This window comes from Poromitra crassiceps (genome assembly GCF_964638095.1).
Source record: "Poromitra crassiceps genome assembly, chromosome: 4".
Taxonomy (NCBI): domain Eukaryota; kingdom Metazoa; phylum Chordata; class Actinopteri; order Beryciformes; family Melamphaidae; genus Poromitra; species Poromitra crassiceps.
The window spans coordinates 38,681,178-38,801,177 of NC_139626.1; the positions used below are offsets into that span (position 1 = coordinate 38,681,178).

The following is a 120,000-nucleotide window of genomic DNA, read 5'->3' on the forward strand; positions in this document are numbered from 1 at the left end:
TGCCTGAATTCCACCCGAGGCACATTTCATTTGGAAACAGTCCAGCAGCTGCTGACCAACGATGTGCTGAGAGCCAAGTTCAAGGCGGAGAGAATGTGCGTGTTTTTGTCACACTCTGTGCATCAGTATCCAAACTGTCAAATACTCGCTATATGTTTTTTGAGAGTGTTCGGATAAACAATATTATGCGAGTTTTCAATGAGTTATGGGCCTTTTAATGTTTATTGATTTCATATGATTGTTTGTTTATTAACTGGACCCTGGCCTCCTGCCATTTTGCTAAAGTTTCCCCCTGGGCAAAGCAAGTTATGGATCCCTGGGGTAGATCTTTCCAGGGAAAATTCCTCTGGTTCCAAGGAAGTGATGCGTTTTACGTTAACCAGCAGCAGCAACAGTGGTTTGTTTAGTATAAATAGAAGAAGAACTGGGTATTTAGCGTGAGCGGCGATAGATACAGTCGGTTACTTCCGTGTGCGTGTGCGTGTGTGTGTGTGTGTGTGTGTGTGTGTGTGTGTGTGTGTGGGAAAACGGGAGCATTTCCCCTGACCTGCTGACCCATTGACCAGTATGACGAACCTTGACAAACCCTGACAAAGAAAAGTGCGCCACCCACAGGAACTTAAACTAAATTACATCCATATTAAATCCAAGGAAAAAAAGATGTCCCAGTACTGGAAACATTGTTTAGCAGCGCACCGCTTAGCACCCCCCAAAAGAAATGATGAATCATGCAGATTACAAATATACAAGTCTCACAGATAGGACCATAATTACATTCATTTGAGATGAGAATGATTCTAAATGCCATCCTGTTTCTGTGGAGTAGAGAATTCTCACAGTTACCGTCCCGAAAATAAGACCTGACTATCCTCACGCCATCTGGAGATGGTGTGAAGTGATGCAGTGACAGGAATACGAAAGGCTCCCTAAACACATTCACTCTCCTCCTTATATACACTAGCCCTGTTCCAAACCGCTCCCTATGACACAAATAGTGGACTGTTTAGTGTGTTTGCCTTTTTCTTTTATAGTGTCCGAATTCTCAACTGTTCATTTGATTCACTATATTAGTCCACTATAAAATACCCACAATTCACAGCGATTAAGCAAGATGGCGCATCTTGTGACGCAATGGTCTTCGGGGGAAGGGGGGGGGGGGGGGGGGGGGGATCTGTGTAGTGTCCGAAACTCATTTGATCGATCCTCCTATAGTTCACTATATAAACACTACATGGGGAATAGTGAGTGAGAGAATGAGTGAACCATTCCGAACACGGCGACTGTCTGCAGTTTAAATTGCCTTTTGTAGACTTGAATTAATTCACACATTGGACTAAAATGAATTCTCCATCCTATACATCCTATACATCCTATACATTTCTTGTTCATTTCTCTGAGTCAAATCAAATGCGAAATTAGGGGCGATGCCACATTTCCAGAAACAAAGCACAATGCGAAAATTAAGTGTCACAACATAAACACCTTGTAAAATCAATCTGCCCTAGTCTAGATTGTCTGAACTGCTATAAAGATTACACAGATGTATTATAAATACAGTCGTTGTCATAGCATAGTTGTTTTTGTAAAATAACTAAGACAGTTTCTACTCTTGCTATCAGAAATGAAAAGTTTGTGTACCCAACTGTATAATACACCCTATATACAGTTGTGTTTGTGTTGAGCGGGGAAGTCAGCCTGCATACAGAAAGGGAATGGAGTAGTTGAATGGAGTAGTTAGTATGGCGAAACAGGCCAACAGGTGGCCAACATCAACCCCTTGATGTTGTCGGCACGATGAAAATTTCCTAACTGGGCTCGGGCTAAACACTGATTGGCCTTGACGTGAATCTTTGCCTTGGCAGAATACACCTAGCGGTCTGCCTCCAGAGGCAGGTATGTGCTACATGCTGCTCCCCCACATGCCAGATCACATACTGTACAGCCCGCGGTGGCGTCCTCGCCTGCATGGGCTTGGCGCGTGCGATCACTTTCCATCCCAGTTTCTGTGAAGGATAGGTCAGCGAGAGAGAGAGAACACTCACCTGGGATCAGATCCACAGGAGACGGACGTACACCATCAGAAACATCTGGAGTGATGTGTCGTGTCAGTGTGTGTGTGTGTGTGTGTGTGTGTGTGTGTGTGTGTGTGTGTGTGTGTGTGTGTGTGTGTGTGTGTGTGTGTGTACACACACATGGGATGTGTGTATGTGTCAGACAGCATGACCCAGGCAAAGTCCTATTCCCTGTGTGCTGTCCTGCCAGCTGCGCTCACACTCAGTGGTTGCGTCAGACTTTACCTCTCATTACCCCTCAGATTAGGGATTCGACTGTGTTGGCTGTCAACACGCATTCGTTGGCCTGAGTCGGAGGGGTCAAGCTCATTGATGTTAGCTCATGTGCCGCCTGTTGTTAGCATCCAGATGTCAAACATGATGTAAGTCACTATGAGTTCGAGGGAGGGGGGGGGGTAAAGGCAAACAGCAGTCCTGGCCTAGTAACAGGAAAACGGCTCACCAGTACATCTGCAGAGCTGGGAGATCAGTTAAAGATGAGGATGAGGGGAGCGAGGGAGGGAGATGGAGAGGGGCATGTGTAGTGTAGAGGTAAAAGCACTCTCCTCACCCGGAGACCCCGGGTTCAATTCCCGGCAGCCGTACTTTCCGGCTTGGTCAGACGGTCCTACAGACACAATTGGCCGTGTCTGCTGGTGGGAAGCTGGTGGGCTATGAATCCTGGTCACTGGTGCCTCTTCAGGGGGGGGGGAACTGGGAGGGATAGCGTGGTCCTCCAACGCACTACGTCCTGCTGGTGAAACTCCTCACTGTCGGGCGAAAAGAAGCGGCTGGCGACTGCACATGTATCATCTGGTCATTGCTCCACCAGGGGGACTCCTCCAGCAGGGGGACTTGGCCAAGTACAATTGGGGAGAAAATGGGAGAAAGAAAATCTGGGCGGGTGGGGGGGGGGGGGGGGGGGAGAGAAAATCTGAAGAAAAAGAAAAGGAGGAGGGATGGAAGGGAAGACATAAAAGGGTGAAAGAGGAGGAGGAGGGGTGTGTGTTAGGGGTCAGCATTACTCACAGTCTGTCTGGAGGCCCTCAGTGTCATCTGGACCAAAAAGTAGAGCAGGCAAATTGAGCCATCACTTTTATTGCTTCCAAAAAAAATCATCACAATTTTAACAGACAAGTCTAACCAAAGCCCTTATGAGGAAAAAAACTTTGCAGTTTTGTCGTTGGAACTTGCAGCTTTCACCAATGCATGCAGTTTCAAGAAATTCAAGATTCAAATTAAATTGGCTTAAAGCCCCAAATATCACTGCTAAATTGTTTTTGATTAAAAAAATAATAATCCAAGGAAAAAACTTCTGGAGGTCATGATTAATGTTCTTCTTGTTGACTGTCGGCACACTGAAATAATGTTTTTCTATATTTGAAGGTCTTCAGCATGACAACAACTGACAAACCCTCATCATAAGACAAACACACTGCCCTTCCTTCTGTCACTGGAGTTCATTATGTAAGCGCTCCAAGTCGGAGCCAACACTAGTTAACAACTGTCCAAAACATACGCACGCACACACACACACACGGACACACCCACAAAAACAGACTGGTAGATCAGGTCAAACAAATCTCTCTGGACGTGTCAACCCCCCCCCACCCCACCCCCGGGGATGTGGAACTGAGTTGGACACATTTGAGGGCGAAACACTTGTCACATGATGATGCATACTTCCTCTCTGAGGACTGTCGAGTTCCAGCAGGCAGCAGTTTTCTCCCACCACAAGGAAGGCGACGGGTGCCTCGCGTAAGCAATCATGAATGAGGAGGATCCTCAGGGACGTTGAGTCAAGAGAGTGCAACACAACCTTTGTTGCAGGTACACGACGTATACACGACGTACATGAGAGCTGAGCTGTTTTTGTCGTGAACTCACCATCCCAAAAATGTGTCCCCTCTTTTTGCACTTAGACTTACTCATCCAGACGCCTACAGGCAAGCTCTATCAGACCCCCACGCATTCACACTCGCATGCACACATACACACACACACACACACACACACACACACACACACACACACACACACACACACACACACACACTCAAACATTCAGACATATAGGTAGTGTAGCAGCGGTTCGAGCCCGGTGTTACCTCCAGCTTGGTCGACTCGAGCGTCCATACAGGCACAATTGGCCGTGTCTGCGGGTGGGAAGCCGGATTAAGGGTATGTGTCCTGGTCGCTCCACTATTGCCGCCTCTGATCGGCCGGAGTGCCTGTTCCGGGGGGAGGGGAACTGGGGGAAAATAGCGTGATCCTCCCATAGGCTACGTCCTGCCGGTTAAAAGAAGCAGCTGGTGACTGCACATGTGTCGGAGGGAGCATGTGCTAGTCTACAACTCTCCCCAGATCGGCAGGGGTGGTGGAGCAACGGCCGGGACAGCAGGGGGAATTGGCCAAGTACAATTCAATCAGGAGAGACTAGTGAATAAATAAATGTAATAAAAGAATATTTTTACATTGATGGAATATATAGTGAGAATTAAGTCTTGACAAGAAAGTCTTTGGCGCTTAGACACTACAGGGAGATATTGAGATCGAGGTGCAGCAGCAAGATACATCCCCCCGTGGAGTCTAGACACTGTGGCTGAAGACTCTCCTGAGACTGATGAAGCTGATGAATCTGTGAAGACTGGGCGGAGACGAGTAGGTGGAGGGGTGCGCGATGACAGCAGCGGGAGATGGGCAGGCTGAATCGCATAGAGAGAAACGTAGTATTTAAAAAGACAGCAGCAAATATGATTGGCTTACAATGGAGGTGTGTGAAGGTGTGTCCCTATGCTGTTGGATAGTTGAGGCCAGCTGGTGCAAACAGCTGGTGATTTCTGTTTACAAGTTCTTTATTGGTTCTTATGAAACAAAATGTCAGCAATTGCAGTATAAGATACAATTCACATAGAGAATCATATTTGAAAGATGTGAAGGGCAGGATGGAATTAGAAGTGAATAAAAGCCTAAACGTGCAAGATTATAGTCTTCCTGACTGAACCTCCGCTAGAGCTTCATTTGGGGAGAAAAGGGGGGGGGGAAATCTGAAGAAACTTGATAGAAACAAATCAGACATGCAAACAACAGCAACACATCAGTACCATAACCTCTGCTCTGTATCTCCTTCCTCCAGGTGAGATGGAAGAGCTGGAGGCCTTATGGCTGACTGGAATCTGCCACAATGAGAAGAACGAGGTGATGTCCAGCCAGCTGGACGTGGACAACATGGCGGGGGTCTTCTACATGCTGGGCGCCGCCATGGCCCTGTCGCTCATCACCTTCATCTGCGAACACCTGTTCTACTGGCAGCTACGCTTCTGCTTCATGGGCGTGTGCACCGGCAAGCCCGCGTGTACCTTCTCCATCAGCAGAGTGAGTTTACTCTGGTTTTATTTTAGGTTTGACCTTTACTCAGAAGTCACATGTATTTGTTTTACAACTACCGGCTACACTTGATGTGTATAGAGTCAGTCACGGGGAAAGAATGACTCACTTAACAAGCTTATTCCTAGCTGCCATGATGCTTTACGTCAGGGGTGTCCACCATTTTTTGAATGGGGGCCAGATTAGATAATGTGAAAATAACAGGGGGCCAAGCTGCTTCTCGCATCATATGGGTTATTCGAAATTGTACTCTAAGGATTTAGTTTACCATCTGAGAACATTAGTTTCACCTGTATTGTTCCTACTTGGTGCTTGTCTACAAACTGTATGATAGTGCTGTCATCGATGTGTGAACGAAAAGAACGCAAAGTGAACTTGCTTGATTAACCAATACCGTGTGGAGGGACATATATAGTATATTTTGAGATACAAGCCGAGGGCCGGTTAAAATCGTTTCCGCGGGCCGCAATTGGCCCCCGGGCCGGACTTTGGGCATGCCTGCCTTACGTGAAATATGGGCGCATCTTCCGGTGTATAATCCTCCCAGCCCCCTCCCACCGTTACATTGCTGACACGGACACAACATACACATAGCCCGTCTGCGTCTGTGTAAGCGATGTTTCAAAGCTGCAGGCAAAGGGAGCCGATCGCATCCAGCTTGGCCAAACATCTCGCTGATAAATATCCCGACTTGTTCAAAGAGCAACAATGTTACCGGATGTGATAGATAACATAATTAATTTACATTCCCTAAAATAAGTCGTCCCAACGAGTGTTATTTCTTTGTGACGAGCAAACTTTTTTCACCATCGGAGTTTGACGAGGAAATGCGCTCAGTACGAGCGCCGCAGACCCTCTGCCAACAAGTAATGCAGCTGCTATATTGTGGAAGATCAGCCACGCTCTAGACCGGACCTTGCACCCATCATCTTTTTACAGCGGGGCATTCAAACATAAGGTGGATCTACCTGTGTTCAGGATGCAGGCTGCTCAGGTCCGTACGAATAATCACTTGAGGAGTCATTTCATTTGCATAATGTTACCTTTTAATAAAGAGATGTGGGGGGGGGGGGGGTTGTTGCATGCAAATGAGCTCAATTATCATTTGCTGAAGAAAAGGTGTTCAAGCTGACGGGTTGTGTAATTGTAATGTCACTTGGTGGTTTACACCTGCTCAGACTAACCTGAGAGGAGGATCTGGCCTTGGGTGTTTCAGCGATGCTTTTCAGGGAGCTGGCAGCAATCTCCCTCTGTCTTTGTAGCTTTTTTAAGAAAGTCTCTGAAACAGACCTATTTGTTATGCAAAGCATATACCGAGGTTGACATGCCGGAGTCGACTCAATAGCATCGAGTTTCACTATTAGCTCTCTTCCTGCGCATGAGGCTGATTTTATTTGCCAGCTGCCGTTACAACAACATCCATTTGAACTCCATGCACTATTCAAGAGTAGCTCCTATTATTCAAGAGAGAGAGAGAGCCAGAGATATGCCGTAGCTATTACACATTACCATGCCTGGTGTAACACTCAAGTGGCAGTGGTAGAGAGATAGTGCAGGGCTCAAGAAAAACTGCACACACATGTGTGGAAAGTATTCACCTTATGTAGCCCATTTGACCCGGTTCTGTGGCCGTCCTACGACTTCCGGCTCATAATAAAATAAAATAAAAAATGGCTGCGCTGCTCCAATATCATCTAACTCTGAATTAACTAATAATTTAGCCAATTGTATGTAACATACCAAATAAAAGCAAACGGCAATGTCTAAGAATGCAACGCCATGTAACTGGCTCGTTAAGTCTCGCATTCCAGGGAATTACGTTAACGTCTGCGGGTCTTTATTAACGTTAATGGCTCGCGCTGCCTCGGAGGAGAGAAAACCATCCGAAACTTTCTTTGTTGGAGTCCAGGTATGTTTTACAAGAAAGTGCTCGTCATTGTCGACGATAACGTTATCTGACCTGGCTGTGTACCGAGCTCAAAGTAGTAGGCTACGTTCTTTGTTTTACACCCTGCGCTGTCCACTACAAAAACGACTCTCTTCTTCATGACGTTCTTTAATATTTGGCGCCGTGACCGCCGGAAGTGTTAGACGGACCCGGAAGAATTTGGCCCACTGTAAGGTCTGAACATAAGGTGAATAGACAAGGACACGCGATGAGATGACGATAGTCTCTTAAAACAGACTGTATCATCTACATCCGGCGAATGCAGCTATATACAGTCTGTACGTTACACCCCCAGAACATGCACAAGGAAGTTGGGAAAAAAACCTTCAGACTGGAAGGAAGTTCTACGGAATCCGACCAATCACGACACGCGAATGCGGCATATTGGATTCTGATTGGACTAATGAGCGGAAGACCCGCCTTTCTGCCGGCATATTGGATTCTGATTGGACTAATGAGCGGAAGACCCGCCTTTCTGCTTCCCATTCCGGTTGGTGCATGATTCTCCCCCACGAAGTACAGACGGTATGGCGGAAGCATTTGAAAATTGCGGAAGCCAACTCGTCTGTTCTAAGAGACTAAGATGACGAAGGACTAATAATATACAGAGAGAGAGAGAGAGAGAGAGAGAGAGAGAGAGAGAGAGAGAGAGCGAGCGAGAGGCGATACAAAATAAAACGGGTAGCAGGAAAAATGGAGAGTAGAGAAGAATAGATGTGGTGGTGTGCCAGTAACCTCTGTTCTGTTACCTTTCCCAGCAGCCGTAGTAGCGACAGATGTAGAGATATAAAGACAGACAGTCCCATCGGAGCGGCTGCCGCTCACCAGAGCGCCCCGGCAACGCAGATAAAACAAGCACAAAGAGAGAATGGCGGCATTAAAGAGCAGAGAGTTGACGATTCAGATTCATGAACGCAGTGGAGGAAAGTGACTAAGAGACGGACAGGAACTGCTTTTGACAAGCTGGCGCCTTTGAGGAACGTTGACCCACGCGCTGCCTGGCGGGTAGTGTGCCCTCGATATTTCTAAATTGGCTAATCTATATTAGACTGATTTAAACAGGCATGTTTGACTCATAGACTGATTTAAACAGGCATGTTTGATTCAGACTGATTTAAACAGGCATGTTTGACTCATAGACTGATTTAAACAGGCATGTTTGACTCATAGACTGATTTAAACAGGCATGTTTGACTCATAGACTGATTTAAACACGCATGTTTGACTCATAGACTGATTTAAACACGCATGTTTGACTCATAGACTGATTTAAACAGGCATGTTTGACTCAGACTGATTTAAACAGGCATGTTTGACTCATAGACTGATTTAAACAGGCATGTTTGACTCATAGACTAATTTAAACAGGCATGTTTGACTCATAGACTGATTTAAACAGGCATGTTTGACTCATAGACTGATTTAAACAGGCATGTTTGACTCATAGACTAATTTAAACAGGCATGTTTGACTCATAGACTGATTTAAACAGGCATGTTTGACTCAGACTGATTTAAACACGCATGTTTGACTCATAGACTGATTTAAACAGGCATGTTTGACTCATAGACTGATTTAAACACGCATGTTTGACTCATAGACTGATTTAAACAGGCATATTTGACTCATAGACTGATTTAAACAGGCATGTTTGACTCATAGACTGATTTAAACAGGCATGTTTGACTCATAGACTGATTTAAACAGGCATGTTTGACTCATAGACCGATTTAAACAGGCATGTTTGACTCATAGACTGATTTAAACACGCATGTTTGACTCATAGACTGATTTAAACAGGCATGTTTGACTCATAGACCGATTTAAACAGGCATGTTTGACTCAGACTGATTTAAACAGGCATGTTTGACTCAGACTGATTTAAACAGGCATGTTTGACTCATAGACTGATTTAAACAGGCATGTTTGACTCAGACTGATTTAAACACGCATGTTTGACTCATAGACTGATTTAAACAGGCATGTTTGACTCATAGACTGATTTAAACAGGCATGTCTGACTCAGACTGATTTAAACAGGCATGTTTGACTCATAGACTGATTTAAACAGGCATGTTTGACTCATAGACTGATTTAAACACGCATGTCACGCATGTTTGACTCATAGACTGATTTAAACAGGCATGTTTGACTCAGACTGATTTAAACAGGCATGTTTGACTCAGACTGATTTAAACAGGCATGTTTGCCTCATAGACTGATGTAAACATGCATGTTTGACTCATAGACTGATTTAAACACACGTTTGACTCATCGACTGATTTAAACACGCATGTTGGATTCATAGACTGATTTAAACACGCATGTTTGACTCATAGACTGATTTAAACATGCATGTTGGATTCATAGACTGATTTAAACACGCATGTTTGACTCGTAGATTGATTTAAACAGGCATGTTTGACTCAGACTGATTTAAACAGGCATGTTTGACTCAGTCCATATGACAATATGGACGTAGCCCACACTGGACAGGCGACCTGTCAATCATGCCACCAAAGCATAGTCTGCTTTATCGTCTATTTTACTCTAAATTGGATGATAATTTACTAAATGAACATCATGCTGTATTGAAGAAGACTTGATACTTATTTTGCAGCTATAGACTACATACAGGGGCGGACTGGGATCATAATTCAGGCCGGGCATTAGATACCAAGCAGGCCAGGCCGATGCGGGCCGACGCGCAGGCCGGCGTCCGAAGGGCGGCGGCCGAAAATTTGGGGCGTTTGAAGCTCAATTTGGGGCGTTTGAAGCCCAATTTGGGCCGTTTGAAGCCAGATTTGGGTCGTTTAAAGCCAGATTTGGGCTGTTTGAAGCCCGATTTGGGCCGTTTGAAGCCCAATTTGGGCCGTTTGAAGCCCAATTTGGGCCAAGTCCAATTTTACAATGAGATGCACCCACTTTAAACCTGAATAAAGTAATAAAACCACTAGTAAACCAGTAGGCGGCGCCTGGCCTGCTGTTCAGTGAGTGGCCTGGCCTGGCCTGCAAAAAAAATAAAATAAAATAAAATAATAAAAAAAATTTTTTTGGCAGGCCAGGCCAGGCCAGGCCACCGGGCATTTGCCCGACGTGCCCGATTATGCAGTCCGCCACTGACTACATATATATAAATGGGCAAGGTATATAAAAATTCATTCGATTCAATTCGAGGAACTGCAGTTTTTGGCACCTCCGTGTTGACTTTTTCCACACTGAGGTTGCTGCTTGGTTTGACTTCACTGGCAAGGTTCTTTTTTTATTTTTGGGTTTTTTCTCCAATATTTTATTTTTCTATAGAACACAAACAAAACAGACAAAAGAAAAGAAAAGAGAAAAAAAAACATACAACATAATGACCATTCAACATTACAGTGGTGCTACCAGCCACGTAAGGTGCTTATGTGCTTGCAGTCGATGTATTGAGATCTCACGCAAGAGGTCTATAGGAAATCAGCCGGGCGAGTCACACCGTCGCCCCTAACCTCATCGAGCTAGGCTAAAAACGGGTCCCATATAGTTTGAAAGTGAGTTGGTTCGCAGGAACCTGAGTCTCTCCATCCGTATAACAGAGATCATGTCCATCAATCACAATTGGAAAGAGGGTGAAGAGGGGGACTTCCATTCCTTAAGAATTAGTTTTTTGGCAACAGTTACTGGCAAGGCTCTTGACAATGTTTCTTTATGAGAAGACAAAAAAGGAGAAGCAAAAAAAAAGGTGGTAGAGAGACGTGTAAATGACATTGATTGAAGCTATTGATTGGCAGTTATTGGTCCAGTCTTTGATCTGCCCCTCCTCTCCTCCCTCAGCTCTCTCCGTCAAGCTGTGGGACTCTGTGCTGATCCCCCGAGAAAACTCATCTTATCAACTCAACCCCTATTACTGTTAAATAGTGTGTAAACAAGAGGGTGGCCAGGGAGAACATGGCAATGCATTAACCTCTCTTTGCCTCTGTCTTGGCGTACCTCTCTCTCTCTCTCTCTCTCTCTCTGTGTCTCTCTCTCTGTCTGTCTGTTGGTTCATCTGTCTGTTTATGTGTCTGGTCTCCCCCCCCCTTTCCTTCTTCCATCAAATCCCCTCTGGTTCCCGATCTGTCCTGACCTGACCTCCTACACTCTGCTTCTGTCTTCTCCCCATGGCCTGTCTCACACACTCTCTCTCCCTCTCCCCCTCCCTCTCTACCTCTTCTCCAATCCCCTGCCTCCAGGGTATCTGGAGCTGCATCCATGGGGTACAAATAGAGGAAAAGTCAACCATGGACTCACCGTCGGCCTCCATGAACATGAACATGAACAACACCCACTCCAACATCCTCCGGTTGCTCCGCACCGCCAAGGACATGACCGCCATCCCGGGCATCAATGGCTCTCCGCACGCCGCCCTGGAGTACAGCCGCAGCGGTCGCGAGTCGACCATCTACGACATGCAGGACCACCGGCGCAGCCTGGCGGGCCATCCCGTCGACTGCAAGCCGGCGCCGCCCTACATGCCGGAGGACAACATGTTCAGTGATTACATCAGCGAGGTGGAGAGGACTTTTGGCAACTTGCCCCTGAAGGACAGCAACCTGTACCAGGACCATTACCTGCACCACCACCCGGCCTCGGCTCTGGGTATGTCCGGCCCCCCGCCTAACAGGCCGCGTAGCTTAGGCAGCGCTAGCTCGTTGGAGGGGGGCATGTTCGATTGCGACAGCTTAGGGGGAGGGGTAACGCCCATTTTCACCACCCAGCCCCGCGCCTCCATGACTCACAGGAACACCAATAAATTTGACCTGATCGCCGGGCACGCCCCCGCGGGCTCCGGCCAGGGGGGGTTCAAGGGAAGCAACGCATATGGCAGGTTTTCTTTCAAAGGAGGCGCATCCAGCACGGGGCTCATCGGGGGTCACGACAGGTACTGTGGCGGGGGCGGGGGAGGGTCGGGGGGCGACGACGGGACCATCCGCTCTGATGCGTCCGATATCTCCACACACACCGTCACCTACGGCAACCTGGAGGGCAACGCCAAGCGCCGTAAGCAGTACAGGGACAGCCTGAAAAAGAGGCCGGCCTCGGCCAAGTGCAGGCGGGAGCAGGACGAGATAGAGCTGGCCGGCTTCAGGAGGAGACTCCACCACCACACCGTCCACCACCACTTCCCCCACGGACCCCTGGCACACCGCTCGGCCTCACCGCCCCTGGAGCGGAAGAGAGGAGGAGGGGCGAATTCTTCCCCTTACTTATTCCGCAAAGACAAAGAGAACCTGAGAGATTTATATGCGGACCAGTTCCGCTCCAAGGAGGGCAAGGCCAAGTGGGAGCAAGAAGGCGGAAGTGGAGGAAGCGGTGTGGGCGGCGGTAGTGGCGGCGGGATCTGTAAGAGCTTAGTGCCCGTGGAAGACTTCCTGAAGGGTAAAGGCAAGAAGGCGGAGAGCAAAGGTGGGTCAGCAGGGCAGGCTCACACCTGCTGGGAGAAGGGGGTCCCTGGGCTCGGAGGGGGAGGCATAGCGGGGGGCGACTGGGAGTGTCGTAACTGCCACAGTGTGTCTCACCATGGCGGAGGCGTAGGAGGGGGCACCACCAGTCGCCCCAGCTCCGCTAGCTGCAAACGATGCGACTCCTGTAAGATACAGCCGAGCAACCTTTACAACATCAGCGAGGATCATAACATGGCGTTTAGCGGAGGGCAGAGTAGCGCAGGGCCCGCCCAAGCACAGCCTCAGGCACCTCGCAGGAAGTTGGGGCCGGGCGGGAGGGTGTTACGGAGGCAGCATTCCTACGACACGTTTGTGGACCTGCAGAGGGAGGGGGCCAACCGCATGGGAGGGGCTGGTGGGGGGATGGGGGCGCCCCGAAGTGTGAGCTTGAAAGACAAAGACCGCTTCATGGAGGGCCCCAGCCCTTACGCTCACATGTTTGAGAGGTATGCAGGTGAAAGAGAGCCGTCCATGTTTGGCGGAGTTGGCGGGGACAGGGTGAAAGGTGGCTCCTCCTTCAGTTTGTTCCATGGAGGTGAAGGTGGGTTGCACAGGCGCTCGGTGGGGGAGAGAGACCTGCGAGACAGAGATAGAGCTATGATGGGGGGTGGGGGCTGTGGTGGTGGTGGTGGTGACGGTGGCAGCAGAGGGGCCGGGACTTACTCCTTGTCTAAATCTCTCTACCCAGATAAGGTGAACCAGAACCCATTCATCCCAACCTTCGGCGACGACCAGTGTCTATTGCACGGTGCCAAACCGTACTACATGAAAAAGCCACAGACGCAGCAGCAGCAGCTACTCAACAACAGCCGAGGAGGAGGGGACTTCCGGGGCTCCATGGGAGCGACTTCCTATTTACCCGCGTCGGCCACCGCTGGGGTGATGTCCAATGTGGCCCCCAGGTTCCCCAAAGAGCTGTGTCTGGGCGGGGTGGGCGGGCCCATGGGGAACCACCACGGGGCCAGCAAGCTCCTGCCAGGGGGCAGGGACGCGTTAGGTTTGGGGCAGGGACAGAGACCCTTCAACGGCGCCAGCAATGGACACGTTTATGAAAAGCTCTCCAGCATCGAGTCAGATGTGTGAGTCAAGAGAGATGCAGGGGGTGGAGAGATGAAAAAGAAAGAGGCAGCATATAGGCTGTCAAGGCTAATGACTTCTCTATGTGAAAGGAATGAGGAGACACTATACTGTGCGTGTTGTTCTCACACCACCAAATGGAAAGAATTTGGACAATGGAGCGAGGCCACTGTTGGGCTAAGCTGCGGCAAAGTCCAGTGGGAGAGAAGGTTTATTTTTAATGAGAGGAGAGGATTCTGGTGCTGCTCTCTGAGACTCAGAGAAAGATAGGAAGGGAGGGATGGATGGAGGGGAAGAAAGTGAAATAACTCCCATCTCTGCTCTCCTTCACGCGCTCATTGTCTTTCCCTCCCTCCTGCAGCTCCTGACACCAAAACAGACGTTTTGCTTCGCAACGGAAATACAATCACGAATGAGAAATCAAAAGCTTTTGTTGAAGTAACAGGGTAAACTAACAATAATTGTATTGATAATGTTAATATTATTGAATATGATTCCAACGTTTATGATGATCAGTTTGGGTTGTTTTTTCAATTTTATTTATTGAAATAGTTCATGTTGTTCTATATTTGTACCGATGTTAACTTTGCTAGCTTACCAATATTACAGGAGACTGGTGGACCAATTGTCAAGCCGAGATTAAACCCAGTGCGGTTTCTTTTTTTGGGTTCCTGTAATTTGGACTCTCTTCTTTGTCGTTATTAAATCTTCCTCCATGTTGGAATTTTTTCCTTTTCTTAATTTGGAGTGCTGTGAAGTGTATGTGAAAGGCATGACTTGCTGAGTACATTTTGTGTACTTATAATTGCAAAGAGGGTTTTTTCTTTTTTTTCTTCTTCCTGATCACAGCTGCAGAAGCAGCATCATCGTCGTCGTCATACTGATTTGCTGTTTTCCTCTCATCTTCTGCATGGCAGCATTGAGTGGGTCTCACATTTGAGCTGGATGTGCCTTACAGGAGTCGTAATGATTCTCTCCGCTATGTGTAGACAGATCCATCTGCGAGCAATTTAGCCAATTATCCCACTAGTTTGTTCATAAAGGAGTACCATAATCTGAGTGTCGGAGCACAAATGCCCAGCTGAAAAGGTTCGTGATTTGAATAGTGCGCATTGAGGGAGTTAGAATTTGATGAGCGTAATGGACCTCAAACATTTTACATCTACTTTTCAGGGATTTGCAGATGCTGTGATACAGAGGAACTGAACATAATTGCTAAAGCAGAATAAGCTTAAATTCCTAGATCCCCAACATTACAAATGAACCAATAGTAGGAGTACGAGGATCAATGCCACAGTGCCATGACAAATGACAAATAACAAATATCCCCGTTCCCTAGAATAGTCATGTGTGATAGAGGAGTGCTATCTACAGAAATAAGACTCAGAAATAACGGGTGTCTCATCTAGTTTACTGTGAAGCCCTCGAAGCGTTCTCATTCCTCACACCTTCACACCTCTGCAGTAGATGTCTCATCCCGGACGACCCACAAACCAACAATGCGCTAAAGTGTATGTAAATCACATTTACCGTCTGCTTGTTGCTCTCGTTGCCTTTGATTCAATTGGCCATGACAGTTTTGCTGTTCGGGACACAGCCATAATGGAGTCTTGGAGAGAGAGGCCTCTGTTGCCCGGGATGAGCAGCCCGGCGTGTTAATTATTTCATGATTACGGGTTATAAGCCCTGCCTGCCATATTAGGAGGTCGCATTTGAGAAGCGGGAGGGAGTGGAAGCCGACCTGGTGTTGAGCTGCTTCTTTTGACTCCGCTGGTGTAAAAAGCCTGGAGCGGGTTCATCATCTCACACGTTGACATGTTCCCAATGGATCACGTCAAGCAGCGATCACACACCTATAAGTCCCATTCACACTGCATCGACTCACCTTTACGACGTGTCATATCCTTTCACAAAATATGACTACTTTTGGATTTGTACTCATAGGGCTATGGGGCCGTGTTCGTTCCCCGCCAGCGTTTTAATGACCAAATACCCAATTCCATTTCCAATCCATACAGACAGCCAGGATGTGTGTGACTCACTCGAGGTGCAAACCGTCATTTCTCCCACCATCAAACTGAAAAATATCCTCAGAACACCGTGAACAAAGTCAATGAAAAAAAGAATATATTTGTACATAATTTTGAATCTCCCTTCACGGGACCAGAATTGGTTTCACATGCAGAGATTTTGATGGATGGATAATAGTTTGTCTTCCTCTCAAGTCCAGGGTCCTGGTGAAATGCAGATATTCTGAAGGATAGAGGAGGCGCCAAGAGGAATTCAAGGCAGGGGAGAAAATAAGAAATGTACTAAATCAGGCGCTAGATTTTATGGAAGAAGGACCTTGAGTGAAATTATCAAACCAAGCTCCACAGATTAACACTTAACCCACAGGTCATCTCTGCTCTTTCAGAGGTAGTCACCTTATGTAGCCCCGCCCACTTGACCCATTGTGTCACGACCTCCTGTTCAAAACGCCGGCTGTTTTACCTGCTCAAACTAGTCTTGACTCACCTGGTCAAACCTAGTTTGACTCACATATGATTCAGACTAGGTTTATGAGTCACAGGAAGTGTAAACGCAATCGGAACTTCCGATTGTGTTTACACTTCCTGTTAGTCTCTCAAGCCAGACTGTCTCTTCTACAGTACATAAGGTGAATAGATGAATAAATAGAAATGAATCTAAATGTATGGCTCTCATCCTTTTCAACCATCAAAACACAAGTTATTATTCAGGACATCTATCCTCCATATTCACTCAGTTCCTCTCACCTGGACTTCAATTGTCTCTGAACACATTCGGTTTCAAAGATTTTGGATCGTATTGCCGAACCAAATTTTAATATCTAAGCACAATCTGTCTTAATGGATCTACTATTTAATTACTTGTGCACCCTAATCAAACCTTTTTGAAGATTTTCCTTCTCTTGGTTGACAAGTCAGTATGTATGACACTAAGAGACTTTGTAAGGGTGTTTGTAAGTAAGGACTTGCATGTATACTCTGAGTTTTTCCTTTTTTCTGTTTTTTAACCTTAACTTTTAGCCCAAAAATGGGTGTTTTTGAACGATATTTGGAATTCTATCAATTTCATTGATACTGATCCATGATGTAGTACTGTAGGTGTGTGTGCTTGTTTGTGCAAGAGAAGACATCAATTTATCACTCTAAATTTTGGTCATACTCAAAATATGGCAAAATTGATGATGAAACGATTTTCAGTAGGATAGATAACAATTTTATTGTCAATGTTATAAGAACTATTTATAAGAAGAACTATTTTTCTTGATAGTTTGTGGAAATGCCTGTGAATGAGATTGAGGTCTTTGTTAATGCATTCCTTGTCATTAAAGAAGCAACAACCTTTTTCATTTCAAATACTTTTCATATTTTTTCCTTTGAATATCCAAGTATGTTTCATACTTTTTGTTGTATGTGCCTGAATACATACGCTTGATTACCTCTGTGTGTACTCATATGGGAGAGAGACGGAGAGTGTGTGTGTGTGTGTGTGTGTGTGTGTGAGATAACTGTTTACTGTACATGTATTATAATGCTGTATGTAAATAATTGACCTCCCGCTCACAGACTTTTGATAAAAACTGTACAAAACAGCAGAGAATATATCTATTTGGGATACATCTTTGATTTGGAGGTTCCCTTGCAAAATTGTTTTATAACGATTTAATAGGCCAGGATATGTGCAATCGTTGTATTCACAAGGATAGTGTGCACATTTGAAGACAAAGGTTGTTGATGCGTTTTCATTTCCTGGTCAAAGGTCAAAGGCCAGCTGAGGAAGATCTGTAAACCACCATCATCACCTGGTACACAAAGCACAATAGACTGACTATTGCATTTTTACGAGGTATTCTTATTAGGATAACCTATTTCATGTGTTTCCAGAGAAAGACAGAAAAAACTCCATCCCTGAACTGTACAGATTGTGAAAATGTACATATGAAAAAATCTAGTTCACCCTCGCATTTTTGTATGGAGAGAAACTACATGTGTGAAGAGAGTCATTCGAATTTGAATATTTAGTAATATTGAAAATGAGAATAATTAAACACAGTCAACGTGAAAATAAGTGCTGAGAAATATTATTCTTCTGTCTTTGTAATAAACGAAGTGTTGAGTATTAATAAAAAATGAGAAATCTCAAATTTGTTTGTCTTATTCTTTATTTCCATCAAATAATTATCTGACCTTTATTTTGAAATTTGTTCTGGCCAGGGTGCTGGCAGTAGGCAGTGAGATTGTTTCCCCCTATGTCCTATTTGACATCCAAACGCACTGGTGTATGTGTTGTCATAGTGGTGTATGTGTTGTCATAGTGGTGTATGTGTTGTCATGGGCCATAATAGCTCCATAATGTCATCAATGATCATCTCATCTCACTGACTGTCATGGCCGCTTTACCGCCAGCCTCTGTGCGCCGTCAGCTGTCTCTTGCCTCTCCTCTTTCATTGCCTCCTCCATTTGTACCTCTGTGTCTTCTCATAAATAGCGCTTTGAGTGAAGAGTGAGCCTACTCAAGGTGTTGGAAAGGTGCTTTTGTAGGCCGGGAGAAGGAGAGAGGGCGAGAATGAAAAATAAGTAATGAGAGAGAGAGAGGGAGAGGTATAAGGAGGAGGAGTGGTGCAAAACTGAGCTGAGCAGCAGAGATGAAAGCCACCCAAAAGTCCCGCAGCTCGCTCGCTCGCTCCTCACACTCTCTGCTCTGAAAGCCTTGTCCAGGCAGCAACAGGGCTTATTTAGAGAAAGCAGAGAAGTTCACAAGGCGCTGTCGTGCGTTACATTTTCTTTCTTTTCTTTTTTACTTCCAAATACCCTTAATCCGGCTTGCTACCCGCAGACACTTTTCCTCTATGGAAGCCCGACCAAGCCGGAGGTGACACCGGGGTTCGAACCCGCGGCCCTCGTGTTGCTATAGGCAGGGCATCCACTGCTGTGCGATACCTGGACGTCCATGTGCGTTACATTTTCAACGTGTGTGCCGTCCTGGAAGCTTGTTGTAGATCACTTTTACACCCATCTCCTCACCTCGGTCTTCAAATCCGCTCATCAGTCTTTGTTATCTCTCTATCTTTTCTCATTCCCAGACCAGCCTATGTTCTATTAGGCTATATTATCTATATTCTACTATTCTGCTTACTTGTCCGCCCCCTGCGCCTACCCAACAATCTCAGGATGCATTGCAACACATGTAACTACTTCTTGACAATTAACTGTTACCTAGCAACTGGCTCTTTTTCCAGAGATGGGGGGGGGGGGGGGGGAGATTTGTACAGTATACTTGCAAGGTCTTACTGGATTGGACGCAACAATGCATCGACAATACTATACCAAAATGGAAAGTACAGCCTGAGCTTAACGCCCACACATACTGGTGTAGGGAGGAGAGAGAGGGGGGGAGGGGTGTGTGTGTGATGTACAGATTACAGTATGACGAGTGGGATGAAACCCCATGCAGGAGGAGAATCAAAGGCAAACAAAAAGAGCTTGGCAAGCGCTGAGAAAGGGAACGTGTGTGTGTGTGTGTGTGTGTGTGTGTGTGTGTGTATGCAGGTTTAAAATGAGAGAAGAAGAGGAGCAACATGCGATACTGCAGTCTGTGGTGTGGATGACTAGAGAAGAGGAACACAGAGAGAGAGAAACTGGTTGCTGTAGAAACACTTGGCAAAGTTTTAATGAAGCCACAAAGTTCGATCCCAGTGCCCACCACAAAACACACACACACACACACACACACACACACAGTGTCACCATGCGCGCACAAACAATATAATTATGTTAGAAGCTAATAGCCCCAGTGCCCCCACCCCCCGGGCTCCATGGGGGCCGTTCGTGACTTGAGCTGAGCAAAACAAAGATCAAGCCTGCATGAATCAGTGCCATGTCACATCTGATGAAGGGAGTGGGCCCGCACTGACACCCTGTGGTAAAAACATGGCATCCTGCTACTGTGGAGCGGAGCGGCCGCTGCACACAGGTAGACCGACATGGACCTCCAGGGCTACCACTACCTGCTCTACTACCACTACCTCCTCTACTACCACTACCTCCTCTACTACCACTACCTCCTCTACTACTTCCTCTTCTGGGGTTTTATCAGGCTGGGCTGTATGGGAAGGCAGGCTTAAAGTTATGCCTGGTCCAGTGCACTACTGGAAAATCCAATGTACGTTAGCAGCCTAAAAAGCAGAGTGACTTTTTTATGATCAGCAAATCCAATAGCTAAAAGCCCCTGGAGTCTATTAATAGATATAGTTTGGAAGCTTTGAAGTGGGAGAATCTCAAGAACGAGGTTAAAGTACCTTCTTCTTTCATCACCAAACTCAAACCCAGTTGCCAAAATAAAACGTCTGCGTTTTACGTGTCTGCAAACCAGGGATACATAGTGCACATTTTTGTCTAGGCTATAAAAAAGTGATATAAAGGAGATCTCATCTTGAATCTTCCTTTGCTATGGGATCTCAATGTCAATTTGAAACAAATCGTCTGCATTCTAAAACGTGGCATTTTATGTTTCTTCAAACGTACAATCTCAATGTAAATGTGAAACAAAACGGCGGTTACTTTGAAAACCGTGCCGCCTTTAAACGCAAATAAAACAACTTTAACAACTGGTTTTATGTTTAGCCAAGTGAAAGAACTTGGTTAAGGTTAGGATTATGGTTTGGGTTAGGCTTAAAGGACAAAAACGTTACATTTGAATGTAGACTTTGAACACGCTGGGACGTGAACACTGTGTTTACACCCTCCATCCACCCTGGCCACAATGCCCTTACTGGCCACCGGGCCATTTCAATAGCAGACTCTATAACGTTGATATACATGTATCTACAAACGTGATATGGAATGTATTTTTGGTTCAGAAACGTTCATATTCGACATACAGAAACGTACAATGCCAACGTTTTATTCTGGCAAACAGGCTGCAAACTCACAGTCTGACATTAACAATGACATCATAATTACGAGAGTTTATTAGTGAAGATGTTATAGCTCTTCCATCGGCTGATACAAACCAGAATGCATCGTTTCCCGATCTCACAAGAGAAGTAATACAAGAGTCATATTACAAAACAAAACCAAAATCTATACAGTTCAAATACCGCATTTCATACATTATATTTATTTGCAGAGCCTATATTTTATATTTCATATAAAAGGGAGGAGCAAGTGGGCTCTGTTTGTTTGTCTGTCTGTTTAAATTTGTGTCCCACTGAAGATGTCACAATGTCTATGACATCATCAGTCTATGACATCATCAGTGATGTCACTCGAGCACTCGATGATGCGAAATTGTGCGCTGCGCATGCCAATAGAGCAGGCGAGGCCGTGCAGCGGCCGAGCTGCGTATGCGAGCCCGCGCACACATTTTTCTTTATTTTGACTATCTTATATTCTAGATTCTTTAAAGTAGCCGTCCTTTGCCTTGATGGAAAGGCATCAATGTCACTATTTAGATTTGTCTAAGAAACATAAGACTTTACAAAATGGCTTTAAGATGATGAAAAACATAGTGCATTCAAGCAGGTGTGTAAAGATTTTTGACTGGTAGTCTCTGTGTGTGTGTGTGTGTGTGTGTGTGTGTGTGTGTGTGTGTGTGTGTGTGTGTGTGTGTGTGTGTGTGTGTGTGTGTGTGTGTGTGTGTGTGTGTGTGTCTGTCTGTCTGTCTGTCTGTCTGTCTGTCTGTCTGTCTATCTCAGCCATTCCCAACCTGTGGGCAAAGGCAAGGCCACCAAATCATTTGCAAAATCTTAGTGGAAAAAAAGAATATAATTATTGGTATGTGTGAAAATGCATTTCTTCATTGTTGAATGATATTTATTTTATTTGTAATCAATTATTCATTAAAGTTATCATCTCAAAGATGTTCATGTAAATAACTGTCTGTTAAGTCACTATCTATCACAGAATGATGAAAACACAATGGTGATTGAGCCTATGGCCCATTGATGGAAGCTTTGGATTTTCAGTATTGCAGCATTTATGAACGGGGTGTCTGTGGTGACACCCCAGAGAGGGTAGATGAGCGAACGCATGTAGTTTCCCAACGACTCTTGAAGTAGGATAACAACTTTATCAACAACAACAACTTTTTTCCCGCTCTCTGCTAGCACTGTGGGTGGTTACGATAGCCAAACAAACCGACAAACGTCACATGGATGGACACAACACTGTTTGGATCCCACCTGCAATTACCGCTCATCGCCATAGGTGTAGCCAAAGAGAACAAAACAGAAATCTTTGAGATGATCCTATTGCAGACGGCCCCTCACTTTCAGTTTCTGGTTTCTGTGTGGTGCTGATGGACAACTCCTTTTATGGCTGAAATAAAAGTGCTCTGAGAAGGCATTATTTGGCCTTCGTACTGTTTACGGTCGGATGTGGGCCGCGAACATTTTTGAAAATTTGAAGTGGGCAAATGAGTCGGAAAAGGTTGGGGACCGCTGATCTATCTGTGTGTCTGTCGGTGCGTTGCTGGATGTATCCATCTCTCGCTCAGCACCTTGACTTCCCCGCTCTTCAGGACTCTCACCCTCCTTCTCCTCAGCACCTTGCCCGTCCTGGGTGGGCTCCTCGCGGGGGTGTAGCGGGCCAGGCTGGCCACCTGCCCTCTCCTCGGGGGGGCGTAGCGGGGGGCCAGGCTGGTCACCTTCCCTCTCCCGCTCTGAGGTGCCGGAGCCTTGCCCCTGCCCGCCTCCTCCCGGTAGCCGTGGCGACGGAGGAACGGTTCCAGGGTTGCTAGGCGATGGTTGAGCTCGGTGATGCGCCTGTGCAGCAGGGAGACTTCTCTGAACAGGTCGTTGACGGACTCGGACAGAGGGCGCACCCTGCAGGACGCACAGAGGAGGCACCTCACACCTTAACACACTGCTCTGAAGCACTGGAAACACTGCTGAGGCAATAAGGAACAGTGCTACCTGTGTGGAAGATATTTGAACAACTACGGAAGCTTAGTGTGCAGTAACAAGTGAATCGATTTAGAATTATTGGCACAGCTTCTTCACTGCCTTTAAACGGCACCAAATTGATCAAGATTTTCATAAGATCATTCACAAGTACAGTACTTGTATGAATATATCAATATATCTAGGATATCAATATGCCATCAATATATTATAGGATAGGAGCAATTTAACATCACTTGCAATGCCACTGCTATATTAGGTTAAGACAGGCGAAACAAAAACAGACAGAATCAGATAAAAAGATCAGATAAGATGGTAAAATATTATAGTCACATGTCTGTTGCAGTCAATTTTAAATGATGGTGATGATTCTAGTAACTCTAGGAGGCATTAGTAACGGGGTAGTGAATACCTGGAGTAGTCAGGCAGCAGAGCGCTGGGCTGGGAGTGCAGCAAGGTCTTGATCTCATTGAAGATGCGTTTCCCCCAGGCGTCCAAAACTCTGGTCACACTGCGCACCGACGCCACATTCACACTGTCAGCTGCAACCAAAACACACTGCAGCCTTTTATCTCAAGCAGGAAAAACGGTTCAGCAAATCAATAGTTCTGAAACTTTTTCAAGTCAAGGACCCCTAAACTGACACAAATTAGACCACAGACATCCCCATCTGTTAAGATTTTGTCCCGGGGTCCCCCATCTCATACGACCTTTTACTGTTAGATGTTTTATTACAGAAAGTGTATGAAACCCACGACCAAAATAGTCACAGTAGCCATTGTGTTACTTATGGATGGAGTTATAGTGAAAATAATGTATTCCCCTTTTTGCTGGGGGCCCCCTGGAACCCCCTCGAGGACCCGTGGGGGTGCCTGGACCCCACTTTGAGAACCCCTGCAGTATGTATATCCACACAGGCCAAAACATGTGTTATAATTAGGCTCCAAGCTGTTATATCACCCCCGCAGAATTTCCTCGCTGACGTCATGCGTCATTCAGCTCAGGGATAAAGGATTCCTTTAGCCCACACACACACATCAAACACGTTGTCACACAGGGACTGACAGTATCTAGTGATGTAGATCAAACGCAGGCGGCTGGGTTACCTCCCTCTCTGTAGTTCCAATACCCATAATCCACTTCGTTCTCCTCGCCAGCTGAATGTGCCACAGTTGCCATGGCAGCCACCGTCAGCGCCACCAACAGAGTGGGAGGAGTCATGACGAGAAGACGGACACACCCCCTTCAGCAAACGACAAGAAAAGACACACGACCCGGTGAGTTTCAACAACGTGTGTTTTTTTCTCTCTCTCGGTGTAACATAAGAAACCGAAAGGGAGAAGAAGAAAAAGAAAGAGTGAAGAAACACAGGCGTCATGTTTCCCTGTGCACAGGGCCAGTAAACCCATCGCCTCCTGAGACCTGGCAATTCATTTTTGTCCACTGTAGTGGACATGAGTCCAAGCAAGCTATCGTGATGAAACCTGTTGCAGTGCACAGAGGACATCCTGGGCTTTTCAGTGACATTATGAGATCACATTTGTTGGGTTGTAACCATGACGAAATGTAACCCTCTGAATATGACACTTTGGTCGATGTACACTGTGGTGCACAACAGGACTTGCTCCTTTACTTTATTACCTGATTTTAAGAGACACTCCAATGACTACACAGGAGAGAAATTGTTCAAATTGGTTGAGGGAGGCTCAGACAAAGGGTTTTCAGATGATGAGGATGAGGTGGGACAGGTTACAGTAGATGATGCTGAGAGTTCAGAGGAGGATGAGTGAGAGGGAAACAATCACAAATGTGGAGCCTTATGGGCCAGGAGAATCTGGACCTCAATGTTTTCATCTGCATTTTAACATGAACCGAGTCCTGACGTCCATTACAGTGGACGCTAGATTAAAAAAAATAATGCATAGCATATTTTTTTAATGTTTCACTGCAACACGATTTTCCGGGTCTCATGAACACAGGAGGATAGGATGTATCCGTTTCCCCCCGCCCAATATTTTATTTTAAATTTTTCTGAACAATGCACAGACAAGACAAACGAACATGCTCAGACACAGGGGGGGGAAAGAAAACATACATATATTATCGACATTCGATATTACAACGTAATTACAAGCCGCATAAGGTACTTATGTGCTTGTGAGAGATATTGTGCCTGGGATCCCACGCAAGGGGTCCATGAGAAACCAGCCAGGAGTCACCCGTCACCCCTAACCTCGTCGAGGTAGGCTAGAAACGGGTCCCAAATGGTTGAAAACCTTTTAAGTGAATTGGTCCTAAGTCTTTCCATCTGTATAACAGACGTCAACCACAGTTGGAAAGGAGGTGAAGAGGAGGACTTCCATTCCTTACATTTTTTTTGCAACAGTTGTCCCCTGTGTCAGAGATTGTTGCACAGCTATAGCGAAGTTCAGAGACGACTCCGAGCAGCCAAAGATGGCGAGTTCTGCCTCCGGCTGAAGGGTTATTTTGTAGGCCTTAGTGTACCAGTCAAGTAATTTGGCCCAGAATCCCGTTAGTGAAGGGCAGAACCAAAAGGCATGAGATAGTGTGCCCTCTGACACTTTACACCTGTCACACAGTGGTGAGACAGAAGGGAAGACTCTGTGTAATTTATGCTTGGAATAGTGAAGACGGTGAGTGACTTTAAATTGGATCAGGATGCATCAGGGTTGAAAACATCACACATCTTGAGGGTGAAATGCTCATGTGTCTTCAACCAAAGTCTTTTAAAATGTAAACCCATATAAGCCAATAAAAGGACATGGCTATGAAGATGGGGTCAGAGCAGGAGAGAGGCAAGTCTTGTGACCCATCTGATTTAGCAAATCCAATTACTTGATCTGAAGACTTGAGGAAAAAGTCTGTTTCTGTCCTGGGCCTGCTGGCCGTTATGAGAAGAGAATGACCACAATCCAAGTGGAAAAAAACAACTGTGAGGAAGTTTTTACAGCCCAGAGCTAATCCCATAACTCCGAGACCGAGTGGAGAAAGCGAGGGAGAGGGAGGCAGATCAGGGCCGGTGACCCCGGACACAGACGACGGCAGAAGAAGAAAGCGCCGGATCACATCCAGATGACAACATCTGGACGCTGCGACGCGTTGCATCATGATGCTGGACCATCATAAGCTGGTGACTCACTGTAGAAGCATCCTGCATGTTTTCACTTGGACGGCAGATCAGAGACGCAGTGACAAAGAGCAGCAGGATCGACGGCTACGGCTTGTCAAACACATGGCCGAGCTTATCGATACAGCCTGCTCATCAAGTCATGGAGCGGTTACTAGACAGGGAGGATGCTTACGCGTTTGGGCAGCTGGGCCCAGATTGGCTCATGCAGAAATGACAGTGTCTGTAGCTACATTGTTTGAGCAAAGTAAATGACAACTTTGGAAACTAACATTTCAACAAAAAAGTTACAACCTGGAAAATTGGAAGTTATTTTGGAAAAGGAGGCAGCACTCACAACTTGAAATGATGATGCTTCAGCTCCAGATCTGGCTCTCAGCAGCTTCTCCTGTATAGGTTGGATACGAAACGCGGCCGCTTCACTCCCTTCTCCGATCCGTCAGTACCCAGGTCTTTCCCCTCTACTTCTTCTCTCTCTCTCTGGCCCTCTCTCTCTCCACCCCTCTGCCTGCAGCTCTAATGCAATTAGGAGGAGACCATGGCAGGGCAGTGAGAAACTCTTCATTTGTTGAGGGTTCGAAAGCTGTGGAGCGCACTTCTTCACAAGCCACCACACCCCCGTCTCTCTCTCTATCTCTCTCTCTCGCCGACATCCAGCTGCTGGCAGATGTGTGGCACCTCCTCTCTCTCTTCTCTCAGAGTAATCTTCTGATTTACCTCTCTTCTTTTGTCTCTCCTTCTTGTCATGTCTCTCCTCCTCCTCCTCTCCTCCTCTTTATCCCTCTGAAACAGAGAGACAGATCTGTGTCAGTGGCTATAATTTCACTCTATACTGTAGGCTTAAAGTAATGCAGAGCGCTCTCCCCGTGGCCTGAGTTATAGCTCCTTTGATCTGTGTCTGGTTCCCATCGTCTGCCCTCTCAACTTTGCCCTTGTCAGGGCAACGCAGAGCGCCCCAGCACAGAAACACCGCCTCCGGTCTTTCTTCTGCCAGGTAAAAGAATGCAGGCATTTCAAGTTTGAAGCACTACGATGGAGAGTAGCTGAGGACTTCAGGACTAGCTCAGGAAGAAACCGGTAATATACTGCATCGAAGTATTGTCATTTCAGGGGACTTTAAAAATTTACTTCACTGACATTTCAAAGCAAATTTCAAACTTTATTTACCTAGTCAGTGACTGTGAGTTATCCTTTGATACAGAGTGCTCACTTGCATTGAAATATCCCATCTAGGGCTGCCCAGTTTATCGAATCGCAATTGAAATCACAATATGGTCAAGTGCAATTTCCAAATCACAGGTGACAAAGGTCAAATGTGTCACAACACGCCATTAAATGAAGCATTGTGGTGCTACAGAGATGCCTCAGCCTATGAATTATATTCTCCAGACGTAAGGGAACCACATCCTATTTTTATATATTTTTCAGTGAAAATGAAATACAAAAATGACCATTCCCACTAAATTGGTAAATGGTAAATGGTAAATGGCCTGCATTTATATAGCGCTTTTATCCAAAGCGCTTTACAATCAGTAGGTACATTCACCCATTCATACACCGATGGTGGCAGGCTACCACGCAGGGTGCTGGCACACCATCAGGAGCAATTTGGGGTTCAGTATCTTGCCCAAGGACATTTCGACATGCAGACTGGAGGAGCCGGGAATGGAACCACCGACCTCTTTCATCCAAGGCGATTAGTGACGACCCGCTCTACCTCCTGAGCTACAGCCATATCGCATATCGCAATATCTGGCAGTATAATTGCAATATGATTTTTGTTTTGCATATCGTGCAGCCCTAATCCCAACATGACATTTAAGGTACGATACACAAGTAGGATATTCAATACACATGTCGATTATTTTTTTAGGAAGAATTCAAAATACCATTCTAATGCCATGCTTCTTTTTCCAAAGTGCTAATCCATCAATGTTTTTGCTATAGGTAAAGGAGTGATATACAGTAGAGATATGGAAAGTGGGAGCCGCGATATAGAAATGGTATGAATTATTCTTTATTGACCGGCATCCAGATGTTATTCCAGTTCTCTCTCTCTCTTTCTCTCTCTGTCTGTTTTTGTACTGTGGCTGATGTGAGGTCAGAGTTGGCCACCAGTGTTGCCAGAGAAAAGATGGTGAAAGTTTCAGGAAAAGTGAAGACGGAGAAAGACAGACAGACAGACAGACAGACAGACAGACAGACAGACAGACAGACAGACCGACAGACAGACAGACAGACAGAATTACTGCGGTGAAGAAGTCACACTATAGCATCAACACCTGGTTCATATTATAACAGGCAATCTGTCACCTTCAACAAAATTCCATTCTCTCTCTCTCTCTCTCTCGTGCGTTAACTGAAACAGTGCTTCTTCTTCTTTTTGAGTGGACAAGACTTTCAGGTTTATTTACTCACTGAGGTTTTTAGAGATTTTGATGAAAAATGTTCCGTTAATAAATAATAAAGCATAATAAAACATGGCAACTACCGGTACTTAATTTTCTGGTGGGAGAAGGTAAACTCTCAGTCAATGTTAGCAGGAAAAACAGAGTGGAGGATAAACCAGGTCAGAATGCAATATCAGTAGTCTGTCTGGAATTCAGATTTTATAAAGCTATTGACAATTTAGAGACTTTTACTCAAGAATGATGCCATGGAAATGTAATTTGCAATGTAATTGACAGTGAATTGTTATTTAAAGATGTATTTAATATCTGAGATTCTATTTTTATAATTATTTCCCTATGATTTGTTCTTGTGTATTGCTTTTTTATTGTCAACAGCTTTTTAATATAATGTAAATAAAGTAGTCATTTGAAAAATCAATCAAATCTCTCTCTTTATCACACACACACACACACACACACACACACACACACACACACACACACACACGCACGCACGCACGCACGCACATACATACCAGACTTTATTTCTCCCCACCTGTCTCTCTTCTTCTCTCTTGCAGCCATATGAGGAAGTGCGGTGGTGGCTCAAACTCTGCGTCTCTCCAACACTGTCTCTCTGTGGAGGAAAGCCAACATTGCACCTCACAACTACAGGACTGACATCACATAACGTAACAAATGCCAAAAAAAAAAAAAAAAAAAAAAAAAGGGATGACTGTTGACACAATACACGAGAGGTGGTGTGCTCTTGACTCTTATTTAGTGTCACTTATTACTTACTAGATGTACTCTTCTGTCTTTTATCTTATATAAACCGTTGTCTCCATGAATGTCTCTACTGATTCAAAGTGCATGTTTTGTTTTGTTTACACAAAAAATAAACATCATTTTGAGGAAGTGGCTTTGTCAAAAACAGGAACCCCCAAGATTGCAACCAGAGGGCAAGACAAACTGAGACACATGACACAATCCCCTTCTCAGAAGACTGGGTGTCCCAGTCTGCTCCTGAAGACCGGAGCAGATTTGGCACAAACACTTTGATACAAGATGGAAACTCAAGGATCTTGTCGTCGCTCCTCCATGTCGTCTCGGGTATTCGTAGTTCTTATCATTTTTGTCTGCCGTGGAGTCGATGCTCAAGGTAAGCCATCCTCACAACTTATACATGACTACAGTATGGATGGATGCTAGTAGCCTATATGGAGACTAATATTTTGGTGGGTGGATGAAGTTTTATACAGATTTGTACAGCTTTCACAAAGTGTGTAAGCTATCTCTATGTTCTCTTCAGTGTCTGATTCAGGCTCTCTCTCTCTCTCTCTCTCTCTCTCTCTCTCTCTCTCTCGTGTCCCCTCGCAGAAATACGGCTGGGGAACAGGGTCTGGGTGGCCCTGGCAGGCGAAGATCTCCACATTGACTTTGTGTTGGTCAAGCCAGTCAACCAAAGTGGAGACACCTTGAAGTGTTTTACCCCCAAGAACGAAGAGATACACAGGAACAGCATTCCCAAAGTCTCTGACAGGGGTGCCAGTGAAGAAAAAGGGAGTGTGGAGCTGACAAACGTGAGGAGCCTTGATTCAGGAGAATATCACTGCGAGTATCAAACAGCCAGCGCTTACTGGGTTCTTCTGGTGAGAGGTGAGCAGGTGAATGTAAGAAGAGGCCGAAAGTAATATTTTAGGGCAGTGAAGAAGAAGTATATGTAGAAACAGATTTAGCCCTATTCTTCAGTTCTTCTCTGCTGGGGTTTTTGGAATTGAAAGTGATACCTGTCACGTAGAGTACAGGCACATGTGACATTAATAAGGTTTCGAAATCTCGGAAAGCCCGAACACACCGCTTCTTCACATCGTAGGGACTGTCAAAGGATATTTGTGGTTTTATAAGCCGCAAAGTGTCACGCAGACTATATTCAGTGATGCACAATTATCTTTCCTGTGTAGCCACTGGCTTACTAGCTTGACAGATAAGGAATATCTCAGCCAACTCCTGCCATCCACTCCTATTGCATTCCTGACACAGACTGAAACTGACGGGTGTGTGTGTGTGTGTGTGTGTGTGTGTGTGTGTGTGTGTGTGTGTGTGTGTGTGTGTGTGTGTGTGTGTGTGCTTTCCAGATGAGGGCTACTGGGAGCCGTCAATCATGTGGGGATACAGGGGAATCATCATCATAAGCCTTGTGGGCGTCTTCACTCTTGTGCTGCTCATTTTCAGCGTGCTGGGCTCGGTGTATGTCTTCACAGGACGTTGGGTAAGAAACCTGACAGAGGTTTGGAAACAGTCACAGACTTGCCATCATTGCGTTATGGGGACTCGAGTCTGAGAGCCGAGTCCCCGAGTCCTCAGTGTTCACGCCTGAGTTGACTCGAGTCAAAGTCCTCAGTACTCGAGTCAGAGTCAGAGTCACCAATTTGACTTCAAGCAATCCATGCTGAACAAATTTAAAAGAACATGTCAACAAAGACCTTTTCGGGGTGCGCCCCCCCCCAAACCGTCCTTTTGTATGTTTTATATGTGACCACTTTTCACACCAATTTATAATCCATGAAGCTCACAATACGTAGTGGAGCCATCTTAAGCTATCACAACATTCTCACCATCAGTCACCATTTCACTATCACATCCTCCTATCAGTGGTTGTATTGTAAGGTAGTCTTCATGGTCTAAAGATCTAGGCTAGAGCCCGACCGATATATCGGTCCACCGATATTATCGGTTATTGGCCGATAACCGATATATCGGCATATCGGCCGATATGTTGGCCGATATGCCGATATTTTTTTATTTTGTAGTTTTTTAAGTTATAGACAGCGTGTTGTGTATATTTGATCTTTTTTCTTAACTCAAGTTATATTTTATATTTGTTCTATTTGTGTTTTTGTATTTCTAGTTATTTATAATTATTAAATTCCCAGTTCAGTTTACTGTTTCATTGCATTGATGTCATTTTGGACAATAAAGTTGATCTCAAGTCATGTCAAGTCATATCTTTGTCAAGTGTTTGATATTTGAGGGTTCATTGCAAAAGAATTGTGTAATATAATGTGTATTGTATAATATAAGAATATCGGCCGATATATCGATATCGGAATTTTTTTACTCCCTAATATCGGTATCGGCCTCCAAAATCCAGTATCGGTCGGGCTCTAATCTAGGCTAGGCGTACTGCTACTGTACTACTAAACCAAATTCTCTATTTCCAGGACAATGTGACTTCAAACACTGACGGTGGCCACACAGGGAGGAGAGAGAGACAGCAGAACAGGGAACAAAGCAGGGAGGAGGAGGTGGAGGAGGTGGAGGAGGAGAACACGGACACCGTAACACCTCCTCCTGCTTCCTTCTATGCTGTAAGCACACCTTTCTAACATTTTGGACGATTCAAAAAAATACCTTCTTGTGCACACTGTTTCTTCCACCCCCTCTTCATCTCTCCATATATATATTCATATTTGTGCTCTCAGAGTCTAGAGCCTCGTCCCATGTCCATCTATGATGTGCTGGACCGTCCAGCAGTCAACACAGGGCCAGCAGGAAGGAGAGCTAGAGTAAGTCCAAGTCAAAGGAAGCACAAACAGCAGTCATTGTGAGCTTAAATATCCACTCACATAGCCTAATCTGTAAAAGAGAAATGCAATGCAATAATATAGTTATTTGGCCAACATGATGAAATGTTCAATTGCTGACCTGTCTCCCACTCTCCCTCCACAGGTGGAGCAGCAGACACCACACAGCCAAGATGAAGGAGTATTTGAGTCTGTCTATGAGAACTTTTGAATCATCAGACTGTAGTTGGAATTCTCTGTCCTCGCTTTCCTGTTTTATGTTATTAACAATTAAAAGGCAAACATTTCTGTAACCTGTCTCAGTTTCCTTCTTTGGGCAGTTCCTCCACTGATAAGCCCCGCCCCTTTACACGAACCAATGAAGTTGTTAGGTTTGGACTCGACAAGCCTATGGGAACGCTCCTGTCACTTTGACTTCCTGGTTTGGTTCTGGGTTTGTTTTCTCTGTTGTGATCATGGCTGCAGAGGGTGATTTTCTCATGAGATACCGTGCTGTCTCAAATAAACTGAAAAAGTAAGACCTTATTAAATTGCCTCTTCGATCATGTATGGTCAAATGGGAGGGGGCCAGAATATCAGGATTTGCTAGCAAGTTAACTAGCTTACCAGGTAATAATTCTAGCTAACGCTAGGTTAACGCGTTGGCTGTCCAAGCTAGCCTGCTAACACCAACGTCACCTGTCACTATCATGTCATTTTTGCCTGTAAATGTTCCGTTATCCCGCATTGTGTTGATATAACGCTATTTCTATTCATTAAACGGAGCTATTATAGAGTTGCGGGCGGCGTTATTGAACGGCTAATGTTATTTTCCTAGCTAAGTTAATGTTAGCTAGCTGACAACATTCACCATCACCTTCTTATAATCTTTAGCTTAATTTATAGCTGACATTGACTGCCATGAAAATGTAAAGTGACAGGCTTGCATTTCCTTTTCGCAGACGTTTCCTTCGGAAGCCCAATGTAGCTGAGGCGAGTGAGCAGTTTGGTAAGAGACCGTCTTTCTCCACAAGTTAACCTACTGTAGGGGGTAGTGGTTCCCATCATAGACCCCATTCCCATTCCCATTCCCAAACTGGGGTACGTGTACCCCTAGGGGTACGTGGAGGTACTACAGGGGGTACTTGAGAGAAATGGGGAAATGGACAAATAAATCGTGAAAATAAATGAAATGTTAAAATAATTCTGCTCGTGAGGCACTAATTGCAACTCTTTCACTCCGTTTCTTATTTTGTAATGTTATAACCTTCAAAAGGTGGGTTAGAATTTATTCATTGCATCATATGCTATATATGAGGGATCAGCCGGGCAGCGTTTTGGTAAACAAACCGCGTCACTGGGTGGCAACGGCAATGGAACCCTATGGAGCCTGAGCTTTTGGAGGCTTGAGTGTCTGACTCTAGCCGGCTGATGCTGTTTACATTCTAAAAACTGCGACAGTTCATACAACTTTAACACGACATGCATTGTTTTATACATCAAACTCTTGAGCTAATTCTGCTCTCTCAGAATGTCAAAATATAAGTGATGTCATGTATAGTTTTTGAGATTAACATTTGTTTGGCACAACTCATACTAGTTAACTGCCGCGGGGTTCCACATTTCTGGATGGCAAGTGATGTCACGCTGATTCGTCCTATAGTTTTCTCTGCAGGTTTCTAAGCAAACTGTTGTAGTCGGGTAAAGGAGGTACTTGGATTCTGAAATCGGGGAAAGGGGGGACTGAAGCCAAAAAAGAGAACCACTGCCTTATGGTGCCCTATGTTATCAAACCTCCAAAACAGGACATTGGGGGACGGGGTACAGTGGCGCAGTCGGTAGCGCTGTCGCCTCACAGTCAGAAGGTCCTGAGTTCGATTCTCGCCTGGGACACTGTGGGCGCTGTGGTTGTGTTCCCCCCCATATCTTCAGTGCCTACTGCCCAGGTGGGGTATCTCGTCGTAAGGGCCTTTCTCTCTGTGTGGAGTTTGCATGTTCTTCCCGTGCTCCCCCAGGGGGTTCCTCCGTATATAACCCCCCCACTAAAAACATGCAGAAGATCAGATCGTCATCATCATCCGACCAGTGACGACAACATCCGAAGTTGCTCCCCGGGCGCTGTACGAGAAAGCGACCACTGCTCCTGGCCTGCCCCCCGGAGGAAAGGACATGCCTGGATGGGTTAAATGCAGAGGACACTTTTCACCGGCCACCGTCAGCATGAGTGTGTTGTGGCCGCATGCATGTATTGTGGTGTTCGTGTGACAATAAAAGACGGGCTTGTCCGTTACGAGAGTTTGAAGGGGGGGGGGGGGTATACAAACTCAAAAACGAATACATGCCGAGTATCAAGTCACTCTGCCCACAAATCAATTTATTTTTTCTACACAGTTAATATCATCCCATTGTTGCTTTGTCCACACAGCCCTGCATCAGAATGTAAGCATTACAATGTTTCTTTGCGGACCAAAACGTCAGTGGAATGATTTTGTCTTCTCATGATCTCATCATGATTTTGGCTGCATTTTGTAGCACTGTAGGTCCTGGCAGCTCTCTGCTTCTCACAGCACACTTTTTTCATAATATGAGCCTCCATATTATGGAGGTTCATTCAACTTCATTCCACATGACAGAACATGCTAAATGTATATATGTACTGTAAGCAGCACTGAAAAACAAGTATAATATTATTATTATTATTATTATTTTAATTGTGGTAGAAACCGAGACAATTTGAAAGTGAATGTTGAAAACCGCTACATATTAGCATCCCGACAGAGATCTGGCATACTGAAATCGGGACTGGACATCTGGCCACCGTAAGTTAACCCGATGGATGGACATAATATAAACTGCCAATAATATAACGCTGCTGTCAGAGTTTTGTTTAGTTCACGACATGACGACAACAGCAGCAGTAACATCTTCACCTACCTGCTGTTGTCGTTCGGATCTCACCTGGTTCCCTTCTCTGTGCTGCAGGTCAGTTGGCCAAGGAGCTGAAGCAGCAGGACTGCCTGCAGTATGCTGCCTTCTGTAACCTCGCCATGGCACGGTAAGACAGTGCTGCAGCCTGGTTTATATTACACACTTCATATTTCATCTCCTTCTTTGCCAGATTGACCCTAAAACGTCTTAACACTGCTCACAAAATCATAAACCCACTCCTCTTGTAACCGGTGAATTTTCTGTTGTTTTGATGTGTAATTTGACAGAGAGAATTGTAAATGGGAAATACCCAAAGGCTGTTTTTTAATAGAAGAATTCAGGAGCAGTAACTTTTTAAATTGATCCCATAGTTAATAAAATTGAAAATGAAGTTAGAACCTTAAGGTCTGTCTACTACAGACCTACACTACTAATCAGATTTTGACAAAATGTCGACCTCACTACATTGTTTGTTTACTCATTTGTCCATGGAGGACTGGAGGAGCCGGGGATCGAACCACCTGCTGCAATTAGTGGACGACCCGCTTTACCCCCTGAGACACAGCCGCCCCACATGTTTACTGTTGCCTTTCCTGATGCATCTGTTGTTTGTCTGCCCTGTTGTTATACATCCAGGTGTGAGCAGACGCTCTTCAATGCTCCCGGAGAGGCCCTGGCTTTAACCGACGCCGCCCGCCTCTTCCTCTGCTCGGAGAAGGAGAACAGGGCGCTGCAAGCCCCCGGCTTCGACGAGCACCTTCAGGCTGCACTCAACTGCTACAGCTTTGCCATCAAGGTGTCATCTTCTCCCTAATCTCCTTTATTCAGATCACATTTTTACTGCTTGAAGCATCGGTTACAGAAAATATGGAAAGTCAATGTCGTTTTGTTGAATATGTCTGAACAAAATGTAAAAGATGATTGCAGATATTGCACATCTGAAGAATAGATTTGACTGTACATTCCAATGTTGCCCTTTTGCCTACATTCCTATAGAGAGAGACAGTAGAATAATGCTGTTTTGCAAATGGCTCGCAGGTGTACATTGAGATGAACCAGCCCGTGATGGCAGCCAGCCTGTCTTTAGAACTTGGCAACGCCCTCAAGGTAAAGCAGCGGCTCAAAAGATAAATTATCATGATTTGAGCTCTTGTTCCTCTGTGAGCGAATATGACATTTCCATTTGAACTTTTTGTCTGTCTGTCTACCCCTCCCTCCTCACTCCCTCCGTCCTTCACCTCATGCAGGAGATGAACAGACCGGGAGAGGCTATCGTTCACTACCAGAGGGCAGCAGAGCTGCAGACACAGAGTCCTATTGAAGCTCTGCTGTCTATGGGAGAAATGGCCACGTGTAAAATCCTCACCCGTGAGTTCAGTGTGTGCATTTACATCTGATGTTGTTTTTGTTGTTGTTTTTACCTGTGTTACTGTGCATAATATACGACATATTTCACTTGATTGCCTGCAACTGAAGGGCTTGCATGCCTGTGTTGTTTTGCAGGTGACTATGATGGTGCTTTGTCAGTGCTAACAGAGATGCAGCTTATATGCCAGGAGAGAGGACTGCAGCTGCCAGGCACCAGCACTCCTGTTGGTGAGGCTCTGATAAGCTACAGAAGAAGAAGCCCATCTCACTACTGTAATAAGGCGAGGGGTTCCGCGGTGCACAGCGCGGCGCACAATTGCTCAAAGTTGAGCATGCTAGAAATGAGCGGGAGTAGCGTGCGATATTTCTAGTGTTATTGATGCCTGACCAACACTTTTTTCACAATATCTAAAAAAATAATGCAGGTATTGTAGGTTTTGAGCAATAGATAACAGACTTCTCTTGGCAAGTCTGTTGAGAACTACGTATTTTTCTTCAAATCAAATCTAAATCTTACTCTGCTTTTTATTACTATGTATTATGGAGCTAAATGGGATAGCTTATGCGATCAAGTGAAATGCTTCCGCAGTGACTTGTGCTTGCTAAGAGTTTCTAGAGGCTGCATCCAATTTCTCAAGAATAAGTTTATCAAAAATAGAAATAGGGAGCTGTTAGGAATTTGAATGACAAGATTTAATGGGAAGTAATTGTACCTGTGCACTACAAAGAGTTTAACAAACAGAGTACATCTTCAAAAAGGTGATACGGGCAAGAACAATACCGCAACGCGTTTCAACCGTTGGGTTTTCGTCACGCTGTATGGAAGGGCGTCGGCCGCCAAACCTGTATATAATCGTGCGTTCCTTTATCGCAAAATAACTGGGATGTGGAGGCTAAATGACATCACATCCGTTTTGTTAGCGTTCCATTTGCAGAAAACTTGAGCTGGGAAGTTCACTGTTCATTGGTCAGATCCAGTTGCTAGCCAGGCTAGCCATTGTTAGCAATAACAATTGACAACATGGCATTTCGCGGCATTTTGCGCATACAAACACTGCAGCCTCATGTCCACACAGATAGAAGTTAGGCAGTGCTGTGTGTACCGCTGATTTAATGAGACACAAACAAAACAGAAGTGCTAAACAATATTACTACGATTACTACTACTGTTGTTGCGCGGTGCAGCCATCTTGGATTTTTGAGGTTGGGGCTGCTGAGGCTCCTACGAGTTTGGAATGGGAAATACCAGCTCTGATGACGTCACCGCCCAGCTCATGACCTTTGAAGTCGTAAGATTACCAGTCCCCAGTTATAAAGGAATGCACGATAAGGATACGTGGCACCAGGTAAGAGGGAGTGACGTGAAGGGGGCAGAGCCCTGACGTCAGAATCCAACACTACACTCTACTGGATGTAAAAGATAACACAGGTAATAGCCGTAGCAATAATAATAAAGTTGTGCCAACACAGACATCACAGTAAATAAATAGAAGCAGGAAATCAACATAGGCTGCACAGGACGCACAGTGTGCATATGTGTAGTGTCCATATAGAGATACCAGCAGTTAGGCTACAGAGAGTAGTAGAGTGGAGTATGCAACAATATATACAAACAGACCTTCCAGTGAGCAAGTTTTCAAAGCAATGTAGGCTATAGGCTACAAGCATAAAGCATGCACAGGACCAACAATGACAAAGAGGAATCAATAATAATAATCGTCATTGTTGTCAAAATAACAGAGACTGACTGAAAAAACAGGGGTGGGGATCTGGATAGGGTTCTCCTCCAGCGAGAAGCGCGCTAGATATACAGACTGGACACGGCCGCTCCTATTGGACTTAATGAGGAGCTAGACCTCTGGGTCTGTGGCCTATGAGTCGCTGTTTTCCTACTGTTTTTTCAGTCAGTCTCTGTTATTTTGACAACAATGACTATTATTATTATTGATTCCTCTTTGTCATTGTTGGTCCTGCGCATGCTTTATGCTTGTAGCCTATAGCCTACATTGCTTTGAAAACTTGCTCACTGGAAGGTCTGTTTGTATATATTGTTGCATACTCCACTCTACTACTCTCTGTAGCCTAACTGCTGGTATCTCTATATGGACACTACACATATGCACACTGTGCGTCCTGTGTAGCCTATGTTGATTTCCTGCTTCTATTTATTTACTGTGATGTCTGTGTTGGCACAACTTTATTATTATTGCTATGACTATTACCTGTGTTATCTTTTACATCCAGTAGAGTGTAGTGTTGGATTCTGACATCAGGGCTCTGCCCCCTTCACGTCACTCCCTCTTACCTGGTGCCACGTATCCTTATATACAGGTTTGGCTGCCGACGCCCTTCCATACAGCCTGAAGAAAACCCAACGGTTGAAACGCGTTGCGGTATTGTTCTTGCCCGTATCACCTTTTTGAAGATGTACTCTGTTTGTTAAACTCTTTGTAGTACACAGGTACAATTACTTCCCATTAAATCTTGTCATTCAAATTCCTAACAGCTCCCTTTTTTCATTTTTGATATTCTACTGTGCCTGCTGAGCTGTTTTGGTCCACACATTATGTGTTTTTCCTCAAAAATAAGTTTGTCATGAAAACATTTGCAATGTTTTGAAAAGGTCTACTTAAAATTCAGAACCATTCATGGAACTACCAGTAGCTAAAAAGACTCTGGGATCAGTGTCGAGAGGCAGCGTCTCGCTTCTTATCAAGGTCGCATTTGACTCGAGTCAGTGACTATGTTTACATGCACACAAGTTTCCACTATTATTCGGAAAATGACAATAGTCTGAAGTTGATAAGGGTCATGTAAATAGTCGGGTTTGTCCGTCCGACTTTGACTTTGGCATTTGACTCGAGTCAGTGACTACGTTTACATGCACACAATATTCCACTATTATTCAGAAAATGACAGTATTTTGAATTTGATAAGGGTCAACAGCATATTCCAGTTGCATTTTCCGAATTTGGCCTTTATGTGGGTTATTCCAGTATTATTTGGGTTTTAGGAGGATTCTTTGATCATGTATACAGCGCATTCGGAATATGCGTCTCAATCAGGGTTTTTACCACAGTTTGTGACACATGTTGCCTGTTTGCGGTCAACTGATGTGTGCTAGAAAGCGCTAGAAGAGGCGATATAATCATATAATTCATCTCTGGCATGCGAAAAGAAAAGCCCACGTTTCTGATCGGGAGGAGATGAGAAACATCGATTTAAAGAGAGAGATATTTGAAGAGAGAGTGGTGCCCACGGAAGTCCAAAATGCTTGCGAGGTAATAACGTACTAGCCTACTTTTTATGAAAGACTTGGATGCACAAATATCGCAACAACAAACTTTTCAGCAGCAAGCTCCTGAAATGGACCAAGTGATGCTGGTAAGAATAGAGTCAGGGCTGCTCTGTTTATTCTCAACAGAAAAACTCAGCTGTTTCTACCTGCATCTCTCTCTCTCCCCCTCCCTGACGTGTCACAGAGGGCGAGCTACGGCTGCATGTAAACGGGAATATTAGTGGATTATTCATTTAGTCGGAATATTGTCATTTTCCGAATATGGGCAAAAAACGGAATATTGTGTGCATGTAAACGTAGTCAATGACTCAACGATTGACAAACTGTTGATTAAGGAACTGTCTTTATTTCTCTCCTCTATCCTCCACGCTGACTTCAAATCCTCCTAGGTGCCTTTCTGGACATTGTGGCCAAGTGTGAGATCTCCAGAGTGCTATTGCTGATGTTGCTTGAGGTAAGAACAATACAATATGGAGCAGAGGTTTTCAGAGTGGGAGGCGGGCCTCCCCAGGGGGGCTCCAACCAGTTTCAGGGGAGGCTCAGTGAATGGAAGTGAAAAAAATATTACGTTAGTTATCAAAAGGAGATCACATAGAATAGCCTTAATATTTGTTTGACTCCCAGAGTCAGAAACAAATAAATGCCTTCAGACAGACCTTTTTATGCATTTGATGAAGTCTGATTAAGTCAAACGACAATATCAGACTATCTTGGCTAAATTATTGAGTGTATATGGGATCAAATAACATAATCACGATCCCATAGGCATCTAGGAATTGAGCTACATTACACTAAAGTGATGTGATTTTCTGAGCTTACCAGACTGTTCTATTATTTGCCTTTACCCACTTTGAGTCATTATATCCACATTACTGATGATTATTTATCAAACATGTCATTGTGTAAATGTTTTGTGGAAGCATCTTTGCATCTTGATCACAGTCTTGTTTTAATAAAAGTGCTTGTGACATCTCACATGCGGCTTTGACTTACAACTGAACATTTTAGCCCACTTCATAGAAAATGCAGAGATGTATATCGTATGGCCATTCCGCCTAAAAATACAGATAGTATTTTTGGTCCAAAAACGGACCAATGCACCTAAATTGCGTGCATGTTTTGGGTCCTGAAAACATCGAGTCATTTACACGAGCCGACCTTGCTGCATTCCTGTGCAGCCTCCGCCTCAGAAGCTGCTACCAGAACATGCCCAGACCCTGGAGAGGTACGCATGGGAGTCCTTCGACCCTCACAGCCAGGGTAACTCATATATTTATGATCTCTATACACATACAGTACATATTCATTTCACTGAGAAGACGCCATAAATCCCAGGAATATACTGTTACTTGAAGCCGTATGAGCGTGTTTTCTGCCCTCTCCCTTCAGTGACCTTCCTGCCTGAGAATGTTTTCCTGCTCCTCCAGTCCGTCGTGGTGAGTAACAGAATCTATATGCACTTGTACAGTACAGCTCACAGGATATCCTGATCTTGGCTACCTCACATAGGAAATATCGCCATCCCACATGTCCTCTGCATGAAAGCATTAAATTAGCCTGGTGTTTGTCTAGATACGTCTTTTTCCCCCCATTTGAGTTTGCTGCGTTTGGTCGATAAGACAGCGGCGTTCTCGGTCTCCATGTCCTCCAATGTGACAGGATCAATATTGAAAGACCTTGATTGATCGTAATCCCACATCTTAAGTGCCTTTAAAGGAAAAGATACTGGAGAGTAACTTGTTCTAGATGGGCTTGATCGGTGTTGGGGGAAAGATAAGCAGAGAGTCCTAAAGGAGAATAAAAGTGGACAGGACTAGGATTCAAGGTGATCTGTGTTTGCAGTTAGGGGTTTTATTGCAGTGTCTGTGTGTAACGGTAGATCTGTTTTGCAGATGGCATGCCAGGAGAAAGACACAGAGTCCCTCAAGTCTCTTCAGACTGAACTATGGTGAGCATTCAAAAGTTTAATTTCCTCCATGTGATGGGGATTTAGCAGCCTTTCCACTGCTTCTCATTCTCCATTTTTCCATATCAATCATGTGTTTTCCCCCCACAGGCCATTTCTCTCTGCTGAGCAGAATCATCTCCTCCACCTGGTGGTTCAGGAGCGCATCACCCCGTCTGGACAAGGCATCTAGTTGCAGTCCAGTTCTAGCTCACTTCCTCTGGGAACCAGGCTTTACATAATGGAACATTCCTGTTTCTGGTTAGGTCTGTTGTAAGGCCTGAAGAAGTGTTGTTTTCCCAACCACAATATTATAACTCCCACATAAGCAACAACTGCACTGCACACAATACAAGATTTTGCCCTTATTAAGATATGTCACACACACATTTTGAGATCACAGTGACAATCTAATGACAGTTTCTTAAGCTTTCCCACGTTTCCTGCAAAATGTTGTTGGGATGGTAACTTGGACTAAATTCAAGGAATCTCTATGAAAGCTTGTGTGCTTCTACTTAAGTGAAAGTTACATAACTGTACCAATCATAACTGTGTGATGGCTGCACATACTGTTATGTACCTTTTTATTGTCTATTAATAGTAACTGGATCGAGCTGGATCTTGCAGAAATGTCTACGTATTTATTTGATTTAATTTTTTATTTTATTAATAAATGATATGGCTTATTCCAATGTAATTACAAAAACTTACTACTGCATAGTTCTGAAATATGGTGAAATGAAACACCATTGTTCTCCATCCCTGGTTTACATTATGTTCACTTGTACAACTTGCATGTACGTTCATATGATAGCAGCCAACTAATAACACGGAATCAAACATGGTTAAGAGACACTCAGAATACAAAATGTTACAAAAATGCAATGGTTACAATGTACATAGATAAACAAAAAAAATGATACAATATACTTCAAATGTAAAATAATGATACAATGGATTAAAATTGCTTGTACTGTAAATTAAGGCTTGTCTTTCCCAATTGTTCAAGTACTGCAACAGGAATGTTGTAATTTTACCAACATGCCGTACCTTGTTAAATACAGTATATCGCCCCACTGGAAACCTGCAGTAGTCACCGTTGGCCACGCCCACAGCTGGGTTACACAGGGTGACAAGTATTTTCATCTCACAAAACTACATCTTCAAAGGGCTTTTACTTCACCTCCACACTCTCACCTTTGGCAAATTACTAATCAGGGTGGGCTGAATGTCCCCAACCTCTACGTAGCTCTTAATAACAATGCACATAATTCAATTTACTGATAATTGTATCACCATACTGCTATGAAACAAGCATTTGGAACAGTTTTGCTAAAACATACTTAAAGTTTGTACCCTCCCATTCACAACCATCAGTTTGTACTCCATACCACCCTCCTACTGAATGGATCTTGCTTCCCACCCCTCCTTCCTTTCCTTTAATCAAAATCAATAAAATTATTCTTCCTGTGAATCTCCAGTTTAACCCTTCATCTAGGGTTGAGTTCATTCTCAATTTACGATCTTCAAAATATATAAATTTCTTGCCACCCCCTGGTAATTGATTGCTCATTTCCCCCCCAGTTATCTTAGCTGGAGATGGCTGGCTACAACCTTGTCAGGACGTTCTCTTTGGTTTTGTCAAATTTGGTAGAAACCACACTTACTGAATTTAGTGAACTGAAAAGTATATCGACCCCAAATCCGCCTTCATCCCCTTACTCGCTTTTCTTCCGCAGGACGAGATAGGTGACGGCTAAGATGAAGGTGAGGACAAAGGAGAGCCAGGCCAGGACAAAGCAGTGTCCGTAGCCTCCCTCTGCCGCAGTCGTGTGGAACTCGGCAGTGTAGATCGAGGCTGCGATCATTATACACAGGCCTGGAAGAGAGAAATAGTGTCACATAAGCAGGGCAAGCACTGCAATTAAGAAGTAATTACATTTTAAGATGTAATCTACTAATCTTATAAGCCTTGTGCTTAAAGATGGTGTAGTGGGCCGTTAATTCTCCTGACCACCTATTGCCAACTATTAGGAGCGAGTGGGTTCAAATCCTGCCATGACCCAGTAATTCATTCTGAATAAAATCCCTAATATGCAAATAATTATAATTACAAAAGTTACAAGAGGTGATGCTGGGGTTCAAGCCTAGGGATGTTAAAGTGTTAGAATGACTGCTTCACCTTGTTAGATAGTTTTCCATGTCCTGATATATACCTATTTAATGCTTAACAATACAATAATCCAGTGACACAGGCCGTTGTGCCCCATTGCTGTGGTTTTCACATGTGCTATCAAGGCCAAGATTTCATTCTAACCAAACAGCAGCTTAATTTAATGATTAACACGCCTTCAACCAGAGAGGAGGAACTCATCTGTGAGACCGAGTGAAAACCATGGACCTACTGCATACAGTATGCATAGAGCTTTTTGTTATCATACGCGTCGCTACTGGACCCTACTTTGATTAGTTTTGCATGGAATGCAAACAGTTATGGTGCCCCCTATCTGTCAATTTTTAAATTACATGGTAGACATGGTTCCTCATCTCTACTCACCATATTGCATGTACATGTACCAAGACTGAGGCCACACCCTCTTCAAATTAACAGTTAATAGCAGTCAGACTGTTAATCACATTGAGCCAGTTTGTTGACCATTTGTGTCTAATCAGGCTGTGCACCGTCACATAGAAAATTGAGCAAAGGTCATTTGAGATCAAGAAAAATAATCCCATAGGAAAAGGATGAGGTTCAGTCTCTATGGGGCTCGACTCTCTAAGTGGAGAAAACTTGTATATAAAGGCTGTCAAGTCATGTTCACACACCTCCAATTCAATCTTTCGTAAATGCATTAGATCTGTTTACACTGCTCATCTCCTTGAGGGCTTACCCATTTACTCTATTGTGTTGAACTAGAGAACGCTGAGGAGAATTATGTTCACCCCATCAAATCAAATTACACCTTATAATATACACACAGTAATATAAGCCTTACTAAAGATCCTTACTATTATTGTATTGTATTAGTCAAGCAGCAGATTGTTTTTCTTTAGAGTGACGTAGGACAAATGCTAGGTACAAAAATGAGCCAAGCAAGAAAAATATATATATATATCGATGTCTTGACTCCGGGTTACTTACAGGAGATCATCTGTAAAACTCCAGAGAAGGTGAACCTCTGGCCCTTGGCCAGGGTGAACAGCTGAGCCACAAACACAAACAAGGCCAGGATGGCAAAAATACAGGCCAGCACAGAGGTGGCCTGCACCGCCTGCAGGAAGTCTGCAGAGAGAGAGAGAGAGAGAGAGAGACAGAGAGTGAGCAGCAGTCAGTGGATGCAATGCAATGTTCACCTTATATTATAAGGTTTTATTATAAGGCTTATAAGCTAGTTAAACTGCACAATTGGCCATGCTAATTGCTGTGGTCCGTGGAGACGCACACTAGTCAAGGTACTAGACTTCAGTGATGTTTCACAGTTATGCAACAAAATTATATAAAAGAGGGAATAAGTTGCATCTTTTTAAGATGAATGCAATAATCTGCTGTTATCAGTTCCTATGTAATAGTTTTACATTGTTTGGAAACCACTGCAACATACACTGTACAGTATTATTATCACCAAACACACTATTCAAGACCATCATCACCAATGCCAAAATAAGGATAACCACAGTCAGATATACATGGGTTTGGTCTGCATAATTCTCAATCTCAGCCCATATACAGAGCATTTCATAAGAAGAAGACGACTGATCTATGATTGTTGGTCATGTACACTTAATGAACACTAGTGAGTTCTACCACTCCCAACATTCAGCACCTATACTGTAGCATGCATCTGGGCGTGATCTCAGATCTCTGGTTAGGTCAAATCATGGAAACTCATATCAACACTCTTTCGTCTTAGATACTGTATCTTCTGAATGCAGGTGATGCAGTTACCCTCGGGGTAGTCCTTCAGGTTGGTGTAATGCCAGGCGGAGCCCACCATCTCCCACCTGCCCCACAGGTCAGTAGACACTTTATCTGACATCCACCAGGCCTGGGGATGCACGCAGGAGGGAAGCAGAATGACCATTTAAACACACATTTCAAGACGCACATAAAGTACATGCTGTCCCCTCATGAAAGAAATGCTAAACGGCCAGAGGGTTTTGCTGACCTACTGTCTGTTTATCTATGAACCAGTCTTTCCACACATGATCATGAATAAGCCACTGGAGACCGTTTTTATCTAAAGCCTGTGCATATTCAGGGAATGCTGTTCTAATGATGAAGAAAGAAAGAAAAATTATCTGTATAACAAAAACGAATTAAAATTCACTACTAAACAAATGTGTTGTCTAGATTTGTTGACTAATAAGAAAGTGGCAGTGTAATTTAACTATATTCAATTATATTTTGTATATAAACAATATAATATTGAGTTGATCAAAGGGTATGTAGATTTACAGCCCTTACATTTTGGTTGTATAGTGTAAGTAGCTGGTACTATTCTGACTCTTTTCTGACTCGTGTTTCCAAGTTGTTTATTAATGTAGGGAGTGGCTTTAGTTTCTATACTAGAAGTATTTGTGATGTGTTTGATTCTCTGAGGTGGCAATGCATGCAGTAGCCTTTGGTTGACACATTTGTTAACTTGTTTAATCTGGCAAATTGACTAAGAAGCCTGCTGTTCCTCTAGCAGAACGTTCCGACAAGTGTTACAGGAGAAAACAAAGAGAAAAAAAGCCCACTTACATTATCAATGGTGGCCACCAGAAGCAGGATGATGGTGGTGATGTGCAGAAGAACAATTCCAGCCAGGATCAACATTGTCTCTCTCTGAAAAGGAAGATAACAGGGGCAGGCGGAAGGATACACAGTATTTATCTTCCAAGATTCTATGGAGTTATATAACACAAGCCGAGACTTGAGGTGAGTCCAATTCACACACAGCTGTCACAAATAACCACTGTCTCAAACTGAGAGACGGGGGGGGGGGGATGGAGAGCCGTTGCATGCAAGCCCAAACTCGTCCCAGCAGTCTCACAAAACATTTTTTTTTAATAAACTGCATGGGCCATCTGCTGTCAAACACACCCCCACTCACTCCCACTCACAGGGCTTCCCTGGGCGCCTCACCTCCCTGATCTGAGGCAGAATCAATGGGACGACTTTTTCCAGGCCTTTAAAAACTAAAAAATTAACTATAAACGAGGTGGTTAGGATATCTTATGTAGGTAGGCTAACTAAACAGATCAAGATGATCTATTTGAGAACGTCCATGCCATGCATAGTTTAATTTGTTGGTTGAATACTTGTGTTCCATAACTCAATTATATTGCTTCGACAAGGGAGCATTTGTTTAGACCTTGTTAGGGCATTCCCATCTGGGATGGGTGCTGCGGCTCCCTCAGACACACAGGCCCTATAGTCAACTACTATGAAAAGAGCGCGAGAATACGACGACAGAAAAATAATAATCACGACTGCGCCTAAAGGCATACGTTATACACGGACGAATATACATTTAACTTAAACGTTGAACTTCTAAAAACAACATGATCGCGAAAGTGTTCGGAGTCGCGCTTTCCTTTTAATACTTTTGCTGTTGCGCTCACGGGAGGAAAAAAAGTTGTAGCCGTACATTTCTTCAAAGCGCTGGCTGCTGAAAAACCGAAACTTTGCCCAACTTCACTTTTCTCAACTCAAACTGCCTAAAACACACGCTAACGCCGTTTTTCTGATACCATCATGCACACGGCGCGGTCACACAAGACGTAAACAAAGGTGAATAAACATTACCTGAAAGGCGCTTTTTACGCACGGGAGTTATTTGGGAATGCGAAACAACTGCTGTAGACCCACCCAGCTTTGAATTCACAGCATACACATCACCCTGTTTTCCCTCTCCAGCCCCCTTCCCTCCCTTTCCCCTCACCAAACCCCACCCATAGTAGCTCCAACTTTTTCCTCCCTGAAAAAAGTCACCAAGTGGCCAAGTGAAGTGACTGAAGAAGCTTCCCTCTTGCGCGCAAAACAATCAGAACAGTTCCATTACGCTGGCATCCATCCAATTAGAGGATTATTACAAACAGTTATTCTAGCTGTTCCACAAGTACGTCTGATTAACCGAAAGCTTCTTAAGATGCGTTTTTAATGAGTTCAAGCAACCCACAATCTGTAAAACATTTAGCTACTTCAGTGTGAGTATGGCTAATTAGCTCACCTGTGTCTCATTTACATAATTAATTAGCGACAACAGCTGTACTATCAACTTTTTGTGTACATTTCGCTGGTGTCTCCCTCTCTTTCAGCAGGCATACACATCCATTGGATGCACTTTAACATGTCCTGCAGCAGAGCAGCATCAGCCTGTCTGTTGCTTGTGCTGTCAGTTGCAGGCTCGTCATTAACCAGACCTGCTGCACACAGCAGTGCAGGGCATGCTGACCCCACTAGGGTAACGCACAGGGGACAGGGTCATCGATACAGTGGTATGCAACTGCAATCTCAGGCTAATGCTGGTGACACCTCCCCAAGTAAGTGAAATGACATTGATAGTGGCAGAGTTGACTGGTGCAAGAAGCCCCGGAAAGTGAAATCAATCTAAATCAGTGGTTCTCAACATGGGGTCCGTGGACAACCAGGGGTCCTTGTTTGAGCGGGTTGCAGGGGGTCCTCAGCAAATTCATGAATTGTTAAACTTCACCATTATTCCATTGACAAAGTTAAAAGAATTGGAGAATGTAGAAGGTTTTTCTCATTCACTGTTATCTCTCTACCTACAATACAGATATGGAATTCTCGACAAATGTTCAGTTTTGGGGTCTGACTGAGACACAAAATGTCATCAAACGGGGGTCCTTGGGTGGTGCCAATGTGGACTAAATTAGGGGTCCTTGATATATGATATGAAAAAGGTTGAGATTTAAATCAACAAAACATTGTAAATAGATTATTCAGAATGCCTGTTATTTGTTTCACACTAGAGTGCAACGTCAGTGATTCCCAACGTATGGTATAATGTCATTTCCGGTGTGAAGGTTTCCCCCCACAGCCTCTGCGGCTGTTTACTGCCATATCCGCACAGACACCTGTGAGTGGACAGGATGGGTCCTCCTCCGCTGTGGTTCCTACTGTCCACTGTGGGAGAGAAGCCATGAGAATCACATTCCAGCAGCGGGACATGGACAGTTTCCTCATTGACAGATGTAAGTCAGGTCCTCCTTCATGCTATAGCAACTGCCCTGTGGAAGGCAAATGCATGTCGAGCTACGCCTCTGGCTTAACCGACCTCTACAACACAATATCTATTTAAAACATACCTACTGTCCGGTGGTGATCCACCCCATGTAATTTTTGGGATTATTGTGGTCACTTGACACATCTGGGAAAGCTTTTACTGGCTGTCTGGCATAGGAGAAATGTCAAGTGGCTTTGGATGTATCTGCTGAAAAGGAGCTATATGGGATAGCAAAATAGCGAATGAATTTATTTTGTTTACCTTTTACTTATACAGTGAGTTACTCTGTGTGAGGTCTTTTTTGTTGTTGTTCCTAGTGGATCTCGCATCATCCCCCCTACCTCTGTCCCATCTTCCCTCGGGCTGCGGCCTCTCGGTGAGGACGACTTGGACGGAAGTGGTCGTTATCGCACGCTACAATGGACGCTTTGTCCTGCTGGAGGTAAGCTGAGGAGGACACATGCCGAAATGGATTGCTTCCTTTCCTCTCTTCACTGACCGCTCCATCCTCGCGTCGACAGGGGAGATTCACTCATGCTGAGCAGAACCAGTTTGGTCAAAGTTTGACATTTTCTCACTCAGGCCATTACGGGTCAGAATCCATCCGGCATGAAATGACCTGTGATGAGTGTGAATAGTTTACTTGACTCACTCACACACACACACACACACACACACACACACACACACACACACACACACACACACACACACACACACACACACACACACACTGTCTTGTTATGTACAGTGTATAGATTTCTACAGCTGTTACGGTTTAAGTAAAAAGCTCATTTTCTGACTTATTGTTTTGCAGGAAGAGAACTACCAGTATAGTTTGCCTGTGGTTTGGCATGGGTGCAGAATGAAGGCCTACTGCCCAGTCTGGGTCCCCTCTCCCAGAGTTGTTTGTAAACCATCATCAATGGATCTAATGGTCTTTGGAGATGGGACTGTGAACAGGCTCATTGTTTGGTGTAAGTCTGTGTAGCCTTGTGTTAGACTGAGTGAGTCCAAATATCTCCCTTAATTGGTCCGGTGAGATTCTCGTTGGCTGACTGGTGGACGTTTGATTCCCTCATGGAAGACCCAAGTTCAAATTCTGCGTTGTTGCATAACTTGTGTGTCATGCTGCCTGTTTCTTAACCGAGCCAGTAGTGCAAATCTCTCCTTTTATAGTTCCGATGATACTGTTATTTGGTGTGGGAGTGTTCTAGGGGGAAGTATCCTCTCTTGGCAATACGTTTGAATAGCAGTCAAGAATTTAACCAATAGATTTGACCCCTGGCTGTTTGTCATATATTCATAGTGGATGGTGAGTGGGTGAGCTTCCGTTATGCTGCTGGGCGGTGCTGGTTCCCCTCGAAAGCCGGTTCTGAGTCAGTGGTGTTTTCTATTCCCTTCACAACCTGTGGACCGATACAGAAGGTACAATATGGCTTCTAGTGTGTAGTGACTGTCCATTTGACCTGCACTGCATGCAAATAGCAGCCAATGAATGGGCAATGTTTAGAGTAGTTAAAACTTTGAAAGGGGCTACAGTGGATCAGTGGTTCTCAACGTGGGGCCTGGAGACCACCAGGGGTCCTTGAGGGGGTTCTAGGCGGTTCCCCAGCAAATTGATGAAATGTGAAACCATGACTTCATTTGCAATAAGTTAACACATTAGAGAAAGTATAAGAATGATTATTTTGATCGTAGTTGCACTGTTATATCTCTTTACCTAGAGTAATCTTATGTCCAACTTCAAATAGTTTTCCCTAATAAGGTTTCCTGTCTTTTTAGGGTGGCATGTACAGAATTTACATTCAATCCAGGGAGAGAGCAATGGAGCTTTCCTGCCCTTTAGAAATCCCTCGCCCACCTAGATATCAATCTAACAAGAAGTATGAAGAGGAGATGCTACCTTCAAACCCCCAAACACAAACCATCTCGGACCCAAATCCACCTCTTGACCCCTTGCAACATGATCTCGCTTTTGTTGCACAAGAAGAAGAAGAACAGCAGAAGTCGCCAGAAGTACAGCAGCGACATACTGAAGTTGTTACCCAGCAACCGTCTTCCCAACCCCCCGAGGTCCACTTGCCCTTCATCCACTCCACTCCAGAGCTCGCAACTCCCTCTCCTATGAATCCAATTCCCTTTGAACTGACTCTGAGAATTCCCATCCCGTCCAATCGATTACCACAGCCGTCACTGGTGGATCTAGCCTCCGTGGAGCGCTATGGGTCTGAGCTTTTGAGATTAATTCCAGCTCTCGTCGCCTCAGGACTCTCACAGCGGGCCCATCAGGAGCCGCCTGTTGCAGAACTGCAGCAGCACACCAGCCGAGAATCTCCACCAGAGCCACGCATGATGTCTGACACTGGTCCTGTCTCTCCACCATCTTATGACCCGCACCTCGCCTCTGCTCCTGCCGCTCATATACAGCAGGGTCACATTGTTCCATAGGCCCTGTTCTGCCCAGCATCAAAATCAATATGCCATTCTTACCCAGTTTGCTCTTCTATAGGCTACACGCTTTATCTGGAACTAAATGTTCATATCAGTGACAGCTGCTGCAGCCTTGTTGCATGAAGGTCAAGCACTGAGTGTTCCCACTTCTCCTTATCTACGACTGAGAGTGACTTGGAAAATACGAAATGAAGATGTATAAAAATGAGGGGAAATTAGGCTACACACACTATTGTGTATTGTTTGTGAATAAAAATATATATATTTTAAGTGCCTGTTTTTTTAGATTCATGGTAATAAGGCAACATATGTCCATGTTGTGCCCATCAGCAATACACCATTACATGTCTGCGGTCATTTTAGGCCAAAATTATAATTGTGGAATTTGTATACACAAAAAGTGGCTGTAAAAAAGGCAATATGTACAATTAAGCTGATAAAGTACTCAAGCAGACGTAAAATTACAGACTTAAATTAATTAATAAAGGACTGGACTAAGCTACAGTACTTCATTAGTTGCTTTCCACCTCTGTGGAAACTGCACACAGTAGGCATATGTGCTTTGATTATTATGATTTGAAAGAGCCATGGTTTGGTTTATGTCAACTTATAAAAAAAAAAATCGCTGTATCTAGATTCTTATCAAGTTGATCGTTTGTGTGCTTGTAGCTTTTTAATTGGTCCATCCCGGTCCATCCTTAACGACACTTAATTGGTTGCCCCATTTCCAGGTGACGCCTCTATTGCGCATGTGAGCAAAAGCATCAATAACCTGGCGATGTCTTGCAAACAGACAAGAGAAATATCGTTGTTTTTATGTGTAGTGACTCTAATATTTTTTAAGTTTCAAATCTGTGACTCGGTAAGTGTAGCAAAGCTTAATGACCCCGGTGGTTTCACTGCTCACCACGGTGAAACCGCATGGGAAAGCATTAAACCAAAACACGCCCGACAGGCACCTCGGTACTCAGGCGGACGAGTCATCACCCGAGGTGCTCCTCTGCCCAAATTTGACCGGCCAGGTGTGCGTGAGCGTCGCTCTCGATCCGCCGTGTTTCCTCCAAAGCCGCTGACGCAATCCAATACATCCAAACTTGATGGAAATGACAACTTTGCGCAAAAGGCCGCAGACTTGTCCTGGACCTTTGGTAACGCCATTACGCACCAGCGGACCTCGGCTTTTGACTCTGAAGCTGGATATCAAGCGGGCTACCCAGGTGAACGTTTATCTGCTTGGTTGATGACAACAGAGGGCTGATTAATTTAATACAAGACATGACAAGGCAAATGTTCGCTCGTCCACTCGGGGTGCGTTTGTTTTATGTTCATTAGGTCTCCAGGGGCTCAGAGGCAAGGTTTACGGCCCATCGTCTGACTCCAGCCTTCATTTTTCTGAATGGATGGCTATGAGGCCTTTGTTGCAGTGCGATGACGAAACCATGACCTTCACTGCCTCCGGACAAGGATACTCACACCTGTTGGTGGACAGAGGTGAGATGTTTCATTTTGTTTATTAAAGTGACAGGTATATTATTCATTGATGCCAAGCCCGACTGGCTTACAATTCAAAAACAGCAGATAGCTAGGCTACAGAGGTCTGCATGTTAAATGTTGTGAAGCTATGGGATTGTTTTTTTCAATCCTACTCACCCTAACATTTAACTCCTATACTCATTCACTCAACTATTCAGAGTGTTCAGTGTGTGGTTCTGGAGTTGGTTGCAGGTGGTTACAACGTTTAGGCAAAAAATATGAGAGACGCAGCACTGCATTAGGTCCTTAGTGTAGAATGTGCTGTAGGCATGTGATATTTCAATGTAGGTAACAGCTGAGTCAGATTAGGCCAATGCATGGGAAGTCTTTGTAAATATAGCCTACTCGTCCAGCCAAAACCACTAGTTGCACTCTGTCTCATTGCAAAGAGTGCAATGCCTTATTTCACATGACAAGAATAGATGAGACACATTGCAGCGATGCATTGCAGCCTTTAGTCTGGCCTTCATCATACTGTAAAGACCTCCTAGCCTCTGCTTCATAGTTTACTCTGGAGAAAATGATGGCACCGGCAGCAAAATGTTTTAGACATAGATAATTAAATGTTGTATTGACTCTGTGTCGCCGTCTCAAAATCCCTATAAAACATTGGTCCCTGGAGAGAAGCATTTTGTGATTGAAAACCACAGACTACAGTGGAAGATTCTTCCGTAGTAATGGTCTACTACACCGTAAAAAACCACAGACTGCAGTGGAAGATTCTTCCGTAGTAATGGTCTACACCGTAAAAACGGGAGCTTTTTTATAGGTCGTGTTTGATGAATAACCACATTTTCCCTGGCAGAGGACGCCTCCCCCATCTCCCTGTTCCAGTTGCCTCCGTACTGCGGCTACTCTGTGTGGACTTCGTGGAGACACCTTGTGATGATGGCTCCGTATGACGGATGCTACGTGACGCAGGAGGTAGCAGCAGCCCCTGTGTCATTCCAGAGGCGTTTGTTGTTGTGATGATACCTACAACAATAACTCGTGCCTTTTGTGTTGTCCGCCCCTCTCCCCATCAGAATGGCAGTTACGTCCTGCCCATGCAGTGGTGGGGCAGCCCGCTGAAGCTGTCCTGTCCGGTGCAGGGGCCTTCTCCTGCCCCTTCTCTCTCCCACTCTTCCTCCTCGGTCCTCTGCTCCACCTATGGCATGGCGGTCTGGATATCTGGGGAGCAGGGGGGGTATGTACCGACGTTGGGGGCCATGGGTAAGTGGGGTTTCTTTGGGCCTGTTATGCTGTTATGGGTTGTTTTGTGAATTGGCTAGTTTGTGCTCCATGTCTGGAGAGTGAAAGCCTATTAAATGGAAAAGGAAAATAACAGTGTTTATGGCATTATGCATCTTATTCTTACTATATATCAAAGTATAATTCAATCGACATGGATGCATTTCTTACAATGCTTATTCAAATCATCCATCATTTCATATTTAAAAATATTTAAAATTTTACCGTTTTAATTAATGGCGGAAGGAGTCTGACTACAATGTGTCTTACAATCTGTCCCACAGTGGATGGGAAGTGGGGTGCGTTCATATCTGCAGAGTGTGCCTACCGTGTCGACTCCCAGCCTGAGCAATTTATCTTCTTCATCCCCTTCTATGCTACTTGTGTCACTGTTGGAGTAAGTTCACTAATTTTGATTGAATGGTGTATCCTGGCAGCAGGCTACCTGCATGTGACCATGACATATTGATATGATGCTTTTTCTTATTCCAGGATGGACTACATCTCCTGCTGCTGTTAGATGGACATGTGTACACCCTGTCCTGTCCACTCTACCATAGTCTTTTCCCCTACTTCCATTCTCCTCCGTTTTCTCCTGGTGACCCTGAACACCCTGACATCACACATCTTGTTACCCCTGCAACCACTTCCCCTCACCCCGACATCACACATCCTGTTACCCCTGCACCCTCTTCCCCTCCTCCCCTTACGCCCTCTCCTCCTCCTGCTCCTCAAGCCCCAACCCAGGGGCAGATTCCTCAGCTTCCCGACTACCCCCACTACCCGGGGCTGCAGTACCCCCAGCTGCCCCAGGCCTACCCCCCCAGCCCGCAGCCTGCCCGTCCCCCTCGGCCCACTCCAGACAGTCCTCCAGGCGCCCAGTCCCAGCTGTGGCCCTACTTTCCTGGAGGTCACCCAAATACCCCCTCCCCTCCTTCCCAGCCCTCTGTGGCAGTTCAAGCCACATCTGTCCCAAATCTTAACCCAGGGCAGGCTAGCCCATCCCATCAACTTCCCGCATTACCTGCTGGCCCTCCTCACTATGCATCTGGTCCATATTTCCCCTATGTGCCGTTCTTCTACCACCCAGTGACCCCAGCTCCAACCCTTATGACTACAGTGACCAAAGGACCGGCTCCTGCTCTTCCCACCCCACCTCCTCCTCCTCCTCCTCCTCCTCCTCCCAATGTTCCAAAGCAACCAATGGGTCCACAATACCCAGGTGGTTCATTCTATCCACCCGGTTCATATAGCCCCTATTATCATTATGGACCAATCTTCTACCCAAATCCTGGCCCAGAAGTGTTTCCGCCTTCCCCTTCGTTACCCTCTACCACCCCGTCCCCTTCTCCACCACCCATCACAACTACCGCTTTTACCACCGGGACGATGATTCCCAAGCAGCCCGTCGGTCCCCACTTTACCTCAGTTCCGTATAACCCCAACGGACCGCGAGCCACCTGCCCACCTTATGCTCACACCATCTGTAGCTACTACCCTTACCACCATTACCATCCTCCATACCCACCACATTACCATCCCTTCTACCCTCCTCCGGCCCTGTATCCAACTTCTGCCGCCCCAGAGACTGGAGCGCCGACTAGCCCCACGCGCACCAGCACTGCCAGCACCACCACCGTGACCGCCAGCACAGGCAGCACCACAACTTCTGCGGCATCGAACCCCACTCAACCCACTCAGTCTACCCCCACTCAACCCACTCCGCTGTCCCCCTCCCTAAAGTGTCTGCAAGGGTGGATGGTGGCCTTCTTGCCCTCTGCTGCCCTGGGCTCCCTTCAGGTCAGAGGTCAGTTGGGAGTCTTTTGTATAAACATAGGGCCTATTGGTGAGAAGTGTGGCTTTTCCTATCTCCAAAGAGACAAATGTATGTGGGGTGAGTAAGGGGGCTCCTGGTTTTGTCATTTTATATACTCCTCCTTACTGCTTTAGTGACAAGCAGAGACTACAGAACCCATGAGAATAATAGATGCATTTCTTTTTCTCCTGATATTTATTCGAGCAACTTAAAAAAAGTGAAACTATCCCTTTAAAGTAGAAGCACATGTCTAGTCTACACAAAGTCTTGCCTCTGAGTGGCCCTACATCAGCTCTTCTTCAACCCAGAATGAAAGCATATGGTTAACTCTGTCTCTATTATGAATAGTCTTAACAGCCTGTGTTTGTAATGTCAGAGTCAGACCAGAAGCACAGGAAGACATGGCTGCCCCTCTCCAACGTGTCACGTCTGTGCCGCTACATGCAGACGGCTGAAGGCAGGGGGGTGATCCTCCACTCTCCGCTGCCTGCCTGCCACAGCCAGTCACGGGTGAGAGCCTCCGCATCACTCCCAGAATGGCCCCCTCTCTCTCTCTCATATCTTCGTAGAACTTGACAGTGTGCCACGTTCATGTCATATTGGAATGAGCATAAGAATGGGATAATATGGGCCTTGCTGCAACGTGGAAGCGCTCATGTGTTTGTGTTTACCTCGTTGGAACACCTAACGATTTCTTTTTTTAATTTAACGTTAAAATCAACCTAAAACAAACTGATATTCGTCCCTTTTTAAGTGTTGATTGTATTGGTGTGAATATACTTGATCATTTGGATTTCTAATTACCTTGGACCGCTGACATCAGTGGATTTCTTGCTTTTTACCACCTTTGTTGACAGACACAGAATGGGAGATATCGGAGCCTGCAAAAAAGAATCCCACATCCCACTTGCATTTACTACTAGGATGCAGATGTGTACAAATATTTTCCAATTCAGCAGCTCATATTTACCGATATGACATGAACCTGGCCATTTGTTCTGCATGCATGTGTGTACTAGGGGGAGGGATTTCGCGCCACCTAATTGGCAACAATTTGATGTAATTTGCTCAACTGAGCACGCTAACGAGGAAAAACACAACTTAGCTCAGCTTACACACTTGCTAATTGTTTTTATGAAGCTGTATAAACCTGTGTGCCAGCTTGTGTTGAAATGGACCCTACCGATCCTCTCTCCTTAGACTCCCACTACCCTTTCCTTACCGCTGAGGTTTTTGGACCCGGCCATGGAGAAGTATCAGACTGTGGAGCTGCAGTGTCCGTACCAACACCTCCCTGTTACCCCTATGCCAGGCAGCACCACCATCGCCTCCACCATCGCCTCCACCCCTCCCAGCACCACCCAGGGCCAGATCACCACTTCTCCCCCGAGGCCTAAAATCCTCTGCTCCTCTCACCATATGACTGTGGAGCTACCCCCTGGTCCCATCTCTGGGATAGTTATTAAGGGTGTGTGTGTGTGTGTGTGCGTGTGTGTGTGCGCGTGCGTGTGTGTGTGTGTGTGTGTGTGTGCGTGTGTGTGTGCGTGTGTGTGTGTGTGCGCGTGTGTGTGTGTGCGCGCGTGTGTGTGTGTGTGTGATGTATATGTTTCAGGTGCATATGGTTGCCATCATCTCTGCATGAGTTGAATTGTGACACGCTTCAGGGGGCTGCAGTGCTGTATGTGCAGCAGAGTGGGGGTGGGGAAAAGCTATCGTGCGTTTTGTTTGGACTCTGCTACACTGTGGCAGTGCCTTGCCATGCTGAATGCTGTATTCGCTCAATGCATCCTGATGCTGTTTTTTTTAAACACTACACAGAAACAAATTAACTGTATTTTTGCATTTCTATTACCCTTTTCCCCCTACTAATCCTTTCTCAGATATGAAAGAGAACCAGATGAACCTTCGGGATGCCCCAAAGCACTGTGGGTATTCTGCGAGCAAGGGGAAAGATCGCAAAATCCGTCTGAATCTTCCCTTGAATTCGAATTCACACTGTCACATGAGTGTGCAGGCAAGTATTGATAGTGAACTTTCACGCTGGGCACATGCCCTTTTTGTAATAGTACTATTTATTATAGCCTACTTATTAATAAGCCTTTGACAAACCTTCTTTTCTAAAAGGGTGAACACCACCTCATCAATGTCATCTACATGACAGTAGGTGGAAGAACGGAGGTTCAGTTGTCCTGTCCAGTTTCCACCGCAGTGTCCGGTCAAGGTAGACACTTGGTTTACAGCTCTGAAAGGGTATTATTTGATATGCCAAAGGGTGTTTCGTTCAGTCCATTCGATGTTCTTTTAACTGTGCGACTGACATTTGTTTGACGCCGCTCCTCAGGGTGCAACCTCACCAGCGCCGAACAGCGTCTCACCTGCGGATCCCTATCCCAGCGGCAGTGCCTCTCCTCGGGCTGCTGCTTCAGCAAGCACCCCCCTGCCTGCTACTACCCTATGGACGGTGAGCTGCAGTCGTGTCCCCACTGGCATTTTCTCGCCACTTATGTCTGAGTAGGGTTGAGCTGTTTTGGGGCGTGGAGATGTAAGCTCTGCTGGAGCTGCTGGATGTGTGAAGAGAAGATGCATATTCAGGGCCAGCACAGCATGACTCAAGCTGGCAGTGAGACACAAGTGTGAAAAGGGTACAAGATACCTTGGGTCTCATTATTCGTATTATTGCCCCCTGCGATTTCTGATCTTCTGTTCGTCTGACCTTTTGGATGACTGCATGTGTGTGTGTTGTGTGTGTGTGTGTGTGTGTGTCCCCGTCCTCCAGAGTGCACTCTCGACCGCCACTTTGTCTTCTCTGTGCCCGCCTCCCTCACCGAGCCTCCTCTGTCCCCTGCCTTGCTGGTGGCTGCCGGCAACTCCACCTGCACACCTCAGAAGGTGACTTCTGACTACGCCCTGTTCAAGATCCCAATGGATGGCTGCGGCGCGCGGAGGCTTGTGAGCTTTAATCAATCTATATCATCCTTTCCCAGAATACTGACGTGTTGCGTAGGCTACTAGGCATGTTCCTGAATGATGGGCCGTGTCCACAGGAAGCGTTTTTTTGTGCTGCCGGCGCCTTTCTGCAATTCATTCTCGATGGTAACGACACGCTAGGAGTGCTCCTCTTCCCAGCACCTTGCCTGGTGTTTAGCGCTCGTGACGGCTAGTGTTTTTGGCCGGAGAGCTCCGGGTGTCTCAAGCAGAAAAAAGTTCAACCTTTGGAGAAGAGCGCTGCTCGTCAGTGGCACTTTTTTCGACGGCAACAAACAAGCGCTCCGTGTGCGCTGTGTGTCTGCGCTCGTTGGAAGTGCTCTGGACATGATTTCCAAAGCACTCCGATCTGAATCAACCGCTTCGTCGTGTGGACACGGAACCCTAAGAACTGCATGTTTTTGACTGCCTGATTAAATCGACCTGTTCCCGTCAACCAAATAATCTTTTGCTTATATCAAAATACCCAATTCCTTGTTCTATGCTGTCTTGACAGGAGGTGGGGAAAGTGGTGATCTACATGGTGGAGGTCATCAACTTGATCCAGGCCATCACCCTCAACCTTGGGACTATTACCAGAGACTCTCCTGTCAGGTCAGACCATTTTTCTGTGACATATTCCTTCAAAATAAAATAAAAACTCAGGAATAGTGGATGTATTTTATGGAAATGTAGCCTTACCTCAAATGCATTTCTGCAAAAGAAAAAAGCACACTAGTGTACTTTACTTGTAACTTTGCTTTTGTCTCCCCCCCTCTTTCTCAGGTTGTTGGTAGAATGCAGGTACCTGCCAGGCACTGTAGTCACGGTGAACTATCTGGTCAAAAGTCCCTCCTTGGGTCCCTCGATTCACATCGAGGGGGCGTTTGGAGTCCAGCTCAGGATCGCCAAAGGTAGATGGTCTTCAATCCTCATGGCTGTTTTGCATATCCAAGAAATTGATCATTCTGTTGTCGTCCCTGGACCCAAGATTCGTGTAATTTTCAATCCGAGTCCTGTTTATACCAGTCAAGATGGAAGTAACCATCATCTTAATAGTGTCTAGTGGCTGTAAAAGAGTCTTTCAACACCATATGAATGAACACTTCCGACATGTCGTCTCTGGTCAGCTGTAGGAGAACTAGCACCTGGTTTTGAGTGGGTGAAATTAGCCTGGAGCAGTAACCACCTTCTGTTCCCCCACCTCCTCTCTCCCCTCCCAGATGGCAAGTACGACAGCTACTACCCTCAGTACCACCAGCCCCTGCAGATGCTGCTGGGGAAACCCCTCTACCTGGAGGTGCGACTGCTCCCCCCTCGAGACTCCAGTTTGCTGCTGCTGGTGCACTACTGTGTGGCTTACCCCCGCTCCGCACAATCGGTGTGGGTGTTGCTTTACAACGGGTAGGTTGGACCAGCTCCTGTCTTATCTGTTGTAAGCTTTTCTTTTTTTTACTGATTAGCGATTTTTTTACCAAATTATTCTGGACTTAGTAAATCCCCTGCTTCTCCCTAGATGCCCCAACCCCTTGGACCCTGCCTCCAAGCAGACGGTGCTGTCCCCCCCTCCACCACCCGCTCCTCAGGGCCAGAACCGCAGGTTCAAAATCAGCACCTTCCAGTTCCTTCCCGATGGCAAGTCCACTTACCTGGATGGGGATGAGGAGGTGAGGATAGGTGGAGGCCCTTGAGTTCCGTAAATAGTGCGGGTCCATCTGCGAAAATCTGTCTTTAGACTTGTCTCATTTTCATCATTTTGAATTTTTGTAAATGGTTTCTTCAATGCTGATGGAGGAAGAGAGACATTTAGGCCCTCACATCCTCTTCAGTGTGCAGGCTCTGAACTGGAACCCCCCAAAGTCCTTTGGGTGGAAGTGCAAATCATAATGTTAGTTTTAGCAAGACGTGGAATTTAAAGTCACACAGGGCCATACATCTAGGCATTTACACATGCTTCCACCCCCATTTTATGTGTTGTAGCAAGACCTAATATTTGAATGCATACAGTTATAAACCTAGAATGGAAATTGGCAAGACATTTACCCAAGACCCCCTGTCTAATTGTATGTGCTATGGCGAGACATACAGAAGTATATGGCTGTACCCTTCCAGTGCAAATGTGGCTAGATGTCCACACAGCTTCCCTTCCCATCTTATTTAGCAAGACTTATAGACAACGGTAATTGAAGACATAACCGCTCTATCTTTAAATCAGCATTCATGACGAACAGACATGGAAAGGCCATTTTATAAACTGACAAAACAGCTGGTGACAATCGAGACTTGGCCAGAATTGCACATAGTACACTCTGTACTATACAGTCGGGTCCTGAGGCCGGAGCCGCATCTAACGCTGCACTACTCCGCTTCCCTCTTCCCTCGCAGATCTACTTCATGTGTTCGACCGAGGTGTGCTCGCCCCTCGACGGCCCGTGTGTCGAGGGATGCTTCGGCCAGTGACGGTAAGGAGAAAGGGATCGCGCTGTTCTTCTAATCACCCGCCACACCCTCTGCGAACTCTGGAAGAATGCACGAACGCCCCTGCCTCGAGCCCCGTAGGACTCGTCACTGGAAAACAGCCTGAGAGTGGAGAGAGGCAGCCATTCAATATGACAGCCGGGACAATGATTTAGTAATGAAGAGTGTTTTGAATTATTTATCAAGACTGATCCATTTCCTGTTTTTTCAGTTACGGCATGGAGGACGCCACAAGTTGGCCAGGATGCTGATCTGGTGAGCTCGTCGCGTCACAGTAGCCTACAAACAGTACATTTGTCCACTGTAAAAATGTAGCACAACCACATTTCTATTGTGATCCAGCTTTATCTCCCTCTCTCACCTCTCTCTATCACCCTCTCTTCATTCCAGGCCCCAGGCGTCACCCGTTCACCACCAATAAAAGTTTTCAAAGGAAGTCGAGGGTGTGTGTGTGTGTTTCTGTTCCCAAGCTTGCAGCCACTTGGATTTATAGCAGGAAGTGCCACTCCATCAAAAAAAAGTGGGAGACCAATTGTTTACATTAACGGGGCTCAGCCCTCGGGACTTCCTGTGTGTTTTTTTTCTTCCCTTGAGTAAAAACGATACAAACTTGAGCAAGATAACTTGGCAGTATTCCCACAGAGTATTTTATGTGAGGCCCATTTTATGCGTTTGCCCGGTGGAGTATTAGCTTCTCATTGTAGCCTTTGACCACTGGGTGTCATCCAAGCGATAAAAATGCTGGAGGAGCATAAGGCACTCCATGCTGCATGACTCACACAGCTGGGCTCTGGAGACATTGGCCTTGTGCATTGGTTCAACTATTGTGTAATGAGTGCCGAATGGAAATCTTTCGTACTTCATGTGGAGCCCACCCTCTCTATTGCTCATGTGGCCACAGGCAGCTTCACCAGCTGAAATACAGCTTTAAAAAAAGATATATATATATAAAGCTGTAGCTAAGGGGAGAAATAGTGCGCCATGTAGAAATCTTAAGAATCGAACATTTGATTCAAAGGTTTTGGAGGGGCGAGTCTCCCCCACCCCCCCTCAGTGAAAATGTATGGAAGCACTGCGGCACACTGCGTGTATTGGATGGCTGCATGGCTGCCTGGCTCAATGTTCAAAGGGAGAGCGGAAGATAGGAGGAGGGGAATGACTACACCAAGAGAGGGGGAGGAGGGAGGGAGGACAGTTTCCTTTCTGTAGCACACACGCCACAAGAACACACCGGGAAAGCGGATAGGGAAAAAAAATAATAGAGGGAGAAGCGAGGAAACACCGCAGCCCCCCGTTCTTGTTTTTGGGGGAAATCGTGTTTTTTTCTCTCTCTCTCTCCTGCCTTCCTTCTCTGGACTAACATGGGGGGAAGCGAGCGCTCCTGACGAGGATTGACTTTGAGTAACCCTCTGCTCTGTGCGTGGTGAAAGTCTGCTGGCTAATAGACACACGGGGAGGAAAGAAGGCGACAGCCAGGGAAGACATGTTTAGGGCTTTTTCGTCTTGAGGTGCTTCGTGTTGCGGTAGGCTCTTGATGTTATGCTCTTCAAGCAGCTAGTGCGTGTACAGAACAGCGTTTGTAATCATTGGGCCGTATGTTCGCCAGCCATTGTTTTTGAATAGCGTTAATTAATTGGGTTTGTTGTGATCTGAAATAGCGTTAGGCCTTTGGACAGCCTGCAGCACATACACGGTCAGGAAACATAGGGGCTGTTGTAACATAGCTGGGCATTAAAGTGGCCAGCCTGTTTTTTTTAGGGACATTTGAACCGCTGCATTTTGCAGTAGGGGAAGCAGTGTTGATTAGCTACTTTTTTTTTAATCAAGCGCGGTGCTTGGATTAAATAGCTTGATCAGAGAGTCAAAACATTTCTAGATACATAAACTCTTAGTGGGGGTCATACAAAGGCCCAGTGGAAAACACCGTGTATGAACTATTAGACATTGTATGCAGTAGAGCGAAGCTTTTCCCACCTCATACATACATAACATTCAATTGCAATTTGCAGTTTTTTGTAACTGGCTTTAGCACAGAGGTGGCCAAGAATAGGTGGCTGCCCTTTTTTTAAATAGAAAATCCCAATTTAGATCGAGGCAGGGGACACCAGGAGATTTTTAAATGTTAATGTCGACCGACGTTGCATCCATCATGCTGCCTGTGTCCCGGGGTCTGTTGGACCGGGACAGAGAGATGGACCCCATGGTCGGAGTGCACCCGGGCCCCGGTGCTCCTGCAGTCGTGCGGGGCATGAAGCGCGGAGACCCGGAGCCCGACGCCCAGACGCCGGCTGCTCTGCTGGAGGCGGCCGGGGCGGAGTGCAAGCGGCCCCGGATCGACGGCTCAGGAGTGATCGCCGAGGTTGGCCAGGTGAGAGGAGACTCCTTTTGTCCATAATGGCTTCATATGCTTGCTAGCACGACTTTCTACCAAAACACATGTTTACACGAAGGAATCAGCAGTGATAATGAAACCATGCCCCAATTAGCCTATCACGTTTGCGTTTTGTAGGCTACTGTTCACTGGTCTAACTAATTAGCCCGATGGGTGGACTGCTAGGGCCGATAATGCGATTTGACCGTGATAACAGCAATATGAGTGAGGCCACAACTGGCCCAAAATGTATTCTGCTCCATGCCCAGTCCGTTCCCAACACCGCAGGCCCAACCCACGGCATTTTAAAGCTAAAAACCAGTGTACATGCTTTTAATTCTGTGCCCACATTCAAAGTGTGACAATGAGCCATGGGCCATAGGTAGTATCCAAGCAACAATGTATCAAATGTTACACATTAAAGGTCCTTACACATCGCTCCCGATGTGTAAGGACCTTAAGTAGCAACAATGTAACATTGCAGGACACGCTTCCGTTAAATGTTATGTAACATTAAATGTTACATTGTTGCTTAGCACTATTATGTTGTTTCGGAACTCTCCAGAGGGCCTGTTCTGATTTCTGATTAGCGGTAAGCCCAGACGGAGTCCCCAGCAGAGCATAGGGGGATGTAAACAAACTTGACCTTTTATTATGCTAAATAAAGAAAGAAAGCCCTCTCCGCCATGTGGCATAATTGTGCGAGTAACATTTGTCTTAGAATGGAAATGGATGCCAGTGTTTGCTTGTGTGATCTTTGAGGGGGTTGGTGGGAGAGGAGGGGGGGGGGGGGGGGGGGGGCTGGAGGTAAACAAAGACCTCCAGTTTTATGAGGGGCAATCACCCCAAACCTAATCATTCTAAGTCATTTGATTCCCAACCCCTTGATTTTACTAACCTTATTGCTACAGTGTACAGTTTCTAGCACAACCTCGCATTCCACTTGGACTGGTGAATTTGACTTTTTCACTCCATGTCAACAAAATAAAGGTGCCCCTCCCCCCTACCCCAGTGATCCAAAAAAAAAATCCAAACATGTCTAGATAGAGCAGGGCATGGAGGCAGGAGAATGCTCTACTAGACATCATTATGTTATATTACGCAGGGTTAAGAGGTCCATTGGAAGAGAGAAAGCTATTTCTCCGCCATTGAAAGCAGCGGTAATGGAGGTGAAGTGGCCTGGTTGCTGCTGTTCGCTATTGGAAAACTTAATGGTCGGCTTTACATCGCAGCTGTCCTGCAGGAGTGCTGAAAGACAGGCTTAGGAGCAACGCAATGCACTTAAAAACAGACGAGTGGAAGTGTGTGTTGTGTGTCAGTGAGAGACACAGATCAATAGCTTCAGCCCCTAAATGTATTGAACGTCAGCTGGCTGGACAGTCCGGAAATGAGAAAGAGCCCACCCCCCCCACCCTCCCTCTCAGTAGGAACAGATTTGCCCTATCACTGGCACTAAAGAGGCTTTGTTTCGGGCTAACAGGATCACCTCCCGTACTGGAGGGGGCATTATAACCAAACTGATCCCTCAGATCCTTATCTAAGAGAGAGGATTAATGCGACGCGCACGTACACGTACACACACATACACACACATACATGCACCCCGCAGCATAATTCAGCACTTGTGTTCTGACGCTTTCTGGAGGCCGTATTGGGTGTCCATTTGTAAACAAAGGCTTGAGATTGAGCTTTTTAAAGGATTGCTCAGTCGCCAGGATAAAAACGTTGACATTTTATGTTTCTGCAAACCACGGACAGTAGAGTCTCTATGTCAATTCGAAACAAAACGGCAGTTCATTTGAAAACCTCGCCGCCTTTCCAACGTTAAACGCAAATAAAACAACTTTTCTTATTTTTAGGCAAGTAAAACAACTTTGTTAAGGTTAGGATTTGGGTTAGGGTTAAAGATGAGCAGAACCCAACGGAACCCAAGTAGCGTGAGGTCAGAGACGTTTCAGAGTCTGAAAACAAATCTTGTCTGAGATGACAGGGTTGAGAGGCGGGCCATAATAGCGTGTCGATGATTTGATTTGACAATTCTGGGGGCTGGATTTGACGTTGGCCAATCCTGGCATGTTCCGCCCCCAAATCGAGTGGTATTCAGCGTGTTGTGGCGCTACGCGAGTGACAGCCCGCCGGCAGCCAGCTGCTTTAAGCTTCTGGCATACTCTTTGCGCCCAGCCAAGCGCATAGGGCGCGCGGCGATTATGACGTAATTGCACGGGGCGTGTCGGGGGGCGAGGCCTGAGCGCAGCGCGGCGCGTCCATGGAGATTTTTCTATCAGCGCGTCGGGTTTTGCTGCCTGTGCCTGTGAGATCTCCGTGGTAGGCTATCAGCGGATATCTGCTGTGATTGAGTCCTCACCGTCGTAAAGTCGCCTTCAAAGCATGATGTTCGATTATAACGAACTAGTTGTGTGGCTTAGCCTTCCCAAATGTTGAGGGTCGTTTTTTAGAATTTAATACATAGAATTGGGAACGTTACATTCAATTTCATTCAGACTGCCTGGAGGAGCGAGCTGAGCACTGAGTATGTTCTGTTTTGGCCTGCGCAGAGTGCGTGCGCCCTCCTCGGAGCCCCGCCTCCAGCGCGTGCGCGAAGAGTATGCCAGAAGCTTTAGTGTGGAGCGGAGAATCCGAGGAATGAGTGCCGCGGGGCGGGGAGTCCCGCGTACGTTGACGTTATCCTGGAATGCGATTTTAACGAGGCAGTTACATGTCTTTGCATTCTTAGGGACACTTTACACAAGGACGGTTTCCTATGGTGACGGGGAATTATTTTATCGTTAGTGCCTCCCTTTTAGACGGCGACGGCGAATTTGGGCTTAGGAAACGACACATTTTGAAACCACCATCCAGAGTGAAATTCTTGGTGATGCTCCATGTAATCGCTTGAGACGGCTCATTTCAGGAACTCTGACGTGCCTGCACACGCGATTATGCCATAGCCGTGCGCGAGTTGGCAACCATTTTCAAAATAAAACGTCACTATGAATGAAGTTTGGCAACATTCAGAATTAAGCTACACTGCGGCCAACTTCAGTTACATGTTCATAGCGTTACTGCTGCGAGGAGCCGATGGCTGTACCCGGTCGGCATTTAACGTTAGTTACAAAAGCACGTCGACAGTGTTTTCTCACTGCCAGTAGCCTACAGTGGGGTTTGACAGATAGCTAGTCCGACCGGTGTCAGCACAGTCAGCGCTGCCGGTCCTCGCTGCTCGTTAAAGATTTCCAATACGCGTTATTCTGATAAACTGGTCACATATATGTTACGTTCTCACCCGACAAGTATTAAAACTTTAAAACAGTTTTTTTTTGCTTGAAAACAGCTTTTTGGCAAGTCTAAATGACTGCGGTAGGCGTACTCTACTTCCGTGTTTAAAATTACGATTACGATTACGAAATGACGTCATGCAGAAGCGTCCTTGTATGGGCAAAGAATAAGGTGATCACACAGCCACCTGGCATGTACATTACGGCGTTTTAAAAATTCAACAGCGCTCATGTAAACAGGGAGAAGGTGTGAAGGAAACGCTATTGTGTCGTTTCTTCCAGAAACTGTCCTCGTGTAAAGGGCCCCTTAGACATTATTTTGTATTTTGTATGTTACATACAATTGGCAAAGTTATTAGTTAGTTTAGGGGCTAGAAATTCTGCCAAGTTACAGGCACTAGGCGGCCATTTTCTCCTTCATTTCGAGGAGAAAATTCTCCTCGAAAATGAAGATTGATTGACAGCTGCCATGTCGTGATATGATTGGTTGAAATGGGGTAGACATTTGATAGTGCAATGTGATGTCAGCAAACTGTAGATTACTGTTATGAATGAAATCTTGAAAAATTAACTTTTGATGAGAAAAAGTGTGAAAAACAAAATAAATTTGATTTTGGGGGATTTTTTTGCATACATTATTAAATAGGTGCACTGAAGTGAAAACCCAGGTATTTGAACAAAAAAATCTTTTTTGGGTTCAGCTCATCTTTAAATAACAAAAAAGGTAAATGTGACAGTTGAACATGTACAGTTGAAATGTAGACTTTGAACAGGCTGGGACATGAACCCTGGTCTCTCATTAGCGCTGCCCTCCACTAAACATTTTCTTAGTCGACTAATTGTTAGTTCAAGCAATTAACTTGATTAGTTGATTAGTTGTTGCATGCCCTTGGTCCCCCAGAAATACACCCGTCAAGTGTGAAGATCGGACAAACGGTTCTCAAGATATGCTCGCACACACGAGGACAAGGACAGACACACATACATATTGCTTTGTAGTTGGATGGCATCAAAACATCTCACTCCAGCCAGGTACCCAAAGTTGGCAACCCTGAGTCGAATAACTTTTTAACGACAAGGCCCCGCCCGACTTTAGTTTGAGGCTTTTCTTTTCTTCCTGCGACTAACTGACTAATGAAACCGTGGTCAATTAAGACTCTTCTCATCGACTAACTGACCAATAGGGGGCAGCCCTAACACCCATCTGCTACCCTGGCCCCTACACCCTTACTTTCCACTGTGCTATTTATTTATTCATTTTTCTCCCATTTTCTCCCCAATTGTACTTGGCCATTTCCCCCTGCTGTCCCGGTAGTTGATCCACCCCCTCTGCTGAGCTGGGGAGAGTTGTAGACTAGCACGTGCTTCCTCCGTGCAGTTGCCAGCCGCTTCTTTTCACCTGACAGCGAGGAGTTTCACCAGCAGGACATAGCGCGTGGGAGGATCACGCTACCCTCCCACCCCCAGAGGAGGCACTAGTGCAGCGACCAGGACACATACCCCACTGGCTTCCCACCCGCAGACACGGCCAAATGTCTCACCAAGCCGGAAGTAGGGCTGGGCGATAAATCAATAGTAATATATATCGGTGATAGACAATTCATCAATACTATAAGAAAATAGTTAAATATACATCGATATGTCCCTTGATAAGGGAGTGTGCTACGAGTGACACTCAAACAGCCAATCAAACCGTGGACCGTTAACCAACCAAGCATATTTATTACACAGCTACAACACTCAATTTATGTTTTTAATTGTTGTGTTAACATTAAAATGATAAAAAAATGCAGAAAAAGAGTAGAGTCCGCACTCTGCTGAACAAGATGTCTCCCAGACGGATAGATTTATTTATTGACGTTTCGGTCTCACACGACCTTCTTCAGAACATTAAAATTATTGCCTGTGTGCCTTGATAAATAAGCTGGTTCAACATAAAGTGGTTAAATTGACCCTTTTTTCTCATGGTCTTTATTAAAAATAGGTCATTAAAAATGATCAATAATTATCGATATTGACTGATTATATCTGATATATATATTTGATATTGATATATTTTTTGGCTATTTCGCCCAGCCCCAGCCGGAAGTACCGCTGCCGGGATTTGAACCCGGGTCTCCGCGGTGGTAGGGGATAGGGATGGGCGCGAGACGCGAGTACTCGGGTACTCGAGCACTCGTTCATAACGTCAGTACTCGAGTAACGTTTCTGCTGTTCGGGTACTCGCCCCACTCCCCACCCCTTTAAAAATGGTCTAGAAGATCTACGCACGCATCGTCATGTGGATCTGGCAGCATGAACTGCATGGGCGTCAAGTCAGCCAGAATGTACAAGTACGTCATCCGCTTTGTTGCTTTCAAAATAAAACGCTTATTGTAACGTAAACTTATTTATTTTGAGTAATGCGTTACAGCCACAGTTTCACGCCATATAACATCACGAGTATTTTGATACAAGGTTTGCTGCTTCATTTGTTGAAATACCTTTTCTCCTCCAACGTGCATCAATCAAAGCTATTTACTTTTGTTTAAGTAACATTATTTTGAAAGTTTTAACCAGAGGTTTTCCAGCTCATCCCGAAAATGGTGGCTGGAGATATTCTCCCGAATGAGACGCACGCTTCTTCATAGCGCACTAATTCTAATTCAAAACTAATTCAAAACTTTGCACTAGTTTACTGACTCCAGAGGTGGGCAATTATTTTTCATGGGGGCCACATGAGAAACCCAGATTGTTGCCAGGGGCCGAACAAATATTGTCATGCCGTAACCCATGGATGGGCAACTTTGATGATGGAGTGGGCCACAAAAAATGTCCTCGCTACCAGGTTTTGCTGAGGGCCGAACGGCGCCAGCGCGAAAAATTTGGGCCATTTGAAGGCAGGTTTAGAGGAATAACTAATTTTAAATTAACAGTTGTGATGTCATTATTCAGTCTTAACCACCAATATTTGATCCTTTTGTCACTCACTCTCACTCACTGACCACCTGCCAATATGGCTGCTAGATTTTAAAGTTACCAGCCAATTAGAATTTCCACTAGCCGAAATGTTTTTCTTGAAATAAACCAGAATATGAGTGGGTTCATTTAAGCATAAGTATCAGTAAGTGGCCCGGGATGATCAAAGCCTGTGTTGAGGGTCACACAAACAAAAATGCACTCTTGAAGCTAAATGAATCCAAAACCAATGAGTTAATTATTTAAATTTCTACTTCAATGTAGCCTTTTAGTCATAAAGATTATTGAAAGATATTCCATATTCCAGACTGAAATGCAATAACAGAGTATTGGCCAGAATGACATGAACATTTGGACACTTATTCAGTGGGTATCTTGAATGTTGCGTTCAGGTGCACTGTAAAAAAATAAATAATAATATATATATATATATTTTTTTGCAATTCCATCGCGGGACAGACAGGTGGCGCCCGAGGGCCGTATTTTGCCCATGTGTGGACTACACTGTCATTTCCCATAACGTTAGTCACAAGAAATGTGGAGATATAATCACTTTTTGGGAGACAATCGCTTCATGGTGATCACTATTCAGTTGCAGCTGTAACGTTAATAATCACACTGGTCAGTTTTCACTTTTTGGCAGAACACCGGACCTTGTAATCCGTGGATTTACGTTAGTGTAACAGTGATCATAAAGTAAAATGGATGATACTGGACAATAACCTGACATTGCTGGACAATGGACATTTATTGGAAATGCCTTCGCTTGTTTCACAACTTGTCTGCCCCAAAGCGCTAATGCCATCCATCCAACCATCGGAGATACTGTCTGAGGTAGGCTTTAGATGTTAGCTTAGCTTAGCGTCACCTAATATCACAGTCAGTCCCTCTCCTGACAAAAAATGCTCCAGGTAGCGCTTTTCCATGCAAAAATGCAAACGTTATGTGTGAACAGCCCCATACACAGCAGATTACCCCTGCTCAGTCATTACCATCACACAGACCCCCCCGCGCGTGAGTACTCGAGCACTCGTTCATGATAGGAGAGTACTCGAGTATTTAAATTGCTTAAAATGCCCATCCCTAGTAGGGGAGTGCTTTTACGTCTACACTACCCAGAACCCCCTTCCCCCCCCATGCTATTTCAATTGCAGACTGTTGGTATTTACATGACCACTAGAGGTCGCCTGCGTTGATAAACACATATCTAGAAATGTTGATATGCTACGTATTTTCAGTTCAGAAATGTTGACATCCGTGGATTGCAGAGAAACGTAACATGCCAACGTTTTAGTGTGGCGACCAGGCTGCATAGCTGCCATACAGGCTGCCCTGCCCAGCAGCAAACACACGCCATGATGATGAGCCCCCTGTCCTGCACACACACCATGATGAGCCCCCTGCCCTGCACACACACCATAATGAGCCCCCTGCCCTGTACACACACCATGATGAGCCCCCTGCCCTGCACACATGCTGAGCCCCCTGTCCTGCACACACACCATGATGAGCCCCCTGCCCTGCACACATGCTGAGCCCCCTGTCCTGCACACACACCATGATGAGCCCCCTGCCCTGCACACATGCTGAGCCCCCTGTCCTGCACACACACCATGATGAGCCCCCTGCCCTGCACACATGCTGAGCCCCCTGCCCTGTACACATGCTGAGCCCCCTGCCCTGCACACACACCATGATGAGCCCCCTGCCCTGTACACATGATGAGCCCCCTGCCCTGCACACACACCATGATGAGCCCCCTGCCCTGTACACATGCTGAGCCCCCTGTCCTGCACACACACCATGATGAGCCCCCTGCCCTGCACACACACCATGATGAGCCCCCTGCCCTGCACACACACCATGATGAGCCCCCTGCCCTGTACACACACCATGATGAGGATGAGCCCACTGCCCTGCACACACACCATGATGAGCCCCCTGCCCTGCACACACACGCCATGATGAGCCCCCTGCCCTGTACACACACCATGATGAGCCCCCTGCCCTGCACACACACCATGATGAGCCCCCTGCCCTGTACACACACCATGATGAGCCCCCTGCCCTGTACACACACCATGATGAGCCCCCTGCCCTGTACACACACCATGATGAGCCCCCTGCCCTGTACACACACCATGATGAGGATGAGCCCACTGCCCTGCACACACACGCCATGATGAGCCCCCTGCCCTGCACACACACGCCATGATGAGCCCCCTGCCCTGCACACACACACCATGATGAGCCCCCTGCCCTGTCCCGGTGTGTGTATAAAACACGGTGACATATTTTTATTCCCCTGACCTGGTGACACCATTAATATTCTAGAAGCAAATTAGCTTGAGTGACGGTTGAGTTCAACTTTCCTACTTTAAAAAATGAGAGCACCCCGGCTTTCCAAGAAAGGGCCGTAAAAAGCGCACACTAGCACTTCTGTAAAACTGAACATCGAATGGAAAATTTGACAGGAAATGCTATCCTGGCCCTCGTGAAGCACTTCTGACTCTCTTCCTCCCTCCCCCCCTCTCCCGACCAATCCATCTTTTTCTTTTTCTTTGACCATTTCCTTTATTGCGGACACACGGCACAGCGGTGACCTCTGACCTGTGACTAAAGGCCAGCACAATGGGGTGTGGTTGTAGTAATGGCCAATCCATTTGTACCACCGCAGCCCAATAATGGGATCTTCCCCAAATGGCCGTCGACGCTGCTGCTTTTCTCATTAGTCGGTATGGGTATGATCTCATCGCATAGCGGGGGCGGAAAGCACTCTCGTCAAGTCAGAGGCTCCGAGTTTTAGTGGAGCGCATAAATACATCTACGCAGCATGCCGTAGGTCAGTGCCGTTCTCACAGTGGGGTCCGGGGACCTCCGGGGGGTCCCCAGCAAAAAAGGGGGGTCATTTATTTTCACTATAATTCCATCTATAATAAGCAACACAATGACAGAATGTATGCCTGTTTATTTTTTTAGTCATGGGTTTCATTCATACACTTTCTGTAATAAAACATCTAAAAGCAAAAATCATATCCGATGGGCGACCCTGGGACAAAATATTATCAAATGGGGGGGGTGTCTAATTTGTGTCAGTTTAGGGGTCCTTGATGCGAAAAGGTTTGAGAGCCACACTGCCGTACGCGGCGGGCGAATGAAAACTAGCCGAGCGGTTTCAGCGGCACGAGTTGAAACGTTCACCGCTGCTCCTAGGAATGAGCCGTCACGCGCAGCACGCTGAACTGCCCTCTGGCGCCGACACCCGTGCTCAAGTAGTGTATGGATTTCCAACGAGTTTGACCTTTCACTCTCCTGAAGAGAGGCCACCGACTGGTGCTCTCTTTGAACGAGGAGAACAACACATCATCTTATCTACTTTACATTCCCGTGCTGCATTCATAACAACACGGCCTGAGTGAGATTTTGGGAGATGTTGTTGGGAGGAGGAGGAGGAGGAGGAGGTTGTCGGCTTGGATCTCCGTCCTGCCCCGTGTGTTGTTGTCACTCTGCGTAGGAACCGGGGGCCCTCTCTCTAACCTAATAAGGTCTTAGCCCCGGGGTGACGGCGGCGAGGACGAATGACTTGACTAGGACATTAATGTAGGTGGATCACCCCTCTGTACTTTTCATCTCAGCCCCTGCACTGAAATAGAATGAAAACGTCAGCAAGAAAAATGTACTCCTGCTGCGAGTTGAGAATATTTATTTAGTTTTTTTTTGGTGTGGTGGTGGATGGGGGGGGGGGGGGGGGGGGGGGTTGTTGATGGATCGCCAGCAGTATGCTGTTGACTGAATTATGGGAGAGAGAGAGAGAGAGAGAGAGAGAGAGAGAGAGAGAGAGAGAGAGAGAGAGAGAGAGAGAGAGAGAGAGAGAGAGAGAGAGAGAGAGAGAGAGAGAGAGAGAGAGAGAGAGAGAGAGAGAGAGAGAGAGAGAGAGAGAGAGAGAGAGGCTTGTTTTGGGGGGGGGGGGTGCTCTAGAGGAGGAATAGGATTGTGTGCTATAAGTGCTGTTTGCCTCACCCTAATAAACTGCTGCAGTTATGATGTGGTTTGTTAGCCTGGCTTCTGGTTTGGACGAGAGCTAAGTAGAGCCTAGTTCAAGCTTCTTTTTTTTATTAGTGCCTAGTATTAGGGCGGGTCAAGAATTCAATATGATCGTTTATTATTGATCTTTTAGTAGAATCGTATTGTGATGAAACGGTAATATCGGTATAGGGATTTACAATTCTTTTTTTCTTCTGAATTGATCATAACATTTTGAACTAAAATCTCGCATAAAATCTGATTTTAAACAAATTCAGGGATGCAAACTAGTCACCTTTAGGTGACCGTCACCTTTTTGATCCAAAATAGGGCACTTAATTGAATGATTTTGAGTGGTTTTGTGTCTGCCTTGGTATCTGTCACCTTTTTCACTCTGGTGAGTTTGCATCCCTGCAAATTAACGAATATTATTTCTAGGGCTGTCAGCGTTAACGCGTTAATCGCGCGTTAACGCGCGCCGATCATAACGCGCGCCGATCATAACGCGTTATTTTTTTTAATCGCATGCTGCTATTTTGTCCCTTCGTCGCACCGTACTTGTAGTCAAGCCGTTCGGTTTCCTGTCTCCTGCTTGTGCAGGCAGGCATGGAAGAGAACGACAGCAATACGCTTTTAAATTAATTAAAATATCACCGCAGTACATCGAGTTTGAGGCGAGCGATCACCTAAAAGTAGCTAGCAGCCAGCTAGCAGCCAGCTAGCTAGCGCGAGACTCCTCACTCATTCTTCCTTCAGAGTTTCGGATGCGCGGGTCCTCTAACCACTGGGAGGTCGGCTCCAATGGCTTCACGCGATATACACGTTACGTTATCAATACACAGTTTCCAATACCAAGCCATTATTCACATGGAAGTGCCAATGTTTTTAGCTCAGATACAGCCTTCTTCGGCTGTGTCATTTTGGGTTTCGACTGCTCCACAGCGCCGCCGCCGGAAGTATCGGTTCTGGAGCGTTCTGGAGTGTTTACAATTATTGTGCATTTATTTTCTATTCAAGATACATTTTGTAGACATTTTGTGACCTCCTGTCTACATTGCACTTCTATTGAATTGAAAATAAATCTAAAATTCAAGATCACAAAGTACATTTATTTGCATTCATTTGATTCCCAATCATGACACACTGGTAATAATTATTAATATCTACTTAAAAATGCTTTGCAATGAATAGCATTTTAAACATGCGATACAAAGATGCGATTAATCGCGATTAATTATAGTTAATCGCACGATTAATCGCGATTTAAGAAAATTAATCGTTTGACAGCCCTAATTATTTCACAATTACAGTTTTTTACTTTAATAGGACCAGGCATACATTTGACCATTTAACACGGAATTTCACACATTCGCTGATATTGATATAATTCTGATGATCATGACATATTCATTTTGCCCACATCGCGCCCAGCCCTACTTGGACTGCAGTTATTATGTCATTGCGGTCGGCTATGGAGTGTGCCCCTTACAGCCAGGCGAAGAAGAGTTAAAAGTTATCTTTAGAGCCGTCTAGCCAAGCTTCCAACCAAACACACTTTCTGTCCAGACAGGAGGCCCTTGGAAGAAGCACGTGTAGCTTTACTGTGGACAGGCAGACGGATGTGAAGTGTATTGAGAGAAAATAAACTTCAGCTCCTCCGGCTGGCTTAGCACATACGTGCTCAGTGGATGAAGTGGATTCACACATCCTCTTGAGTGTATGATCAGCCCCGCTTTGCACTTAGCTAGGATGACTTTCATAACCATGAAAATGTGCCTTTCTTCTTGTCCACCCCTCAGCAGACAGGGGGCGTGTGGTGAAATTGGCTCAAGAATTAGAGGGAAATGTGGGAAGAGTACACACACGCACGCACACACACGCACACACACACGCGCACACACACACACACCCACACCCGGCACCACCTGTAGTTTTTGGAAGGTGCTGGCAGGGTTCATGTACACAACGGATTACTGCAGTCCTGTGGATTGATGGTGTGTGCGAAGGAGAAACTTGGAGCGTTTTAGGTAACTGAGCTTCCACTCTACTTGACACGCACACACACACACACACACACACACACACACACACACACACTGCACTTCTCATCCCATGCTTCTCTTCGGGAAGCTTTCTATTCCGCCTCCATCAAACCCTATCCTGTTCCCTGTAACCCCCCCCCCCCCCCCTCTCTCTCCGAGCACCCCTCCCCCCCCTTCGCCATCTGTTGACTTCAAGTCATTTTGTTACTTTCTCCTGATCGCTCACCCCGTCTTCCCCTGCAGTTTGTTCTCTCCTGTTAGCCCCCCTTCCCCCACCCTTCCCCCCTCCAGCACCACCAGACGGAAATCGGCTGTTGGGCGATTCGTCACCGTCAGAAAAAGGGGCCGGACCTCGGCCTAAAAATGTGCTGATGGGAGTGTAGAGGGCTTTACTGGCCCCTCCCCCTCCCCCCAGCTCCTTAAGGAAATGAAGCGCATGACTCTGCTCTCTCTCTGCTCATGTATGAGTCATTGTCTTTGCTCCCTCATCCCACAACCCTGTCCATTTCCTCCTCTTATATTTGTGTGGCCCCGCCCCCTTGGTCTCTTGCTCATATTTATTCCAGATGTCTGTGTGTGCGTTTGTTTTGGTATCTCCTCCCCCACATCGTTATGACGCGCCATTTATTTTGTTTTTCTCCATTGGAAGTCTTCGTCGAGAGACGGGCTGCGTACCTCCCCGAAGCGTCCGAGCAGTTCAGAGTTTGGCCCGGCTGTAAAACACGGTTTATACTTTATTCATGTTATTCAAGCCTCTAAAAGGTGATTCATTATTTAGAGCTTCTACCTCCCAAAGCCGGTGCACTAAGTACATTTTTGGCTTTCGGATAAGACTCGGAGCCATATGCAAACTGCGTTTTTCAATCACGAAGACGCTCCTCCCTCCCTCCACTCCCCCCCCCCCCGCCTCCCCCCGACCGAGCCTCTCGCATTTGGAAACGTCGCCGCGCTTAGTTTTATCGAAATAATGGCCCCGTGGGGGTGCGGAGGTAGATGGCTACAGTATTAATCACGAGAACTCAAGCTGCGATGCGCGTGGAGCAAAGTGTCCCCCCTGGGGACAGAGCCGACCAGGGACATTGGTTCCAGATGAAAGGGAGATAAGGGGGGAGGGACACAGAGGGAGGGGGGGGGGGGTGTGGGGGAGGAGAAGATGAGTTGTTTTCTAATCTGGCGATATGAAGCCAGAGACAGACGAATATACCGTCGGTGTTCCCTCCTCAAAGCGCGTCAGTAATTGCCGTGAAAAGCTCACTTTTTTAAATGGAATACATTAGCTTAAACGCCGGAACACAGTTAGTAATATGAGAGGGAATAACTGGTGCGAGTTTTTTTTTCTTCTTCTTCTTATCTGGTTTTTACTGCGAGCGCTCGACCAACATGTTTGATCTGAGTGTTGCAACCCCGGGTTAGTGGTGCACAGCCAGAACATTGGGAGGAATGTGTTGGAGATTGCATCAGAGCTCATGATGCCATATCAACCCAATGCTCACTGACACACTCCTGACCTATTTATCATTTAAGAGCCATTACGCCACTCGCTCTCTCTCTCTCTCTCTCTCTCTCCGTCTCTGTCTCTCGCCCCCGTTATCACGTCTCTGAGAGCGGACAATGGATCCGCCGGGGTGAAAAGTGAGCGTGCAGATAGAGGAGTGTGTCGGCGGCAGAATTAATTTGATTAGGCGCCATTAATGCTGCCAGCACAGTTAACTGGAACATCAAATATAGAGACGCCATGATGGAGAGCACGGCCGACGGCTCGGAAAGAATCGCGCCGGATAGAATGAATGACGGGAGCGAGAGAGATGGAGTGTGTGTGTGTGTGTGTGTGTGTGCGCGCGTGTGTGCGTGTGAGATACAGTTTGTAGGAAGCGTTGGACTTGCTGTGAGGGCAGGCGTGTTAGGCCAACTGTGTTGTTGTTGCCTGACCAAATTGAGATTGTTGTCTCATAGGGCTGTGGCGATTCACTTATCTCCCGATTCGATACTATCACGATTCTTGGGTGCCGATTCGATTTATATTGCGATTCTTAAGTATTGCGATTCTACGATTATTGCGATTCGATATTACGATTTATTGCGATTTTTGTTTCTTTTTTTCTTTTCTTTTTTCACTTTGTTTGCTTTTTTACACTAGATTAGAACATGGGAAAAGTTGAATCATACACTAGACAGAGACTGTATATTATATCATGAGTAGGGCTGGGCGATATAGTTAAAAACAGGGGCGGACTGGGATCATAATTCAGGCCGGGCATTAGATACCAAGCAGGCCAGGCCGAGATGGGCCGACGCGCGTGAAATTTGGGCCATTTGAAGCCCAATTTGGGCCGTTTGAAGCCAGATTTGGCCCGTTTGAAGTCCAATTTTACAATGAGATGCACCCACTTTAACCCTGAAGTGTAATTATTACTTCAGACTAACTAATAAAGTAATAAAACCACTAGTAAACCAGTAGGCGGCGCCTGGCCTGCTGTTCAGTGAGTGGAGTGGCCTGACTGCAAGCACCCAATTATTATTATTATTATTATTATTATTTTTTTGCGATTATCGATTCTGGAATAATAGATCGATTCAAAAAATCGTGACATTAAAAATCGCGATACTTAGGTGAATCGATTTTTCCCCCCCACCCCTATTGTCTCATGTATCCTAACATCTGCTCTCCTCTCTTTCAGAACAATGACCCCCTGACCCTCGGTTACCATGGCTACCCGTCTCACAGTCAGGTAAGACTCACACACACGTGCAAAAAATATCTCCTGAAAATATGATCCGGTGAATATTCCTGCTGGTTAATTAGTTCTGGTCTAATGATGTGTGTAACAGTGTAACAGGCAGACTTAAAAAGTGTCTCTCAGTGGAGCTCTCTAAACCACAAGGTGGGGGTGTGCCATAGATGATCACTGCTCCGCTGTGTAGGAGGAGACATGCCTCCACACACACACTCCCTCTCACTCTTCCTGCTTTACACTCCGCCTACTTTTCTTTCTATTCTCTCTATCAACACAATATTGCCGATCCTCTTGGAAATGTAAATCTGATTGTAACTTTTCAGCACAAGTGTCTCTTCTTGGCACGTTTGTGCTAGATGTTCAAAGAGCAGACACACACACACAACACACACACAACACACACACACACACACACACACACACACACACACACACACTAGCCCATAGAAAATGAAAATACACTGCCTACTGTACTACTGTGTGTGTGTGTGTGTGTGTGTGTGTGTGTGTGTGTGTGTGTGTGTGTGGGCACACAATTTGAGTACTTGAGTTTGTATTAGCCTGCTGATGGTGTTATTTGACTGTTCAGTTTATGGGCCTAATCCTTTAGATCTTCGGCCATTCATCCTCTCATCCTCTCATGCTCTGGCCATAATCCCCTCATCCCTCGCCTTCCACGGGCGCCCATTGACCCCTCATTCAACAGCCGTCTTCTCCACGCTGTGGCACTTTATCTGCCATGTTGTATCTTTCATCTCCAGCCTGAACGTGTGCGTTCTTCTCATGCGCTCCAGCGTGTCACGCTGATCCTAGCTGCTCTTCTGCTCTTCAGTGAATGATCCATTACATAAGCCTGGAAGCCAATTAGGCTAAGATCACTTCATTGTCGGCTCCTAAGATCGCCGCTTCTGAAGCGCCGCATCTCTAATGGCAGCGTTCACAAAAGAATCACAAAGGCGAATGCGCCGCCGTTTAAAAAAAAATCTATTACTTCTGTCTGAAGATAAGTCAGTCGGGCCATTTTTTTTAAATGGCAAACCGGCCAGTGGGAAGAACCACGGAGAGCGAGAGCACAATGGCCGACAGGCATTCCCACAACAGCCAGGTGCTAAACTGTGGAGCAGCCGCGTGAGAAGGATGTGATCAAAGAGCTCCTGAAGGCAAGTGCCTGGAGAGCAGCAGAAGCCCAAGTGTGAGCAGACCGACGAGAGAGAGAGAGAGCGAGCGAATAGGAAGATCTCCACTGTCTATCCCAGTGGTGCCAGCAGCCCCAGTTAACTCACCTACATGGAGAAAGAGAACAGAAGAGCAGCGAGGGCGAGAGGGAGAGAGACACGGTGTGTGTGTGTGTGTGTGTGTGTGAGAGAGAGAGAGAGAGAGAGAGAGAGACGAGGGAGGGACTGCGACACGAGAGGGAGGCAGGGAAGGGGAAAGTTTGCAGGTGTGACAGAGGCAGAGAGAGAGAGAGAGAGAGAGAGAAGTGGGAGGCGGGGGGACGCGTCAGCCAGCCAGCCAGGCTATCTGGGTGAGAGAGGAGTGGTGAGAGAGAGAGAGAGGAGGAGAGAGAGCGAGAGGAGAGAGAGAGAGAGAGAGAGAGAGAGAGAGATGCAGGAGGAGGAGACTGGAGAAGAGACACGAGCAGAGAGAGAGAGAGGTGGTTGTGGTGTAGAAGAAGACTGGAGAAGAGACGAGTAGAGAGAGAGAGAGGTGGTGGAGGAGGAGGAGGAGAAGACTGGATAAGAGACACGAGCAGAGAGAGAGAGAGAGAGAGAGAGATGAGCAGGCAAGGGCACAGCAGCAAAACAGAAGGCTGGGGGTAGAGGAAAAGAAAGGAGCAAGCGAGAGAGAGAGAGAGGGAGAGGGAGGGGGGCGTGCGAGGGAGAGTGACAGGGACAGAGGCCAGCGGAGGAGGAGGAGGAGGAGGAGGAGGAGGGGGGGGGGGGGCATTGGCAGGGCAGACAGAGTGAGCGGGGGAAGAGAGAGGGAGATTTTGAATCTGGGAGACAGACACAGACAGGAGCGAGCGAGCGAGCTGGAGAGGTGACACGGGCTCGCAGAGAGAGAGAGCGAGCGAGCGAGCGAGCCTGACAAGAGGAGAGGAGAGAGAGAGAGAGAGCGAAAGAGGAGAGAGACGACCATTGGAGTTGTTGCACAGAATACGATGATGGGACTGTACTATCCTTCCGTGTTGTCGGTGAGTGTTGATCTCTTGCTATCCTTTCCTCCGTGTGTGTGCGCGTGTGTGTGTGTGTGTGTGTGTGCGAGCGCGTGTGTGTATCTGTGCGAGCGCGTGCGTGCGCTCGTGTCGTATGCGTCCGCCGAGGCTCGCGCGTCACCGTACGTTAATAAGCGGCGTCGGAGCGGACGGGACCGTCATCGAGCATGAAATGTTAATTAAGCACAGGACAGATGAGGTTCTCTGCTCGCCTGCGACCCCCGTTACGAGACCGGTCCATTCAGGGACGGGACGTCAACACGGAAGCGTGGCGTGTGTGGGGGCCGTGGGGTTTTTGACGCGTCGGTCGCAGGCTGGAGAGATCAGCGTTCGTCGGGACCCCCGCAGATCGTGATCCGCCCGCCGTACCCCGAACGCACCAAAAGCCGTGCTGTTTTTCTACGCCATTGTCATGGCATCTGTTCCCCTGCCCGGGGCTAGGAGCGCACGCAATGTGAACGTTACTGCTGCACGCTGCCAAGCAAGCCTACTCTGCCAATGTATTATGTATGCTGTGTTGAGTCGGTACACTGACTGTACGTGTGCTGATGACCAAGTATGGCCCGTCCACACACTCTGCTGCGTGTCTGTGTCCAGAAGATCTGCTCAACTCTTTAGACGTGTCCGGGTGAGAGAGAGAGAGAGAGAGAGAGAGACTAGTGAAGGGAGAGAGGGGGGGAGGAGAGGTAAGTTAAAAAAAAAATCTGTCTTTCTTGATTGCCCCTGCAGCTGTCTCTGTACATCCCTCAAGGCTGTGAGCGAAGGGGACAGGTGTCCACAGAACAGTTGTCTCCCTCCCTCCCTCCCTCCCTCCCTCCTCCCTCTTTCTTTCTTTGTCTCTTTCTGTCTCTCTCTCTCTCTCTCTCCCTTCCTCCCGTTTTTCGATCTCTTCCGTTCGGCTAACACCTCCTCGCTGCCGCTTCGGCGTGTCACACGCGGGAGAAGCCGGAGCGGCAAAGTTGGGAGCGCGAAGTCTGCCGTTCATAATCATTCCATTTGACCGGGTGGTGTGTGAGTGAGACTCTCGTCTTCCTGTGCGTGTCTACTTCTCTTTCAGCTGTACCTTGGATTCTTTCCTTTACTGTTTGACCTCTTTTCTCCCTCCTCCCTCTCTTTCTCCCTGGGGCCCTGGCAGCTGTTATCTCCATGTTTTCCTTTAAGAGCCACTGGAAGAGGGGGATGGGTTAGAGGGAGGGAGAGAGAGGGAGGGAGGGAGAGAGAATGGGAGCAGGAGAATGGAAATGGATTTGAAAGGTGACGGGCCACCCTCGTTTAGCAGGAAAGCTCCACAGATGTAGTGAGGAGGCCAGATTAGGCTGAGATGGACGGACAGCTGGAGAGATATAGGACTTGATGGGAGATGGATAGCTCCACTGTGATGAGGAGATATTGTAGGTCAACCTGAGAGAGCTAGTTTGCCCAGTGACGCAATTTCAGACTGTAGAGCTGACTTTGCAGTTGTGTGTGTGTGTGTGTGTGTGACTGTGTGTGTGTGTGTGTGTGTGTACGTGTGTGTGTGTGTACGTGTTGAAAGTTGCTTTATGACTAGAATAGGGGAGTGCTCGGGGGTTCTTTCAGGCAAGTGCAGCACTGAGTAAATTATGGCCTGCGATTTATGTGCGCTTTTATAGTGTACTTCATGCTAATACCTTTTGGCTTGTGCCGGGCGAGAGAGAGAGAGAGAGAGAGAGAAAGGGAGAAAGGGAGTTGGAGAAGGAGAGACGGAGCATATTTTCTTCAGCCCCACCTAAGCGTATGCCCCGGGGCGAGGGAGAGACGCCTTACCTGGTGTGTGTGTGTGTGTGTGTGCGCACACACACACACACACACACACACACACATACACACACACACACACACACACAGAGTCATACACACACACACACTGTCACACACACACACACACACTGTCACACACACACACACACTCTGCCGCGCTTGCATAAAGTGTAAAAAGGGGGGGGTTGCGAGGATGTTGAGCTTATCAGACTGGGCCTTGATTTATTCTCTTCTTTCACCCTGGTTATTGATCTGTGCAGGATTGACAATCAGGCCTGCTGAATGAGCCCAATGAGCCTGGTTGCCGTGGCGACGCGCATGACTCATTCATTGATAAAGGTTGTCGGGGGGGAGGGAGGGGGGTGGTTGGGGGGTTTCGTCGAGGGGAGAGCCGCAAGAGAGAGAGACACCTTTTGCGCCGCGGCCGCGCGTCTAAAAATAACGCGACGAACGCCGCCGCAAAATTGCCTAAATTCGCTGACTCTCCAGCAGCCATATTTGCATCCATAATGGCTCTAAAAGCATTTCATGTGCTGCTGCTGCAGCTGCTGCTGCTGCTGCGCGGCCTTCGGGAGAGGAGAGCCCGTGTGCTGGGGAAATGGATAGGGCTCGTCCCTCGTCGTCTCTTTGGACGGAGCCGTTGACAATGTCAACACTGTCATCTGGGTGGCTTGTGTGTGTACACTCCTAAACCACATGGGACATCGGCCACCCGAGTGTCATGTTGTCACAGAAGCCCGAAACCAGACCGACCCGTTTCATGGTCATACTCCCCAATGTACAGGATGTCTGTCTGGCCGTCTTGTGTGTGTTCACCTGCACACGCGTTTGTCCTTTTAATGAGAAATGTATGAGGGCAAATATAGTCTTTTTGTTTGGCGTGTTTACCTTTCATAAAACGAACCATTGATACCGCTCGTGGGGAGATGACAGAGACCGATCGTTGGTTGAGGGGGTTGTATGTGTTTGTGTGTCTGCGCATGTGTGTGTGTGTGTGTGTGTGTGTGTGTGTGTGTGTGTGTGTGTGGAAGGGGAGTCGCCTGGTGTGTGTGTGTGTGTGTGTGTGTGTGTGTGTGTGTGTGATGGGTATGAGAAATCATACGCGAGACCCTACAAGGAAAAAAGGATGGGGTGTACACACTGTAGTGGGAGGGGTTTGTTGACAAGCAGACAGATTACCCTATAAGGAGATGGAAGCAAGAGTCAGGGGGAGGAGCTTAGGCACAATATACTGATATACTGTTGCTGTGAGGCAGTGGGCTTGATTGACATGCGCGGGGGCGGGACGGATGCAAGGGTCCCGTCTGGATTTTATGAAGCGTAAAGAAGCAAAGCGCAGCGCAGAGAGAGTGGGAGGAAAGGGAGAACGGCAGCAAGCAGAGAGGGGGAGGAGGGGGAGGAGGAGGAGGAGGAGGAGTGATGGAGGAGAGGGAGGGGGGAGGGGTTGACTCGGGGTGGAATAATGTAACGAGAGGGGGTCTCCTGGCTCATCGGTATGCCACAGACACATCGTAAACGCTTCTCCAGCTGTTTGCAGCTCGGGTAACAAACCGGTGACAACGCGGCGTGGCAAGACGCCCGGCGCCGCAGTCAGTCGAACGCAACTCGGGCCGGTTAGTGTTAGTGCGATGATGGAGCCAGAATATGAGCGAACCGCCGTGAATCACATTTTCCCTAGTCAAGTCTGTTGAATTAGGGCTATAGAGAGTATAGACTAATGGCTGCAGGCCCGGGGAAGGAAGATGCTGAAATGTCATTATTCATGTGAAATGACCCAGTGCTGCCCTAGTTAGCGCTCTTAGCCATGTTTCCTCTCCTCCTTTCCTTTCCTCTCCTTCCCTCCTCTCCTCTCCTCTCCTCTCTCCTCTCTGCTCTGTAGCGTAGTGACACTGCTGTAGACGAGAGCATTTTATAACATGCCTCCTCAGACACACTTGCTGCTGCTAACTGACCCGAAAGTAAGCCAGCTACAGCTACCGCTCTGAGTCACTGGCTCTGCCTGGCCAATGCACACACACACACACACACACACACACACTTACACAACCCTTAACGCTCGCACATGGGCGTGTACGCACAAACACACACACACACACACACATGCACATGCACATGCACATGACGGACACGTACGCTTTCACAAACAAGCCGTATGCAAACAGGAGCGCTGACACTGAAATGCACAGCGTACAGTTTTTCCTGTCTACGGTGCAATATTTCCTCTTCAAACTGACCAATCGCTTTTATCCTGCTATCTAAATGTATTTATTCACTAGATGATTTTCATCCTGCGCGAATCGCACAGGTCAGTCACAGTCATCAGAAAGTGCATCGCTTGACGGTTTGAGTGAAGTGAAGGGGGGGGGGGGGGGGGGTCAAACCTAACGGCACGCAGACGCACACTATTTCTGTAGATAGCGCGCTGTTGACACCATATCAGGCAGCGAGAGAGAGGGCTGTTTGGTGAGGTGAGGCCAAAGTGGATCTATTCTGAAAAGCAGTTTGAACAGAAATATGTCTGCTTTTGGCTTGTTTTCCTCCGTTTCCTATTTGGGTCTGACAGAAGGAAGAGCCGAGGGTCGTCCGTTCTCCTGCTAGGTCCACGTCTGTTTACGGAGCAGCAGCCGTCGTGAGGCCAGCGTTCATTTGACTCAGGACCTTTTGACTTGACTGATGGAGATGTGGAGCGCACTGCTTCCATCTGCACAGTCGTATATATACCAGAGAAGTGATCCGTACTACGGGACTGATCCGGTCCACGTTTGGCCTCTGTGAGGCCGTTTACACCTAGTGCTAACATGCGTTTTCTGTGATCAGATTGCAATCAGATTGTGTTTTATCACTTGAAATGCCAGGTGTAAACACCCCCAAAACGCATTGAAGAAGGATTGCAAACTGATCTGCAAAAACCACCTCCGGAGGTGGTCAGGGATGCATTGTGTGTACACATTGAACACAAGTGTAAATGCAATGTGTCCTCTCAATCTGGATACAGCAACTTTATGCGGATTGAGAGGACAACCATTTCTGCCATCAGATTGCAATCTGATGGCAGAAAACGCATGTTAACGCCAGGTGTAAATGGAATTTGTGTTAGAGCTGTGATCGTCACACTCCTATGTATCGATCGATATCGTATTGTATCGATGCAAAGTGAAAACATCGATACATGTCATCATCTTTAAAGGGGTAGGCCACCATTTTCAGAGTTTAGGCCATTTGTCATATTAAAACTAGACTGTACATGGCTTTATTTTTTGCCCTACAAACCGCGGTACAGCCCCCACTTAGCTTAGCGCTACAATGGTAGTGAACGGTACAGCTGCCTACTCCCCGTTCAGTCGCCCAAAATGCACATTCCAACAGCGCCAGAGACACTCACATGTACATGTGACTCGTGTACTCGCCACGCGATGAAATAATAAACGTGAAACGGTCATTTTCGTAGTAAATGCACACACCGAAAGCTAACAAAGAGTAACCAAAGTAACAAGAGTATAACCGAAGTTACTTCCTCGTTTGCCATGAGCTGCTCAGCCGCTGTGTGTGCAGTCATCAGTACAGCACGCTGACATTATGAAGGAGTAACCGAGTACTTCCCGCCCATCACTAGACCATGGACCCGCATTTGATGAGATTTGGTCCCTGGGTCGCCCATCTGACATTTCGCCAAGAATGCTTAAAATCCCCACCCGTGAATTGTAAGCATTCTTGTGAACTTTGTATTTGGAACAATACTTGGGCTGCGACTGATGATGTTTCCAGGGACACAAGAAAACCAGAACAGAAGAACCCATATTGAGAAAAGGGCACTTGTCTTGCAGGAGTCTGGTGTTGCTGTCGTTAGGCTGATTGGGTGCACCTGGGCCCGGTGCACTCATTGGGCTTAAGAAACCTTCAGAACCATTCATTCTCTCCCTCCTTGCCGTCTGTTTCTTTGCTTAATGTGGTTTGTGTTGTCTAGTTATTTTCCCTTAGTTTTAGAGTAGTCGTCGGTGGTATTTAGTTTTAAATGATTGCTTTAACTTTTACTCCCCTCATTTGTTTCTTCCTTTTGCTGGGTTGTATGTGGGGAGTCAAACACCAAGGTCAAAGTAAAAACAATTTAACTAAAAATAATAACCAGACAAGACAAACTACATTAAACAAACAAACAGAACAAAGGGTGCATTGTTGAGGAGGGAGAATGGTCCGAGTCTTCTTAAACCTAATGAGTGCACCCAATCAGCAAGACGGGGCCGGAGAGTGAGTGGGTTGTCGCACTTTTCAACGTTTTATTACAGAAAGTGTATAAAAAAACCCATGACCAAAATAATCATCCATTCTGTCATTGTGTTACTTATGGTTGGAATTCTAGTGAAAATAGATTATTACCCCTTTTTGCTGGGGGACCCCCAGACCCCACTTTGAGAACCACTGGTCTAACTTAACTACTGTCATAACTATTGTATCCACAACTCTATTATCCACAGTGAGCCTGCTGGTAGGGGAATTCCTCTCTCTGAGTGGCCCCTTCACTTCACAATCACGCTTCCCTAATGAGGTGACTTGTCCTCGGTGATGATCCGAGGGTGTGAGGTGTCACTTCCACTGATCTTCTTCATAATGTGGGCGGGCGCGTGAAGCCCTTTCAAAACGCTCACTGTGATTAAAGGCTATACAAATGAACTTGACTTGACATTGCTTCTATCCCGTTCCCCAGTTCCCCTCCCCGTCGAAGTCAACACCGTCGCTCTACAATTGCCTCGGAATGTCGGCCGCGCGACACCCACCCACCCTTTGATATCTTTTCTTTTCCCATTTGTCTACTTGACCCAAGCCCGGGTGCTCAACTTTCCCTTTTCCAGCAGGACACACAGGAGCGTGTCTAGTTTCTCTATTTCTGCGTCTCACACAGGTGAGCCCTCACCTGGTGACCCAGAATGACTCGCTCCACCCACTATCATTTTCACGTCCACATTGGGAACAAATGCAGTTAATTCAGGATGGGGTCGTGCTGCGAGGCAAGCTCGTGTATCATTTATCATCATTTTCGTCATAGAACCCTATCTAGCCAGTCTAGTTTGCTAGTCTCTACGTTCTTTTCCGTCTCTAGCCAGTCTACTTTCCTAGTTTGTTGAGAAAATGCAATGAATTCCGGGTGCCTTGATTTTTCTTTCCAAACCATCAAGGTCGAAAGAGAAAAGGAAAAGTTGCTCCATCGATCCACACAAGTTTTATAGGCTATCTATTGTTGCGGTGCTCTTTCAGTCTCAACATCATTCAGCAGAACATACAGAGGAGACAATGGATGGGCAGGTGTGTAACAAGAGAGTCAGCATCACCTATAAAGAATGTTTGTTTTCTCTCTCTTCAGTTTCTAAATGGTAAGGAAACTGCTGGCAAAGTCATCCGGCCTAAAAGCACCATATTAAAACAACATTCATAATATACTATCTACACTGTATGTACTTGGATGTCAGACAGTTGGACTCAAACCTCAGCAAAAAAGAATTGCATGTGCGGTGTAGAGATGAAACGATTATGAAAAAATGTCATATCACGATTATAGTGACCAAAATTATCACGGTTATCAGTATTATCACCGTATTGTTAAAATCGTCTGAAAATGTTTTAAAAAGTACTAATACACTCGCAGAAATAATTTCACCAAGTTTTATATTGAAAACTCAGGCCCAAAAAGGATTGATATACTCTGTGAAATATTTGGGTCACGGTTATCATTAAAACGGGTTATTGTTTCATTTCTAGTGCGGTGGGTGTGTTTTCTCTGTGCTTTTAAATCTTGTTATAAATCTGGGCAACATTTGGCTTTCTGAATGAACATTAGAAAAGACATAGCAGCTTTAGCAGAGTAACATTCATCCACCAGCACAGCACGCTCTTTATTCTGGCAGATTTATTACGTAGAGTTCCGGCCGCTTGCACGAAACATCTTAAGTTAAAATTTTCAACATTTTCCAGGTTAAGGTTTCCGTAAAATAAAATTGGTTGCACCAAACATCCTTACAGTAAGTCTTCTCCTTAAGGTGAAACATTCTAAGCAAACAGGAAAAGACTTAAGGGGGTTTTGTGCAACCAATTTTATTTTATGGAAACCTTAACTCGGACTTGAAGGAAAATCTTAACTCAAGGTGTTTTTATGCAACCGGCCCCTAGCCAGCAGGCCCTCAAGAGTCATTCTAGCCTGTATATCGCGGAATGATTCCAGTTTCTCTTCCGGTGCTGGAAACCCATAAACCTCTCCAACTATGGTACCTTAAAATGATGAGCATACTGGGGTCATGATTAGTAATGGGTTTCCAGTTGACTTGCATGCATTAGATCATTCCAGTACCAGTACTTGTTCAGAATGTCACATTGGAAAACACTGGTCAGGTGGTGTTTGTAAACCATGTGACACCTACAGTATGTCCTTGTAAAAGAACAAGTAAAGACCAGCTTGTCTCGAGTTACATGCTTGCCGGGCTATTAGTGTCTTGGCAAATGGAAATGTAACATTGAAATACAAGTCACCAATAATAGCTCGCTAGTCACTACTGCATCTTAACAACTAACAATGCTGCCCGAGATACATTTAGCAAGGCACGCTAACGTCCTCAATAAAGCATTAAGCCCACGGAGAAGGAAGAAGTCCAACAAATAAACAATATGCAAAGCCCAAGTCAAACACTCCACTGGCGTAAAATGACAGGAGCTACCTTATCAGGATAGCAGGGCGTTTTGGAATTTGAATGAATCTTCTGCTAGCTAACAGGTTCAACACTCCTCCACATTCTTTCTGAAATGTAGATGAATATGAAATGGAAAAAGCGATCTGTAAGTGCAGCTGCGGTGAAGAGTCCGCCCAGCAGGAGCAGAAACTTAAGAGACCATCAGCTGGTTTATTATAAATGTTTCTACCACAGGCATTCAGACCTAATGAAAACACTGCAGACAAGCAGAAAACCACCACGTCACGTTCCTGTAATACAGCAAATGATTGTCTGAGCATCATTCTGCGATCTGCACAAAGCTTTTCTAAGCCGACTTCAGTCAGAATGCTCAGTTGGTCTTCCGAGTTATGCCCATAAACCTGTAGTTTTCAGTGTAAGGAAACATAAACCTGTAGTTTTCAGTGTAAGGAAACATTAACGTGTAGTTTACAGTGTAAGGAAACATAAACCTGTAGTTCTCAGTGTAAGGAAACATTAACGTAAACATAAACCTGTAGTTTACAGTGTAAGGAAAAATAAACCTGTAGTTCTCAGTGTAAGGAAACATAAACCTGTAGTTCTCAGTGTAAGGAAACATTAACCTGTAGTTCTCAGTGTAAGGAAACATAAACCTGTAGTGCTCAGTGTAAGAAAACATTAACGTGTAGTTTACAGTAAGGAAACATTAACGTGTAGTTTACAGTGTAAGGAAACATAAACCTGTAGTTCTCAGTGTAAGGAAACATTAACGTGTAGTTTACAGTGTAAGGAAACATAAACCTGTTGTTCTCAGTGTAAGGAAACATTAACATGTAGTTTACAGTGTAAGGAAACATTATTTTCGGTCTTGACACTTTAGATGCTATTTGATGCAGCAAGTAAGTACAGTTGTATTTACTTTCACCTCCCTGTGCCAATTACAAGACACGCCTCCTAAACGCATGCAGCTGTTAGTCGTTAGTCGTTCTCATGACTTTTCCCCCCTTCTTTTTTATTTTATGAATGTTTTGGGGGTTTTTCCTCCCCAATTGTGCCAGTTCCCCCTGCTGTCCCGGTCGTGGCTCCACCCCCTCTGCTGATCTGGGGAGAGCCATGGCCTAGCACATGCTTGCCACCAGCCGCTTCTTTTCACCTGACAGCGAGGGGTTTCACCAGCAGGACGCAATGCGTGGGCGGATCAGGCTATTCCCCCCCAGTTCCCCTCGACGCCTCGACCGACCAGAAGAGGCGCTATTGCAGTGACCAGGACACATATCCCACCCGCAGACACTGCCAATTGTGTCTGTAATTGTGACCAAGCCAGAGGTGGCGCTGCCGGGAATTGAACCCGGGTCTCCCCGGTGGTCAGCGAGTGCTTTTACCTCTACACTACCCCAGACGCCCACCCCCACCCCCCCGTCGTCAGTATCATGTCTTGATATGGAGGCGCTCCGTGTCGCCCCATGTGCATCCCCTAGTTTGTTAGTGGAGGGACCTGGCTACTGTGTCACAGGTGTGATGCTGATAAAGGTCAAAAGCTGGGAGACAGATGGCGTGCTCACACACACACACACACACACACACACACACACACACACACACACACACACACACACACCTTCCCACACACTTTTAACACTCCCAAAGGGACTGTGATCTATTGTGCGACACAGCGGGACATCGCTTCAGCCCATCACTCACTCACTTACTTACCTCTGTCACACACACACACACACACACACACACACACACTCACTGACTCAATGAATCCAGGAGGCACGCAGATTTTATTTTGCATATTTATTCTGTAATACACATAACTCAATGAAACACATGGCTTCATCACAATTGGGCAGCACAAATAAATACACAGTAACGTAAAGCTGTTACTATTACTGCTTCTACTGTCGCCACTCCTAATAATGACAGTATCCTCATTTTCTCAGTACATTTGATTGGCTGTTTCAGGAAAGGGGTGGGCGATATGGCCCTAAAATAATCTAACAAAATTTCAGGGTATTTCTGTGATGACGATATTTTTTGACGATGTGACAAAATACTGAAAACTCTTTTATTATTCATTTCAAGAGCATATAATTGCAACATGCTCTTTTGTAAGCAAACCACTCCCACACTACTGAAGTCCCTCCCCTTTTTGGAATGAACTCCTCCCCCGTGGAGCCGCTTTCAGCCGTGCTTGTTGCTCTGCATAAGTTACACACGCATGAAACGCGTCGCACCACTACGCAGCGTAACGGTGTGACGTCATTACGTCAACAAGTCCGGAACATTGCTATTATCACAATATTATTATTATTATTATTTCAAAAATGATAGCGGTATTATTGTGAACGATATGATATGGCACACCCCTGGTTTGAGGCGGCCTATAATCAGAGAGTTAAAAAAAGATGTGAGGAAGAAGACTTGATGGTGGTAGGGTTATCTTCACAGGCCATACCTCTTCCATCAGTCACCACCTATTTCCCCCTGTCCATCCCCCTTCCCCCACTCGTCTCTCCTTCCCTGCCTGTCCCTCCACTCTCCCAGCCCTCCCAACCATTACCATTTAGGGTAGCGATGCCCCACTGCCAACAGCCATGGAATGTGTGTGTGTGTGTGTGTGTGTGTGTGTGTGTGTGTGTGTGTGTGTGTGCGCGTGTGTGTGTGTGTGTGCGTGTGCGTGCGTGTGTGTTTTATTTGCGCGGTTCCCCCTGTTGCACCATGTGTTTTGTGGGAGCCTGTATTGTTCGCCTACGTGATCGAATGTCCTCTACTTGAGTATTTCTGGGGTGGTGTGTGTGTGTGAGAGAGAGAGAGAGAGAGAGCGCAAAATACTTGGGCATGCTTCCTGGCTAACAGTTGGTCTTTGTGAGCGTTTAGCTATGTGGGTGTTTTGCGTGTCAGAGGTGGCTTGTGTGCGAGGAGGCGTCGGTGAGTGCGCGTGCAGGCGTTTGACACTCGCCATTGTGCAACACTCGAAGCACAGAGGCATCTGACCCTCAATAATAGATGTGGCTGCAGTCAATATTTAATGGGGGTGTGGGGGGGGGGGGGGGTGTAGACGGGCACCTATACTTACACACACACACACACACACACACACAGGGGAATGGAAATATAATATCCACGCCTGTACAACTTTTTAGACTGGAGCTCTTGGGAAAGTGGTCTTGGTGTGGTCCGGTGATGCTCTCACTAAAAGGTACTGTGGAGTTTCGCCAGCCAGTCACTTACCTCTTTGCTCCTCTCTCTCTTTCTCTCTCTCTCTCTCTCTCTCTCTGTCTCTCTCTCTCTCTCTCTCTCTGTCCCTTCCCCCCTCCCTCTCTCTGCCAGGGCTCTCAGGATAGTGCCGGTGGCCAGGAGGGTCTCGTGCCCCCGCCCTTCTCCGCGTTCCCCCCGCCCCCGCCCCCGCCCCCCCAGAACGGCCTGACCCTGGACTACGGGGGCGGCCTGTACGCGGCGGGGGCCGTCCAGGGCCCCGTGGAGGCCGCCGGGGCCGCGAACACCTCCGCCAACGCCCCTAACAGCCTCAGTGCCCAAGTGAGAGCCGGCCCCGCTATCTCTCTTTCTCTCTCTTCTGTCTCTCATTCTCTCTCTCTCTCTCTCTCCCCCTCTCTCTCTCTCTCTCTCTCTGTGTGCAGCCCACATCGGCTCTTTTATATTTTGCTTAGAGAGGCAGCCAAGAGCGATTGTGGAGGCGTGAATGTGGAGGAATATATATGGCAAGAAATAAGACATCGCTTTGCACCGCCCTGCTTCTCCTTCCATCTCTTACCTCGCTTTTTGTTTTTCGTTTCTCCACCCTCCTTATCTCCCCTCTCTCTCTCGCTCTCTCTCTCTCTCTCTCTCTCTCCCTCCCTCCCTCCCTCCCTGTCCTGTTATCCCTCCACCCCAGCAGTCAGATGGCTCCTCCCAGCTCGATGGCCAGTCGGGGGCCCTGGTGGTCTCGGGGGGAGGAGGCGGCGGAGGGAGCATCGAGGACGACGACAAGGGGAGCCCCAAACGCCTCCACGTGTCCAACATTCCCTTCCGCTTCCGGGACCCCGACCTGCGGCAGATGTTCGGGGTAGGTGAACTAGGCCTGGAAACTATTCCCCCCCCACCCCCTTTTCACCCACGCATCATCATCATCATCACAGCATAGTAACCCAGAAGAGCAGCTTTAGATCGGATTTGTAAATAATAATAATAATAATAATAGCTCAGAGGCCGCATTCAATGCTGCAGCACCTTTCCCTCACATTTCTTTTCACGATCATATTCAGTGGCGTATGTTTTCCCTTCCCCCCCCCAGCCACAGTCTGAATGAAAACAACATGCTGCAGTGCCTGTTTCAATTGAGTGGAATCAGCTGCTAGTCCTATTTCTCCCCCCCCCCTTAAGAGAAACAAAACATATCAAATCACTGGTTTGTAACCAATTTCAGCTTGTGGACGTGGTTACTGCAATTCCGGGCGTGTAAATGAGATTTTTTTTTACAAGAGGAATATCCCTTTAATATGGCGCAGAGAAAAGAGCAGAGGCAAGGCAGATATGGTGGAAGAAAAGACCAACAGAGCTGGATCGATGCCAAGTTTGTCAGGCTTGAACAATACTGACACCCCGTGGCCAGACGCAGTACGTGACTCGCCTGCTCAACCTCTTCTTTTTCTTCCCTCCTTTCAGCAACACGGCAAAATCCTTGACGTGGAGATCATCTTCAACGAGAGGGGATCCAAGGTAAAAACGCGTCATTCCCTATTGTACATTCACACGCCCAGTCAGCAATAAGCTCTGCTGCAGTCTCCAACTCTGTTTCACGCTCTCCACCCCTCCCCTTCTTTTTCCATTTCTCCCCCCTCCCCTCCCCTTCTTTTCCCATTTCTCCCCCCTCCCCTCCCCTTCTTTTCCCATTTCTCCCCCCTCCCCTCCCCTTCTTTTCCCATTTCTCCCCCCTCCCCTCCCCTTCTTTTCCCATTTCTCCCATTCCCTCCCCTCTGCTTGCAGGGCTTCGGCTTCGTCACGTTCGAAACGAGCATCGATGCAGAGCGGGCCCGGGAGAAGCTTCACGGCACCCTGGTGGAGGGTCGGAAAATCGAGGTAATTCACCTCCCTCCCCCTTCTTAAAACCAAAAAAAAGCAGTGGTCATTTTCCTCTGTTTTCCCTCCATGTCCCAGAAAGTGAGAATGATGTTTGTTTTCCGGGTTGTTGCCGCCCCACAGAAGGTTTCGGGATGGGCTGTATGTGTTCAACTCTAACCCCTCTGGCTTCACTCTAGCATGGTGCAGTGGTTGCTGCACACACACACAAGGGATGTCTTATTTCCGACGGCACTCCTTGTCGATGTCTATGCCGTGGCCGTCGTCTGGGGCTGTTCCATTTGCACCTTGATCTTAAAGCTTCTGGTTTGCAACGCATGCTTGGGTGGGTGTGGCTACACAACAGGCATGGCCGCTCGGAAGTCACGTTGGAATGGTTGCCGACGATACATCCGCGTACGTCACAGCATGTAGGATCTCTTTTTGTGTGTATTTTTCCCCCCCTGCACCCTTTCCATCGCCGTCACCATCATCGTCCATGATCACGACGAGTAGCCGTTTATGGTTTATGGTTGTGTTCACCACTGGGAAGGGGAAGCATTAGCCTCTTATTTATTTTCCTATGAATAAAAGAAAACTACAAACATGCCTGCTGGTGTCTGTAAGAGGCTATGTTGCATGGATAAGATCGTCAGCTGTAGGTCGGATGTTGTCTTGGAGTTCACTCTTTCACTTCATGGGGTTTTGCCTTTTGGGAAGCAGGGTATGTTTGATGTGTTAAGAGACTGATGCATGATGGGTATTTTCGGCGGGAGGGGCAGTGTTGGGAATGAGACTGCCCGTGAGAAGTGGGGTGTCATTTTTTTATGCTTCATAAAGCTGATTGTTTAATAATAATATTTAAAAAAAAAAAAAATCTCACTCACTCACTCACACACACACTTACTTTTGCATCCACCACTCCTGAAAAGAGCGCCAGATCTCATGGAAGTGCATTTTTGTTGTGATGTATTTTTCTAATTTGTCCGCATGACCTGAGAGATTTCGGTTCCAAACGGCCTCGAAGATCAAACACCCCATACGTTCTGTTCTTTCCCCCCCCATTTGCTTTTTGGCTCTTGGTTTGGATTTTATTTTAATTGCTACTAAGCCCCTCTGCATGGTCTCAAACGTTCTGCACTCCTCTCTGTCTGTGTGCCTGGGTGTCTACACACGGGGGCGTGCAGAGGAAACACGGAGGCCGGAGAGAGAGAGAGAGAGAGAGAGAGAGAGAGAGAGAGAGAACGAGTGAAGAGAATGCAATAGATCGCTGTCATCTCCCTCTCCTTTTCCCTTTTCTTTTGTGTTTGGTTCTCTCTTCCATCCCTCTCCACTCTCTCTCTCTCCATGCCAGTCTGTCTGTCTCTCCCTGTCTGTCTGTCTGTCTCTCCCTGTCTGTGTCTCTTCATCCGTATTTGTGAACCTCTTCGTCTATCTGTCTGACCCACCTATACCTCTCCTCCCCCACCTCTCTGTACATGTCCGTCCTGTGATGTATCCAGGTAGTATGCTCATTGGATAAAGGGATGAAGTTTGATATTGAGTGATTGTTTTTGTAAATGATGTGAATATAATTGAGGTCAAGGGGGGGGCGCCGTGTCCTCCCCAAGTTAGATTTTTAATTTGTGACATTGTGTGTTTTCATTTCTGTGCTCCTTACCATCTCTCCCCTTGATGTGTGTAGTGGGTTTAAACCAATACATCGAGGTTAGATTGTTGATTAAATGGCTGATACTTGTAGGTGACTGTTGACACGTGACCTGTCACATCACTTCCTCTCTACATGTACCACAGGGTGGGGGTTGCTTTTCATTACCTCGTTGGTTTTGTTTTTCTGTTTTTTGTTTTGTTTTGTTTTGTTTTGTTTTGTTTTCTGTTTTGTTTTGTTCATTTCTTCTTTCTTTTCTTTTTTGGTTCATCATTTCCTTCTTACATATATTTTCTCTATTTCCCTGATGATTTTTGTATGTTGTTGTTGTTGTCAGTCTCCACGGTAACTGCTCGCGTGTCCTCACGCCGTTTCCCTGGCAACGGTAAGTTGTGTACACATGGCATCATCTTTGAATGACCCCTCCCCACCCCCCAACCCCCCCCCACCCCATCCGTCCAGATAAAATAAAATGCACCCAACACACAAACGAAGGACTCCTTGACCGAAGGGGGCTTGATTGATTGATTGATTTGAAAGAATCCGATTGGCTAATCCTGTGATTGATTGGGGGGAGGTGGTGAATGAAACGTTGATTACGAGATTAGCCATTGACCGCATGGCATTATTTAAGGCCACTTGTGTAACTGAATGTACTGCATCTATCTGCAAGTGCAACAACTATGACTACCACTTTTTATGCATTCATTCCAATCACCTCTCTAACTGCATTAAGCATTATAATTCCAGAGCTATATCCTGCATGGTTGACTCTCTTTCTCGTCATGTGTATGGCGTCATAATAGTACTATGTCATTTCTCTGTGTCATGTGTCAGCCAGTAGCTGCATTTCTGCACCTTAGTGGACAGCATGCCGACGCATGAGCGCTATGTCAGCTGTATTGGAGAGAGGATAGTTGCCTCAGTATAATGGTGTGCTGTAGTACTTGAGGATTGTCACTTTTTTTTTTTTTTTTTTTTTTTTTTTTTTTACACCAATTGGTAGACAGCAGACAGGTGGTGGAGAGAGATAGTTGTTTGGGCTTAACATTCAAACAAAATATCAAAGGGGACGAGTAGTAAATGTCCCACTTCAAATCTAATCTAATCTTCATATGTAAAATATACTAATCATCTAATTATCTATTTAAAAAAAAAGGCTGTCATGAAAATATTTGTAAGCCTCAGCAAAGTCACCTAAAAATTTACAATTGAACAAATTGGTTAAATAAGGGCAGCGTTATTTTGTATTTGTTTTCTTTTTTTTTTAAGAGGTGTCCCTGTTTTACTTTGTGATCAGTTTGGTTCTGGACGGTGTGTTTTTGGTGGTTGTGTGCTCCGAGGTCTTTCTAGTGTGCGACACTGATCTGGAATGCCTGGCAGTGTTTCACCACCATGGTTTGATTTGATTTTGAGGAATGATATTTGCATCCCCCATCCTCTGTCTCTATCTCTGTCTCTCTCGCTCTCTCTCTCTCTGGTCACTTGCCCATTCATCCATCTCTCCATTCTTGCTCACGTACAGTTAGATCCAATGTAGGCAAATGGTCAGATGTATTTCGTACGTGTGTGTCTGTCTACCGCATCTTGATGTTCATTTTGGTTTGTTCATTAGACAAATTGCACATTTGGATGGACTGTTGACTCTCTCTGTCTCTTCTCTCCGGCCATCATGTACGTGTTTCCCGTGTCTTTTTCATGTGGACTGGCTCCTCCTGCATCCCTCTACTTCTGTCTTTCTCTCTGCCCCCCCCCCCCCCCCCCCTTTTTCTGTATGACGTGTATTTGATTGGGAAGGGCTGCCAACCTGTTTTGATTGGTCTCTTTGCTGCATCCGATGCTTGCTGATTGGCTAGTTTTGCTCACCTCCGGTCATGCGATGCGCTCTTGATTGGCTGCGTGTAATTTGAGTATGAATTCTTCAATTGATGTTTTTTTTGCATTGTGTTCAACTGATGAATCTGCTGCTTACTTCACCTTCTTTTCCCCCTCTTTTTTTGTTTTGTTTTGAAGGTAGCAATGGAATGCTCTTGGATTTCTTTTTGAATGCCGTCGTTCTGAAATGTTTCGTTGTTTGTTGTTTTTGTTCTGTGTGCCAACGGTCCGATTTGTTTGTGTGCAAAAGTGCCTGACTACTCACCGGGGAAAGCCTTGTTTTCACTGTCTTTCTCCTTCCAAATGAAGCGCATGCATCCGATGCTATTGCTGTCTGCTCATCAACAGAATTAACCTCTGTCATGAGTAAAAGTCACAATGTTTGAAGTCAAACGATACATCGCACTTTTAACATGTAATCGCTAATCTTCCAGACACTCATGTGTGCAGGTTATGTCTTGTGTGTTTCAGACCGATACAGCCAGTTAAAGACAAATGATAATAACACAAACCTTTATGCGATTGGTGTCTGCATCATTGCTGTAGCCCCCCCATACTGCTTTCCACGGACGCGGGTTAAGCGTGCGTCTTGACCGCTCTCTCCCGGTGCACAGGTCAACAACGCCACGGCCAGAGTGATGACCAACAAGAAGATGACCACCCCGTACTCCAACGGGGAGGGGCTTGCAGCACTACCATACGGCAACCCGTTGTGTACGTAGCACTTTTTCTTCCAATATTTCCCACAATGCATCGTGACACACTGACAGCAGTGTACTCACAGCTGGAAGGAAGTCTTATATATATAACTTATATTTAAACGATGAAATACAAGGGAGAGATGTACATACAAATTCCATGTATATAATTTACAGCGATAATATAATAATATATAATATATAATTTTATATAGTATTGTCACTTTCTGAACAATTAATGCTGCATGCTTGTTGTTTTATGCTATAGCTGGATGGAAGTTGAGTCCCATGGTTGGAGCCATGTACAGTCCTGAGCTCTATACAGGTATGACAAGAAGGAATAGCTTTATATACTGTATGCACAAATATATAATAAATAAAATATAATATAATATAATATACAAATATAAGCACAAATAAATTGTGTAGTGATGGTGGTTTCTCAACTGAATTCCCTTCTCGCTCTCCCTCACTCTTTCCATCTCTTCAACCCCCGCCCCCCCCAATCCCTCTCTCTCAGTACCCGGGTTTCCGTACACAGCAGCGGCGGCAGCAGCTGCCTCCACCGCCGCGACCTTTCGGGGGGCTCATCTCCGGGGTCGCGGCCGGCCAGTGTACAGCGCCATCAGGGCAGCTGTGCCCCAGCCTGCCATGCCTACCTACCCGGGGTACACACACACACACACACACACACACACACACACACACACACAAATAGATCATAACTACACAGAAATATTGGTAATGAAAAGCAGTGACACATACTCGCACAATCAAACAAAACACTATCCACTCACACATCCGTTCTTTAAGTGCATGCCGTCTTACTTGAAAATAGTACTTCAGCATTGTGCATGTTGTGTGTGTTTTTAATTTGATTGAATTAATGACGTTGATAGCGTGCTGAACTGAAATACCATTTCCTTGTACCTCAAAAACGTCAACGACCAGATCATTCAAGCATTTAAATCCAACGCAGCAGTGGTTTATTGGAATAGACGCAGTGTGCCAGGAGCTGACTGGCAGAAAGAACAGTAGTGACACTTGCATGCCAGTGTTGACTGTATACAAAGAGGTGGTATTCTGTCTTGCATGTTGCACGGTGTGTAATAATCTCACCCTTCTTTTCTCTTCTCTCTTTTCACAATCTCTCTGGCACCATTATCCCACCCTCCTCCTCCTCCCTCCATCGCCACGCTCCCCCCCTCCCTTCATTGGCCACACGGTGGCGCAACGCACTATTTTCTCTCCTTCCCTATTCCAAATCCCACCACAACCACCACCACCACCACTCCTCTCTCTTCTCTTCTCTCCCCTACCCTACCGCCTTGCTCTCTCTATCTCAGTGTGATGGCCTATCAGGATGGTTTTTACGGTGCGGCTGATCTCTATGTGAGTATACCTCTCTCGCTCCTCCATGCTCTCTCTCTCTCTCTCTCTCTCCTGTGTATGGGCTTTTCAAGTGTGAGACCGCACGGACCAAACCCATAGAGCGGTGTTACTTGTGGGCGCTTTGATTCATCCGATTGAATCTTAAATTCGCATATTTTCTTATAAATGCCAATTACTTTTTGACGTTGTTGCTTTCCAAATATGCACACACAGCCTCACAGACAATGTTCCACACCGAATGCATACAAATGCGGCATTATCAAGACTTGAGCGCGCACCCCACTCTCGTCCGTGCTGCGCATTCACAAGTAGACCGCTCTGTGGCTCGTCTCTATGCATTTGTGAGTGAGTTTGTACCTATGTGATTATGAGCGTGTGTGTGTGTTTTTAATGGCGTGCGTGTGTGTGTGTGTGTGTGTGTGTGTGTGTGTGTGTGTGACCAGGTTGACAATAGCTTGTTTCTGTTCTCTTCTGTAGACTAGTGTTTCAGGACATTAGTGGCAGATTGGCCCAGGTAGGGTTGACACACCTTTGTGTGAGAGCCAGTGTGCATCCTCCTCGTCTCTCCAATGACTTGCGTGCTGCTAGACATTATTGAGCATCTGAGATTGAAATGCTCTTCTCTGTCTTCTTCTACTAACTCACTGGAACATCTGACATGGGCGGAGTTGCGGAAGGGGGGAGAAAATAATTTAAGTTGAAATCTGACTGAAGTTAAAAGACTGACGAATATTCAGCGTGGAAATGGCATTGGCAGAATCCCTGCAGTGCAAATAAGATGTCAAAAAATGTGTCCGTGCAAATGAGATAGTTGAACCGTGTGGGTCACATACACATTTCATTGGGGATACATTTTTAGTCTTGGATCAGGTGTAATCCATGTCCATGCCACCAGCCCACTATCTATATAATATATAGATTATATATACCTATAGATAATATAGATATATAGACCTAATTTACATATGATGTAAATTAGGTGACTATCTCTTCCTCAATGTGCAAATATTCATTGGATTTTTCGTCTTAGTTATTAGTGTGGAGTCGACCAGAATTTCAACACTCCATACCAGAACATACGGCCTTCTGCATGTGTAAATTGACATCATGATGTGGAGGCTTGATACATCAAAACAACACGAAGCAAACACGTAACAATAAATACTATTAAATAAATGACTGTGTGATGCACCTAGAACTTCAGAAAGCATAATAATAATAATCAAGACATTCTCTAAAACTGGGATGTTTGGGGGTGAAAACTGAAAAGCAAAGAAGCCACAATATTATTTTTCATGCCAGGCCCATCTGGTCATGCCTTATCCCATTTATTTTCATTTGGTCCATTTCAGATATTAAAACTACATATGGCATACTAACCTTACATACCATATATACCATAACGCCTCAGACAAGATGATGCGCTGCTAGCATGAAATGAATAGCAGACAATAAATAAGACATGAAAAACGATTTGATGGCTAAAAGCGGAGCAGCGAGACAATTAGCCAATACGATAAAAGCAGTGTAGGGCAGAAACATACAAGGCTATTTATCCAATTACAGCAGTTAATTCAGACCCCTTCCCGGAATCTCCCTATCTGTTTCACCTGTGGCATGCTAACTGAATCAATGTCGGCATGCAGACATACTTACAAGGCTTACTCCTCCCCCCCTCCCTCCCACTTCCTCCCCCTGTTTCTCCTCCTGCTTTTCTCTTTCTTTCTTTCTCTTCTTTCCATTCACCCCTTCCAAATTCTTCCATCCTCTCCAGTCAATACTTGAACACTATTTCTCTTCTGTTATTCTCCATTCTCACTTTCCTCAATGATTTCTCCTCATGTCTACTTGATATCACCCCTTTTCTTTTCATCCCTTCTTTTCTATCACCCCACCTTCCCTCTCCTCCTGCCCCTCCCCCTCCCCCTCCCCATAGCAGCAAGTGTGTGGTCCTGAATGCGGGGACTTGGTCATGTGACTGATCCTATAGGGTAGAATGCAGTGGTGTGTGTGCGTTGTTTTGATAGGGATGTTTGGCCTAATCCACTGTGCGTCCTCCTGAGTTTGGGAAAGCATGCTGTGTTCCATCAGTGATCTGGTCCGCTGGCGCCCCCCTGAGTCTGTGTGTGTGTATGCGCGTGCGAGCGCGTGCGTGCGTTCCCATTTAATCCGACTGGCTGACTGTCCTTACACCTGTGGTGTTGTGTGTGTGTGTGTGTGTGTGTGTGTGTGTGTGTGTCTGTCTGTCCATCAGCTGTCCATACAACATAAATAATGACACGATCATCTTTGCCACCCCTTCCCCTTTCTTTAACTGTATGTTTTTGGTAGGGGAACGGGGGCGGGGCACAGTTATGGGTATGAACGCTCTCTTCCTCCATGCCAAACAAGCAAACAAACGCACCACGGGAGTCATCATAATAGACGCTTGAATGCCAGACGGCAGTACGTTCCGACCGGTGAAATCCAGTAAAAACAATCAAAGAACCTTTTTTTCCCCCCTCCGTCTGGTCTAGTTTGTGTTGGTCATGGAGGGGGAGACCCACACAGAGCCTGAGCTACATCCTTGTGAATGCTGTACTGCACCAGATTAGCCAGTGTTGCCGACTGTCTGCTTGTTAATCTCTCGCTCTCTTCTCAGCAGTTCTTCTCACAATGTAACCCTTTAGATGCAATGCTAGTCTGTTAGCGGCGCACACAGAGGGACGAGACAGACTTTAACAAGAACGTTCCCTTTCTGTCTCTCCTTCTCACCCATCTATCCTTCAATTGCATCACTCTCTTCTCTCTCTCTCCGTCTCTCCTCCATCACCGCCTCACAGGGTGGCTATGCAGCGTATCGTTACGCCCAGCCGACCGCAGTAGCGACTCCCGCGACGGCGGCGGCTGCAGCAGCAGCAGCTTACAGTGACAGGTGAGTGGGCAGAGAAAGTGAGAGTGCGGCCCTGAAAGGGGTTTTTGAAAATATCCTTTTGTGCTTTGGGACAGAAAAATCTTGCTTATTTTCCCTTTGAATGTTGGTACTTAATGCTTGATTGTTGTTGTTATGTTGTTGTTTTTTCCGCAGCTATGGACGGGTGTATACGGCAGATCCATACCATGGTATGGCTGCGCTCAACCCAGCTGCCTACGGTGTCGGAGCCATGGTACGACCACCCCCCAATACAACATGCACGATCACGTGAACATTTTTCAACTATTTAATGTCATTTGATTGCATTGTGCTATTCTATTTTTCGGACTTTGCTCTGTCTTTCTTCCTGCAGGCCACGCTGTACAGGGGGGGCTACAGCAGATTCGCCCCCTACTAACGGACACTACATTTCCCAGGAGCTCCTCTCTTCCCATTGAATTTCTCTGAAAGAGCTCCCTCTGTTGTCATGGAGGTGGACTGCACCCTGTTTACAGCGTGTGGAGTCTGCCACAGCGAAGATATTTCAGATCCCACCCCCAGTGCAGTCGCCCACTTTTTCTTATATATGCTACTATAAAAAAAAAAATAGAGGAATGCTGTATTAAAAGACTGACGGATGGCCTTACATAAAAAAAGAAGAAAAAAAGAGACTTAAAATGGCCGCCTAATCTATTGCACGGCTGTATTATAGTCCCCCCCGCCCCCCTCCCCTTCCTATTCCCTCAACACTTGAGCAGCACAAGACGCGAGATGGAGCCCAGATGTTCTTCCAAAGGCAGTAACTAGTGCATGGATAACTAACAGCTGTCTCCCATGTAAAAGAACGAGCCAAGTGCCGTGTGTGTGGCCTGCACACACTCAACATGTAAGGAAAATGGAGGCAAACAAGCAATCATGGAACCGAGGGTCTTTTTTTTTCCCCCCTGTCCGCAAAACAACGTGGGACAGGCAGAGAGCGGGGGGAAAACATTTTGAAAGCGGAACGATAAAAACACCCACCCGAAGGATTTTGTAATTCTTGTAATTCCCTCTGGCGTGGGCGGAGAGCAACGGCGGGGATCGCTTGCTGCGTTCTGATAAGAGGAAGACGGGGGGGGGGGAAAACACGCTGGCCGAAAGAAATCACCTGGAAAAGCTGAAGGAGGGAGGGTTATTAGAGCTATACCTTACCTCAAAGTTTTCTTAGTATGTGGAAATGGTGAACCTTTAAACTTAAAAATTGTTATGATATGCAAAGAAATTAGTTTAGAGAGAAAAAAAAAGTTACCAAATTATTATTATTATTGTTATTATTACCATTACTACCATCATTTTGTCTCGTTTTGACTCGAGTACACAGCGGTCACTTTGCTGTTACTGAACACTAAATAAACACCACGACACTACACCGAATAGAGCAAATGTTTTTCCTTGCTTAGTTGATGTTAGGCTTAGATCCAAACATAACCGACATCCAATCATCACCAGAACCCCGGGGTTCAAGTATCTGTTGATCCTTTTTGAGTGTTTTCAAGTAGAGATTTATTATTTGGATTTCCCCTCATGCTCCATCTTTTATTGAGCAAGTCAAACTTTAAACTAGTCTTCCTGAAACAAATCATTAAGTTGGCAATTATAAGTCGCGACAGAGAGGGGTTCTGTCTGCGAGTCGATAGAAAATATTTAAATGCAAAACACCATACTATTGTGCATATTTCTAATATCCGTATATACTCTATTTCCAAATGTGGCTGTTTTTTTGGCTTTTGTTTTGTTTTATTTTTGGTTCCAAAGATTTGTAGAAAGCACATTTTTCTGCTTGTATGTATAAATATATTATCTTTGTTATTGTTATCAGGATCCTTGATAATCCTATTGCTGTCTTTTTGTTACTTTGGTTCATGCTCTATTTTTCTATCTGTACAAGTTGTTCCTTCTGTAGTGAGGTGCCAGTTTGGTTTCATTCATCCAGCTTGGCTTTTTTGTGTGCTCTAACATTATCGAGATGAGGGGAAGACCCGAGTCATGAGAGCGAGGGGGAAACTAAGGAATGCATGTAACACTACCAAACCTTTTTGCGTTCTCTCAAATATTCTGTCTTTTTTTGTTTTGCTGTTGGTTAGGCTAATGATGATAGGATCTGGTAGCATGAGAATTAATTGTACTTCAGAATATCCAGGAATGGCTAAAAACATTGGGCCTCACTGTATGATATATTTTTCTCGTGTCCATAGTTTACAGGTGACTGTGCCCTTTGGAATGGATGAGCACAGGCCTGTGGCACTTGTCAAGGGTTGAAGCCAATTATACTTTATTACTTTATTCTTTTATTCAGTTTGTCTTTTTATTCAATTTGTTTGAGGAGATTCCTTGCATTTCAACGCTGAAGTCTGTCAGTTTGGCCGGTGTGGCCGCTCCAGGTTTGTTTTGAAGGTATACGGTAAAATGTCTGAAAGTGTTATCACTCATTAAAAAAAATAGTTAATATTCTGACATCATGGTTTAACACAGATAATGTCATTGTGGGATATGAACTAAGTACAAAGAAATACTCGTTTAAAATGCTGCAAAGTTTTGTTTTCTCTTCAACTGTCTTCTTCCTCCAGTAGCGTTAACTCATTTCGTGGTTGCCTTTCTGTTTACCACTGCTCACACATGACCTCTAGAGGTCAATAACATTATTTCTTCTCATAAATGTGCTGCTGTTGGGTTTTGTTGAAGTCATTACATTTGACTTTTTTAATAGTTCCATATTTACTACAGAATGTGCTCTGGACAACATGGGGAGGGCGAAAAAAGAAAATACGAAAACCTAGCCAAAGATGCTAACAGTCGGTCCCTCCACTTTCTGGTCCCCAACTTGAGAAGTGCTACACTAAAATGCACAAAGATGGACTTACCGAGCCACTGAAGGCATGGACAACCAGCATGAGCGATAGTAGCCTACTTGTCGAGTTAAAAAAAATGTTTTGCATGATCTTGTGTATTTCATATTCGACTTCTGAGCAGCAGAACCCAGTTGTGTTCTTCTTTGCCACTAAACCCTACAGAGTATGCTAGGCAGCTAGCCATTTGATGCTAATGTCAGTAGGCTAAACGTTATGAAGAACACAGCGCTGTTTGGCAAAGAAGGCCGGCTGATGGACAAAATGGCTGCTCTGGACACGAACACGGGGCGTTATTTCTTTTTTCCTATGATGGCCTCGCCATCGATGTGTTGGGTTTAGGCATAAGGAGTGATGATTGGTTAAAGGGCCACTTCACCGCTTTTCAACCAGCTTTGTGCCCTTCCAATCTGGGTAGCATGTGCAGATGAACAATGTTTAACTTCGCTCCATGTTTCCTGCACCGAGAGCTCCCTGTTCATCTGCGGGCAGAAACTCCACCCCCGCAAGCTGGTATGGCTCATAAAGGCTTGTTAACTCATTGAGTGCCAGCCACTTTTGGAGAACGGACGCTCCCAGTGCCAGAGTTTCAGAGTGTTTTCAGTGATTTCTCGAGGCCCACAGAATATTGTGTGATATTACTATGTAAACACGCACAAAGAACGAGGAGACTATTGTATCAGCAGCAAAAAAAAGTTTATTGATATCATTTTCCGTTCTTTAGTTATCAGCCGGAGAAGATAGGTCAAAAACAGCAAAAACATGCGTTTCCATCTAGGAGCTGAGATATTGAGCCTTTTGTGAAATTAAGCATTTCAAGCAAATCACTAACTCTGAAACTAATATTTTCTGACCTGAAACATCTGAACAGTAATTTCCTTCAATATAACAGCACCCCCACCCCCCTCTACTGCAAACTCCTCCTCCGTGGGTGTGTCTCTGGTGGCTTTGCTCGCTCTGCTGCTTGTCAGGCGAGTCTGCTGCTTGCGGATCCAGCAGCAGTCGTCATTGGCACTCAATGAGTTAAAGCTCTCCATCCGATTCTCCGGTTGCAGGCATACAAAAAAAGAGGAAGTGCAATCTGTAGTTCGAATAGCCATAGGAGCCGGTGCAGCTTCAAGATCTACTCCACTTCCTAGAACCAGTGACATCACTGGTTCTAGGAAGTAGAGCAGATCCTGAAGCCGCACCCCAGAGACAAGTGAGAGCATTGAAAACATCTTGTACCTTGTGTTTCACACTATACCCCGATTTTGGGTAGATGGAGATTAGGTTCAAAAGCGGTGAATAGTTCCTTTAAGGTTAGGGTAAAATATCAGGGTAAGCCAATCGGAAGCAGAGTAGGGCGGGTCAAACACCCATCCTAGGAAGAAGAAAAAAATCTTGCCCGTGGGGCGGCTTCATTTCCCTCCCTGTCACGGGTTTTCTTGTCATTGTATTATATTATATTAGCTATGTGATCATTCTTCATAGTCGCTATGGTTTCCAATGACCGGTCCTCCCCCTCTGTCATGTCTATATCCCCTTGACTGCCATTATGTTATTTTGTTATTGAATGTCCATATAAAATGTTTTATATAAAAATTGTTTTGTTGTGATTAAGCATTCAGTTTGTTTTCATTTGTTTGTTTAGTAAACTGGATGTGCATTATTTTGTTTCCCATTTTATTTCACACACACACACACACACACACACACACACTTTGTGCCCATACGAGTAGTTTGATGTATTAATTTAAATGAAGAACCCATGTTTTATATATGCAGATTATACATGCTGTTTTCATTTTCTCTAAAACCCTAAAATGTTTCTGGACTATCAGCATCTAATATAAGGCTCGTTTGGTTTTTCACACTAGAGAGAAACTCACAAAAGGCTTTTCTTGTGAAAATATTGATATTTATTGAGCGATTTTCTCTACTCCCATTTCTACTGTGGACAAATTCACATTCACAGTTTAAAAAAATATATAACTTTACATCTTCAGCTGCATGAAGAAAGACACTCCAAGGAGGGAGGGTGAGGAGAAGGCAGGAGAGGGGAGCAAGACTGGTTGAGATATCAAACCCTCTTTGCTCTCGTCCACGAATTCCCCAATCGATGCATCTTTTCAATATACTGCATATCTTATATATTCACATCCATCAGGTTCACCACTTGCCATGTATTGCTCACAGCAAGTAATTTGAGGTCCGCTTTGTTTCCCACAGAAAAGCCTTGTGCAGCGTGGCGTAATGTAACACCCACAGTGGGGGAGGATGGTATTTAAGGAATATGAGTGCAAGGAGGGATGAACAGACTGGAGGGGGATCTAGACGATTCCGTATTTGGCCAGGTCACTGAGCTCCATGTCGCCGAAGGCCTCCCATGGGCAAACCACTGTGATGTCTGTGCCCAGACCCTCCATGCCGGGGATCTCGTCCCCGAATCTGATTGGGAGAAACGAGAAACGGGTCAAAACCATGCTTTCTAGTGAATAAGAACACTTGGGTTTTTCATTGGCTATGTGTCTGTTCTGTCCGGTCCAGCTCACCCCTTCTGGCCAGGCTTGGGGGCCTTGCTCTTGAAGGTGCGAGTGGTCCTCTGCTTGAACTTGGGAGGAGCCCTCTTCTCAGCGGGAGTTGCAACGTCTGCCATTGTGTTCAGTTACTGAGAGAAAGAAAGAGGAACGACAGTCAGTGTGAGTTGGATTGAAATGACGCCAAAGCTGTTTTATAACTCCATAAAACCCTGTTACACAAACAGACCCTGCCCAGAGTAGAAATTGCCCTAATCTCTGTCTATTTTTACACCTTGGCTTTAGAGTTTAGAGATGAATTACTCTTGGCCAGGTTACATAGCCCACATCTCAGGACCAAAATACCACCCAGTTCATCTGAAGTCAACAAGAATGTTGTGTAACTAAATCCTGAGTTTAAGGAGACCCCCCCCCCCAGCCCCACTAAACCATTAATTCCCAATCTGCCTTAATCCCATCCCTTCCTGACCTCACTTGACTGGATTTTTATTTTACAGGAATGCTCAGCAACGCTTTTGACTGAATGGTAAATGGTAAATGGCCTGCATTTATATAGCGCTTTTATCCAAAGCGCTTTACAATCAGTAGATAGTCTACATTCACCCATTCATACACCGATGGTGGCAGGCTGCCACGCAGGGTGCCTACACACCATCGCAAGGAGGGTTAGGTGTCTTGCGCAAGGACACAGCGACAGCAGCTGGGAGGGAGCGGGGATCGAACCGCCAACCCTTGCGTCGTTGGCCGACCCGCTCTACCTCCTGAGCTAAAGCCGCCTAAGGCAGTTTGACCACTCAATCCTTTGTGCTCATGATAATGATGTTTACTCTGAACACAAATAGACAAATATGTTTTCGTTGAATCGCCCATCAAGTCAGCAGATATCCAATCACAATTCCTGCATTTCACACATCTCTTGTTGACTAATGTAGTGTGAAATGGAATGACATGACTTTTCTCATGGTCCAAGACACATTTCTCTACAGGGAAACAAGTCAATATACATATCATTTCCTGTATGGCTATTTTAGCTGCATGACTGCTATCCAATGGCCAAGGGAAGGATGTCTGCATCGATCAGTAAATATGTGCAGATATCAATTGTGCCTATGGATGCGAACTTATCGGTTTGTCTCATCGGGATCAACACAACTAATAACATGATGTGTTTTCTCCAATACAGAAGCACCGAAGATTTGTATCCCCCCATTTGGAGAAAGTGACACTTGCTGCAAATCAAGTTATGGAAATGATTGTAGTTGTAGTTGATCAAGTAAATCCTCGCTAGGCAAAATAGTAACCCTAACCCTAACCCCCTAGACAATATCTATATTTTAGAGAGATCTCATTTAATTTGAATTCAAACACTTGTATGTTCAGTTAACGTTCACACGTTGAGCAGAAAAATAGCACACGATGTGTCAACCTCAATAAAAAAGTTCCTCTTCACACCATGCAAACAATGTTTCCAACACTGATATTTAGGATTCTGTTCCTTCTGTCTGTCAGATTAATAAGTGACAAAACACCAGTTGAGATTTTTGTGGGGGGGGGGGGGGCGGGTACTGATATTCTCTTGTTCAAGTTTCTTCTATCACAACTGATTATCTTTGGGTTGTGGCCTGTTCAGGTCAAAATAAGACATTTGAGGATGTCAACTTGGGCTTTGGAGAAAACGTGATTGACATTTTTCAATCTTTTTGTAACATTTCATAGACCAAATGACTATTCAATTAGTCAAGAAGATAATCGACAGATTAATTGATAGTAGGGGGGGGGGGGGTCATTAGTTGAAGCTAATCTAGAGAAAAATGACTGAATGAGAAGTACTCAAATAGTCCAAGGCCTCCTCTAGGAGAGCAACACCTACAACACAGATAATTTAGCCTTTCACTTTTTAAAAGCCACTATAGTGGATAAAGGCACTTCTACCACTTACAATCTGAAGGCATTCTCTCTAAGCACTTTTCTGCAGATCTCATTCAGACTGAAACATTATGTTCTTTAATGGAGAAAGCAATTAACTACCCAAAGGTCCCAGCAGGGTAAGCGCAGCGTAGTTTGGTCCTACCTGTCTCTGCAGTGGAACGCCGTGTCTCTCTGACGATCTTCTCGCTTGTGTCTTTCTGGTCGGTCCTGATGTCATCTTTTATACTCCTCCTGTTTAATCCTCCTAACATGCTCACTCTGTTATTCCCACGCTCCTCACCTCCACTGTCCTGCCCTTTCTCACGCCCTCTCTCTAATTAGCCCCACGCTCTATTAGATTAAGAGAGAGCTCAAAGGATGAAGGCTGTTGACGTCCAGTAGTCTGAATGTGGGGGGGTAAAAATGGACGAGCCATCCCATGTGAAGGAGTTGTTTACATTAAGAGGACTCCAAGTACTGAACAACTAAGTAGGATTTTCACTTTTAACACTGAACACACAGTGTGCTCCTTTCTCTGAGTACAGGATGTTTTCCTTCGCCTGATTGGAAGAATAATCCAACCTGGTGCATGTTTTCTAGATGCATACCTGCTCCATTGGAAAATTTCAAAGCAAGTCAGTTGTAGCAATAGTAGGCTATGCTCTTTATTCCCCAGACCTCACAAATTGCCGAAACATAGGCACTAATAAGTTTTTTCCATTGCTATAAATTAAACGCACTCTGCATTTAACAAATTTACGTGCACTTAATAAAAAAAGATGCAGTTACAGTATCCACTCCAGTATTAGCCACATTTCACTAGTTGTAATTCAACTCGATAAAAAGAAAAAAGAAAAAAAAAGTTGCAAATCAAACACTTTAGGGGGCCTGAAACCCTAGGCTCGCTCGCCGCAAGCAGCTCGGCCGCCACGCAGCCTCGCCCGCAGCTCAGCCGCTGCGTGGCCTCGCCTGCTCTATTGGCATGCGCAGCGCACATTTCATCAACTTCGCATCACTGATGACATCACCGTCACTGATGATGTCACAATGCCTATGACATTACTGATGATATCACAATGCCTATGACATCATCAGTGCTCATGGCATGCTGTGTGCTTGGGTGCAGCTGATTTCTCTCTCTCTCTCTCTGTGTGTGTGTGTGTGTGTGTGTGTGTGTGTGTGTGTGTGTGTGTGTGTGTGTGTGTGTGTGTATGTGTGTGTGTGTGTGTGTCTGTGTGTGTGTGTGTGTGTGCGTGTGTGTGTGTGTGTGTGTGTGTGTGTGTGTGTTTTAATCACGTCATGATCACTACAACATGCAGTGAGGTTCAAATTTAATAAATAGCTACATCTCTGACACCTTGTGACAACCAAAGCACAGCAAATAGCGCTTCCCTGCCTAACTGGCCTTTATAGATGAACTATTCTTAAAAAAAAAAAAAAAATCTTTAAGTGAGGGGGCAGAAAATTGAACTGAGGGTGCAAAGCCCCCTGACGCCCCCTCGTGGTTGCCCGGCCCGATGATGAGTACAGTCCTACTCTATTCTGAACTCATAGGCAATGAAGTTATTCATTTCACACTCTAGATGATGCCATGCTTGTTGTTCGGTGGTGGTGTGGAGATGATTGTGTTACACCTGGTTGATCCTGGCTCCTTGCCAAAAAAAAAGTTGTTTTAATATTTTCTTTGCAAATTTCAGAGTTTTTACCCCTCAGAATATTACCCCCTCCCCCTGGCTGTGGTAAAACAACAACTACAACAATTGTAGTTCAGTCCAAATCTAACTTAGGTTTGAATTCCGGTCCATTTGGTCATTGAAAGCAGATATAAAACTTTAGTATTGATGTGGATTAATTTATAATACAATGTGGCTTAATACAGGGAGTAAGGACTGCTGTCAGGCTTAATGCAAGATTGTCCAAGATGGGAAATTGCCCTTTCAACAAGTCAGCCATGTGTTTACATGCAGGAGGGAGGGGAAAATCTGTGATTAAACTATGATAAACGGTGTGTAGACCTTACTGGAATATTACATTATCACAAGTGGGTAGGGTTCTCAAGCTGCAGAACTATATGGATGCATAAAATATCTATAAAATATGGTTGATATGAGGGGTGACAGAGTAGCATACCGAATGTTACGGACTCTGATAGTGTTGTTTTTTGTGTGCTTAATGATACAACGATGCGATGTCACATTTGGCCAGATTCTCTTTTTATTTTTTGCTCTATAATGCTAATTATTCCCAGTCACTCAAACCATTGACAGTAAATATTTACAAGCAGACACACCACAGACACACCACATTTTAAACACATGTTGACTGAAATATACCTTGAAATAGCTACACCTTATATTTATACCTGGTTAACGTCCTCCCCTCATCTATTTGCATCTGAGGGCTGAGGTGAGACATAAGAGGGGTTGAAAACATGAGAGAGTAAAGCTGACCAATAATGACAGAATGAACATCTGATGGGATTACCTGGAGGACTTTAAAAGAGGGGCAGAGAGAGAGAGAGAGACACATGCAAGAAGACATCTGATACCAACTCACCACACCATCAGCAGCACACTGTGCAACTGCAACCAGGTAGGCTGAAACTGCAATCTTCTCATCTTAGGCGCATGGTGCTGAGAATCACAGGCTTTTAGCTGCTTCGTTAGGTTGACTGAGAGATGTGAAATTGTCTTTGCAACAAGCCCGGAGACGGATTCCTTTCTTGATAGAGTATTATCTCTGAGGTGGAGAACTGGGACTGTTGAAGGTTTTCTGAATACTTAATAGTAATTCTGTATATCTGTGCTGCTCTGCCTGTTGATCTCTCTATCTAGTACTGTTAGTACTGTCAGGCCAGGCTCTTAAAAAGAGATGCATCACGCACATTCATAGAATGATGTTGGTCTCCTGTACTTGTCAGTTAACACCCTTGTTTGATTGCGAGAAATAATTATTTTAGAGGTATTTTGGGTATTGCTTATATATAATTTCAGTCTGTTGATGTGTACTTTGATGGCCAGTTGATGGATTGTTGAAGTTGAAGAGAAACATGCTAATGTGGAGAATGATTTTTAATGATATGAAGGGGAATTCTTGGTTCTTGTTCTATAGAACTAGGCTCAGATTTGTTTTTTGTCTTTCTCTCTCTCTCAGTAACTAAACACAATGGCAGATGTTGCGACTCCCGCTGATAAGAGGGCTCCTCCCAAGTTCAAGCAGAGGACCGCTCGCACCTTCAAGAGCAAGGCCCCCAAGCCTGGCCAGAAGGGGTGAGCTGGACTTGTGCTGACCAACACACACACACACACACACACACACACGCACACGCACACGCACACGCACACGCATACGCACACACGCACGCACACACACGCACACACACACACACACACACACACACACACACACACACACACACACACACACACACACACACACACACACACACACACACACACACACACACACAATAATTATTCTACAAGAGGCTGCTCAGCATGTAGTTTATAATGTAAAATCTCAGCTTAGCTTAGCTCTCTCAGCTTTACCAACTTATACTCATAATAAGAGTTTTTTTTCTGTCTCGTCCAATCAGATTTGGGGACGAGATCCCCGGCATGGAGGGTCTGGGCACAGACATCACAGTGGTTTGCCCATGGGAGGCCTTCGGCGACATGGAGCTCGGTGACCTGGCCAAATACGGAATCGTCTAGACCGCCTCCTCTGGCCTTTACCTCTCCATGACCACGGCTTTCCTGCACTTCTTCCCTTTTTTCATGAAGGCGTTGAGAATCTTTAATGCTTTGTCCTTTATCCATTGTCCTTAATCCCCCCTCTCTCTCTCTCTCTTTCTCTCTCTCTCTCTCTCTTTCCCTCTCTTCCTTCTCACTCTCCTCCTTTCCTCAGGTCCCTTCTCTTCCCCCCCTTGTCTCTCTAATGAAAGCTGGCAGCACTGTTCTGCTCCCCTCTGCCTTCTCCTCATTCTCAACCTCCTGTCCTTGAGGCTGATTTTTTTGTATGCCCAGATGTCTATTTGTGTATTGGCTGAATAAAATGCTATTTTTCTGTCACTCCTAATGTCTACGATCACTTTATTGTTCAGTGAGCTCACTCCAGTCAAGTAAAAGAAAAACAACAACACTTGAGATAGGAACAATTGAACACATATTGTCGATTGTCCCCCACCAAAGGGAGGGGGGGCAATGGATTGGTGTCCATCCGTACATTTGTTCACATTGTAACGTTGAATTTGTGCCACTAGGTGGCGGCACTGACAATGAATGGGACTGACCCAAGGGTGGATACATCACTGATGGGCGACAACATGTTTACTATACACCTGTAAATTATCTCCAAAGAAAATGTGCTCTTCAGTCATTTCTATTGACCGTATAGGGCCAGGCTATTCACAAAGCAGACTTTTTGAACACTTTTGTATTATTTATAATAATAATAATTATTATTATTAGATTATTTTTGCCCTTATTGGATGGGACAGATGATGAACGGGGTGGGGAGAGAGAGGGGATGACATGGGGCAAGGGACCACAGGTCGGAATCGAACCCCGGTCGGCCACGAGAGGGACTGAGCCTTGGTGGTACACGCTCTACCAGATGAGCCACCATGATACCCCAACATTTTGAACACATGCAGTGGGAAACTGGATGTACCGCCCTTCTCTCCTACTGATGCATAATACTGTACAAACATTTTGCATTTCTCAGCTCTGTTGAAAATAAACAACAACACATTATATAAATGGATAAGACGGGACAGCCTGGCCCTACACCCATTCATATTTGGCCCATTTTTGCTACCAGAGTCTAGCATACACTAAAACTAAATCTTATGAAACCTTAATTTCATCCCTGAAATGTCTTTAATTTCTCAATCACATAGCTTAAAATAACATACGGTATAGCTTTTGAAATAGTAAGGGTTACTTTCATGGGTTTCTAAGGGATCTATATTGGTAGGTTGGTGGCACTATTAGCCTATTAAGGGTTATTAATGAGTTATTAAGGGAAAGTTCATGTCTCTCCAAATTTCTCATTATGCTAATTAGAAAGTAAAAAAATGTGGGTGTTTAAGGGGGTTCCGATGGGGTTAATTAATCACTCACTTCTACCTATTGTAAGGGCTTTTGCATGAATTAATACAAATTAAGGCTCATAGTGATAGTTAGCTAGTATTACAAAGCTAACTTAGCTAACATCCCTGCCAAATTCAAGCAGGTGCTGTTCCTGAGGTTGCTAGCAAATTTGCTAACTGTTCACTCAATCTATAAGTCCTACACTTATTAAGATTATATTAAACAGGACTGACAAAGCCCATCTTTATTTTTTGTCACAGACACACACGTGCACGGCAGCCAGTGTACACACACACACACACACACACACACACACACACAGAGACACACACAAACACACACGCGCGCACGCACACACGCACGCACACACACACACACACACACACACACACACACACACACACACACACACACACACACACACACACACACACACACACACAAACACACACACACACACACACACATACACACACACACACACACACACACGCACGCACGCACGCGCACACACACACACACACACACACACACACACACACACACACTTTGGAGGCGCTGCAAAATGTGTCCTCCACTTTTGACCCATCCTGGCTCGTCCTTCCTCCACGGGCTGGTCAGGAGTGGTGGGCAGCAGCGGTGAAGCGCCCAGGGACCAACCTTTAGTGGGGGGTTATGGAAGAAACCCCAGGGACGAGAACATGCAAACTCCACACAGACAGGTCCTTTTCACGAGTTAGCCCACCTGGGCTATGCTGAAGGCGTGGAGAGACATACCCCCAGTGCCAACAGCCAACAGCCACCCGAACCCAGGACCTTCTTGCTGTGAGGTAGCAGTGCCAGACTACATTTAGGCCTACTACCATACATGGTGTGGATGTTGAAATCGTGGAGACATACAAATATCTATACAGTGTTCGACTCTCAACTCAAGTTCGAGGCGAACACAGAGTCTATTGTCAAGCGTGGTCAACAAAGAATCCACTTAATGTGAAAGCTCAGTTCCTTTAATGTCTGTGACACCATTCTTTGTCATTTTTACCTATCTTTTATTGAAAGTCTTTTAACCTTTTAATTTATTTGCTGGTTCAACATGTTGTCTGTGAAGGACAGGAATAGCCTAAATGCTATAGTTAGGGTCTGCTCCAGGATTATTGGAGTCCAGCAGAATAACCTGTGCTCCATCTGGGAGAAACGTGTGGTACAGAAGGCAAAAAAGATCATCAGACAATCTAGCCACATTTTGTCCAGTGAATTTGCTCTGATGCCCTCAGGCCGGCGCTACCATGCGCCCCCTAGGAGAACTAACCGGTACTCCAAGTCTTTCTTCCCTTCAGCTGTCAGGCTGTTAAACACAGACAGTAGTCATTTTAAATGAATGCCTTCACTTATATGAGCGCACAACAGGCTGTACGTATCCTGTCTGTGACGAACAGGTTAGGCTTGTTCATACATATATAGATATATATATATAATTATGTATGTTTTTTATTTCTTATACATGTTCTCATGTCTTTACATATAGAAAGAAATATATGTATACTTTTTATTTCTTGCTTATGTTTATATGAGGCTGATCTGTTATGTCTGACATGATTTGATTTGTTTATGTTATGTCATGCTGTTACGTTACGTCCTGTCATGTCTGAAGTTTGTAGCTCGCTGTGAGCTTTTTAAGGTGTTGGGTAGGCTGTGAAACTGAATTGCCCTTCTGGGATAAATAAAGTTGTCTGAATCTGAATCTGAATCATACAAGTCTAGTGGCTCATAAGCAGCTTATATTTTTGGTCACAGTATGAATATCTCTGACTGTCCTTATCCCCTGTTTTCTATATGCTCACAGTCATTACAGTAGAGTAGACTATAATTGACATGCACTAGTAAAGAAGTATACAATATTGCTGAAGATTTAAAATAAACGGCATCTGGAATGTTTTCATCTATTTATTTCATTTTGATGTTGGTCTGACAGCCAAATAAGGACAGAGCTACTGCTGTTGGTTTTGCATTAGCTTATGGTCTTAACTGGGTTCCTTCATGTATGGTGCAGGTTCAAAATTGTGCCTTGTCTGTTCTTGTGTGTCTCCATATGACAGAATGCACAAGGATATTTTTGTTTCTACTTGCAAACCACAGTCTGTTGTTTCTGTTTCTCTGGTCTGTGTTTACGATCTAAAATGCTAAATGCTAAATGTTCCATATGTTAACATATAAGAAAGAGAGAAATGTTGGGAAAATGTTGACATTTATTGTGCATTTTAGTCTCATATATATATATATATATATATATATATATATATATATATATATATATATATATATATACACACACACTGGCCTCAAGGAAAGAGGGCAAGGATAAGTAGAAGGCAGGTAAGGATAAGAAAGGCAGGAGAGATGAGTGAAACTATCAAACCCGCTTATTCATAGGGTTCTCAACATACCATATATAAATATATTTCGTATTTAGAGAGATGATTAGAATATGATCTTATCGATACAATTTTGAAGATGTAATATTTTGCAGCACATGGTAATATTCTCAAATGGGTAACAGAATGCTGTTAGTTGTTGGCGGTCAAATGTGTCTGCGCGCCTCCAGATACCAATGTGCATTTGTGTGAGTGCACCAATCAGTGGGCCAAAGTGGCGGTGCCTTGTGCAATGTGGCATAAGTCCAACAAAAGTCAGTTCAAAACCTCGACAGTCTCATTGCTGGGGACCAGCAGGGGCGAACCGGGGGGAGATGAGCAGGGTGGAGGGAAGAGAGGTGGAGAAGAAGGCAGTGGAAGATTCGGCAGGATAGGCAAAAAGGAGAGGGGGAGGGGGGGAAGGGGGCCTCTAGACGATTCCGTATTTGGCCAGGTCACCGAGCTCCATGTCGCCGAAGGCCTCCCATGGGCAAACCACTGTGATGTCTGTGCCCAGACCCTCCATGCCGGGGATCTCGTCCCCGAATCTGATTGGGTGAAACAAGAGTGATCTAGTGAGAAATCCATCGCCATAAATGGAGTAAGAAAGCAATGACTGTGAATATGATTGGCCTGAATGTGACTTTTTAAAATGAGAGTGCGGCCAATAAATGGCATTCGCAAGCTACTTAAACACAAGCACGTAAGACAATTAAGTTGTTGAAGTGTTACTGTAATTGTATGACAGTGTGCCAGTGTGTCTGCCTGCCAAGGCATCTTAAGTCCAGCTCACCCCTTCTGGCCAGGCTTGGGGGCCTTGCTCTTGAAGGTGCGAGCGGTCCTCTGCTTGAACTTGGGAGGAGCCCTCTTATCAGCGGGAGTCGCAACATCTGCCATCGCGTTTATTTGCTGAGAGAGAGAAGTAACGATGGCAGTTAGTTAACCATGTTGCGTATCGCTACCTCACGAAGAGTTTTGAGGTAACGTTTTGGAGGAAACAAAATGAACAAAAAGCCTCTATGCTATGGTTTGGTTCCTTCATTCCTATTGTGCAACTACTTACTGTATTTAGACTCACCTGGAGTCAAATTAGCCTGCGCTGTCTATTTTTACACTCTGGCTTTAGGGTTAGACTTGGCGAAGTCACAGATTGTACATCTAATCAGCTTGGCTAAGTCAGACTTTACCTTTAAGCTCTTCTGGTCTAATTTCCAGGATTACCTCAAGTCATCAACAAAGAGCTAAGACTTATGCAAAGACCACACAACTGTTGATTGAGTACAGCAAACATCTTTATATATATATATATATATATATATACATATATATATATATATATATATATATATATATATATATATATATATATATATATATATATATATATACATACATATACATATACATATACACACACACACACACACACACACACACACACACACACACACACACACACACACACACACACACACTGCTGGAGTCTATTCTTCGACATACCCTGCACAAGCACAGACTACTCTGAGAGCTGTAATAGGTTTAGTGAAATCGTATGCATTTGTGGTTCAAATAACCCACTTTTAAGTCACCGCGCTGCTACCGAAACGGTAATCTACCGGACCACATACTTAAACTTGTCAGTACAATGTAGCATGACTCACTTCGAGTTCTGGTAATAGTTCCTGAAGTCATTTGGCTACAAGTCTTCTCAACATTCCTCCTTAAACCACAATCATGCAAGGATTGACAGAGGAATAGGAATAGGAATAGGAATATCATTTGAGGAAATAGTAATATAGTTATATTCTACTTTCAATATTCTGTGAGCAGTATCCTATCCACAAGCATCTCTGCAGCTGCACAAATATTGAGATCTAATGGCAAAGTGGTTGCATTTGACTGGAATATCCAGTAGTGCAAAGCTATTAGCACATGTCCTCCTACCTGAGTGTCGGGCTGAGAGAAGAGATGTGTCTCGATCAGGATGAGTCTAGCTCTTCTTCTTTTCCTTTCTGCAGGTTGTCTGTCTCATCACCAATCCTCTGCTTTTATACCCCTCCATCTAATCCCCTCTGCCCACAGACATCAACAATCTCAGGGGTCAAAAGGGCGCGATGTATTTTAAGGCAGATTATGGAGGAGTTAACATGCATGTGCTCTTTGCCAAGCATGTGAGTCTGCAACATATGCAGTGGTCCACCTGGCCTGTAGAAGAAAACACTCCGTCAGATTTTGAGCCGAGACATAAGGTTACTGCGGGTCGTGTGGGAAGCCTTAGACGAGGCAGACTCCAGAGTCGCTCTATTGCTCTAGGCACTGTTGACGTTCTTGATAGATGCAA

General features: G+C 45.6%; 7 protein-coding genes across 11 annotated transcripts in view; 5 read left to right on the plus strand and 2 right to left on the minus strand.

The window, feature by feature from the left end:
• grin2bb (glutamate receptor, ionotropic, N-methyl D-aspartate 2B-b) overlaps positions 1 to 13,931 on the plus strand; it is a gene marked incomplete at its 3' end in the record, with an annotated part of 96,781 nt that extends 82,850 nt beyond the window's left edge. Inside the window, exons 13-14 of the mRNA XM_083635276.1 lie at positions 5,188 to 5,426; positions 11,598 to 13,931. Of these exons, the coding sequence (XP_083491402.1) occupies positions 5,188 to 5,426; positions 11,598 to 13,931 (2,573 nt within the window). The remainder of the gene's footprint in view (positions 1 to 5,187; positions 5,427 to 11,597) is intronic.
• A 15,427-nt stretch (positions 13,932 to 29,358) lies between these two features.
• Positions 29,359 to 32,272, plus strand: nfam1 (NFAT activating protein with ITAM motif 1). Its single transcript, XM_083635303.1, has 6 exons — positions 29,359 to 29,554; positions 29,773 to 30,051; positions 30,531 to 30,664; positions 31,617 to 31,763; positions 31,878 to 31,961; positions 32,125 to 32,272. The coding sequence occupies exons 1-6, from the start codon at positions 29,461 to 29,463 to the stop codon at positions 32,188 to 32,190; spliced, it is 804 nt and encodes a 267-aa protein (XP_083491429.1). The 5' UTR covers positions 29,359 to 29,460; the 3' UTR covers positions 32,191 to 32,272.
• Positions 32,273 to 32,402: 130 nt separating this feature from the next.
• Positions 32,403 to 41,745, plus strand: f8a (coagulation factor VIII associated). Of its 2 annotated transcripts, none has more exons than XM_083635298.1 (12): positions 32,403 to 32,493; positions 32,921 to 32,967; positions 34,941 to 35,013; positions 35,523 to 35,682; positions 35,925 to 35,993; positions 36,134 to 36,254; positions 36,390 to 36,482; positions 39,942 to 40,006; positions 40,731 to 40,812; positions 40,942 to 40,988; positions 41,445 to 41,500; positions 41,609 to 41,745. In XM_083635298.1, the coding sequence occupies exons 1-12, from the start codon at positions 32,435 to 32,437 to the stop codon at positions 41,688 to 41,690; spliced, it is 954 nt and encodes a 317-aa protein (XP_083491424.1). In that variant the 5' UTR covers positions 32,403 to 32,434; the 3' UTR covers positions 41,691 to 41,745. The 2 variants fall into 2 exon arrangements, with proteins under 2 accessions (XP_083491424.1, XP_083491425.1); XM_083635299.1 differs by lacking the exon at positions 32,403 to 32,493 and adding an exon at positions 32,531 to 32,588.
• A 1,470-nt stretch (positions 41,746 to 43,215) lies between these two features.
• On the minus strand, positions 43,216 to 47,392 carry LOC310775208 (epithelial membrane protein 1; the record flags this gene model as incomplete). 2 transcript variants are annotated; one of them, XM_083635311.1, is made up of 5 exons in its annotated part: positions 47,289 to 47,392; positions 46,242 to 46,325; positions 45,444 to 45,543; positions 44,640 to 44,780; positions 43,216 to 43,376 (listed from the first exon to the last, which is right to left on the minus strand). In XM_083635311.1, exons 2-5 carry the CDS (start codon positions 46,314 to 46,316, stop codon positions 43,216 to 43,218), a joined length of 477 nt encoding a protein of 158 aa, XP_083491437.1. In that variant the 5' UTR covers positions 46,317 to 46,325; positions 47,289 to 47,392. The 2 variants fall into 2 exon arrangements, with proteins under 2 accessions (XP_083491437.1, XP_083491438.1); XM_083635312.1 differs by lacking the exon at positions 47,289 to 47,392 and adding an exon at positions 47,131 to 47,263.
• An 8,256-nt stretch (positions 47,393 to 55,648) lies between these two features.
• Positions 55,649 to 61,194, plus strand: LOC310775188 (zona pellucida sperm-binding protein 4). Its single transcript, XM_083635287.1, has 12 exons — positions 55,649 to 55,753; positions 56,139 to 56,272; positions 56,963 to 57,230; positions 57,643 to 57,776; positions 57,887 to 57,983; positions 58,104 to 58,223; positions 58,539 to 58,711; positions 59,244 to 59,341; positions 59,513 to 59,640; positions 59,950 to 60,130; positions 60,243 to 60,393; positions 61,112 to 61,194. Exons 1-12 carry the CDS (start codon positions 55,705 to 55,707, stop codon positions 61,184 to 61,186), a joined length of 1,608 nt encoding a protein of 535 aa, XP_083491413.1. The 5' UTR covers positions 55,649 to 55,704; the 3' UTR covers positions 61,187 to 61,194.
• A 1,266-nt stretch (positions 61,195 to 62,460) lies between these two features.
• On the plus strand, positions 62,461 to 107,368 carry rbfox2 (RNA binding fox-1 homolog 2). 3 transcript variants are annotated; one of them, XM_083635289.1, is made up of 13 exons: positions 62,461 to 63,572; positions 78,552 to 78,602; positions 92,613 to 92,819; positions 93,175 to 93,345; positions 93,945 to 93,998; positions 94,266 to 94,358; positions 98,475 to 98,574; positions 98,827 to 98,883; positions 99,079 to 99,226; positions 99,905 to 99,950; positions 102,773 to 102,864; positions 103,018 to 103,096; positions 103,217 to 107,368. In XM_083635289.1, the coding sequence occupies exons 1-13, from the start codon at positions 63,324 to 63,326 to the stop codon at positions 103,259 to 103,261; spliced, it is 1,392 nt and encodes a 463-aa protein (XP_083491415.1). In that variant the 5' UTR covers positions 62,461 to 63,323; the 3' UTR covers positions 103,262 to 107,368. The 3 variants fall into 3 exon arrangements, with proteins under 3 accessions (XP_083491415.1, XP_083491416.1, XP_083491417.1); XM_083635291.1 differs by lacking the exons at positions 62,461 to 63,572; positions 78,552 to 78,602 and adding an exon at positions 80,649 to 80,802; XM_083635290.1 differs by lacking the exons at positions 99,905 to 99,950; positions 103,217 to 107,368 and having other exon boundaries at positions 103,018 to 103,097.
• A 672-nt stretch (positions 107,369 to 108,040) lies between these two features.
• On the minus strand, positions 108,041 to 108,366 carry LOC310775210 (retinal cone rhodopsin-sensitive cGMP 3',5'-cyclic phosphodiesterase subunit gamma-like; the record flags this gene model as incomplete). The annotated part of the gene is made up of 2 exons (XM_083635314.1): positions 108,041 to 108,158; positions 108,263 to 108,366. 2 exons carry the CDS (start codon positions 108,364 to 108,366, stop codon positions 108,041 to 108,043), a joined length of 222 nt encoding a protein of 73 aa, XP_083491440.1.
• Between the last annotated feature and the right edge of the window lie 11,634 nt (positions 108,367 to 120,000).

Coding starts and splice junctions, on each gene's coding strand:
- nfam1 (XM_083635303.1), top strand. CDS start 29,461: ATGGAAACTCAAGGATCTTGTCGTCGCTCCTCCATGTCGTCTCGGGTA. Junction 29,555..29,772: donor CCGTGGAGTCGATGCTCAAG/GTAAGCCATCCT, acceptor GTCCCCTCGCAG/AAATACGGCTGGGGAACAGG. Junction 31,962..32,124: donor CAGCAGGAAGGAGAGCTAGA/GTAAGTCCAAGT, acceptor CTCCCTCCACAG/GTGGAGCAGCAGACACCACA.
- f8a (XM_083635298.1), top strand. CDS start 32,435: ATGGCTGCAGAGGGTGATTTTCTCATGAGATACCGTGCTGTCTCAAAT. Junction 40,007..40,730: donor TATTGCTGATGTTGCTTGAG/GTAAGAACAATA, acceptor ATTCCTGTGCAG/CCTCCGCCTCAGAAGCTGCT. Junction 41,501..41,608: donor TCTCTTCAGACTGAACTATG/GTGAGCATTCAA, acceptor TTCCCCCCACAG/GCCATTTCTCTCTGCTGAGC.
- LOC310775188 (XM_083635287.1), top strand. CDS start 55,705: ATGGTGGCCTTCTTGCCCTCTGCTGCCCTGGGCTCCCTTCAGGTCAGA. Junction 57,984..58,103: donor CACCGCAGTGTCCGGTCAAG/GTAGACACTTGG, acceptor GCCGCTCCTCAG/GGTGCAACCTCACCAGCGCC. Junction 58,712..59,243: donor GCTGCGGCGCGCGGAGGCTT/GTGAGCTTTAAT, acceptor CTGTCTTGACAG/GAGGTGGGGAAAGTGGTGAT.
- rbfox2 (XM_083635289.1), top strand. CDS start 63,324: ATGTTAATGTCGACCGACGTTGCATCCATCATGCTGCCTGTGTCCCGG. Junction 63,573..78,551: donor TGATCGCCGAGGTTGGCCAG/GTGAGAGGAGAC, acceptor CCTCTCTTTCAG/AACAATGACCCCCTGACCCT. Junction 78,603..92,612: donor GCTACCCGTCTCACAGTCAG/GTAAGACTCACA, acceptor TCTCTCTGCCAG/GGCTCTCAGGATAGTGCCGG.